General features: G+C 39.1%; 6 protein-coding genes and 2 long non-coding RNA genes across 11 annotated transcripts in view; 2 read left to right on the forward strand and 6 right to left on the reverse strand.

The window, feature by feature from the left end:
• The window catches only part of ITPKA (inositol-trisphosphate 3-kinase A), a 65,334-nt gene extending 57,082 nt beyond the window's left edge, over positions 1-8,252 (reverse strand). The window contains exon 1 of the mRNA XM_026664595.2: positions 7,473-8,252. Coding sequence (XP_026520380.1) covers positions 7,473-7,925 — 453 coding nt within the window. The 5' untranslated portion in view covers positions 7,926-8,252. The remainder of the gene's footprint in view (positions 1-7,472) is intronic.
• Positions 8,253-29,911: 21,659 nt separating this feature from the next.
• Positions 29,912-43,953, reverse strand: LOC113410149 (carbohydrate sulfotransferase 9-like). Of its 2 annotated transcripts, none has more exons than XM_026664593.2 (3): positions 43,800-43,953; positions 34,913-35,053; positions 29,912-31,312 (listed from the first exon to the last, which is right to left on the reverse strand). In XM_026664593.2, the coding sequence occupies exons 2-3, from the start codon at positions 35,004-35,006 to the stop codon at positions 30,480-30,482; spliced, it is 927 nt and encodes a 308-aa protein (XP_026520378.1). In that variant the 5' UTR covers positions 35,007-35,053; positions 43,800-43,953; the 3' UTR covers positions 29,912-30,479. The 2 variants fall into 2 exon arrangements, with proteins under 2 accessions (XP_026520378.1, XP_026520379.1); XM_026664594.2 differs by having other exon boundaries at positions 43,795-43,947.
• Positions 40,754-42,490, reverse strand: LOC148133394 (uncharacterized). Its single transcript, XR_015746735.1, has 2 exons — positions 41,016-42,490; positions 40,754-40,978 (listed from the first exon to the last, which is right to left on the reverse strand). It is a non-coding gene; the product is annotated as an uncharacterized LOC148133394 (long non-coding RNA).
• Positions 43,954-55,791: 11,838 nt separating the features above from the next.
• Positions 55,792-86,388, reverse strand: RTF1 (RTF1 homolog, Paf1/RNA polymerase II complex component). Its single transcript, XM_026664592.2, has 18 exons — positions 86,174-86,388; positions 78,158-78,268; positions 77,196-77,343; positions 74,771-74,972; positions 72,876-72,996; positions 70,903-71,014; positions 66,583-66,718; positions 66,024-66,201; positions 64,782-64,864; positions 64,345-64,432; positions 64,145-64,252; positions 62,937-63,014; positions 62,001-62,122; positions 61,658-61,715; positions 60,888-60,965; positions 60,027-60,122; positions 59,117-59,228; positions 55,792-58,514 (listed from the first exon to the last, which is right to left on the reverse strand). Exons 1-18 carry the CDS (start codon positions 86,249-86,251, stop codon positions 58,408-58,410), a joined length of 2,016 nt encoding a protein of 671 aa, XP_026520377.1. The 5' UTR covers positions 86,252-86,388; the 3' UTR covers positions 55,792-58,407.
• Positions 86,389-86,414: 26 nt separating this feature from the next.
• NDUFAF1 (NADH:ubiquinone oxidoreductase complex assembly factor 1) lies at positions 86,415-95,657 on the forward strand. Of its 2 annotated transcripts, none has more exons than XM_026664591.2 (5): positions 86,415-86,981; positions 88,104-88,681; positions 91,768-91,953; positions 92,543-92,617; positions 95,086-95,657. In XM_026664591.2, exons 2-5 carry the CDS (start codon positions 88,184-88,186, stop codon positions 95,224-95,226), a joined length of 900 nt encoding a protein of 299 aa, XP_026520376.2. In that variant the 5' UTR covers positions 86,415-86,981; positions 88,104-88,183; the 3' UTR covers positions 95,227-95,657. The 2 variants fall into 2 exon arrangements, with proteins under 2 accessions (XP_026520376.2, XP_087807816.1); XM_087951690.1 differs by lacking the exon at positions 95,086-95,657 and adding an exon at positions 92,971-93,660 and having other exon boundaries at positions 86,424-86,981.
• Positions 95,658-97,215: 1,558 nt separating this feature from the next.
• Positions 97,216-110,101, reverse strand: NUSAP1 (nucleolar and spindle associated protein 1). Of its 2 annotated transcripts, none has more exons than XM_026664291.2 (12): positions 109,919-110,101; positions 107,160-107,210; positions 106,688-106,861; positions 105,833-106,004; positions 104,790-104,885; positions 102,659-102,771; positions 99,763-99,822; positions 99,514-99,671; positions 98,971-99,152; positions 98,601-98,714; positions 98,100-98,190; positions 97,216-97,747 (listed from the first exon to the last, which is right to left on the reverse strand). In XM_026664291.2, the coding sequence occupies exons 1-12, from the start codon at positions 110,009-110,011 to the stop codon at positions 97,660-97,662; spliced, it is 1,392 nt and encodes a 463-aa protein (XP_026520076.1). In that variant the 5' UTR covers positions 110,012-110,101; the 3' UTR covers positions 97,216-97,659. The 2 variants fall into 2 exon arrangements, with proteins under 2 accessions (XP_026520076.1, XP_026520075.1); XM_026664290.2 differs by having other exon boundaries at positions 99,514-99,674.
• Positions 110,102-110,358: 257 nt separating this feature from the next.
• On the forward strand, positions 110,359-116,766 carry OIP5 (Opa interacting protein 5). Its single transcript, XM_026664289.2, is given in 6 exon segments — positions 110,359-110,682; positions 112,764-112,830; positions 114,885-115,004; positions 115,488-115,569; positions 116,490-116,570; positions 116,572-116,766. Coding segments are annotated over 6 exon segments (678 nt in total). The 5' UTR covers positions 110,359-110,408; the 3' UTR covers positions 116,626-116,766.
• Positions 116,767-118,775: 2,009 nt separating this feature from the next.
• The window catches only part of LOC113410145 (uncharacterized), a 17,238-nt gene continuing 14,206 nt past the window's right edge, over positions 118,776-121,807 (reverse strand). The window contains exon 4 of the long non-coding RNA XR_015746738.1: positions 118,776-121,807. This exon is cut by the window's right edge and continues 4,832 nt beyond it. This is a non-coding gene — a long non-coding RNA (uncharacterized LOC113410145).

A 121,807-nucleotide genomic window follows, 5' to 3' on the forward strand; every position in this document is an offset into this window, starting at 1 on the left:
ATAATAAAGTTGCTGTGATTGGCCAGTGGGTTGGATATTGGAGTCCTTGGTGTTCTCTGTTTGCTTTGTCTAGGATTGGTCTAGGACAGGGTCACAAACTTGGCAACTTTAAGATTTGTGGACTTCAACTCCTAGAATTCCTCAGCCAGCAAAACTAGAGAATTCCTGGAAACCTGGTATTCAGCAAATCAGCCATTAGTTGACACATAGAAATAAATCATATTTATATACAATTTAAAAGAGACAACAAGCGTCTCTCTCTTTCTCACTTGAATTAATTATTGTTTTTAATGAGTGCTGGTTGCACATGGGCCAAACTAAGCTGCTTAACATACGACAGTTATTTGTTAATAAACTGTCAACAATTAACAGTTGTCAACAGCTATTAAAGATTTAGAATACAGTTCATAGTTCTAGAGGGATTTAAATCTTTCTCCCTCTGCCACATCTGAAATGAATGAAAGTGGTTCTCCCTTTACCCAAAATATGTTATTTGCGAAAGCTGCAAGGACATGGAAGTTCCAAATGCATTACAACAGTGGTCCCCAACCTTTTTTATGCCGCGGCCCGGTACCGGCATCAGCTGGGCGCCGCGGCCCAGTACCGGCATCAGCTGGGCGCCGCCATCTTGTTTTGATGAAAAAGTGCTTCCGGTGAGCTCACCAGAAGCACTTTTTCATCAAAACAAGATGGCGGCGCCCAGCAAACCAGCGGCCCGGTAGGATTTGTTCCACGGACTGGTACCGGTCCGCAGACCGGTGGTTGGGGACCCCTGCATTACAATATATATTGGGGTTTCCTATTGCAAAAAGATGGTTTAGGCCAGGGATGTCAAACTCAATTTCATTGAGGGCCGCATCAGGGTGGTGTTCGACCTTGGAGGGCTGGGGGCGTCGCCGGGGGGGGGGGCATGGCCAGCTCAACATCACTTGTGTGATCAAATGCCACTTTTGCTAGTACTTTGTTTTGTTAGTGCTCTGTCAGCAAAAACAGAGCCCGGGATGACTCTGCACGGCTCTCTCGAGCTCCATTTTTGCTGGCAGAGGCACCGCAGGCCACTCCTTTGCTGCTTCCAGGGTGGCTCTGCAGGCCAGATCTAAGCACCCCAACAGGCCGGATCTGGCACCAGGGCCTTAAGCTTGACACCCCTGATTTAGGGGAAAATCTTAAGAAATCCTATGTACTGATCTCCCAAGTTACATCTCTTCTGGATCTTAGATTCACCAGATGACCGGACTTGGCTGGTTTGTAATGAAAGCTCCCTTTTTCCTTCTGCTTAAAGAAAAATGTAAAAGCACTCAGTTCAGATCAGATTCATTGGGGGGGGGGGGAGACTAATACGAATTTAGAATTAGAAAACCAGTGTTTACTTCCACTTTTCATCAAAAATGGCCCACCCACAGCAAATAATGGGTTCCTTGGTGTTTCATGGTGTTTCAACAACCATGGTGTTTCACTTAACGACTGCCACAAAAAAGGTAAAATTGGGTCAGCCACATAATGCCCCCTTTACAACTGTCACAACTTACAATCATAATGGGCAGGCTTCCCTACCATTGTAAATCAAGGACTACCTATAAAAGGTGGCCCAGGCTTATTCTAATTCAATCCTGAGAGTATTTTAGCAGCTTGTGGACTTCTATTAGCTTATATCTGGTCATCTCTCCTTAGCAGGATGATGGCAATCTCCCTGTCCCTATGGCAGGTAAGAGAATTCACTAAAGAAAAAAGATTTCAATCTATTATAATAAACACATTAAATGGCTTCCATAAAAGCTATGACTAACAGCTTGCTCTTCTTTTAAAAATTGACTTCATGTATAAGAGCACCTGCTTAACTACAGAACAGATTTGTTAAGAACATATAATTGCCAAAATGGGTAAAACATATGGGCTAATCTTTCCAGCACCTTCCAAACCAGTCACACTCACAGTATGAAGCATTTTTAAAACTGTTATCTTAAGACAAAAACTTTGAATACTAGAATACCAGCCGGTCAATAAATTGTCAAGTGTATTCTAATTTAATAGTATTACTATTATCAGATTCCAAATGCAACTCAAAAGGCTGTAAAAATTCAAATAATGACACAGTTACAAAATGGCTGGCAGCTGTTGTTATAAAAGATTTATAAACTCCTAACTATTTTTATATCTAGAAATGTAACTCAGCTTCTAACAGCAGAATCGATGTTTCTTAAGTGTGGCAATTTTAAACTGTATGGACTTCAACTCTAGAAAGGAACATGTTGGCTGGGGAATTCTGGGAATTGAAATCCATATAGTTTAAAGTTGCTTTATAAGCTTGAGAAACACCACCGTAGATATACAAGGTAAATTTTCAAAGGAAGTCCATTACATAACAGCATATGCTGAAACTCATACATTGGATTTGCACTCCTTAAGACCTCTACTAACTTTGAACTGGAAATTACAAATATATGAAAATTGTTGTATTAATGTATTGTGCATTATTAGATATTTTGCCAATCAGATGATACTGTCCTTCAGATCATATAAGGTAAAGGTTCTCCTCACACATACGTGCTAGTAGTTTCCGGATCTAGGGGGGAGGTGCTCAACTCCATTACAAAGCCAGTGCTGTCCGAAGACGTCTCCATGGTCATATGGCCAGCATGACTAAAGGCTGAAGGCACAGGGAACGCTGTTACTTTCCCACCAAAGTGGTCCCTATTTTTCTACTTGCATTGTTATATGCTTTCAAAATGCTGGTTGGCAGAAGCTGCAACAAGTAATGGGAGTTCACTCCATTACACAGTGGTAGGGATTCGAACCGCTGAACTGCCGACCTTTCTGATCAACAAGCTCAGCGTCTTAGCCACTGTGCCGCTGCATCCCGTTCAGATCATATAATAAGTTGAATATACTGCTTTTAGTCATGCCTGAGAGTAGAATTCCAATTTATATGTAAGGCAGGTTCTGTAGAGAAACATATGCAATTACCTGGGGCAAGAAAGCTTTCTATTGACTCTACCAGCCAGTATTTCCATATATTAAAAGTAAGTCTGCCCATATTTTCCAAGCTTCGATAAATCAATGTCCTTTTTCAACTTCTGAGGAATAAGCACAATATAAAAATGTTGCGTCTTTGTTTCCCTTTCTCTCCTGTTGATATTTATCTTAAACATTTCCATGGAAGAATGGAGCTGTGTGAAATTACTCTGCTTCCATCTATAGATCCAAGTTGTGTAAGCATCATTTGAGGGGCTTCCTTCTGCACTTTGTAACTCCTCGTTCCTAATTCACAGCAGACTACTTTTTATTGTTATGTTCCTGCCCTTCAAATCCAGTTAGGAGACTTGATTTAAAGAATAACTTTTTAAATTAACCAATTCAATCAATTCCTACTACACCTTTAGTAAGAATGCAAGCCTACCTTAAAGAAATGGTATAAAGATTTCGACACTCGGGATTTGTTTCTGAGTTTGGGGCAAAACAGGAAACTGAAGTTAATTAGCTCAGGAAGGATTCAGGCATTGTATGCCAAAATGGGAATGGAAAGGGTCTGTATGAAAAGAAGGACAATGTGGAACTGGACAACCATGGCTAAGTGCTGGCAGCAGTCCTTGAGACTGTGACATTTGGGAAAGGCATGCACTGAAAGCGCTGCCAGGCTCAGCTAGGATTATCCCATTCGCATGCTATGTCTCTCAAACACGGGCCATGAGGATCAGAACCGGTTATATGGAAGGCATTGAAGGGACATACTGACACGAATCAATCTAACCTTTGCTATTTGCTTCGGTTAAGAGTTGCTTAATTTGCCAATTTGCTACAGTTAGGAATTACTTGTTAGGAATTCATTCTGTAAACCTCGCTTGTTAAGAACTGTATCCTTTGCTATCTGGTTTCTTGCTTCTGTTGTTCGTTTCAAAACTAGGTATATCCTTGGAGAGTAAATAAGAAAGACAGAAGCAGGGAGTTACCCAGGAACATCCTGCTCCATAGATAAATGGAAAAAAAGCAAAGCTGCCCAGGAATGCCCATCAAATAGATAAAATAAGCACGAACACACAAGGTTACAAGGAATGCTCTGTAAAATAACAAAAAGCATGGACAAAGAATGCACCATGGATAAGGGAGGCATGGGCAAGACATTGCCCACATTGGGTAACGAACCTTTGCCTCTGATTGGCTAAATGAGCGTACAAGATCCTAGCTACACTCTTTATGGGGTGTGGCTTTTTCCTTGCGTGGTTGTTGTCTATATGTTGTTGGAATAAGTCCACCCAGCTCCTTCTTTCTACACATAAAAGCTGTTATTTTTCCAAGCCTCTTCTTGAGTCTCTCTTTGGCATTCTGGCGACTCAAGTGCATTTTTGGATTTTACAACATAACATAAACTAAAATGCCCTCAGCATCACCAGCCTAGAGTTCAATTCCAAAAGAGAGCCTTGGAGTACAGGTGGACACAACTGTAGCTTAAAGAAGTTGACCTTTTTCTCCCAAATCATACACTTGCCTGCTGCTTGGTTCTAAGAAAAGGACAGTTGCATTAAGAAGCTGCAAAAAGATGTTATATTAATACAGAGATCTCCAAACTTGGCAACCTTAAGACCCGTGGACTTCAACTCCCAGAATTAAGGGAGTTGAAGTCCACAAGTCTTAAAGTTGCCAAGTTTGGGGACCCCCGTATTAATATATACTTCAAAGCCACTTTTTTGAAACTGAACTAGAAAGCCTTGGACTGTCTTAATTCCTGCACAGTCTCAAATCTTTTTATGTCTTTCCTCCCTCCCAAAAAATGCTGCTAAAAGACAAGTTTTCTTAATAGCATTATAGCCTTCTTCTTGTTTTCATCTTCAAAACTGAAAGAATATAAAAAGACTAAAAGCTCGGCTTCATAAATTTTATGCCAAGTACTTCATATTTTTAGGATACAATTACAGCCCTTCCTGGCTCAACTTTGCAAAAGATTCTATAATCAGTTCTTCAAGTTATTATGCAAACAATGACAACTCTTGAAGAGTCACTGTGTTAATCATCTGTTTCCATTATTAAAATAATTCTTTGATTGTTATTATCTTACACAAGGGGAAGGGCACATTTTTAAATACCTACCTGATAAAAGGTCTGAACTGGACCTTGTAAACTGCCATTAAACTAACCCTTCTGGCTTTCAGGTTTTGGAGCTATTACCTCTGATGCTTGTGGAAAGGCTGGCCAAATCAAGCATATCTCCTGCAATCGGTGAATGATCAGGGTAGCATTATTGAACAGGCAAATACATTCCTCCCTAAAGTCTGTGATTAAAAAGTATTGTATACCTGGCCATTTTCCTTTCAGATTTTCCAGTTACAAAGAGCTTTTCTCAGAGACCATGATTTTTAAAATAGCAGCTGGAAAAAAAAGTATATGTGTAATGTACAATATTCTGTGTGTATAGGTGCATTAACTGAGACATCAAAACCTCTAAGTTTTCCAATGATCTAGTCAGGGGTCTCCAGCTTTGCTGGCTGGGGAATTCTGGGAGTTGAAGTCCTCTAGGCTTATAGTTGGAGACCCCTGATCTAGAGCAGGGTTTCCCAAACTCCCATGGGGTGACACAAAAAGAATCCAGGGAAAGGAGAGAATAATCTTTTTGCTGTACATTGGTGCAATAAATCTACTTTTCCTGAAAAACTAGTTTCAAGTGAATAGTATGGTGTGGAAGAGGCTCAAATTTTGTTTACTTTTTGTTTTTATTAAAAATAAATAAATTTTCATCGTATTGTTTATTATATTGTTCATTTGTGTTCATTTTGATGTTTGAGTTTTTAGGGGAGGTTTGTACATTAAGACGACACTAAAGAGAATGAGAAAAAAGTTGTGAAATCTCTTAATAGCAGCAAGCGGAAAAGAAGTTACAGGTGAAACTACTGGGCTGTCCATGGTTATCTCTATGATTTCTTATTTATACCCTCCGTTTCTAAGGCCACAACTTCTAGAAGATATCACCCGTAGACAAGTATTTCACTTATATTTTCAGTTCTTAAAATGCCTAACGTTTACTAGACATACAGCTTATTTTCTTGCTATGGTTGAAAACAGAAACTAGAATGTACGACTGATGACAGAAACTAGAATGAATCATTTGTCCAATCAAGTTGTGATTTAGGAGAGTAAATGTGTTGAGACACACTTTGTGTTTCCAACTCAGAAATTGTGGAGGTTTGAACCAGACTGTTTTCAGATCAGCCATAGTTTGCAGAACAAATAGCTGGACCACTTTCCTTTCTCTGCATTTTGGACTAAGCAAAATCTGAAAGGGCAAATAGAGCAAGGGTGGTGTCTACTGCCTCCTTCCTTTCCGCTGGAATTGCCAGGGCTGCATAATCAGCACCCACCTTCTCAACCCTCAATCCAATGTCACCAACATCCCAGCGTGATAGAATGTGATATATATCATGTCGGCCTGTCTGCCACCCTTTCCCCAGTAACTTCTCTGTCTCGGAAGAGAATGTTGGCTTTTTCTCTCCCCCACACCCCACTCCTTAAACCTCTTCCCTGAAATAAAACAGACACATTTTGTTCTCAGTACAAAGCAAAAAGCACCCAAAAACATCAAGTTTTGGTTTGCATACAAAGTCCCTTGAACCTAAGTATTTCAGATATGGACGGTTCAAAACCGAAATCCCTACTTTTTCTTAGCATTCTCGCTTCTGAGAAATACCTGCAATTTATATTAGCAAGGTAAAACCTCTGTACTCCATCAAATGCTTCAGGCAGAAAAGTGAGGCAGAGAACATTTGCTAGATGTCGACTTATACACACAAAAGAATAACAAAAAAGCAATGGGTTGGTTGTCCATCGCAACTTGTTTCTCAGAGGTAAAAAGGTTACCACAATACCCAGTATTGTCAATCAAATTGTCCATCCACTCCACAAATGCCGTTTCCACCAGGGTCCCCTGTGAAACTATCTGCTTTGCATACTTTGACGTTTAGGGAAACTGGTTTCCCTAAGCAGTTGACAGATAAAAGGGTGAAACATCTGACAACTACAGGTGTGGTATTTCCCCTTGAGTCAACACACGTTCCACACAGAGGAAACCTTGCGTTTAAATTTATCACACTTCTAGGTAATCTTTCTCCTACTTAGAATCTACGTGGCATTTCTTTCAAAACGCCTATTCGTTGATTTCAACTGCAACCATAGGCGCAGCTTCTCCGAAAGGGAGACCCCCCCCACACACACACCTTCCCCTCAAATTGCCCGGGGAAAAGGCCTTCCTTTGGGATAAGGGAATTGCGCGCTCCCAGTTTGCAAAAGCCAAAGGAAGGACAAATGCCCGGCCAGCCCTCGATTAAACCAGGTTTGTATTTCAACAATCTCGAATGAACTCGACTAACTCTTCCACAAGGGCTTCCCAAAAGCCATTGCTGGCAAGCCAGGCAGGGCCTCTTAAGGCAAGAAGCCCCGCTCCCGGCAGCGGGTCTCTCCCGGCTCTTCCCTGGCTGGCCGTCGGGTACCTGGTGCGTCTCCTCGCCGTGCTCCAAGTGAACGATCCCTTGGCTCCTGCCTTCCGTGTCGCTCAGCAGGTCATCCTCGGAGTCCTCGAAGAGCGACGACGAGCCCGTGGAGGAGAGCGACGACGTCGAGAGCCGCCTGGAGGACTGCAGCAGGTGCAGCGAGCTGTCCGTGGTCAGCCAGGCACCGTTGGGCTCCGTCGGAGGCAGCAATGCAGGGCTGCGCTGCGCCTCTCCGCCGTCCTCCTCCGAAGTTACCGTCAGCTGCGGGATAACCGCCTGCAGCACCCCGTTGCGGGGCCGGCAGCTCTTCCGGGCAGGCTCCGGCAGCTGCCGGCTGGCCATCGCGCAGCGAGCCTCGAAGAGCGAGCACAGCTCTCCCACGCTCAGCTGCCTCCTCCGGCCCAGCTCCGGGCTGCTCCCGCCGCTCCCGTCCTGGGCTTCACTGGGCTCCATAGGGAAGGCGAAGAAGGCGCGAGCGATGCCGGCACCGCGAAGGGCGCAGGGGGCCGGGCCGCCCAGGCGGAGAGTCCGGGGCAGCGGAGCGCTTCAGCGACTGTTCCTCCTGGCACCTCGGCGCCGGGAAGCACGCGACTGAAGAGGGCTCGGGCTGCCGCTGCATGGCCGGCCTGCGCCCCGTCAGGCCGATCCCGCCGTCCTGTGACTCATCCCTGGGAAAGTGCCCGAGTTGCTTCACCGCCCCTCGGCCTGACCCATATGGGTCGATCGCTCGGCTGCCCCACGCTGCTCTCGGGCGGCGTGCGCAACGGGGAGAAAGGAGGAGTCTGGAATGTGCGTAAAGGAGGGCCCGCCCGCCCCGCTCTCCCTCCCACACGGAGCCTTTCCTCTGTTTGTTTTGAAGTAACGTCGCCTCTCCTCCCTTCGCCTGTCCTTTTTTTTTTTTTTTTTGTTTCTGTTTCAACGAAACCTGGAAATTTATCGCCAAATTCAGCCGATTAAAACAAAAAACAAAAAAAAGGAGAAGCGCCACCCCGGCAAGCCGCAGACCTGTCAGGGAAGCAAGTGAGCAAGTTTCTCTCGGCTTATTGCAACTGCTTGGCGCCGCCTTCCCTTGGGCTCCTGGACGGTGCAAAGTACGGCTGGTTGCCCTCGCGTGTTGCACGCCCTCGGCCCCGTCTCGCCAATGGCCTCCCACGAGCGTCTGTGTAGGTTCTCGTTCACCCAGGTCGTGGTTGTCCCAAAGGTGCTTTTTCCAGAGGACACTGGATTTGTTTTTTCTTTGAAGATGTTTCTCTTCTCATCCAAGCAGCTTCTTCAGCTCTGACTGGATGGTGGGGAATGGAAGGATTATCTTTGCCAAATGACTTTTTCTTACAGATCTTCAGAATTAAGTAACCCACAAAATCAACTCTGATTACACATATGAAATGGAACAGATAGGCCAAATCAAATACTGAATTATCTATAGATAAGTGGGGGCAGCTTAGTTAGAGTTGCAACTAACCCAAACATTTAAGATGTTCCACTTCTCATCCAAGCAGCTTCTTCAGCTCTGACTGGATGGTGGGGAATGGAAAGCTCTGTATTCCTTGCAGACAGCTGGTCGTATGCATTCTTTATAGAGAGTCTTTGAGGCCCCTTGACGGTTTGTCTCTGTCCTCGGGGTCACCTGGATACCGCAAATGGGTGTGGAGCCTTCTTGGCAGATGTGGAGCCTTCTTCCAAGAAGGCTCCACACACATTTGCACTGCTCAGGTGACCCTGAGGAGACAGACAAACCACCAAGTGGCCTCAACAACTATCATATGACCAGCTGTCTGCAAGGAATACAGTCAGAGCTGAAGAAGCTGCTTGGATGAGAAGTGAAACATTCAAAAGGCAAACAAAAAACAAACAAGGAAATCCAGTTGCCTCTGGAAAAAGCACCTTTGGTCCTCCCACAAGGTGGTTTTACAAATGCCAGGAATAGAAAGGAACCTCAAGGTGCAGTTATAAGAAGTGAATGATTCATAGCCGCTGTCCCTATGCAGTTCAAGTAGCCTGCCCTACTACAGCACTTGAGTTATTTAAAACTTAGAGCTCTGTCTATTCTGTCCTGGTGCTTTGCAGACAGTGCCCAATTTAACTCCCCAAATATCCTAGAAAAGCTGCCTTCATTGTGGATGCGAATAAAATGATACCTTATCTTTTTCTCGGCAGGTCATTATCATTTATCTTATTTTAATTAACTACATATTCTGAGTACTAAAAGAATAATTTCATTTTCATTCGTTTTCATTTGTTATTCTTTTCCTCCTCCCCAGTAGCGATGCTTTATTTTTAATTTGGCCAAAACTTTAAGAAGCCTTGATAGGAAGAGATTTATTGATGAAAGAAAAAGGGTTAAATACAATTATCATAAGCAGCAACTTATAGAGTCTGTTTATCCATCTTTCTCTCAACAACTCATAGTATCTAAAGCCTGCAGTCTAGATAATAATTTTATCAAATTAATTTAATAAAATGAGGCCAGTCAATTTGAAATTAACCTTCATGAATGCTAAACCTGAGTTGTAAGCATGGGGCAGCCTCTACAGACAGAGTAGCTTTTGCCTCATCCCCCTCTCTCACTCCAAATTATTAAAAAATGTGTAGGTCTGGAATTGACAACTGCAATCTACAAGATCTAATTTTTCTCCTTCCCAAAGGTTTCCTAAGGTTTCCAGCACAACTCTTGTTTCCATCAACTATCATCACTACCTCCTACTAATCAACATATTTCACACAAGGACAAAGGATATTAAATACAGTCCTAAATATTTGGGATTATAGGAACTATTCTGCAATCTGTTATGTAATCAAAACCGGTTACTGTGGAGTCGCTGCATATTGGTGAGACTAGCTCCTAGAAAGACTCTTTGAAAATACTCTAGGCATCCTTTTGTTCATTGTCCTTGGTTCCTGTGAGGTTTCTTGGCTTTCCAAGGAGTGGACACATTGCAGCATAAAAAATTTATCCACAATAATTTATTGCGACACACACCTTCCTCAACAAAATATCTATGGAGTATCTCAGTCATCCAGGTCATAGTTGTCTCAAAGGTGTTTTTTCAAAAGGCAACTGGACTTTCTGGTTTTTCTTTGAAGACGTTTCACTTCTCATCCAAGAAGCTTCTTCAACTTTTTCTTCAGAGCTTCTTGGATGAGAAGTAAAATGTCTTCAAAGAAAAACCAGAAAGTCCAGTTGCCTCTTGAAAAAACATCTTTGGTTTCCCCAACAACAGGCCATTGCTCTGGGTCAAATCCACCTTTCTAGGCTTTGCAAGGCCATTTTGCCATGTAAATGTGTCTTTTAATACTCAGTCCTTTATGCTTTGTCTTTTAATGCTCAGTTCAAACAAAAGATTCAAAGTCTATAAAGTAGCATACAACCTTTGTCTTTTTCCAAAAGTTGCTGCACTAGTTCAGATGATGTGCTTCTTCAGCATAATTGTTCCTTTTCTACTTGCTGCCAAGCTCCAGGCAGGATTCCCAACAGGATATGTTGCTCACCTTAATTTGTGGTCCTGGCGGCTGAATGATAGTCCTCTTGTTTGTTAGCAATAGCTGCCATTCTCCAAGCACTGTCTCCTTTTATCACTTTTTTTCCTACACCTGTTCCCACTGCCTTATAATTGCATTTGTAAGCTAAGGGCTGGGTGGGATGAGGCTGTCTCTGGAGGTCTGCATATCCTTGAAAACACCAAAGTGGAGCTCAATTATCACAGGCAGCTGGAATGCCAGTTTGGATGTTTGTGAGTGACGTTGTGAGTGGATGTATGAAAGAGGGAAGCTGGAGTGGGAAGTGTTTCTGCCTGGCTGCAGCTGCTATTCCAAATTGTAGACCAGGGGTGTCCAACCTTTCACCTTCCCTGGGCCACATTAGAAGATGAAAAGTTGGTTTGGGCTGCACATATAATAAATTATTATAAAATAATTATATTATAAAATTATATAATAAATTATAAATTATTTTTATTATTTATTATTAATTATTTATTAAAAATTATTTTTTTTTTATTAAATTTTGGGGGGCGGCGGCAGGGTGGGGGGCGGCGGCGGCAGGGTGGGGGGGCAGCTGGGGCAGAAGCGGCGGGGGCAGCAGCGGCGGCGCGGGTGGGGGGCGGCGGCGGGGGCAGAAGTGGCGGCGGCGGTGGCGGGGGCAGAAGCAGCGGTGGGGGCAGAAGCAGCGGCGGTGGCAGCGGGGGCAGAAGCAGCAAAGGCGGGGGCAGAAGCAGCGGCGGCGGGGGCAGAAGCAGCAAAGGCGGTGCCTGCCTTTTATGTTGCTGCTTGGCGTGGCGCTCGCCTCGCCCCACCTCGCGCCTGCCTCTCCTCCTCCTCCTCGCTGGCTCTTGCCAGAAGGTTGGGGTGGGCACTGGGCCGCATTATGAGGCGACCTGGGCCACATACGGCCCGCGGGCTGCGGGTTGGACAAGCCTGTTGTAGACAGTAACCTCAACTTGACTCCCTCATAGTGCCCAAGATGCAACTCAGCTTTACAATTATATGGTATCTGAAGTGCCCAATGGGGTGTACTTTTGAAATAACACTTTAGCAACTCTATGATTCAAAGAGACTAATGGCAAAGGGAGGCATTTCCTTACTTCACAGTGGTAGACAAAGAAAAGCTGACATTATGCATGTATCACATCCAAGCTTCTTTCTTTAAACATCACCTCTGTCATTTTGAGATCTCATCAACCCATCCAACCATAACCTCGAGAAATTCAAGAACCTCTTCCTCCTTTCCATCTGATTCTTCATTATCATCTATCTGTTGGTCTATCTATTGGTCTGTGTATCATCTATTTATCATTTATCTATCTTCTATCTGTCTATCTATATATAGAGAGATTCTCAGTCATCCAAATCATGGTTGTCCCAAAGATACTTTTTCAAAAGACAATTGGACTTTCTGGTTTTTCTTTGAAGACATTTTGCTTTTCATCTTAGCAGCTACTTCAGCTCTGACTGGATGGTGAGGAATGGAAGAATGTATATTCCTTGCAGGCAGCTGGTCATTTGAATTATTTTAGCAAGTCATTAAGGCCACTTGGAGATTTATCTGTGTCATCAGGGTCATCTGAGTAGTGCAAATGAGTGCACACCATTTCTTAAGCATTTACACTGCCTATCTTCCTAGGCAGTGCTCAGACTACCAAATCTGTTGCATCCCCAGGGATTTAACTAAATTTGATGCCCAACAAGTCTTACCACCCTCTATGTGGTTAAGTAAATACAAAAATTGTTGATTTTATTCATCAACAACTTTTGAGATCCAATTATAATTTTTCAGCCAAATTTAAAACCATTCAGGAATAGGCTATATGATTTCTGGATCTGCTGTATAAATTTTAGGGACCAATACACTGGTCTACAAATTTTGGGGAATTATCAACCTCCGAGATTAAAATATGTTTATTTTACATATTTTGATTAGATGAATTAGAAAACAAGGTGATAAAGGTGCTGGTTGACTAAAGTTTTCAAGATATTTCACAATAAAGATTTATACACCGGTGAGTATATTGCCCTACAAGGGAGGAAGGTGTTTAATGATCATGATGCCCTGTAACTTCTCGACAAAGTACGGTATAACAATGAAAATGGTACCACATGGAAGTGTATAAATTGATCTTCACTTTAAGAAGAGCAAGACAGGTGACTACGAAAAATTTGGTGGAAAATTTGTTAAGTACTTAGTGCAAATATGTCAGTGAAAATCCACTTCTTACACATTTAGATTATTTGAACATTTACCCTTTGAACTGTGGGGAAATGAGTGATGAGCATGGGGAGATATTCCACCAGGATATCGCAGGCATGGAGAAAAGAGACCAAGGGAAATAAGAATCTGTCCATGTTTGCCAATTACTGGTGGAATCTCCCCAGGAATCTCCTACTGAAGTTCACAAGAGAAAAGCCAAAAGCGCAGATAGAACCATGCCATTCAATCTGATATTAGAGCTTGCGATTTTTCATGCAAAAAGCATGAAAATATTACATGAAAAACCAATAAATGAATGGAAAGTTATGTTATTGGAATCAATTTAAAAGATAAATTTATAATGATTCTCATAATGATTCTCATCTCACCATTCTCATTGCTATATCACACTTTGCAGAAAGGTTATGGAGCATAATCACACATCCACCTCATAATTTTGAATTATTTTGATGCTATTTTGATCTGAAGCTGTATCTTGAAAACTGGAGCCAGTTAATACTCAGGACATAGTTTTCCTTTATTAGTGACCCAATTCTGGCAAAATTAAGTTGCTTTCTTTTCAGAGGCTTTCTCCCTTGTAGACAGGGGTGAGATTCTACCAGTTCGCACCAATTCGCTAGAGCCGGTTGTTAACATTCTGAGCAGTTGGGAGAACCGGTTGTTAAAAGAAATTACTGGCCTAATCCTGTAAGGAAGGCAGGAAGGAAACATTCTGGTGTTGCTTACAGAAACTGCTTTTCCATTAACCCTTATTACATTCTTGGCAGGACTAGACTTCCTGTCTCAGGAACTTCTCTGGAGTTTTTTTCCCCTTCTTTGCTGGTACTTTGTTTGTGTGGAGTGACCATTCAAAGTTACAATGGCACTGAAAAAAGTGACTTATGACCATTTTTCACACTTACGACTGTTGCAACATCCCCACAGTCATGAGAGGCCAGGCAAGGAGATGTGTGCCTCAATGTCAGTGATATTGAGTTGGCCACACCCAGCCAAAAACATGGCCACCAAGCCATGTTCACCCAGTCACATGACCACCCAGTCATGCCCACCACCTAAGCCATGCCCACAGAACCCGTTGTTTAAAAATTTGAATCCCACCCCTGCTTGTAGACCAGTGTAAATGGCATCCAAGTTTTAAGTCTCCTGGATCGCTTTGCCTTCCATCTAGTGGTTGCCTTTGCACCACATGCAAAGCAAGTTAATCTCTTCCTGGTAATACCTTATCCACTTCAGAGGTGGCGATGTACACATGATGGCATGGTATGGCTGATTAAGTAAAATACAGTGATTGGTTTTTAGAAGGCATTAAAAACATGTGTCATTATATACCAAGCACTGTAGATGCCAGATAGCACTGAGATCACACCACCCACTGAGTCAAAACTGCATAAGCCATGCTCTATGTAAAACCAAGTGCAAACTTGAGTCTATGGTGGGCAGTGGGGTAAATATAGCCAGACCAAATGTAGTAGTGCTAAAATTGCTAGCCCATTTCTTCATCTGTTTGGATTATGATACCCTGCTGGCTGGGGGTGGATAGGATACCTATTCATATCTCTCCTATCCACCCCCAGTGTATCATTTGGGAATAGCATATCTGATCTGAATATCTGATTCTCAGCTGTCATTTAATGGTTATCTGGAATTTTTCAGTCAGACACAGAAGTCCTACTATAACTGTATACAATAAGATCACTATTGCTGAGACCTAATGAATAGGCTTGAAATATTATATAAGCCATCCTGGAGCCTTACTTTTCATTTGATTATAATATATTCAACAAAGATCCTTACTTTGGTGAACCATGATCCACAGAAGCTAATACTATCACAAATAGTGAGTCTTTAAACCACCACGTAATTGGATTTTTTTTCTGCAAGACTGTCATGAAGTCCCTTCTAGAAGCTATAAGCCTACTTCACAAGATATAGTACTATAGTCTATCATTCCTTAGGATTGAGTTTATATTATCCATTAAGCCATAGTTTCCTTAACCATGATTTGTGAAACAAATTGCAATAGTTGGTTTCATATGATTAGCCAAGCAACTATATTGTAATATGTGAACTGAGCTATTCTTGCAATGATAAAAATCCAGATTGGATTTTTAAAAAAGCACTTCGAACAATTGCATACTTTTTTCTAATTACTTTCCCCAAGTGTTCTTTTTGCAGTAACCCATACATATAAATTATAATTTATCCTGAAGTGTAAAATTACCATCAAATTCAATATCATACTAATTTATTAATGACATCTCTTTCAGGCAACTATTTGGATGTAATATAACAATTTAATGTCACTCTCCTTGCATCTGATTCAAATACACACATTATTTATAAAATGGCAAAATTTTATTCTGGGACAGTTTATTAGGAAACAGTCTAATTTGGGGTTAGAATACGGTAGTTGTCTTAACAGGCTTAAGTTCAGTTCTGCTGCTATATCATCAATTTTATAATTTCTATAATCCATTTTCATTTGTTGTATTTGTAAAGTTTTCTTTTTCATCCTGGTTTAGAACTAAAATGAAAACAACATAGTTATCTATCTGTATCACTTCTGAAGGCATATGGAGGGAAATAAAATAATAGATTTTGGAGCAAGTTATGATAAAATCTCATACAAAAATCCCCAGATCCTTTGTTACTGATTTCTCAGATTATTGTATCCAATTTCTACTCTGTTGTTACCATCATAATGTTTCATTGTTAATATCAACATTACTACTAGAATTGTTCAGATTTAATGAAACAAAAGAGCATCATTTATTCAAATTTGAAGAAAAAAGTTATGTTCATCCTCTGTTTTCACTCTCTCTCTCTGAGATCCTCTTTTGCTACTTTAGGATGGTTGACTTGCTGAATATTTCTTCCATTCTATCCAGAAAACATGTACAAAAGCTCCTTATAATATCTCATAACTATATTGCTAATTAATTAGCCACACTGCTAAGTATGACAGTGTGTGCAAAGGAAATGGGATCCAAAGAACAAAATGTGTATAAATCCATATTAAATGTCGCAAACCTTTTGTACATTTCATCAGACAAAATTGAAAACAAAAATGCATGTTTAGGGAAACATGCCCTAAACATGCCATACAGATGTTGGCAAAAAATTATTACATCTCAAATCAAATAAACCAATGCTGATATATTCTCAAAAATGAAAAAAGAAAAGAAAAAAAAAGCAAGGAAAAGCCAAATTTGACATATTTTCAAAACCGAGAAACTCACTTTGATGCATTCAACCCTCCCTCGTTCCATAGTAGAAATTTGGCCAGTAAAGATTATTTGAAAGGCAACACATTTCCTGAAGACTGGATTAATGTTTGGTTGTGATTACAGTTCTGTAGCTTTCCAGGGTAATAATCTTCCTCTCGTCTTTATCCTTCCTTTTCTTTTATGAAGAAGAAAAAAACTTGAACAATAACTGCAAGGAATAAATTAATCTGCAGTCTCAGAGGCAGAATGATATGCTGCACAGGTCTTCTGCATCATCAACTAACCACAGCAGGAAGATGCCTTGTTAACAGTTTCAGGAAGATATAAATGGATATGTTGCCTTCAAGTTTCCTCTGAAAACACTAAAGATAACCTTTCTGAATTAGTCTTTAGTGGTCTAGCTTTAAAATGTCATTTTCCACTTTCTGCCAACACAAACCTACCAGTTTAGACAGTCTGCAATGTCTCGTATCAAAGTCCGACCTAAGTGTAGTACATAAAATTATCTATTGCAATGTCCTGCCTGTCAATGACTATTTCAGATAACAGATAATCAGAGTTGGAAGGGACCTTGTAGGTCATCTAGTCCAACCCCCCCAAGCAGGAGACCCTACACCATTTCTGACAGATGGCAGTCCAATCTCTTCTTGAAAGTCTCAAGAGATGGCGCTCCCACAACTTCCCAGGGCAAGTTGTTCCATTGGTTGATTGTTCCATTGTTCCAAGTTGTTCCATTGGTTGATTGTTCTCACTGTCAGAAAGTTTCTCCTTATTTCCAGGTTAAATCTCTCCTTGTCTGGCCTACAGGCACTTTAGAAAATAGCTTGACCCCTTCCTCTCTGTGGCAGCCCCTCAAATATTGGAAGAGTGCTATCATGTCTCCCCTGATCCTTCTCTTCATCAGACTAGCCAAACCCAGTTCCTGCAACTGTTCTTCATATGCCTTAGTCTCCAGTCCCCTAATCATCCTGGTTGTTCTTCTCTGCACTTTTTCTAGAGTCTCAACATCCTTTTTATAATGTGGTGACCAAAACTGGATGCAGTACTCTAGGTGTGGTCTTGCTAAGGCTTTATAAGAGTGGTATTACTACCTTACTTGATCTTGATTGTATCCCTCCGTTAATGCAATTTGGGATTGCATTAGCTTTTTTGGCGGCTGCTGCACACTGCTGGCTCATATTTAGCTGGTTGTCCACTACAACTCCAAGATCCCTCTCACAGTTACTGCTATTGAGCCTGTTTTCACCTTGTCTATATCTGTACTTTTGGTTTTTCTTGCCTAAGTGTAGGACTTTACTTTTCTCTACATTGAATTTCATTTTGTTAGATACGGGCCAGTGTTCTAGTCTGTCAAGATCCATCTGGATCTTGAGCCTATCTTCTTGGGTGTTAGCTATTCCTGCCAGCTTAGTATCATCTGCAAATTTAGTAAGTTCCCCTTCTATTCCCTCATCTAAGTCATTAATGAAGATATTGAAGAGTACTGGGCCTAAGACGGAACCTTGTGGCACCCCACTACTTACTTCCCTCCCTGTAGACTTAGACCCATTAAGGACTATTCGTTGAGTACGGTTTGTCAGCCAGTTGCAAGTCCATCTAGTGGTGGTGCTATTTATTCCACTTTTTTCTAGCTTACTAAGAAGTAGGTTGTGGTCTACTTTGTCGAATGCCTTGCTGAAATCTAAATATATTATGTCCACAGTATTTTGCTGGTCTACTGATTTAGTCACTATGTTGAAAAATGAAATAAAATTGGTTTGGCATGATCTGTTCTTAACAAACCCATGCTGACTGCTAGTTATTACTTTACTTGTTTCTAGATGTTGGCAGATCTGTTTTTTTATTATCTTTTCCAGTATTCCCCCTGGGTATTGATGTTAGGCTGATTGGTCTATACAGTTTCCTGGGTCTGTTTTTTTTCCCTTTTTTGAAGATGGGAACCACATCAGCTCTTTTCCAGTCCTCTGGTAGTTCCCCGGTGCTCCAGGATTTTTGAAAGATATGGTGCAGTGGTTCTGAGATGACCTCTGCCAGCTCCTTTAAAACTCTGGGATGTAATCCATCAGGCCCTGGTCATTTGTGTTCATCAAGATCAGACAGGTGTTCTCTTACTTTTTTTTTTTTTTGCTTATTTTAATTTTTATTTCTGGTCTGTCTTTTACAGTTATGTTTTTGGTGGGTTGAGCTATAGTTTCTTTTTGTGTGAAGACTGATGCAAAGAACGAGTTAAGCAATTCTGTTTTCTCTCTGTTGCCCATTACTTCCTTGCTGTCTTCTCTCTTTAGTGGACCGACTGTTTCCTTGATTTTTTTCCTTGTTATTTATATGTTGGAAGAAACTTTTTTTTATTATCATTGACTTTTGTTGCAAGTCTTTGTTCGTTCTGAGCCTTTGCTTTCCTGACTTCGTCTTTGCAGATTCTGGCTATCTGCTGATATTCTGCCTTAGTTGTATGTCCTTCTTTCCATTTTTTTTACTTGTCCTTTTTTTCTTTCAATTTGTCAGAGCAATCTTTGTGCATCCATGCTGGTTTCTTCTTGGATTTCTTGTTTTTCTTTCTCAGTGGTATTGTGCTGGTCTGGGCTTCTATGATCATACTTTTCAGAGTTTCCCAAGATTCTTGAGTTGTTTTCCGCTTTAGGATTTTCATCCATGGAATCTTTCCCAAGTTCTCTCTGAGTTTATTAAAATCCACTCTTTTAAAATCCAAGACTCTGGTGTCATTATGGTCTATTGCTTGTATTTGTGTTATGTTGAATTCTAGTATGACATGGTCACTCTCACCCAAGGTTCCTGCAGTTTCAACTCCCTCCATCACTTCTTCTCTGTTCGTAAGAATTAAGTCCAGTATGGATGTCCCTCTGGTTCCATGTCGTCTAGGTTGGTTAGGAACTTATTTGATTTTTCACTTGGTGCAGAATTAGTTTTCCAATTGATATCAGGATAATTGAAGTCCCCCATTACTATCGTTGTGTGTTTCCTGCATGTGTTTGTTAGTTGGTTGGCAAAAAGGACATCTATTTTTTTTCTGCTTGATTGGGTGGCCTATAAGATACACCTATGGCCATGTCATTCTTTTTTTCTTTTATATTGACCCATATGCATTCTAGGAGGTTTTCATCTTTGGTTTCATGCATTTCCGTAGCAATATAGTAGTCCTTTACATACAGTGCAACTCCACCTCCTCTTTTATGGGGTCTGGTTTTTTTGAACAGTTTGTATCCTTCTACCAGTATGTTCCTATCATGGGTTTCATCCCACCAAGTTTCTTTTCTTCCAACTATATCGTATCTACCTTCATGTATTCGTAGTTCAAGTTCACCCTGTTTGTTCCCCAGACTTTGTGCATTTGTATATAGGCATTTGAGATCTTTATGTCTGACACTGTGTTTACTGCCCACATAACAGCTTCAACCACAACAATACATGAGCACACAATAGATACAAACTCAATTGCAGGAAATATGACTTTAGCAACAGAGTGATCAATGTCTGAAATACACTACCTGACTCTGTGATTTTTTCCCCAAACCCCAAAAACTTTAACCTTAGACTGTCTACTATTGACTTCACCCCTTTCCTAAGAGGTCTGTAGGGGGCGTGCATAAGTGCACCAACGTGCCTACTGTCCCTGTCCTAATGTTCCTTTTTATTCGTATCCATTTTATGTATTCATAACCATGTTTATATTTATACATGTTATCTAATACATGCTTGACTAAACAAACAAACAAACAAACAAACAAATAAGGTGTTTAGAGCAGGAAATCTCATCTCCTACTGGCCATGTCAGGCTGCTGTAGACGCAATCCCCATTCCGCCCTGATTCCTGTCCATTGTTTTGCAAAAAGTTTTTTTGTTTTTTTTTACAAAGAAATAAGGGTCTCCCCACAAGCACAAGAATCAACCCTATCACTTTTCTTGCCAATCTGGATAGATCTGCTAGGCCTTGGAGAATTGGCATTGTCTAGCCACAGATTTCCCGGTGGGAATTGTCTAGCCACAGAGATGTTCGGTGGGAGCAGAGAACTATTGGAGGGGAAGGCCCCGCTCTGATCTATGGGGCCGGATGGGTGCACTTTCTGACATGTCTTCCGTTGGAAGAAAATATCCTTCTGGGTTCAGTTCCAAGTGGGGGAAAAGACACTAGAAATATGGAGGCTGTTTGGAAAGACGGTTTAATGGTGGACAGGACCACGTGGCTTGGAGATCTTGGGTGAAGAAAAGGGGGGAGACACTGAAAGTCCCTGGGTTTTATGCCCTCTGTTGGGATTTGAATTGGAGCTTGTATTCTGATTGTTTGTCAGACTCCCATGGGGCCACGCAGGGGTAACTTGGTAGGTTGTCTTTTGAGTCCCAGGCTTGGTTGACTCTTGCTGGGTGATGATGTAATGAAAGGGCTTTGGGATTCCTGTTAAGGGTCTGCCTGAAGGAGGTAGATCTTTGTTATGTAGAATAAACTGGCCCAGGTCTTAATGGCCCATTGACAAACATAGGGGGAGGGGGCTGAGTTTCTGCCTCTCTGAGTTTCTACTTCTCTTTTAGGGGAAATATTCTGCCTTTTTAAATATTTTTCTAAAATATTTCATTTCTCTAGGACAGGGGTGGGTTTTAACTTCCAACACTTCCCAAAGACTTCTCAACAAAAGTGTATTTATAAGCCTGGATTAGGTACAGGTAGTCCTTGACTTGTGACTATGACTGAGCCCAAAATTTCTGTTGCTAAGCGAGACATTCATTAAGTGAATTTTTGCCCCATTTTACGACTCTTCTTGCCACAGTTGTTAAGTGAATCACTGCAGTTGTTAAGGTAGTAGCATGGTTGTTAAGGGAATCTGGTTTATCCATTGACTTTGCATGTCAGAAGGTCACAAAATATGATCCCATGACCCTGGGATGCTGCAACTGTCATAAATGTCAGTCAGTTGCCAACAATCTGAATTTCGATCACCTGACCATGAGAATGCTGCAACAGTATGAAAAATGGTCATAGGTCGTTTTTTTTTCCAGTGATGTCATAACTTTGAACGGCCACTAAATGAACTGTTGTAAGTCAAGGACTACCTGTACTAATGAGGAGGGGCTTTACACAAGAAGTTTAGTTTATTGTCACTGCACCTCGTACAATGAAATCAAACACCATCTTCAGTGCACATCTTGACCATGAAAATAAACACAAACACACATCCTTCACATTCCACACATTGAACCAAAAACCTACAACACTGCACCAACACTCCACTATACAACAGAATTCAAAAGAGCTACTGCTCTGGGATAGAAGCTATTTTTCAGCCTATTTGTCCTTGTTTTTATTATTCTGTACCGTCTGCCAGATGGTAATAGTTCAAAAAAAGGGTTCCCAGGGTGAGATGGATCTTTGAGAATGTTTTGAACTTTCTTAAGGCAGCGGGAGCTATAAAGCTCTTCTAAAGAGGGGAGAGGGCAACCAATGATCTTCTGGGCAATGACATTAACTCTCTGGAGTGCTTTCCTATCTGCCACTGTGCAATTGGCAAACCATACAGAGGTGCAGTAGGTTAAAATGCTCTCTATGGTGCAGCGGTAGAAGGTCACCAGCAGTTTTTCATTCAGTTGTTGTTTTCTGAGAAGTCTCAGGTAGTATAATCTCTGCTGGGCCCTTTTGACCAGGGCTGCAATGTGGGTCTGCTATCAGTTTTTTCTCCATAGTGGGGTCAGAGAAATGGTGCCAAAAGAGTCGTTCTATCCCTTTTGGCCCCTCTGGTAAGAGAAGCAGAGAAGAGAGAAGAAAGAATATAGCAGGTGTTATGAACTAACAAAAAACCATTTAATAAAACTTATTAACATTATGTTAAGCAGGCTTGAAATCCTGCTCTTTGGATTGGCCCTTGGATAGCGAACTGGGATTGGTCCTCACGGAGCAACCTGATTGGCTATTAGTTTAACATCTCTCATTGGCCAAAAGTTAAGCATTTGGACACAGGTCATTGGTTAACAGGTCAGTAGCTAGCTCTATAAAAGGGCTACTGCTGCCCCGTGGTTTTGGCTCTCTGTTTCTGATCTTTAATAAAGAGTTGAAGTTCACTAAGTCACTGACTTGTCTCAATTACTTGCACCCATGCCCAGAATATAACAGCAGGGTTTGTGGAAGGGGGGAGGTTATAATCTTGGTATAAAAAAGATTTTCCCAATATCTACTGTACCCCCCGCCCCATGTACACATACACATCAGTGGTGGGATTGAAATTTTTTTTACTGCAGATTCTGTGGATGTGGCTTGGTGGGCATGGTGTGGTTTGGTGGGCGTGGCATGATGGGCATGGCAGGGGAAGGATATTATAAAATCCCACTCCCTCCCTACCCCACTAACCTGCTTTCCAGCTCCGTTCTCCTGTGCAGGGCAACAAAAGAAGACCCAGCCAATCAGCTGGGACTCGGGAGACAGAGAATAGATGGGGCGGGGCCAGTCAGAGGTGGTATTTGCCGGTTCTCCGAACTACTCAAAATGTCCGCTACCAGTTCTCCAGAACTGGTCAGAATCTGCTGGATACCACCTCTGACACACATACTTCACATAGTAAAGAAAGTGAAATAGAAGTGGCTCTTTAGCCAACATCCACCCCCACTACTTGTAAAGCTGCTTCCCACCCATAAAGCTGGATTGGGCCTGTTCCATGGGGAGGTGACAGCTGAAATGAAGTTAAACATAGAAGGAAGCCTTATTCCCACCCCACCCACCCCCCACTTTCCACTTCTGTTGCTTTGAGTGGTAAGGGAAGCCTTCAGCCACCAATCCTATTCCACTTCACTACTGAAATGCAGAGGTTGGAATGAAGATAGCAGGTTTTTCAAGATGTCCTATGTTGCTGCCAGTTGGCATGCCGGAGAGTAGTACTTATATGCTATCAAGCAGAAGAGCCCAAGTGTTTGATGGCAGGAGAATCTCAAGGCCACTTCCCACCCTCTTCCATTTTGCAGGGGGAGGGTGGTAGTTCTGCAAAATTGAAGGAAAGGATATGAAGTTTTGCTTTTAGCGAAGAGCACTGGGTAGTCCAATGACTGAAGGTAGTTTAAACACATTCTTCCAATTATACATAGAATGGTCCGATTCTGCCCTCTAGTGGTCTATCACTAGAAAACTGAAAATACATTCTGGGTGTATTCCGTATACAGGTAAACCTTGATTTATGGCTACAAGTGAATCCAAAATTTCCACTGCTAAGCGAGATGGTTGTTAAGTGAGTTGTGCCCCTCTTTATGAACTTTTTTGCCATAGTTGTTAAGCAAATCACTGCAGTTGTCTGCCGCCTTCCTATACAAGAGGCCTCAGAGTGCTGTCTTGGAAATGGGCCCCATTTTGGTAGTGACCACAATTCTCAGATCGCCGATCCCCATTCCCCAGTTTTGAGGGCCTTGGTGCTCTCTGAACTTGATTATTTACTTGCAGACATTTCATTACCCAAAGTAGATAACATCAGTGCTAGTAGGGAGTGAGGTTTGCTCTCAATTTATATATTAGTGCAGTGGTCGCCAACCAGTGGGCCAGGGACCACTGGTGGTCCACAAGAAAATTTTGGTGGTCCACAGAGAAATGTCACTCCCAAAGCAATTAATCCAGGCTGCGCAGGAACACAAGGCTGCACCGCCCACATGTCCCACAGGAACACAAGGCTTGCATCGCTTGCATTGTGAACAACATGAGGTAGCGAAGGGAGGAGGGAAAGGATGGAGGGGGAAACTTGCCCCACACGTCTTACCTGGCCACCAGACTGCTTCTTTCTACTTCTGCTTTTGGCTGCATGCAAAGAAAGCAGCCAAAGTCTTTCTTTCTCTTCCCCAAACTCCACCAGAAATGAGTCTTTTGGACCCTGCAAGGCATCCTGCTCCAAGAGGCTGTGCCAGTACAACAAGTCTCACAAAGACTCATTTCTGGTGGAGTTTGAGGGAGAGAAAGAAAGACTTCTGCTGCTTCTGCTGCTTTCCTTGCATGAAGCCAAAAGTCTCTCTCTCTCTCTCTCCCCCTCGCCTGAAAACAGAACTGGAGACAGTATCCTGCGATCCCAGATAAAGGATGATCGATCGGTAGGAAAACGGGTGGGGAATTTTCCTGCAGACTTTTGGGGGGATTTTTCTAGGGTGGTCTGGTCAGTGGGATTTAAAATTATGAGTTTGGTGGTCCCTGAGGTCCAAAAGTTTGGTGACCCTTGTTCTAGTGGCTTGCCTTATCAGAGGGGGCTTGGTGGCTCTTTGGTTGGGCTATTGTTTATTGTTAGTTTGTTTGGCAGTTTTGGGTTGGGGTGTTGTTCACTTCTTGATTGTTGATCTTGGGGTTAATCTCTGCCCATCTGGATATGGATTGCTGGTAGGGAGTTGTCTTGGTCTTTTTGTTGCCTCTTTTTCTTGTTAGTTGTCTCTTTTGCACAGTGTATAGAAGCTGTTTATGGAACACTGCTTACAGAGTGAGATTGTACCTATTACATTTGTATTTCCTGTTGCACTTTGATTTTTGTCTAGAGCCTATTTTATTCGTGATTTTGAATTACAAAAGGAGGCTTTGATTTCCTTCCCTGAATTTCTATCCTACCTCTTTAGAGTATCACGTCCACTTCCAAACAATACTACAGGGAAAACCATTGCGTGCAGAATTCTGTAGTTTGTAAGTATAGACAAATCACATCAAAAAGGTAAATGTTTCCCTGTCAATTGTATACAATTCGAAAACATAGTGCTCATCTGATTCTTGGCCAAGGGAGCCAGTGTTGTCCAAAGATGATTTTTGTGGTCATGTGGCCAGCATGGCTGTATGCCAAAGACATATTGAATGCTGTTACCTTCCCAGCAAAGTGGTACCTATTTTTCTACTCGCGTTCACATGCTTTTGAACTGCTGAGTGGGCAGAGCTGGGGCAAGTAGTTCCACCTGACAAGCTCAGCATCTTTAACTCATAGCATCTGAATATTTTTATCAAGCCCCTCATTTTATCTTATCTAGTTTATTGTATATTTCTTCACTGCTGGTTCCTTTACTATCAATTGTCAATCCTAAAAGGCAAACACTGATTACCTATTTAATGTCTTCATTGTCAGCAAATAAGTCTTGTAGCTATACCTTCTATCATTTGTTTGCTTCTCATCAGCATAGCAAAGGTTATGGATGGTCCTCCCTCCAATTTAAAGGTGCTCGTATTCTTCCAATCCAGTTTCTCTCGATATATATTCAGCAAATAAATTGAATAAATAAAGGACAGAGTACACAACCTTGTGTCACTCCTTTGCTGCCCAATATGTTTTGCAGTGTTCTGTCCGAATGCTTCAGGCTATTTTCAGATAATCAGATAGGTTGCTCACTGTCTATGGAGATTCTCAGTCATCCAGGTCATGGTTGCCCCAAACGTGTGTTTTTCAAAAAGCAACCAGACTTTCTTAGAACTGAAGAAGCTTCTTGCATGAGAAGCAAAACATCTTCAGGAAAAATCAAAGAAAATTCAGTTGCCTTTTTTTTTGGGGGAAACAACCTTTGGGATAGGTTGCTCATATTTCCCTATTGTGAACCCCACAAAAAAATTAAAAAAAATCATTTGGAGGTGCTATTGGGGGGGGGGACTACTGTAGGAAGTTAGCACCCGTCCCGCTCCTAAAAAAATGAAATATCCTAGGAAATATTTAAAAGGCAGAATATTTCCCCTAAGAAGAGTCAAAACTCAGAAGCAGAAGCTCACCCCCACCTTTGCTAATGGACCATTACTCTGGCCTAGGCCAGTCTATTTTACATAACAAAGATCTACTCCAGGTAGAGCTATAATAGGAATTGCCCAAAGCCCTTTCATTACATCACCATCCAGCAAGACTCAACCAAGACTGGGACTCAGGCCAGCCTACAGAGTTGCCCCTGCATGGCCCCACGGGAGTATGACAACCAATCAAAATACAAGCTCCAATTCAAATTGCAACCGAGGTATAAAACTAAGGGTCTCTCAGCATCTCAGCCCTTTTCCTTCTTTCTTCACCCAAGGCATGTGATCCTGTCCGCCATTAAACCACCTTTCCAAGCAGTCACCATGTTTCCAGTGTCTTTCTTCCCCATTTGGAACTATCCCAGAAGGTTAATTCTGCCGACACTACTGTACAAAAAGCATTTAGATTGCTTCTCTTTGATTCCCACCCAACTCCATTCTTCTCTGGGTATAGTCTGGATTTATTTAAACTTTAATTATTAATTGAAACATTAATTTGTGTATGAATGATTATGGACCCTGTGTAGCCCAAACCTCACCAGATATTAAATATTCTTGAGAGGTAGGAGAAAAAAAGCATTCCTATATGCTTTAGAGGCTCTGGAGTTGCACTCATTCTGTCTCTAGCTGGGCTGGATCCAGTGTAGGTCAGCTGCAAGGCTGAGGAAGGGCTGCTGTCAGCCATTCCTGGCAAAAGGTGCCCCCTTCACCGCCACTGCCAAGGGCTGGACCACAGCAATGCAGAACATCCCCACTCAGCTGCTATTAAGTCCAGGCAACAAACCTGTGCAGAGGTCCTTGTGAGCCCAGAGTTTTGTGGCACCTGAAATCATCTTTTTTATTATTATTATTTTGGGAGCACTTAATTTTGTATGCACATATCTTTTGAGGGAAGGTTGTCTGTGGGGGAAGGAATATCCAAGTCCAATTTGGAAAGATTCATGGCAAGCTTTTTAGATAAATATAGAGACAGGGATAGATAGAGATATAATTATCAAATGTGTGATTTCATTTTCAGTGAATAGTAGTCAACCCATGTCCCATTGGGTCATCATTTCAGATTATATTTTCTAACCTTAAAACAGAGAAAACGAATGACCGCAAGTGGGCAAAAAAGGAGGGGAGAGCAGGAGCTATTTCCAACTTGCTGCGGGCTTCTCCATTGAGTTTCCTTATGGGAAGCTGGCAAGAAACATCTGTTCTGACCCAAACCTGGTTCCCAGAGAGCAAACACAAGACAGGTACCAGCACAACCTTTTAATGTTTCGTTTACGAATCCTGTTTCTTCACAGTTAAAAGGCTGCTTCCAACTAATTAGCTCCGATAAGGAAGAGCCTTGCAAAAACTTGGCCAAGAACAGACAAAAGTTCCTAAACAACAAATCAAAGAGTCTCCAAACACCAACTCAGATATTCCTAATGTCCACCAGGCTTGGGTATCAAACTTCTGTGCCTTCTGCAAAGAACTGCGGTTTCTCAGCTGGCTTTTATCTTTTCAGGGAGGGGCCATTACCTTGCAGCCTTACTCCCGAGTCGCCCGTGCTGCTGCAGCTGCTCTTTCCTTCAAGCAGCCTTGTGCACACGCGCACTGGGCAGAGGCTCCTTGGGGGCCTCTTCATCACTGCTGCCAGCCTCCACAATCTCCAAAGGCAGCATCCCGCTCCCTGATGGTCCTGGCCCCATCCCTGCATCACACGCAGGCCCCTCATCTGAGTCCTCGCTCTCAAAGCCCTCAGCCTTCCTTCCTTCCCTCCTTCCCCATTCCTTCCAATAATGTAATAACCTCATGAATTCCATGACTGTAGAGTATACCTATTATTAATTCTATGCAGTCTTGAGGATCCATGAATTTGAATAAATTTGGCTTCTCTTTTGAGGTCTGGCACTAAATGACCAGTGTAATGATGGGTTTGCCCTAAATAATCACAGAAGGATTCCAATTCATTCCATGTTAGAAGGACTTCTTTGGCGCCAAAGGATGTCATTCGGAAGAAGCACTTTGTACTGTCCTAACCCATTTGCAACAGGTTCATTGTTACCATATACATTGGAGAGTTACAAATTGCCTGGCCTGACCTTTCTCTTTATACAGTAAAAAGGGTAAAGACAAAAATTTCCCCTATCTGGTCGTATCTCTCACTAGGGGGCAGTATTCATCTCCGTTTCCCAGCCAAGGGAGCCATACAGCGAAACTTGACCTTTTTCAAAAAGCAACTGAGAAAAGGAACACACAACAGTGAGGGCAGACTTTGGCTAAAGCACCAACATCAAAAAAATATCTTAGCAAATGGTGCATTTTGCCTCACTTTTTGATATTTTGGTCTTGTTGAAGGCAGGTATTCTCATGTTGAGGAATTCTCACAGTAATCGGTATTTGCCACTTGTTGTCGTTGATCTTCCCTTTCCTCTTTCACCTTTTCTTACTTCCTCATTCTGTACCTTTTTATTATTCTGGAAATATGAAGCTCTTTCATCCTCCATTTCTTCATCTCTCCTCCTTCCTAGCACATCCCAATGACGTTTGGTGTCATCTCTCGACCATTTTATTCCCTCTCTTTTCACATGGCATAATTATGCTGATGATAATTAATTTAATTTAATTTATTATTTTACCACATTATTATACACTGCCGTTCTCACCTCAGAACAGTTTCGATCTCAACTCGTAAAGCATTCCTGGCCTGCTCTTGAGTTGCCATAGGCAGGAGGGGGGGAGAATTGATGGATTGGCTCGAGGCTCATGAATTAATTAGGGCATCCCTCGGAACCATGACAGCAGAATCCCTAAATCTTTTCTTTGTTGAGTTGTAGAAGCTGTCAGAGACAGTTTAAAAAAGGAACATGAGATTCCTGAGGGCTAGGGTAGGACTGGTCTATCCGATTTCTGATGATTGAAGGAGGGGCTAGTCTACTCTCAGCTTCAGAGTAGTGTAGTTGAAAAGTGAAACAGGATAGGCAAAGACTAAGGCATAGTGGCCAATGTATTTGACTGATACCAGAGAGGATACAGTTTCTGCTCCATCTGCAGCCACAGCAGCTCATTTGGTGATTTTTTTTCCAGCTCATCCTACCTCATAGGGCTGTTGTGAAGAAATATAGGAGGATGGATGGGCCTTAAGTTCCTGAACAAAGATGGTATATAGATACACGAGCATGTTTGTATACCAAAGAAGGGGGTCATAAACTAATAAAAATATCCAGGCTTTTCTTCGTGTACTTTCAAATTGTTGCTTCTTTAAAAGCTACACGCTGAATCAATTCCTTGCTGATGCTAGGGTAAGGAACAAAGGACTGCGAAAGTGGCTGGGAAACTGTCATGAAATGTTCAGAATGAGCATCATGTGACTGCAGCAACAGCCCAGCAATGCAACAGCAGCCAGTAGCATGGAAGCAGCCCAAACTTTCCCAAATTCAATTTCCATAAGAGTCATGGGTCCCTGGATTTTGGATACGTTCTGTATGTGAGCCCATTTGAAGTACTTTGGTTCCAAAATTGTTGTCCTATGATGCAAAGTTTAACCCAGCTAAAGATAATGACAACTAGAGATTTAGTATTATATAGACTAGTACTAGAATAAATTCCCTTCTCCTTGCATCTTCTGCTATGGCCTCCAAAATTGTCCCGGAAAGTTGGAGACTCTTTTGTGGAAGTTCAGAGGGACATGTGATGGATGAAAAGGGAGAAGAGAGATATATTTAATAGGATACTAATTAACATCCTATTAATGCAATCATACCCAAATGCAAATTTATACAATGCATCTTCCATGCAAAGTCCACTCAACATACTAAGATGCATTTCAAGGTGAATTTATTTTTCAGAAGCACAACATTCATATACTAACACATAAAAACAAAATATCAAATATATACAGAGACAGTATCTGGTGAATGCTTGTTAAAGTATATAAGCAACATGTTTTTGCATGCTAGTCGTATTCAATATGCAAGTCATAAACTGGAAATAAATTTCCAGTGCTCAGTGTCAAGGTTCACGCAGCTATTTAAATTGTGATCTGTTTGCTTGTTACCTAATGCAATGAATAGATCCAGACACTTCGATTTGCAGTAAAGCATAGTATGATGCATAAATAAATAGCAAAGTATGGTTTAGGTGTGCTAAAATAAGGCTAGTTATCAGTAAAATCAAATCTACAGAATAATGAAATAAAATATTTGACATCTAAATGAAGTCAGTGAAGGCACCAAGTGAACATTTTAAAGGAGGCAACTTAGAAACAGATAGCCACCTAAAGAAATGTATTTTTTTAAAATATATATCATCTTAAAAAGTGTGTTTTTTTTCCTAGCAAGTTCTTGCCTTACTCCCAAAGGTAGGTATGCAGAAAATAGAGGTATGACTTAGCCTGAAAATGTCATTTCCATTTCAACAGTAAAAGTGTAATTAAATAAAGAGAAATCTGGCTGATAAAGTTTCATGAGTTTCTCCATTTGGTTCCAATCCAGTTTTTTTAGATATTGGATAGTGAGCTTCTTGTTTGTCCTTTGTGTATAAAACTTACTGTCTGGGTAACGGACTATCTCTGTAACTCCAATTCTGCTGAGAGTATGACTGACATCCTCCCCCAGCGTCTCATACTTTCCCAGAATGTCATAGTGAATATTGCAGGGATCACACAACTGGAACATTGGTTTCCAATGTACATCCAAATACTCATTACTTCTTGTCACAACATAGTTTACAAACTCTTGAAAAGTCACAGCCCCTGTAAAATTGTTGTCCTTCCTAAACATGGCTTTAATCTCATTTGCCACTGTGGTACGATAGTAAGGTTCATCATGCAATAATTTGTCTCTGTAAGCAGAGACCAATCTTTCTAGAGGATGCCTGGTAAACATCACTTTTGTAAAGGAGTTCAAAAGTTTTGCTTGTTGTTTAGATGGATAAGAACTCAACCGCTTTAGAAGGTTTGTTTTATGAATCTCATCCTGGCTTACTTCAAAGGCGTGCCTGCTCAGGTTCAGCGTGAGTAGCAAAACAATTTTCTTCCAATTAGTACAGCCTACTTTTGGCACCTCACAATAGATAAATTTGTAGTTCTCATCCACAAAGAGCTGTCTAGCCACATGTTCATCCAGCTTTCTTTTTAAATTTGTTAAATTCTTGCTCAGGCAGATGGAATCCAATATGGTTTGACGATCATTTTGCATTTTCAGCCAATCTTCTTTATGATCTAGAAGAAAAATTCAAACTTCGTTGAGACTTTTTTTTAAAAGTAACAGCTTAAAAAAAATCAGATCTGCAATCCTGTATGCCATGTTTGGATGGGAATTTGGTGGATTTTAGTTCAGCAATATTTTAATTATACCTGGTGAACAGTGTTATGGGAAGTAATTGCTAAATGATTAATTAATTACTTTTTCTTCTGAGATAGAAATGAAATCATGGGGATGTTTCCAAGCATTCCAATTTGTGAGGGTTCTTTGCTTTTCTGGGATTGAACACACCTCAGTGTAGCAGCTCTATACACAATGCTTTATTGCAGCACACACCGTCATCAACCAGGATGTCACTATGCGTTACCTGTACTCTTCTAGGCTTTACAAGTTGACATTGTTATGTAAATACATCTTTAATGCGTAGCCCTTTATACTCAGTTCAAACAAATGTCTCAAAGTTAAGTGGTATACAACCTTTGCCTCCTTCTAAATGTACTTGGGCTAGTTGCAATGAGGTGCTGCCATAATGTGGTTGCCCCTTTTCTAGTTGCTGCCAAGCTCCAAACTCTGCTCTTAAGCATTGTTGCACTCCAGCTAAGCTCCCAATCCAAACTCCAGGCAAGAATCCCACCAGGATATGTCACTTACTGTCGCTTCTGGTCTGGCAAATGATTGATAACCCACCTGCCTGCTATCAATCTCCAAACTTGGAGCTGTCAACCTCCAAACATTGTTTCTCTGCTTCCCATCTGCTTGCTGGGTTCTTATCTCCTCTTCTCTTACACCCCAACAGGCACTCTTAGTGTTTATTTTTGTAAGCAAGGGCCTGGGTAGGGTGAGGCTGCTTACAAACATCTTCACATCCTTGAAAGTGCCAGGGTGTGGATCAATTAGCCAGCCAGCTGGAAACCTAACATGGATGCTTCAAAGTAAACTTGTGAATGCATAAATGAACGCACACATCCATACACGAGTCCATCTCTTAAGATTTTGGCCTTTCGGGGGAGGGGGGGGTCACGAGCTGTGTTTGTTGTGCCTTGGGGAGTGGAGTGGGTAGTATTTCTGCCTGGCTGCAGGTGCTTTTCCCTAGTGTAAGCAGCAATCCCAGGTTCACTTCCTCATTTACTTACATGGCTCTTTCAGTTTCCTTCAAGCCTCCCCCATCTCCAACATATTGAATAGAAGGCTACAGATAGGGGTGGGATTCAAATTTTTTTAACAACCGGGTCTCTGGGCATAGCTAGGTGGGCGTGGCCATGTGACTGGGTGGGCGTGGCTTTTTTGCAGCATCCCTCCTTTTTTTGCCTCCTGGGCCTCAAGGAAGCCTCCTGGGCAGACGTTTTTGCTCCCAGAAGGCTACCCTGGGGCACTGGACGGCAAAAAATGGAGACAGGGGAGGTGCGCAGCACCCACCCACCCCCGCCCCTGTGTGCCCCCTTTTTGCCTCCTGGGCATCAGGGAAGCCTCCTGGGTGAAGCAGTAAGACAGCGAGGGGGATCCTGGCACAGCTCATCATCAGAACAGCTGATCGTCAGGAAGGGAAAAAAAGAAATACCTTAAGGAGTGACTGGGCGAGGGAGAACATTGTCAGCGACGTCGGGCATGCGCTTGATGTCGCGCATGTGCGATAAGCACTGACTGGATAGGGAGGTGAAGGGCCAGCCAGGGGCACAATTTGCCGGTTCTCCGAATGACGCAGAATCATAACAACCAGTTCTATACAACCGGTCCGAACCGGTAGAATCCCACCCCTGGCTACAGAGCTGTGACTTGGAGTTAGTTCACATTTATTATCAATGACTTGAATGAGAGACCTGAAATGATAAATTAAGGGTTTGCAGATGGCATGCAGATGGCATAAAGCCGGGGGAGAGGCAGTTAACACTTTGGATCAATGAGATAAATTTCATTAGATAGCCTGGAGCACTGAGTTCCAGTGAACAAGATAAAAGCGAACAGGAGGAAAAATAAAATTCTGCATCTGGGTAGGAAATTACCCTCCCTCTCCATGTGTTTTTGGTTTTAAAGTTTGATTTTAATTTTTTATGTTTTAACTTAGATGTAACTGTAAGCCGTATAGTGTTACCCTATGGTAACTCTGGATGCAGTAGAATTTTGACTAAACGTAAGCAAGAATGGCTTCCTTATATATTCCAAATCATATAACAAAGTCACCTCAAAGACTTAGACTACAGTTTTTAAGGGGAAAATAGTTGATATCAAGATAGTAACCAGAAGCTACTACAATGTTTATAAATAATTTAATGAAATCACTGATTGGGTACATTGGGAGGGAATCTAGAATTTAATATTGTTTTTCTTACTATTTATAAGGGTTTTCTTTTTTTTTGCCTTGAAATTATTTTTTGAAATAATATGATTGATTTTATATGTTTAAGTGATCATTGAAATAATGAATTTTAAATGTTACAACAATTGTAATCTGTTTAGTTATTGAGATTTCATTTTCCTTTTACTGTGCCTTTTTATCATTTTCTTCTTTTCCTTTGTCTAGTCATTGATTTTATTCTTTAACATTTATTTTAAAAAGAAGCTGTGAAAATTTAACGGCATATGTACGTTTCTGTGAGAACAGATTTCATGTTTAGAAAGGATGGTAAGCCTATGGGTCTTTGCAAATTTAGAGATGATTATGGCTGCTAACAATTCTGTTTGTGATTATGTCTGTAGAGTAAGTGCTTGTTTAGTTTTTGCGTAATTTGCTATTCAAAACCGCATGAAGAGGAACAGAAGTCATAGTACATTCTGTGATCTTATAATCTATCAACACATATTTGTCCAGAACTACAAGACACAATACAACTTATTCTTTCTGAATGTATTTGACATTGATTTCAACACATATTTCCCATCCTTCTCTTTCATTCTTAGTTATTTCCTTATTCTGCCTCTGAGTGTAATATTTACACAGTTCCACTCCTCTATCATATTTACCTATTTTTTAATATCTACTTTACTGGAAAATAAACATGATTGTGTCGGTGTATAAGGATTCATGAACTGGAATAGGCATGGCAACAAGTCAGCCAATCGGGACTGTTAGGTGATTGAGACACAGGATTTGTTGTATGAGCCATGCGAGATGGTGCAGTGGTGGGATTCAAAAAATTTTACTACCAGTTCTGTGGCCGTGGCTTGGTGGGCGTGGCAGGGGAAGGATGCTGTAAAATCTCCAGTCAGAGGTGGTATTTGCTGGTTCTCCGAACTACTCAAAATTTCCGCTATCGGTTCTCCAGAACTGGTCAGAACCTGCTGAATACCACCTCTGACTTGGAGCTTGAGTGTGGCTTAGCTTAATTAACCGTTCTGTGTATAAATGAGTTCATTTTGCCTTTGCTTGAGAGTTCTAGTGCTTCTTCTTGTACTTGCTACTTCTTCTCTCTATCACATTGCAAGAGCTGCAAGGATATTCTATACATGCATCTTGTTTTATATTATTGTATATAAAGAGGTTTCTGCTATATAATGAATCTTGCTGAATTATTTCTTCGCGTGGTGGCTGGATTGCTACAAACTCCAAGAGATTGACCAACTGCACCCCACCCACATCCTGGATAACAGGAATTCTGTTAATTCATCATCCATTGTCTTACCTGTCATTTCTGTGTGCCATTGAATAGAAAAAAATAATCCCAGCAGTGCACAAAGCAGGAGGAAAATGAACAACTTTTCAAGCAGGTGAGTCATTATGGTTTCTTAACAGGCCAAATGCTGTAACCTTTTTAGGTTAGATTCTAAACAACCAGAAATATAATAGGCATGTTGTTAAAAGGACTTCAAAAATGTAACATCACACAAGATGAACTTTGCAATTTGTCAAAGGAGATTTTCATTGTTTTACATACAAACATACTGTATATGTACATTAAGAGCCGTGGTGGCGCAGTGGTTAGAATGCAGTACTGCAGGCTACTTCTGCTGATTGCCGGCTGCCAGAAGTTTGGCAGTTTGAGTCTCACCGGCTCATGGTTGACTCAGCCTTCCATCCTTCCGAGGTGGGTAAAGTGAGGACCCAAATTGTTGGGGGCAATATGTTGACTCTGTAAACCGCTTAGGGCTATTAAAGCACTGTGAAGCAGTATATAAGTCCAAGTGCTATTGCTATTGCTATATACACATAAACAATATTTGATATGATAAAGCAACATTAGGAAGCGCAACCCTTGGGCTTCTACCCTTGACCTCTCAGTGCAATATCTCAGGCAGCACTCCAAAAAATAAGTGGGATACAGAACAAAAGAAATGGGCACAATGAAGACAAAAAGTACACCGGACTTAAGCTAAATAGTACAATTCATTACAATTGTGTTGATTCAACCTATTTAATAATTTTCTCCTTCAGCCATATTATATATCCTATAACTTTGTAGCAATCTCTGAGGCACTCTGGGGCCACCCTAAGGCTTTCCTGCTTTTCTGCAGAGACACAGACTCTCCTTTGGATTCAGAGCTAGAAGAAACAAGAAAAATGAAATCTGGATCAGAGCATCGCATCTCAATAATATAAGCAAAGTGATTCCCATCAACCACGAGTTAATTCCATCAGTTGAGGATCCTGTCACTTTGATTCAGCACAGGATCCATCTGCTAAATCAGAGTTTCTCCTCCTTCCAGCATGAAAATCAGAAACCTGTAGTCATACCTGTTGTGTATGTAAAACTATCATACTTCCTATAGCTAAAAGCTCTAATGTGGGGCAAAAATGACAGGCAACCTATTTACTTTGCATGATAAATCTCTTAAAAGTGATAGAGGGAATATGGATTTTAATACACAAATACTCCCTTGATTCCATCTATCTCCTATGTGACCTCTGGGCAAAGCATAAACTATGTCATCACTTTGCTTCCTCTATGGAATTTTACAGGGAATCCAAACAACACAGTTTGCCATGTATGCCCAACTGGTGTTTTCTTGCTTTCTGTTTTTGTTTGTTTTTTTACAGGGAAATCCATCAGAGAGACAAAGAATGGCATTCTAAGGAGCTTCCATTCTTGAAACAACTGCTAGTTTCAGCAGGTTTTGTTTGCTCAGTCAATATTTGATATTTCACAAAATTTCAGGGAGGTAGCAAGAGGACCTGGCCTGTTTTCTTTTTGTTGGAGAGAGCTTTGAAAGGCTTCTGGTAGCATGAAGACCAAAGAAGAGGATCTTCTGAATTTAACCTAAGCTCTTCATTCATTTGAATTGGAATTATGACCATTTAAACTTTCCCCTCAGTTCCTGTCAGGTCTGCATGCTCTTCCAAGTTTTGGAAATTTCTTTATTTCTAAAAGTGATATCTTTTGTGTTCAATGTTTCATTTGGGAGAAATAATTCAGTTGCTAAGTTCATGTAGTTTTGCATGCTTAGAATGGGTAGATATGAGTTTATGCCATTTTAGTATGGATTTGACCTATTTACAGATTTTTTTTGAGGGTCCATCATCTTCTAGAGCAAGCCAGGAAATCTGCCAACCAAGAAACCACATAAATGAGCCTTAGTATCGGCAGAGAAAACAACAGATCCTGGCTGTAGCACTTCCAAATGTGTCAAAGAATACTTGCTGTAGAAGATTACTACTAGCAGCCATTAGGAATGCTTGTAGTATCAGAAGACAATAGGATTTAGGTGTGGCTCCTTGCCAAGGAAAGACATCCACCAGGAGCTGATGAGCTGATCTTTTAGTCCGGGTTTTCTCCAGCCAGAATTCTGGGAGTTGAAGTCCACAAGTCTTAAAGTTGCCAAGTTTGGAGACCTTTGTTTTAGTGTATAAAGATTGTAGGTGTCTTTCTTGATTTTTTTCTTAAAGACATTTCACTTCTCATCCAACAAATTTCTTCAGTTCTAACTGGTGAGAAAAGAAAGCATTTATAATCTTGGTACTCAGCCAGTCATCAACACCCTGTGGTCATTGAAGCCACCTGTGGGTTAATGTTAGCATAATGTGGGGCCTCCTATTTACAGTACGATCTCTCAGCAGCCCTATAAAGATTCCACATTCATTTCCACTCTGGTTCAGGTGACTACAAACACACAGATTAACCCCCAATGGCTGAACATTTTTCTTGAAACATTTTACTCCAATGATGTGACCTAGTTTGGGTAATGAAACTTCTGCAAGAAAACAAGCAAGCTCAGAGACTACCAAGGACCTCTCTTAAAACATCTTCAAGAAAAATCAAGAAAGTCCAGTTGCAGTTTGAAAAAAGCATCTTTTGGGACTATAAAGATTGTACTTTGTCAAAAAATTCATTTTAGCCAAACCATAATGATTATCCTAATCTACACATGTTATTGAACGAGAAGTATCATTTAATCTACACATGTTACTGAAGGAGAAGTATCCTTTAAGCTATTCTTCCAAACTTGAAGCATCAGTTTGATGAAAACATTTTCAATCTTTTTTGTTCTAGAAAAATGATTTGGATTAGAAAAAATATTGATTTATAAAATTATTTGTTTGGATATAATTTCAGTTTGGATCAATATTGAAGTTTCCTCCTATTATAAAATTATCCATGTTATTTATTATTTTTACTGTTCATAAATTTTATTTATATAATAATTTTTATTACACTTTTTAAATATAAAATACAAATGAAAATAAAGACAATGGGGAAAAGAGGTAAAGAGAAAAAGAGAAGGGGAAAAAATGAGGGAAATTGAAAGAAAAAAAAAACCCCAGTGATTCCCAACTTTTTCCAGTGTAGTAAATTCCATAGTAATAGTATAATCTCAATTTATTCTTTGTATAAGAACAGTAGATATTAACCACATACAGTAAAAACAACCTCTTTAATTGGAATGAAGTCATCTCTCAAGCTTTTGACAGAACATCAATTAAAGGGATAAAATCTTCCCAAGGCAAATTACTGAAAGTTTTCTTTGAATTGATGGACAATTTTCTGTTGCTTGACTCTTGGAGGCAGAAAAATGGACTGGCTAGAGGACTTTTATTCAGAATGACATAAATCATTTTCAAGAAAGATATGAAATGGATATATGAAAGTTTAGCTAACAAATTGTCAAAGGTGGAAATTTTAGCCTAAAATCTTTTCTGATCATAATCCAGTTTCAATACTTAAAAAAGGGATTTTACATTATAGAAGGAGATTGAATGAAACTATTTTAGAGACGGGGAAAAGGACTGTAAAGAGAAACTAAAATATCTTAATAGTAATTTGGGTAAAGATATGGACTTAATGACTGTTTGGGAAGTGAGTAAAGCTGTGATGAAAGGCTACTTCCTTCAATATAGCCATTTGGAAAAGAAATCTCAAGACAATATGAAAAGGATATTCAATGAACTTAAAAAGAAAGAAACTGAGTTACAGAAGGCACCAACAGAGTCTAAAATTTTACATCAAATTAAGTTACTATGCCAGCACTATCTATGTTGACTGCCCAGGAAATAGAAATAAAACTGAATAATATGAAAGGAAGACAAACTAGAGTTCACAAATAAACGAGAAAGATGGTTACATATAAATTGAGAAAAGATAATGATTGGAGAAATTGGGAGAGTGACACAAGTTTAACTGATAACAACTCCATTATAAAGTCATTTGATAATTTCTACTATTCATAAACATTTGTAAATAATTAACCTGAGACTGATTTGTCTTTATTCCCGCCAGAGGGTAAACTCCACGGGGTGCGGAAGGCAAATTCTGTGGGGTGGTTAGATTGTCTTATTGGTTTTTTTTCCTAATCTCTTTTAGCTTTATAATGGTTTTTTTTTTTCATATTTGTTTTGTGGCAATCTCCTGTCTGTCTCTTTTGTAATTTATATTTTTTGTGTGTCTTTTGTCTGTTTGTTTTGCTTATTTGGTATGTCCTGTGTTTGTAAGGGTTTCCTTTTCTTATTTGTCTAGTTTTCTTAATTACTTGGGCTTTTGTCTATAGGGATTCTTTAATACCTTTTATTTGGTTCCTTTTCCTATGCACGTTTGTTTTATGGCTGGCCTGATGTTCCCTTTGGGCTTTTCCTGCTTGAGTGACACCACTGTCTTTGTGAAGTTCCCTTTCCACACAACTCTGATTATCTGTATCTGTAGCTGAATGTCACAAAGAGCCATGAAAAGATACACGCTCAGCATCACAAGACAAGATAGGAAGACCTGCATATGGATTGGAAAACAAATGGAAAATACACAATGCAATCAAAAGAGTAAGATTTGAAATGGAAATGGGCTGGTTACATAGGAAGAAGAAATGATGGCAGGTGGTCTAAATCATGTACTTCTAGTATTTCTACATTACTGAAATGGGTATCTTTGAGTAGATATAAAATGTAAGCGTTACAGCTGCTATTATTCTGCAGATCCAACTTTCCCATATGGTCAGCACATGAAATATATGTACAAGAGTAAGTGCAACAGAAGCAAGATGTGACAATTATAACCTAATCTACAAAATCTATCTTAGTAAGAAAAATAGCATGATGGAAAAGGAGATAATATTACATAGCACTACTCCAAGTTTGGATTCTGCCAAGGTAAATAGAGCAGAACTTACACATTGTGCAAAGACATTCATTCATTTATGATTTATTGAATAAAGCACAATTGGCTATATTTGTACAGTGAGCCAGTGTGGTACAAGGATTAAGGTATTGAACTCAGAAAGGGAACACCCAGGCTGCCATCAGCCCCAGAATGTCACTGAGTCACTTTGGGCCAGCTATTTTCTACCAGTGTAACCCATCTCACAAAATGTCAGAGTCTGTAGTAGGAAGCCTAGCAAAACAGGAGAAACAGAAGCAACCAAACAATGGGATAGGAGTTTGGTTATTGCTTGTCATAAAGGTAGAACAGTCCAGGTTACAAATAGCTTGGAAGGAAAAAATGGAGAATGCTTAAAGAGATTCTGCATTAATGAACTCATAAATTACCTTTTTTAAGTCAAGTTATTTTTTTATTTATATATAAGTATTTTGAATACAGTGTATTGTCCGGGCATATCATTTTACAAAAAGGATAGAAAAAGAAAAAAGATAACACATATACTGATAGCAATAATAATAATATAATGGTGCCCGGTTTGCAGCGCTTCGGGGCAGGCAGGAATCCGCGATCGTGCGTGGTTTCTGCCTCCGCTCGCCGCTGGAGTGCCCTGAGCCACCTGGCTTCAGGGCTAGCCACCTCCATAGAAGGTGGTGAAGACAGAGGGGATCTGGCAGGGTCAAGAGAAATCGCACCTCTCTTCCCTAGCCGGCTAAACCCCCTTTTCCGAAGGCGGTAGAGCGGCGGTCAGAAATGGCCGCCACAAAGAAGCGCTCAGCCGGAAAAGAAAGTGCAGGAGGAGTTAAGAAGAAGTAAAAGTTTTTTTGCTTACCAGGACAAAGCAACAACGAAGGAATCCTGGAACTTAAAATTTGCAAAAGATACATCGTTCCCAGAGATTTACAAGCGGCGAATGGAAGTTAAAAGGGAAAGTTCTTTTTTTTTCACTCTCCTTCCTAATGTTGACAGCGAACAGAAATACATGAGAAATCAGAAAAACCCACTTTGGCATCAATAGGTAAACTGGATAATTAAATGCTAAAGGGATAATAAGGATTTCTGAACATTTAAAAAACATTTTTTTGCTGTAAGTGGGAAGGGAGAGGAAAAGAATTGGAGCAGGATTTGGAAGTAAGGAGGAGATTGCCTAGAATTTTAAAGAATCATTAAATACTAACAAGACTTCTAAAAGAGACATTTTAACTGGAACTTTGCAACTAAACAGTAACCCCAGAAAGAGAAAGTGAAGAAAGAAGAAAGTGCTAAAAGAAACAGCTTATTTGGACTGTTTGGTGACTTTGGGACTTTTGGAAATTATCTTTGAAGGACTAAAAACACTTGGGTGGTTGTTTTGGAAAAAAAAATTCTTTCTACAATGGCATCACTTGTAGATGAATTGAAAATTGAATTAAAAAAATACAAAGAAGAACAAGAAGGGAAAGACTCTCTTGGCACTCTTTTTCAATTCTTAGAAATGGCGATTTGCACCTATGAGAAACTGACTGCGCAACAAGATGATTGGGATAAAGAAGAAGCCATCTTTGATGAACAAGTAACTTTATTTGGGGAAGAAAGGGAGAAGGAGGAAAAGAAAAAGGGGACTTTAAGATTTAAAAAAACAACCAAAAAAGAGAAAAATAAGGTGAAAAGTGGATATAATGTTAGAAAACAACAGAAAGGGGGAATGCAGAAGAAGAAAAGAGAGGTGGAGAGACAAGGGGGTTAAAAGGGCAGGGAGAAGAAGAAGCAAGGGAGGAAGGAAGGGATGAGAAGCCTCAATGGTGTGGAGCAAGATGTAAAGAAACAAGATTCATTTAGAGATAATGGGTAAAATTTAATTGAAAAAGGGATTCTGCAAAGGTACATAAGATTGTATTGTTATATTTGTACTTAGAAATAATGTTAGAAAATTGGAAACAACATATGATCAAAAAATGGGATAAAATATTCAGTGTAACTTAGTGAAATTTTTGTGAATAAAAGGAAGGCAATGAAATAAATGAGAGAATTGAAGTAGGAGGAAATGGGAACATTTTAATGATACAATGATTTAAAATATAAGTGATGTGAAGTGGGGGGGGAAATAACTATGGAAAGTATAAGTGTTCCCATAAAAGTATGATATTCAATTGAAAAGTAATGTGTAAAATGTTTAAGATTTAAATGAATATTAATATTAATGATAGATTTGAATTGGCATGGGTAGTTGTTTTAATTATATTACATACTTATAAATTTTTCTTTTTTTAAAATATAATGTGTAACTTTAGAACGTACTAAACAGAATCCCAATGGAACTTATGTACTATACTAAGTGTTATAAATTTAGGGGAAAGAGTTAAAGACGTCACACTCCAATTAGTGTACAGGAGAAATTTTGTTTAAAGAGAAAAGATAAATAGATAGCTGGAAATAGAACAGACAAAGAATAATATGCATAATGATTTGAACTGAGATGAGATAAATAAAATAAAACTAAGAAAGTTAAAAGAGGTGAGAAGCTATATAGAAAATGGAAAATGGTAATAAGATATGGAATGGTATATAAAATGAACATGAATTTGAATTTGTGTCTATATGAAGAGATGTAACCCGGGATCAAGCAGCTTTCAGAAAAGATGTTTTATGTTTTTATGTTTTATGTTTTGTTTGTTTGTGTATTGTCTTTGAAAATTAATAAAATTTGTTTTTAAATAATAATAGTAATAATAATAATAATAATAATAATAATAATAATAATAATAATAATAATAATAATAATAATAATAATAATAATAATAATAATAATATAACAAAATAATTCTAACCATATTTATAATCACATTCACTTATTTATATTCCTATTAAATATGTTGGCATACATATAATTATGAACAATATTCATATTTTACTTAAACATAAGAATATTCTTTCTTCATCTAATTTCTATCTCTTATCTCTAAATATTGATAAAACCTATTCCACATTAAATAGTATTCTGTGTCTCCTTTATCTTTTATTTTCAATGTCAATCTATCTATCTCTGTACAGCCCAATATTTTCTGGATTATATTTTCATCTGGTCGGGTGTTCTCATTTTTCCAATATTGTACAAATACAATTCTTGCTGCTGTCAATATATGTAACATTAAGTATATAGTCCCTTTGTCATAATTTTATGGTATTATACCTAACAAAAATATTTTTAGTTTAAAATCTATGTGTTGCTTAATCATCTTCTTCAACGTGAATGACTTACTAATGAGCTCATGAATGAGAGCTGAGTTCTCTAGCCTGATGTCAAGCTCTCATAAAAGAGCAAAACAAAGGAAGCAGATGTCAGGAAAGTGTTTTAATCCAAAGAGATTATCTTCAATATCTTATTCCCAGGTTTCTTGTAATCTGGATTGAAATTCTGTTTATGATATAAGCTATTTCTTGGCAGCTTATTTCATAAATGTAGCTTAATTGCTTTTGTCTATCGTTACTCCTATTGCTTCTGTTACTCCCAACTTCCCCCAAATTTCTCATATAAATTACACTGGAGGAAAATTGAAGGAGGAGATTCTAGGTAGGCCACCTTGAGCTCCTAAAAGAAAGGGAAGATACAAATCTAACCAAAAACAAGTAAGTACGGTAAAATAAAAAGTGGCCGGATTCATATAAGAAGAAGATAAGCAAAACAAAACAAAACAGCACCAAAACCATTGCCTCATTAGGGATCACTAGAATGTGGTTACTGTTCCTTCAAAGCGTCTAATTCTCTCTCCTAAAGACAGGTTTATGAATCTTCTTCCTCAGATAGGGAAATAGCACATCATGTCCTGCAAGGGCCTGAGAGTAACTTCCTTCCAAAACAATCTGCATCATGAAAACTATCTTCCACCAATTAACACCCACAAAACATCCTTTGACCTATCTGGATCATTAAGAAATATTAACATTTTGGGACCAAATCCCAATGAGCAATCAAATTTTACATTGAGGCAAGCCCATGATAATAATACTACCTTACTTGGACAGCAGCTTCACAATTACCAAACTCTCTTCTTCTCCTTCTTCCGCTTCCACTGAATCATTCTCTAGTTCAATGTGTCCTTCTGGTATAATATATGTTGGGAAAATTTCTTCCTCTCCCCTGTAATATTTCTGTGACAACTGAAATACCTGGGTGTGTCCAAATGTACTATACATAAAAAGGAGGAGCTGCAACAGCTAAACCTTCTGCAAATTAGACCAGCTATCCTATGGCTGCATAAAGATTTTCCGAAAGAATCATGTTCATTGGCACCCATATTGCTTAATTCACTTAGCAATCTTATTCTTCTTGCAAGTTCTGTGCATTTTTGTGACTACGTGCGCACACGCTTGCATACCTCAAACATTGTTGGGGATAAGCAACATTAGACATAAAGGAGAAAAGAAGCAATGAATAATAAACCAAAGGAACTAAAACACAAGGTAAGGAAAAGAGAGGAAAATATAACTAACATCAACATCATCCACTTTAAAGGAAGTCTTAACTGCTTCCATTCTTGACAACAGGAATTTCAACATTGATAGTTTCCAGATTCGGGTATTCATGATTATCTGTTGGAAAGCAATAGAACCTGGTTGTTTTTTTTTTCAGATTTATTTCTTGCTTCTTGAGAAAAGGACCGAGCAGTAGTCCAAAAGTAGATTTGTTTAACATTTTTGTATTGCGTTGCAAAAAAAAAAAAAAAAAAAGGAGATTCATCTTAAACTACTTTCCTTTTCAAGTAATTCATCTATTTTTCAAAGTCATTTATGTGTAAGGGAGTATGTGAGAAAGCACCTTTCCTTCAGGTTTTTGAAAGACCTGTAAAAGTTACTGTTTCATACCAGAAACAAAGCAGTGACTAAATTTGGAAAAATAACAACAGGAGATATGAAATGTGCACATTTCAAGAGAATGTGACTTGGTGCCGTTTCATTTTGTTGTAGGCACTGTAGAAACTCGATAAATTAATGATTCCGGATATCTGAATTTCCAGGAGATGTAGTGTTCTTCAGCCAATTTAAGTGCACATGCATCCTAGAGCAGCCTTGAACACCCAGGATGGGCTTGCTATATTTAGCATTTCAGGGACTGTCCAATGGTCACAACATGTGAGGAAATCATACAGAGTCGGTGGGGCTTCTACACATAGATAGGGCCAGTATTTTCCAGATTTTCAGGATCTGGATTTGGTGTCCTTCATTACAGTATTTATCTTTCCATTTCTGAACAGGGTTTGCATTTATTTCAAGATTTAATGACTGGTTTTGCATGTGTTCTGCCTCAAAATGTCAGAAAATCAGCTGAACAATGTTTTAGCAATCTTGCCACTGAAATTGGCAAGGACTATCCCGGAATTTTCAGAAAAAGGATTTGGATGGCAAATGCAGCCCTAAGGCTACAGGTTGTACACCACAGTGCTTCTTTGGTATCTCTTGCACCAGTTTAATTAATACCGTGAACAGAATATTGAATGCATGTCTTAATACCTTTAGTGTTTTGAGTATGGTTTTGATCCAAACACTAAGTAAACTCACTTTGTGAGGTGATGGGTGGTTTCTAAATATGATAAATATATAAGTTCATTTCTTAAAATATCTTCTTGTCTTTTTTTTTTTTTTTTTTTGCTTGACTGCTCCTAACAATACTTTGCCCATATGTTCCTCCATTTGTCATTCGGCACCTCCCAAATATACAGAGATGCCTCATCAATAGAAAGCAGAAAAACAGGTGCCTGACATGCATGGTCATATGCAAATACCCTTACATGTGTGAACTTCCATACACAGAAGAAAATAAGAGACAACTGCTGAAGATGGGGATGGGATTTCAACCTCCATGCCACGTGAAAGCTCCAGAGATCGAGGCCTTTCTGACATCCATGAATCTTTCTCCAGTAATATACTGATGCACTGCTCCTTATACTTTCAGTTTCCAGCAAGTGCTTAACCCTAACTGAAATTTCAGTTACAAACAAAAGAAAAAATGCAAGGGGGAAGCATCTTCAAGACCAGTGCCAGCTTCTCAATATCATGCTTGATAGCTTAGATCAGGGGTGTCCAACCTTGGCAACTTTAGGACTTGTGGACTTCAACTCCCAGAATTCCTCAGCCAGCTTTGCTGGCTGAGGAATTCTGGGAGTTGAAGTCCACAAGTCTTAAAGTTGCCAAGGTTGGACACCCCTGGCTTAGATGGTCTGTTTGGGTCCTTTGGCTTGAGGATGGAAGAGATAAGGTGGGGAAAACTGGGTTGGCTAGAAAGAAGAGGCAGGCAAAGCTATTAGGATGGTGGGCAGCAGGGGTGGGATTCAAATTTTTTAACAACTGGTTCTGTGGGCGTGGCTAAGTTTGTGGGCGTGGCTTGGTGGTCATGTTATTGGCTGGGCGTGGCCAATATCACTCACATCGAGGCACGCATCTCCTCGCCTGGCCTCTCATGTCTGTGGGGATGCTGCAACAGTCGTAAGTATGAAAAATGGTCATAAGTCACTTTTTTCAGTGCTATTGTAACTTTGAATGGTCACTCCACACAAGCAAAGTACCAGCAAAGGAGGGGAAAAAAACTCCAGAGAAGTTCCTGAGACAGGAAGTCTAGTCCTGCCAAGAATATAATAAGGGTCAATGGAGAGGCAGTTTCTGTAAGCAACACCAGAATGTTTCCTTCCTGCCTTCCTTACAGGATTAGGCCAGTAATTTCTTCTAACAACCGGTTCTCCAAACTGCTTAGAATGTTAACATCCTGTTCTAGCGAATAGGTGAGAACTGGTAGAATCCCACCCCTGGTGGGCAGAAGGTGATATGGTGGGTCACTGGAGGTAGGTTGCCCTCAGAACAGGAGATCTCCGTATTTATTACTGATTTCAACTTCCAGCCACCTGTGCATTGCCCCAAGTCCTGGGGTATCGGAGATCCTGGTTTTCAGCTTAATACTCTAATCACCACTTAGAACAGGGGTGTCAAACTCAAGGCCTATGGGCTGAATCCAGCCCACAGGGTGCTTAGATCTGGCCCCCAGGGCCACCCTGGAAACAGTGAAGGACCAGCCCGCAGTGCCTCCACCAGCGAAAACAGAGCTCGGGAGGGCAGATAGTTCCAGGAAGCCATCACAGCCAAAAACGGAACTGGGGAGCCCATTTTCACTGGTAGAGTGCTCAGGCCACCACAGGTGCCCCTGACATGAGTGACATCAAGCTGGCCACATCCACCCTGGTCATGCCCACCTGGGTTTTTTAAGACTCTGAATATTTGGCTGTTCCTACAAAAACTTGTGCAATGTGGTTAAGCAAGTTCTTCTGGCAATGCTGTTTTTATGAGTTGGCTTTATGAGTTCAGTGTATTGCTTCGGTCCTTGGCATTATGGGTTACATGGCTAAGTATCATTTTAATCCTATATGTTTCCTAGAATCACTATTGTGAGATCTACAATCTTAAAAAAACATTTACTTAAAACAAAAAATATACATTAACACAGTAGAGTCCTACTCTGCAACATAAATACTCAGTCCAGTGCAGTTCCAAATAGATAAGCAGAAAATTCTCTCATCTTTCTTTTTAAGGTAATTTATGACAATAAATTACAAAACCAGCTGTAAAGATACAGAAAGCAGAAAATGACATTCCCCTCTACTTCAAAGGAAGAAGTTGTGAAGCCAGTTGAGCAACAAGACACCAGAATTATTCCTGATTCAAAAGAGGAACTAAAGGAACTGAAATCCAGTTAGGTCAAGGTAGTTGTCATTTCAAAAGTTCTTGCTCATGATTTTCAATCTTGAAGAATGACTGAATTATTGTAGACTAAAAGGGCAGTGGGTGAGATGAAGCAGAGACTCAACTAGGTAGATCAGATAAAGGGAAGTTAGTTATCTGTTCACTTGAAAAATGAATGCTTCATCTTGAAATTTCTGATAAACAATGTTCTAGGTGTAGGACAGATTGGCAAACTTAAGAAGGGTGTAAGCAGCCATGATTCAGGAGAAGATCCCAACTTAATCCCCCCCCCCCCCGACCTATTGGGACACTTAAGTCTGGGCTCATCCAGTAATATGTCTCCAGAATTATCAAACTAATATTTTGGACAGGTCTAGGATATCTCACCACAGCCAAGTTAAATTGAATTGTTGAATTGTTCTGAGGTGAGCTGTCCCAGGTGCGCCGCCATCTTTTTGATGAAAAGTGCTTCCGTGACTTGAGCTTTTTCATCAAAAAGCTCACCTGAAGCACTTTTTCATCAAAAAGATGGCGGCGCCATTTTTGAGCAAGCCAGGCCCGAAAGTCAGAAGACTTGTTCCACGGACTTGTTCGGTGGACCGGTCCACGGACCGGTGGTTGGGGACCCCTGGTTTAAAGGAATTTTTTTTTAAAAAAACTGTTCTTTCATCCTGACTGGGCTACACTTGTACATGTGTAAGTTTGTATAAATTTCCTCTTTGCTGATTGGGGTTGTTTATCTGATTTCCTCATTGCAAGGGAAGAACTGAAGACCATAGGTGGCCCAGTAGGCTGTGCTTGATGAGACTTGAGAGAAAAGGTGTGTGATTTGTTGGGTCCTATCTTTTCCTTTTATTTTTATTATTGGAATTTGATGGATATTATGAGAAAGGCTTGTATGTGTGTTGTTTGTGTGGTGGTGCTTAATGTTTGGGGAAGTATGTGAATTAATCAATTGCAAGCTGTTTTTCACTCAGTCTGGAACTTCAGCTGTGAGCATTTAGAAGACCCAGCAAGGGCAGCCATCTGTTCCTAGCATTTGGCTTTAGCCTATCTCTGTTGTTATTTTCCTATGGCTACTCTCCTTGTAAGCTCCGCTCTTCTTCCCTGACTCTGCAAAAATTGTCTGTGTTCTCCTTGCTAGCTGAAAAGCCAGGACCAAAGTTGGAGAAGGTGCTTCCAAAGAACATCAATGGGACCAGAGTCACCAAGACTTCTACTGGACTTTTACTGACTGTGCTTTATATTTTATTGAGACACATGCTTTCCTTTCAAATCTGCCACACAGACTGCTTTGAGTTTGTCTCAGGATTTCTACAAAATACAAATACTGTGAGATTGAGTCTAACTTTTTGTGCTTTGGGATTGCTAATTTGAATTTATAACTTTATTTTCAATGGCCACATGTATCAATTACATTCTTCATGACTGTGTGAAATCAATATGTGGTTTTTTACAGAGCCACCAACCTTCCTTAGAATATCAAATTTTAAATCAGATGGGACTGGCAACTATAATTACTTTGGAATGGATACTAATGTGAGAAGAAATATCTATCTGGTTCAGTTCCAAGCTGGGAGAAAGACACTGGAAACATGGAGGCTGATAGGAAAGATGGTTTATTGATGAAGCAGAACCACATAGGTTTGTGGTTCTGGGTGGCTGTCAAAATGGAGTTGAGAGTTGGGAGTGGGGTTTCATACCCTCTTTGAGCTTTGTATTTGAACTTCCTGTTCCTGTGCAAGAACATGTCTTCTATCGGTTGTTGTCAGATTCCTATGGAGTCATGTAGGGGTTATGTAGGGGTCCTAGTTGGCTCTATAGGCAAAAGAGGAAATGCAAACACTAGGTGTTTGTCTGAACTCCCAGGTTTGGTTGAAGTTTGGACTGCTCTGAGACGATGCAATGTCTGAAATACCCTTAGGAGATCGTGCAATGTATTGAGCTCTGTGTCTTCTGCTAAATGGTAGTGAGTTAATTCCTGTCATGTCCTGTTCTTAATCCCATCACCCTGAAGCCAAGGGTCTTTTGTTTTTTTTTCTAAATGGGTTGGCCCAATCTTTCTTAATGGGCACAAAATATCTGCTGGGTCGTTGCAACAACTACACTAGTGCAATTATAGACTTCAGATTCTGCTGTTTTGCCCGTTTCACTTCTCTGTTCTTTAATGTTTAACTGAAACTGTTAGAAAAGATCACCTGTTGGTTTAAAGGTAGTTATACATTGCCAACCCAGGCTGAGCTAGGAAGCCATGTAGGTTCTGGGTTATTTATTTAGAGATTAGGTGGGTCTGGATGAGGTGTAAGCTCAATTGGCAAGCTTTTGACATACTATTTCCCTATGGCAATAAAGCACAAAAACTATAAAACTAAAACCATAAAAATTAGGATCTAATATAAAGAAACTAAATCATATGAAGAACTGTTCCAGGAATTGGGTTTGGCTAGCCTAGAAAAAAGAAGGACTAGGGGTGAGATGATAGCTGTATTCCAGTATTTGAGGGGCTGCCACGAAGAAGAGATCAGAAACAATAGATGGAAACTAATCAAGGACAGAAATCACCTGGAATTAAGGAGAAATTTTCTAATGGTGAGAACAATCAACATTTGGAACAGCTTGCCTTCAGAAGTTATGGGTGCTTCATCACGGGAGGTTTTTAAGAAGATACTGGTCAGCCATTTATCTGAAATGATACAGAGTCTCTTGCTTGAGCAGAGGGTTGGATTAGAAGACCTCCAAAGTCCCTTCCAGTTCTACTCTGATTGAAATATCTTTTCCAGGAAGCACAGGACACTATAATACCAGTTCTTAATGTTTACTTGTATGATAGCAGTAAAGAGTTTTCCAAGAAGCATGATCCTGTTGATCCAGTTTAACACCAATTCTTAATGTATGTCAATGCAAACATTGTTTCCTGGTACAATTCATACTGCTGGTGACTTATTTTAAAACAGCTTCAGAAGATGAAGATGATTACCTGGATTCCTTTCACTTTGGTTTCAGGCTTGGGTACAGGACTGAAGCAGGATTGATCACACTTTTTGATGATCTCTGGTGGTAGCAAAATTGGGATAATGCATCCATCCTTACTCTACTTGGTCTCTCAGAGGCTTTCAATGCCACTGACCATAGTATCTGTCGTGACCACGCAAGTCCAACGGAGCTCTGGTGATGGCTGGATCGAGAAGGATGGCGATTCAAATTCACCAGCAACGATCCTGAATAATAAACACGGAGGGGACATTGAGGGAGCTGTTTTGTGACGGGAATGTTAATGTGAATAATAGTGGAGTAATTTGGCTATAGGAATGAATGTGAATGTGGCTAATGGTGAAGTAATTAGGCTACAGGAATTAACTATGATGAACATGATTAGGTAATAAGGGGTAATAATGGATAATGAAGAAATTACTATAAATACATAGTTCCGTTGAACTCAGTTTAGAGCTGACTTTAATTTTATTGCTTGACTGTTTTCTGGGTGTCCTTGCAGACGAAGGAATTAAAAACATTTTGTTTATCAAAACAAGGATTTTGTATTTTCTTTGATCCACGCATTTGACCTACAGAGCGGTTGAGAGGAAAGTCAGCTCTAAACTGAGTTCAACAGAACCATGTACTAGTTGCTGGCTTGTGAGTGGGTGGCATTGTATTGTGCTGATTCTCCTCCTTCCACTGGTTCTGGTTGATATAGACTGGGAACAAGAGTTCTTACCCTCGGTCCCTAGATAGTAGGTTGATGCAGGATTCACAATTCTCTCTGCTCCTGTTTTATATCTATCTACATATGGCTGCTTAGCAATGTCATCTGTAGCCATAAGATGAGGTATGATCAGTATGCTGATGATTCCCAGCTATATATCTCTATCCCTGGTGAAGTGATGCAGCTGATGTCCTGTCCCTGCCTGGAAGCTGTAGGAGGTTTCATAGGGAACCTACAGGCTTTGGATCAACTTTGATAAGACTGAATGCCTCTGGATTTTGGACAACCCAGGATGTACAAATTTACCGTCTAGATGGGGGTTGCATTGCCTCAGAACTGATGGACAGTCTGGGGATTTTTCTGCAGTGGGTGGCAATTACAATTGATAAGAAATGGTATTAAGAAACAAATGTGGATATTTGATCCGGGACCAATTAGGGTTATTTTTTTGGGATGATCTCAGATTGAAGCTGTGGTAAATTTTCTATGTTATAATAATAAAGTAAATTTTCTGATTATAATAATAGTTTGTTAAAAGAGGGTTTTGGAATTTCAATCGTGTCTTTTTTTCCAGTAGTAATTTTTCTTATACTGTTATATAATATTCTTATTGTTTTTCCTGTTAACCATTGTGTTATTTAGATTTAGATAAATTTATTGTCATTGTACTCAGAACCTGAGAACAACGAAATAAGATGCTCTTTCACAACATACAACTGAACAACACCAAAAGACATATACAAATAACAATGTAAAACAAATTAAAACAATTAACAGTTAAAAACTATACAACCAGGATATATATATATTAAGACCACCAGATTCATAACTCTGCATTTAACCTGATCACAGCACTTGGGTAAAAGCTATGTTTAAATCTACTTGTCCTAGCTTTCAGCACTCTATATTGTCTTCCTGATGGTAGGATCTCAAACGAGTGGCCTGGATGTGAAGGGTCTCTCAAGATCTTTTGTATCTTCCTTCTACATCCCATATTATACAAATCCTCCAATGAGGAAAGAGAACACCCGCTGATCTTTTGTGCCCTTTTTATCTTATTTTTATCTTATTTTATTAATATGGTATTAGGTGACAGGCTAATAATTTGTAAACAGATTTAATAGATGAGTATTTTAAAATTCTTTTGGTCTGTGTTGTAAGGAGTGGGAAATTAATATTGTCATATTAATCAGCATTCAGCTAGGGAGAATGTTATGTGTATATATGTTAGTCTTTTTTAAAGACACTTTTCTTTTTTGTTTATTTGTTATGATTTGTTTCTCTTTTTTTTAATATTTTGGTCAGGGGTGGGATTCTACCAGTTCTGTCCACTTCTTGCTTTTTCAACCACAGCTGCTTTGCATGACACAGCTGCGGTTGAAAAAGTAGGAAAAAAGGGCTTTTTCAACCGCTGCGCACCCGTGCAGGCAGCTAGATGACAACGATATATACCACGCACAGCAAAACATAAAATCACCGAACCGGTAATTAGACTGGTGGGATCCCACTCCTGATTTTGGTGTTTTGTATTTTAACTTTCCTTGAATAAAGTAAAGATTAGTACAAAAAAAAAGTAGTTGCAAAAATCCAAGAGTTACATCTCAGACTCTACAGGCCTCAGTTAGCATGTTACATGTTGAAGTTCAGAACAGTACAAAAGACTGAGCAAACATGGTTTGTTTGGAAAGGTAGCCAGAAGAAAGCCTCTTCTCTCTAAAAAAGAACATGGCAGCACAACTTAGGTTTGCATCTGAAAAGTTGCATCTGAATAGATCACAAGACTTTTGGAACACTGTCCTTTGGTCAGATGAGACCAAAGTGGAGAAGTTTGGCCATAATACACACTGCCACGTTTGATGAAAACCAAACAGAGCATATCAGCACAAACTGTCAAACATGGTTATGGTGGGGGTGATGATTTGGGCTTGTTTTGTAGTCACAGGTCCTGGGCACCTTGGAGTCACTGAGTCAACCAACTTCTCTGTATACCAAAGTATTCTAGAGTCAAATGTGAGGCCAACTGTCTGACAGTTAAAAGCTTGACTGACATTAGGTCATGCAACAGGACAATGATCCCAAGCACAACAGCACATGTATAACAGAATGGCTGAAAAAGAATCAAGGTGTTGCAATGGCCAAGTAAAAGTCCAGACCTCAACCTGACTGAAATGCTGTGGCTGGACCTCAAGAGGCGGGACCTCAAATGCCCACAAATCTCAATGAACTGAAGCAATATTGAAAAGAAGAGCGAGCCAAAATTCACCCGCAATGATGTGAGACTGATAAAAGTCATATGAAAAATATTTACTTCAAGTTATTGCTGCTATAGGTGGTTCTACAAGCTATTGAATCATAAAGTGTACTTCGTTTTTCACACATGGCTCCTCCATTTTGGTGCTTTTTGAAAAAAAAAAAGATATGTGTAATATGTCCTGTCTTGTTCATCTAAAATTGTATTTACCTATTTTTAAGAACTGCTGAGGACCAGATGATTTGTACTATATCCTGATATGTAAAACCAGAGAACTCAAAGAGGGTGTACTTTCTTTTTCACATGACAGTATATCTCAGATGATGTGCCATTTCTAAAACAACAGACCAAAACTTTGCTTTTTCCATGCGTTAGTGAAAGGCTATAGCTCTGGTTTTGCCAAATTACTCAAGGGTGGGATTCGATAGAACCGGTTGTTATGATTCTGCGTAGTTCAGAGAACCGGCAAATTGTGCCCCTGGCTGGCCTCACCCCACCCCTCCCAATCAGTCCTTATCATGCATGTGCAACATCGCACACATGCTCAACATCACTGTGTTCTTCCCCACCCAGCCACTCCTTGAGGTATTTTTGGTCCTCCTGATGATCTGCTGTTGCTATGATCAGGATCCCCCTCACTGTCTTACTGCTTCGTCCAGGAGGCTTCCCTGAGGCCCAGGAAGGCAAAAAATTGAGGGGGGGCACAGCACCCACCCACCCCGCTTCATTTTTCACCTTCCTGGGCCGCAGGGAAGCTTTCTGAGAGCAAAAATGACCCCCAGGAGGCTTCCCTGAGGCCCGGAAGGCCCCAAAATGGAGCGTGGGGATGCTGCAAAAAAAAAAAAAAAAAGCAGCCATGCCCACCTAGCCACACCCACAGAACGGTTGTTAAAAAAATTGAATCCCACCCCGGAAATTATCCCTCCCTCTCCCAAGATTGGGAATGAATTGCAATAAGCTATCCCTTCTTGCCCCCACTCCGATAAAATGTTAGTATAATTCCCTACTTTTAATCCTACAGTTATTCTTGAACCCAAACACTCCTTATTTATATATTCTATATACTTTTTTTTTGCATCAAAATCTGATCTGCATTTTGCAAATTTTTATGACATGTTTTCAAGACTCATTCTTCCCACTTCCCATTCCTGATGTCCCAATCAGATTGACTGAATCACCCTATTGTCTTATTTGGTTTGCTACCACTTTGAGAATAAACTTCGGAACATAATTTCAAAGTTGTGTGGTACAATCAGATACCTAATTATTTTCAGTACCATAGCCTAAGTATGAGCTATTAGTTTTGGGAACTATTGATTATATTATTATTATAGTCAAACCAAGAATTGGAATTATTGTGGGGAAGCTGTTATATCTTGTAGTTCAGCTCTTTATTCTATTTTTATAATAAATTGTTGTAGTTTAGGATCCTTAAGTAATAGTTAAACACTATTCAGCATTGGCCATTATTATGTGTATTTATAATATCCAAACTTATTGTGATATAACATTTAAATAATTATTTTTGTGGTACTTTTTCTAGAATAAAGTAATTATAAACACTTTTTTCTCCTCTCTTGAAATGTATTCTGTATAACACACTATTTTTACCAGTATTATAATTCTCATGGCATATAGCAGCTGATGTTGCCTGTTATTCTTGAATTATATATTTTTATCTTTATTTTGGACTTTTAAAAATAGTAGCAGTTCATGGCTAAACATGCCAAGTAGCTTTTGTCTGTTATGGGTACTATTTCCCACTTTCTGCTATTTCAAAAATAATTATTCTTTATTGCTGAAACTGCTTAACATTTTTATGCTGACCTGATTTTATATTCTGCTGCAGAGGTGTGTAACCAGTGGTATATGACTTGAAGAATCTATTTTTTTATATGATAGAAACAAAACAGTGTTAATTACATGGAGGGTAATCATATTATACATATATAATTAATGTATTTCAATTAAGATAACTATTTATTTTGATCTACTCACTTCTGCCTATTTTTAGAGGATTGCCACCTAGCATGTCCTCAAAGCTGAAGAACATCTTTCAAACTCAGAAAAAGTAAGTTTGTTCTCCTGCTTTTATGTGACTGCTGTATTTCAAAATGTTAAAGAGTTCCTAACGTATCTTCCAGATAATTTTGATCTATCCAGAATTGCCACGGTCATAAAGCATTTGAAACAATAATGTCTGATAAGTTAACTGAAGAATAACTTTGAAAGACTGGGGACAACTAGATTTGAACTTTTTACCGTTGTTGCTAAAAGTATGAATTGTGTATTTTTGGTGACATATCCAAAGGATTGAACGTGAGCATCTTTATTAAAACCAACCAGTTTATTTATAGAAGTCTATACATTGTAACGAATGCTGCCGAGACATCAATGAATTAAAGCAAATAAACCCATCCCTCCAAATGAGACTGTGGTGCCATCACTCACTGTCACATGCACTTAAGAGGAGAAAACATTACACCTTCATACACAATTAGTTCCATAGCTATTTGAGAAAAAAATACTCCTTCGATGTATTATTCTCACTGAAAAAGATGGTGTACAAGGACTCAACTATTACCTCTGTGAAAAACAGAATCTCATTTCTGAGTTTAGTACATAGGGGATACATTGGGACAGCTACTCGTTCATGTCTTTAAATTCCCCACTTCTTTGAGTAGTTCATCTGACTTAGTATTTCACAACTTCAGGAATATCAGGATGTGGAGACTTCAATTCCTAGAATTCCTCAGCCAGCATTCAATTCTGGAATTTGGTCCCACATGTCAATGTTGCTGAGGTTGAGAAATATTGCTCTAACTCAATTGGAAGGGAGGAAACCAATGCTTTATTTACAACTTAAGAGAAAAAAAAAATCTTCTGCACTTTGATTATAAGGCCAATGTCATCAAATCTACCTTTGGCTACAAATGTCTGTCACGGACTGCCATGATATAATTAGGTAGAAACATAAGATGCTAAATCTTTGCTTGCTCTTTTCTTTCTCTCATGTCCCAGCTTTATAGAAATTGGTGGGCAATCAAAAACCTGTAAAAGTATTGCAAATCTATTTTCCTACATCAGAAATATTAGTATTGGGGGACTGGCTACTATAAATGATATTGGCGGCGGCGGCGGGGGGAATCAAGTGATAATATTGCTTATTTACACAGTATATCATGATGACTCCCAGTTATACACCGGCATATTCCAGAAACCCATTTAAAAAAATAACAGCCCACAAGAGCTTGAGAAAAGTAGCTTGAAAAAACAAAGCAAAACAGAATGATTACATATTTACACAACAGTCCATAAAGCTGTGGACTATCTAGTAAATAAAGCCACACACTTCACACAATGTGACAAGAACAATCTATGGAGGAGTTTCCCCTCCCCTTTCATTTCATAGGTTTTACACAGATACGTGTTCCCCTTGCATTAAATAAGCAATTAAAGGAGAGAAAAAAACAGATTAAAGCATCAAGAAGGATACTCACAGATCACAGCCATGAGATTCAAATCTCTGTTTAGATGTAACCATAGAGATTCTGGGCTTAAAAATGCTTCATGTATGGTCTCCTTCTGATTCTTGAGTCAGGAAAATATCATTTGTTTAGGTTTCCCAAACTGGCACTCGTGAAACGTTTCATTATTCATGTACCAAAATTCAGTATAACCCATGGTAGTTCATTCTGAAGTTTTTTAATAAAATGTCATTTATTTACATGTTGATCTTTACCCCTGAGTGATTATCAAGCAGTCTTGTTTCCTATTCGAGCACTCCACATGTACAATTCTTTGTTAAGGTTCACAACCACACGTGTTGTACCTACTAATGTTATATAGGTCAAATAACTGCAATTTAAAATAATCTCCCAATTCTACCATATCCTTCCCATTCAGCATTTTCCCCAAAAGTATGCAAATGAAAAGCTATCTAGCCTAGCCTAGAAAAGAGAAGGCCGAACAGCAAAGGGGATGACCACATATTTCTGTTTTGGGGAGCGGGAGGGGAAATGGAAGAGAAGATCCAAGTAGCAGCCAGAGAAGACATAGTGCCCTACTTTCCTAGCACAAGTTATTCAATAGTATATATATATATATTATAATACAATATATTACTGTATTATAAAGCCAGATATGGAAGGGAGAGACAGAAGGCATTTTTATAAAAGAAAAAACCCAGTGTGAACTTGCACAACTATTGTTAGCCAGGCCTTTTCTGTTTGTTTGTTTTTTTTAAAAAAATCACACTTACTAAATTGCCCCCCACTGTGTCAGATGCTCAAGTGTAGCTGATAGAAATTCCAGACATCTTTAAAGAACTGTGACAAATACAAATTTACTGCAGGTTAAAAATGATAAAAAAAAACATCTGGAAAAAAGGTTCACACAGCCCACCCCACCCCCACAAAAATGTACACTTTCACCCGAAACCTGTTTGTAAATGTGTCCCTCTCCAAAGCTAGGAGCAAAGGGAACGAAGAGGAGGGAAAAGTGCAGGCAACTTTCACAAGAGTTCTTGTGCCACTTGCGGGTAAATTCTCCTTGCCTGGGACGGTGGAAAAGCAAAGTGCTAACACTGCTCGGCCACCGACAGATTCCTGCAGAAATCCAGATTCCAAGTTAACACTGAATAAGTACGGCCAATTCCAAACGGCTGTACTTCCAAAAGGGAAAAAATAAAAATCCTTCCCCTCCCTAAAAATAGCATGGATCCGTATTTGTGTATCGCAGGAGAAAGAGCAATAAGGGAAGTCTATACGGCAAAAAGTCAGTGATTTATATTACAGATGGCTGGCAATGTTGAAGAGTCTCTTCCTAGCTCTGTAGCTGCTGCTCCAACCCGAAAGGGTCAACTGAAGGAGAAGGGAAGAAAATAATGGGCGTAGAGGAGATCATGTAGCATGCAGGATCAGAAGCAGCACAGAGTGGGAATGCTCAGATCAGCCCCCGCCTTTTCTTGTAGTCCTCTAGGTTCAGTGATCGCCGAGGGGCACCATCTTTCGCAGGGGGAGCCTTGGAAGTGATGGCCAGTGTTTTGGACTCTGTGGGAAGACAAGGTGCACAAAAATGAATAACTCGGTCGATGGAAGAAAGCAGAAAGCTGCTGAGTAACAGGCAGCCAAGCCAAAACAATTCTCTTTAGAGCAGAGGTCCCCAAACTCCCAGTCCATGCACTGGCACTGGTCCGCAGCATGCCAGAAACTGGTCCGCACAAACAAGCGAAGCCCCATCTGTGGGACTGCAGGCAGTACACTAAAAGCACACACTCACTAGGCCACAGGAAAACCTCTCTCCACCGAACTGGTCCCTGGTACACCAAAGTACGGTTGAGGGGTGGATGCTGCTTTAGAGAGCAGCCTTTCCTATCATAATCCCCCTAGATATGTTGGATTGTACTTCCCAGACTTCCCATCCTTCAGTCCTTCTTCATTATAATTATTAATTTAGTGTGAATTGGGCACCATGTAAAATAAATAAATAAATGAAATACAAACAACTCCTAATCAGATTAGCAGATGGTGGTTGCTTACCCACAGCATAAGGTTTTTGTTCAAATACTACAATTTTGTGAGAGCTATGAGCAAAAAAAATCCCTTTTTTCTCCCAGTTTGCTTTTCATCCCTTCAAAAGCAGCAGCACCTACCTGAACTAGGAACCTGAAGGTCAATTTTCACATCAAAATCGTGCACTTTGAATAGATCCTCTGAGAGATCACTGGCTGATTTTGAATTTGTATCTTTGTCTTTACCTTGGCTCTGAAAGAGAAATAAGCTTTTAATATTGTGGCACAGACCTTAAATCATGTGGAATTTATAATAAAGAATTGGTGATGTATCTAAATATTTCTGGAACAGAATCCTCTTCTCATGCCCCAAAAGAAATCTTGTTCTATTCTTACAAAGAAAATGCCATTTTCTTGCGGGGCTGGGGAATCCTTTTTGAGTCAGGAACAGATATGGAATGCTGCAAGCACATCAGTATTCTCTCACAAAACAGCTGCTATGCCTTACACAGAAGATCAATTCACCATCAGGCAAACTGATGAACCTGTTCCAGATGTCTCTTTTAACCTTCCAATCAAAGCACTGGCTCATTCATCATTGTTTTGTTCTAAGAAAACATAAGTGTACAAACGAATGTGATCCTAATGGCTGGTACTTTGCAGTATGCTAGCTTTTTACTTAGTATTTTAAATACAAAGAATTAAAAAAACAATTAAAGCAGATGGACCAGTAAGCCTGGCAGTCTCCACGAAAAGTACTGGTGGACAAATTTATGCTTGTCAGTTCACATTTGCCCATTCTTGATCTAAGATCAAAACTGCTGTTACTTTATATCAAGCATGGAAAACTATGGCCCCTTTATGACTTGTGGACTTCAACTCCCAGAATTCCTGAGCCAGCATGGCTCAGGAATTCTGGGAGTTGAAGTCCGCAAGTCATAAAAGGGCCATAGTTCTCCACTTCTGCCTTATATGATTAGAATTCTACAGAATAAAGACTTATTTGTTAAAAATTACAGGACAGAATATAATGAACACTTGGAAGACTTGCCTTGGTCATGTCCTTTGGAGCATCAGGTAACACACCAGATCCATATTTTGCATTTAGTTGAGCAAGGATAGCAGCCTGTACAGCAGGATCCCTAGACTGTGGAAAAGAAGATTATTGGGTTGGGCTACCGTTTCCTTTAAAATGTTATCCTCATTTGGTGTATTCAATTAACAAATACTTAAAACAGAATGTACTGTCTTTTCAAATATAATTAATTTTCAGTAATTTTCAAAAGGTTGACCTAATCTAAAAATAGGAATTTGCACATTAATATAATCTCTACCACTTTACTGCCACTTAGAAAGGTGGTAAAAAACAGTGCTCTTCCTCACAGTGACAGGAGTGAATAGGACTGAAGGACACTGACTTTGATATTGCTTTTTTCTGCTTTTATAATTTTAAGCCACTTAGAATCTGATGGGTAAGCAATATATAAATAATTCTACATATTGTACTGTAGTGGCAGAGTCGTTAAAATGCAGTATTGCATGCTAAATCTGAATTTCCACATCCAAGAGTTCAATCCAAACCGGCTCAAGTTGACTCAGCCTTCCATTCCTTCAGTTAATTATTGTGGGCAATATATTGACTTTAAACCATTTGGAGAGGGCTGTAAAGCACTATGAAACAGTATATAAGTCTAAGTACTATTGCTATTACATGGAATTAAATTAATTCTGCTGAAAAATCTATACCTTTTTTGCACCTGATTATAGACCAAGGCATTATATTAATTTTAATTCATATTAGCTTATGCTTAGTGTTATGTGTGGGATATTTGAATGGTGACTGATATCCAGCATCTCAGATATAAATACCTCATCATATTCTTCACTGCACTCAACTTTGCATTTTACTTACATTTGAGACTATTGTAGGTTTACATTGCCGTCTAGTAAAAGGGTCCATTTGCTGGTTTTTCATACTGTGGCTTTCAGCCTTCAAAAACATAAAGTACAAAGACACATTTTTTAAAGTTAAGCTTCCCTTTCTCAGCATTGCCGCAATAACATATAGAGATACTGCTAACTTCAGAATCAGACAGCCTGCTTCATTCCAATTAAGCTCTTGCTTAGGTTGGGTTCTTAGCTTCCTAGATGCCTTTGATAAGTCAAAGTAAGAAAATGAACCACTTAAGAAGCCTTTGGACCATTTCTCAAAGGTGAGCTACGGTTGAGTATGAAAAAACGATAATCTCTGCAGAATATTAGAAAGTTAACACTGACGTCTTGTATTTCTGATTCTTAACTCAAAGAATAGGCTCTGGGTATTCTGGATGTTACTTTGCACTTCTTAAATGACTGAAATGAATCCAACATACCACAGATTCAAAGAATTCTGAGCGGAAGTAAAGTAGCCCTACTTTTGTTCTGCAAATTTTGTGGAATATGCAGCGCCATAACAGATGGGACTGAGAACATTTCTTATGCTTCACACAGCTAGTTTGTGAATAGATTTTTGTGCCTATATATGGTTATCAAGCACAAAAGTTAGTTTTGCCTCCAAGCAGCTTAGAAAATCATAAACTGAACAAAGCAGTAGTTTCCCCCATATGAATTTGTTAAATTCAGAAAGCCATTTTTTCAATGAAAATGCATTTTGTTTTTCCTTTCTCCATGAACATTACTTACCACTAAAGCTTTTTCAGATTCCACAATATTCCATTCTCTATTTCTCTGGTTGATATAACTGAGAAAAGAAAGATAAATATTAATCCGGTATTCTAATGATTTACTTTCTCAATCTTTTGTCATAAAGAATCTCCTTCTTAGAAGTCATATCCTAAGATGCATTCCTGTTTTCAATCATTGTAAGGGAAGCATCGTTTCTAAAAATGTAAAAGGCTTCTGCCTTATTAAAAACCATTAGCATGATTTCTCTGAAATAATATCACTATCAGCCCTGTCCCAAGAAGGGGAGCACAGAAATGGCCTCCAGATGTACTTTTCTTCCCAGGTTCTGTTAGATACCAACCTGATGGCTGAAATGTTTTTTGTTCTCTGACGATCTAAGGCTTCTGCTCTTTCTTCTAACTCATTAAGCTGGTCTTGAATTTGTTTTGCTCTGTCCTGATCTCCCATGTCTTCTGCCATGGCCTTTAACAAAGAATTATTTATTACTATTGGACTCTCTCCATTGTACCAGCAAGAATTGATTAAAACTATAACCATGTTTTATTATGTCAAATAGATCTTGATTCAAGATATGTTTCAATTAACATATTCTTTGAATAGGCTATACTTAGGAATCAACCTAAATCAGACCCATAGGAATCTAACTGAAACATTTTTGCATGTTATAACTCTTAATAGGTAATAATTTTAGCTATTCCCTCACAATGTTAGATGTAACATGCCACCTATTGGCAGTGATGAAAACATATGAAGATTTACACATAGTCCTCAGTTTATGACACAATTGGGACCAGAATTTTGACCCCTAAGCAATGTGGTTGTTAAGGAAGTCATCACACGACTGAACCCAATGTCACTCCTGTCATTAAATGAATCACAGGGGTTGAGTGAATCACACAGTCATTGATCAACTGGCTTTCTCAAGGAAAGAATTATACTCTCTTTTCCCATCTTTCATTGCTTCCCTCCTCCCTTCACTGTTAGCATCATAGACACCTGTCGTTGCCAAGGAAACTCCCAGTCTTGTTTTTGGTTTTTTACTCCTACCCCAAACATGTCTGCTTGGAACAATTCTGTTTGGTCCAATACGAGAACAAAACAATCCAGTTTCATTCTGAACCCAGAGCAAAACATCCAAAATATGCATTTCGGTTTATGTATGAACCAGCTGAAAACAGCTGTTCCACGTACAACACTGTTTTTGGTACAAGGCAATTTTCTCTCAAGAAGTCCAAGAATTTACTGAAAAACTAGTACTTTAAGCAATACTATTTACCTTTTCTTTTAGTAGCTGAGTTTTCTTCATGGCATAGTTTGGTGGTGCTTTTCGGAATCTCTCCTTCTCCTTTACTATCTAAAAATGGAAAATGAGAAACTCAGTATTATGTTTAACACAAGTTACTTGATGGTTGGCCCAGTATTCTCTGCAGATAACCCTTGTGGCAGTTTTTATTTTATTAAACTCTTTACAAGACATTATACTGCTAATTGTATGGCCTTCTTAACCTTATATATCTTATCTATATTTATGTAGTACAAAAATATTAAAAAGATTTTAGAACTTAATCCATTATGTTGCATAGTGGCTACAAGTCTACTGATAGACAAAGACTATTACGAGTAAGCTGGGCTTAGGAATAATGGAAAAATTTATTCCTCCATGGTTATACTAATTAGCATAATATATATGCTAACATATGATTCATTTGTGTGAAGCATCTCATAGCTTCAAAAAAGTAAAAATGTATACTTTGGGAAATCTACACGAATATTTTACAAATTTCTTTCTTTAAAAAAAATCATAAATGAGCTAGAACAAACTAAATATCAGAACAAGATCATTTAAAGCAATTTGGGGTTTGACAGAGTTTGATAATCCTGACTGTAGAATATCCTTAGTAAAGCTTTATTAAAATTGGAAATTAACTTGAGATTATTTTTCCAGAGGTGATCGCACAAATATCATTTACAACTGTAAATCTCTTGTCTGTTTTGTGTGTGTGTTTGTGTGCCTTTGAGTCAGATACCTTGACCCTGGTGACTGTCTGGACAAATCCCTGAAGTTTTCTGGTTTTGTTTTGTTTTTTAAAGTGGTTTCCCTCTTAAGGCTGAATGTGTGTGACTGGCCCAAGGTCACCCCACTGGCTTTGTTTCTAAGATGGGAACAGAATTCATGATCTCCCAGTTTCTAGCCCAATATCTTAATCAATACATCAAAAAGGCTCCCTAAAATAGAGAATCTTTTTTTAGTGTGATGCTGGAATCTGAAAGGAAAAGTAACATCCAGAAGAAAAAACAGCTCAGTATGATCTAATCAAAAGTACTGATTGTATCTTTCATAATATATAAATATGGCTTTAAATCATGTTATTTTTATAGAACCAAAATATGGCACCCGAGAGCGTCTCTTTTATAACCTCACCTACCTTTACATTATGGACCAAATGAATGGTTCCAGCTCAAAAGTACATTTTCTTCATTTACCTCCTCAATGTCCTGGTCATTGAATTTATAGTTGAGGGCTTCTTTGATGGACACTTCTTTCTTGTTTATTTCGTCAAGGGTAGGTAACTGCATCCCAGCAGAAAACATCTAATTGCAACAAAAGAAAAAAAAATCATTATATTTTATTCACTGTGCAGTCCTAAATTCTTGATAAAGCAATCGAAAAAGTACAAACTTACGGCTTCCTTCCACTTCATGAACTCACTCTCTGTGAATTCCTGATTGGAGACGAACTCTAAACGGAACACACGTTGGTCATTACCATGCCTTTGAAAAGAAAAAAAGATTAACCGTAGCTTTTATTTATCACCCAAATTTTGGAGGAGGGAAGTGTGATCAAAGCGTTCTTGGATTGGTTACTTTTTATTTGTATTGTCAGTTCAGTTCTACTTTATTACAACAAAATAGGTTCTGAATGCACTATTACTGGTGAAAGTAAACTATTGGTCCTAACAGGACAGACATTCTTCACTCCAATATTTGCTGGATTTTTCATTACCCTAGAAACTTATCTTAAGATAAAATGTATCAATTTTCTCTTGATTCAGGATAATTACGCACTTTTTATACAAGGATACCACACACCCCAAGATGACAAGACTTTCAAATATCTCACCTTAACTGCAACCCTTTGTTTGTCCTGGTAGCTCCAAGCTGATATACTTTTGCTGTTTCTACGACACCAGTTATTTCTGCCACCTAAACAAATGACAACAAAACAAAAAAGAATGAATATGAATACATAGATACATAGATACATACACACACACACACACACACACACACACACACACACACACATGGTATTCAGCTTTGTTCGGGTATTTTCCCACGTCATTATAGTTGTGCTTTTAAAGTTGTAGCAACATTTCGGCAGAATCTCATCTGCCATCATCACGCTTCTGTATTGTGTTTGTCTGTGATCTCCCAGACGAACACAGTACAGAAGCCTGATGATGGCAGATGAAATTCTGCCGAAATGTTGCTTAGTTTATCATACACTTGACTCAGGATTACACAAGAACTTCATTTAATTTATTATCTATTAAGAACTTACAATTTCTTTATAAATGGGACAGAAAAAAAAATAAGATTAAAAAAATGTTAAGTAAAGCTCAACAAATGTGTACACTCTTCATCTGAAACAATACAATATTCCATGTTAAATACTTAAAGATGGTTTGCAAATGGAATGACTCCTTCCATCAATGGAAGACCAATATCTGGCAGAATGACTGTGCTGATAGTCTTTTTTGTTCATTCCTCCATTCTTGTTTTAGTTCCTTACTTCTTTTAAAAAGCTAATTTGGAGAATTTGTGTTCTCTCTGGAATAGATTTGATATACATTGTTTCTACCCCGTCCCTCCCTAACTACCTACCTATATGCACCCCAAATATACTACCGGTAATAGGACAAATAAAGGAAGAATCACGACTAATTCTTTAAACTCCTCTCCTTCCCTAAATTGGAAATAAAATGGTCACAAAGCAAACAAATGATTTGAGAGAAAAACAGATAGTCACTGCAAAGATTATTGGTTGATGCTGTCCCATTTACATAAAGTTCTCTCATGCAGAAATGCCAGTGTTACTCTCACTCTGGCACACATTATTGTCAGGTAAAAAAATTTGGTCATGAGTGCACACATTAGTTAGAAAATGATTTTTTTAAAAAGAAATGTATTATTACCATTGTATTTTCAAACAGTAATTAAATGAGGTAGCTGTTATACAAAAAGTGGCTGTATCATTAATTACCAGCTTTCACTTCATCATATTTTGAAAAAGCTCCATGAACAAAATTTGCTTTTCTTATGACTAACACGAATAAGGGAAAATACTCAAGGGTAGGCTTACTCTGTAAACTGGTTTGCTGTTGTGGTTTCCTATTCCAATGCGTACAAAGCAACCAGTGACTGTTTTGGCAAAGAAAGGCATGTGACACCATCGCTCCAGTTTGTGTCGTGATAATCGAACCCGATTCAGTTCTTCAGGTAGAGACACTGGTTGTGATTTAGGAGGAATTTCTTCTTTCCTGGTTTGATGGGAAAGCAAAAGCAACTGTAAGGAAATAATTCACATCTTAAAACAGTCTGAAATTATCACATTCATATACTAGAAAATAAAAATGACTAAATACTTAAAAATGTAGGCCTTTTAATTAAATATATTGATTTTTAAATTAGGGGCTCAGTGAGCAATCTCTAGAATGCTGTGAGCACCATTAGTTTTATTAAGTTATTTAACTTTTACATTCTTTTACTTATTATATTTACACATTACTTTTGTTCAAACAACAATTAAACAACTATGAAGACAGAAATCATTAAAGTAGTAATGTAAATTTCCAGATCTAAAGGAATATTAAACATTCAGTTGTATCTGCTACATATCAAAGTAGATATTGAATACTTACTCTTCTTCTTCATCAGAAGATGAAGATCTGGATGAATGATCAGTTTTCTCACTAGATTTATCATCTTCTTCCTCTTCTTCATCATCTGAATATACTTCACTTGTTTTTAATGGTTGCTTCTTTGCAAGTAACTCAGCTACAATGGGAAAAAAGCACACCTGGATGTATAAAGCGGTATCTGGCTTAAGTCTACTCCAATGCAATCTGCTCACATTCTCAGGTCTTTAATGGAGCACATTTGTGAATTTTGCCCCATGTACATCCAGCACTGACAGTAAATTTAATGAGAGGATGTGAGTGCTTATACATGAAGTTGGGCTACAGGTACAAATGGAGGATCCTGTTGATGTACCATCTGTCCCTGCTATTCTCTAGGACCTTTTAAGCTCCTGTACCTTGTAACATAAAGTAGGCATGTGCTAGATATCTTGGTTGTTTCAAAGCAAGTAAACATAATATTAAGATGGAAAATATTACTCTGAGTTGTCTGTTATGGTCAGATTACTCTCTAGAACTATCATCACCCAGAACACCTAGAAATTGAGAGGTCCAATTAAAGTGGTCTGCTCCAGGCACTTTTGGATCCTGATGTGTGGATTTTTCACTCAGCTGACATTTCATCAAGTGCCAAAATAAGCTACGGAGTCTGGAAAAGACCTTAGAGTACTTGATATGGTCACCGCCTAGTAATCTTGCTCTGTCTGCCAATCCCAGATTAGCTTTCTGGGAACTCTGAGAGATGAAGCAATACAAGCAATGCTTGCAGCATCCACAGAGGAACACAGTAAGTAAACTTGACTGAGCTCATGTTTGAGCCTACAAGGAGACAACAAAGATGAAGAATCAACTTGTCACCATTGTTTTAGCAGTGGGTTGTTATAAAATGGCACAATTTAAAGTTGCATGCCCTCTGTTCGGGAAAAATTAAGTTGCTGTGACTCATTTGCATTTTTTCAAAAGTTGCTTAAATTTGAATCTGGATTGATTGAGTAACGCTTTACAATGTGATTTAAGATTCATCTTATGTATGGACTTTAATGAAGCGGGTATGGAATCTCTGATATTTGCTTTATCATTTATGGCAGGGGTGTCAAACTGGTGAGCCCGTGAGCCATGCCTACCCAGCTCCACAAATGGGAAAAATGTTGGAAAACATCACATGGTAATGTGATGCCATGAGTGTGACACCTGTGATTTATGGCTTGGATCCATGTCTCTTTTTTGGCTCCTTTGGGTAACTATGAAAGGCGTGATTAACTGCACTTTGGGGAATTGTCAACATCTTTCCAGGAAAGGAAGTCATACCAGATGCCAGTGGGACAGCCTCTTGTGAAGAGGCTTTCCTTGAACCCAGGTATCTTGGACGATTACTGCCATGTTCCCAAAATAATGGTTGAGTTTTTGTTGCAGAATCCCCTAAAGGAAGAAGTTTATATGGACTTCTTCCATTCTAAGTTCAGGCCTAGGCATCGGACAGAAATGGCATTTGTTGCTTGCAGGATGACAGTCAGGATCTAGATTGGGGAAACATTCTCCCCTTGCTCTACTTGACCAAATATATTTCTATGCAATAGTTTTGGAATCATTTGAAATAACAAGACAGGTTCAAAACAACTCCTAGCTTTTTTAAAATATACAAGGAAAATTAGTTTCGCTGAGAGATAATCACATTCACTGAAAAGTAATTTAATCCAACTGTAAATATTATTGATATGAGAAATCTAGAATATATTTATGAATATTTTTAAAAAGCCAGAGAAGTGATAGCTAATTTGGAAATCTGGAAAGGGATTTGACAAATTAATGGGAGTTCAAAATACCAATAATAGGCAATCATGATGGTTATTGATGCTATGTCCAGGATTGCCTTTGAATACCACTGCTGGTGTTGTGGTTCGCCGGCAACCTGTGCAGACGGCAGCGGAATCGGACAGTGGAGAGGAACAGGAACCAGTCTGGGAGTCTGGGGAGGACTCAGACCAAGGTCCTGTGTCCGATGCAGAGATGGGGCCAGGACCATCTGGGAGTTGTGTGCTGACTCTGGAGCCTCCAGAGTGTGGCAGCAGCGAGGCAGAGGAACAAGGGGAGCCTGTTTCAAGTGTGTGTGTGTGCACAGAGCTCCTAAAAGGCAAGAGCAGCTAAGACAAAAGGGGCAACTCGGGAGTAAGGCTTGGAGGTGATTGCCCCTCCCATAAAGTATAAAGGAAGAGCAAAGGTAGAGAAACCTTTGCAGGAAGCAAAGTCGTTCTGTCTGTTTGGATTAAATTTGAAGCTCTGTGTGGACTTTGTACTTCGGTTGGTTTTTTACAGTTAATTTGGCACTTTAGTTGTTGGCAGCAATTCAAAGGAGATAAAGGTGGGTGCTTATCTCAAGGGACTGTTTGGGACTCATTACAGGCTGGGAATGAAAATAATTCCCAGTGTTGAAATAAAACAAGAGTTGTTTGGACTAAGCGTGTGCTTAATTATGGTCTCATGAAGCCTTGGTCAGAACAGCTGGAGAAGGACTTGCTGATGGACATATCAAAAGCATGTGGTGAGCCACCATGAGAAAGAGGATGATGGATCAGATTAAGCTGTGCCTTCCTTTACAACTAGGAATATTCAAAACAATCAAGGATGTTTTTCCATCTTATAAGTGATATACACTGCTCAAAAAAATAAAGGGAACACTTAAACAACACAATGTAACTCCAAGTCAATCACACTTCTGTGAAATCAAACTGTCTACTTAGGTAGCAACACTGATTGACAATCAATTTCACATGCTGTTGTGCAAATGGAATAGACAACAGGTGGAAAGCATAGGCAGTTAGCAAGACATCCCCAATAAAGGAGTGGTTCTGCAGGTGGTGACCATAGACCACTTCTCAGTTCCTATGCTTTCTGGCTGATGGTTTGGTCACTTTTGAATGCTGGTGGTGCTGTCACTCTAGTGGTAGCATGAGACGGAGTCTACAACCCACACAGGTGGCTCAGGTAGTGCAGCTCATCCAGGATGGCACATCAATGCGAGCTGTGGCAAGAAGGTTTCCTGTGTCTGTCAGCGTAGTGTCCAGAGCATGGAGGCGCTACCAGGAAACAGGCCAGTACATCAGGAGACGTGGAGGAGGCAGTAGGAGGGCAACAACCCAGCATCAGGACCGCTACCTCCGCCTTTGTGCAAGGAGGGACAGGAGGAGCACTGCTAGAGCCCTGCAAAATGACCTCCAGCGGGCCACAAATGTGCATGTGGCTGCTCAAACAGTCAGAAACAGACTCCATGAGGGTGGTATGAGGGCCCGACGTCCACAGGTGGGGCTTGTGCTTACAGCCCAACACCGTGCAGGACGTTTGGCAATTTGCCAGAGAACACCAAGATTGGCAAATTTGCCACTGGCACCCTGTGCTCTTCACAGATGTAAGGAGGTTTACACTGAGCACATGTGACAGATGTGACAGGGTCTGGAGACGCCATGGAGAATGTTCTGCTGCCTGCAACATCCTCCAGCATGACCGGTTTGGCAGTGGGTCAGTAATGGTGTCGGGTGACATTTAGGGGTCCGCACAGCCCTCCACGTGCTTGCCAGAGGTAGCCTGACTGCCATTAGGTACTGAGATGATATCCTCAGACCCCTTGTGAAACCATATGCTGGTGCGGTTGGCCCTGGGTTCCTCCTAATGCAAGACAATGCTAGACCTCATGTGGCTGGAGTGTGTCAGCAGTTCCTACAAGATGAAGGCATTGATGCTATGGACTGGCCCACCCGTTCCCCAGACCTGAATCCAATTGAGCACATCTGGGACATCATGTCTCGCTCCATCCACCAACGTCACATTGCACCACAGACTGTCCAGGAGTTGGGGGATACTTTAGTCCAGGTGTGGAAGGAGATCCCTCAGGAGACCATCCGCCACCTCATCAGGAGAATGCCCAGGTGTTGTATGGAGGTCATACAGCCATGTGGAGGCCACACACACTACTGAGCCTCATTTTGACTTGTTTTAAGGACATTACATCAAAGTTGGATCAGCCTGTAGTGTTGTTTTCCACTTTAATTTTGAGTGTAACTCCAAATCCAGACCTCCATGGGTTGCTAAATTTGATTTCCATTGATAATTTTTGTGTGATTTTGTCAGCAGCACATTCAACTATGTAATGAACAAAGTATTTCATAAGAATATTTCATTCATTCAGATCTAGGATGTCTTATTTTTGTGTTCCCTTTATTTTTTTGAGCAGTGTATATAGTTAGTAGGGAGCTCAGTGGAATTTACAGTGTATGGTTTATGTTCATCCTATCTTTTTTCTTTAACTAAACAATACATGGTTGAACTTACCTGTTCTATTTTTCCTTTTCTCCCTTTCTGCTTTTAGTTCTTCCATGGCTTGGGATTTCTTATCCAATTTTTCATCCCGTTTTGACCGTCTCTCTTTATTATGTGACATCACCTAGAGAAACATATAATTCCAACTATAGTAAAAGGTATTTGGTTAGATTTTACCAAGAGGTGAGTCTTTGCAGTAGCATGAGGTTTACTCTTTTATTTTGGTACTTTTGAGCAAAAATCTATTTTTCCATACTTTTGTCAATTTGTTTCATTCAAGCTCATAATTCTTATTAAAAGATCAATTAATCTTTTGATTTTATTTCTCTGTACAGTATTTTATTGCAGTTTACAATGCAGGTTATTTGAAAAACAGGAAATAAAAAATATTGTTGCTGTTGGTGAAAAGAGAATTAATATTAATCAGTTTAATAAATATCCTGCTTTTCCTCCAGGAGCTCAAAATGACATATATTTTTTCTTAAAAAGTAAAATAACATTTATAAAAAAAATCCTTGGTGGTTTATATCATTATCTATAAACTAAATAGCAAAACATTACAATAAACTGCACTATATAATTTAAAAAATTAAATCTAATCTGCTATACAAAAAGTTATACAATTGTTGAAATCTACCATGAGTTTGCATGAATTAGTGTCATACAAATTCACTGATCAAATAAACAAGTTTTTAAAAAGTGATTGCACAATATACATTCAGATAAATATTGTAAAAGAATCCTCAATTCAATAATTTTGATGTACAGAATCTTTAAAAAGAATATAAATAATTAAAAGGAAAACTAGATTTTCAGCAACTGTTCCAGTCAAATGTAGCCATAAAACTAAGAGAACTTAGAAAGGGGGAAGAGCATGTTAAAAATAAAAACTGCAAGTATAGTTAAAGTTAAAAAAATGAAAGTAAAAAAGAAAAAGGGTTAAGACAACTATCATTAGTATTATCTCAAACAGGAGAAAATTAATCTGTTGTGACAAACTAATCAGACATTCTGAAATTAAGCACAGATAAACAGTCTTATTGATATAACTTCTTAAACAACTTAAGATTTTATCCATCCTCTTCATAACATTGCATTGTGAAATAAACGTCACTTTGTTGATTTTTCAACTTAACCTATGTGTAAAAACATTCTAATATTATGCTTTGATTAACTGGAATATATTGGTTCACTGCGTTATGTAGATTTTTTTCAAAATGTTGGCATATTTCATTCTGTTCGCCCCACTCCAACCAAATAGTCCAAAGCCCACAATATCCTTGCCAGTTCATTTATTCCTTTTAGGGTGCAATCTACTACAACCTAAACAAAACAGTCCACTCAAGTTCTGAATCCTACGAATAAGGAAGAGGACGATTGCTAGACGTGGTGGCAGCTACAGGATGCACATCAGCTCTTCTGCAGCACCATCACCCACCCATTACTCGTTACTGTTAGCATTTCTCACAGTTGAGTGGATTTTAATACTGTAATTTTTTAACATAGACTGGCAAATAATTTTGATTTTGTGGACTGCTGAACGGTCTTAGGGAACCCCAGCCTAGGGTTTTTGATCACACTTTGAGAAATACTGTTCTAGAGAAATTTGGCATGGGGTGGGAGGGGGGGGGAAGACCTAAAACAGAGATGAGGGGAAAGGATTTTACACCAGCTTTCATTCATATAGCCTGGATATAATTCATTATGAAACATCTGCTTTTGTTGCAACAGGCAAAGCACAGTTATCACTGTACAGACTATAATAATATACTGTACAGACTACTTTACAAATAAGAGACTATATAAAAGGATTAGGTCAGAATAGTTTAAGATGTTAAAATTCTTGATTACAGCTTTAGGGACTAAATATTTGTAATTAGTGTAATTAGATGTAGTTAGATGAATGGTAATGTAAACAATGTTACAGATATGTTTTAAGTAGTGTCAAAATTTTTTAAAGAAACTGTGATTTGTATGTTTTTTACCTGGGATTCTTGGATCTGTGTGAGCTTTTTCTTTTCCTGTTCTTCTTCCTGCTTTTTCCTTTTCTTTTTCTCTTTCTTTTCTTTCTTTTTTGCTGTCTTTAATTTTTTCTTTATTTCAAACCTGGGTTCAATCGAGGGGGGAAAAATGTAGGAGTCTCCAATTAATTTAGGAAGGGACACACTGGTAAACTGAATTCAAACTTAATGTAAGATTTTTTTATTATTTTTAATTTTCTAAAAGGCATAAAATAATTAATTTTTTTTGTAACAGCAAGAGTAACATGACTGCAAGATGGGTTGCATACAAATTTAATCAATCAATAACAGTTCCAATAAATGATATGTTTTTGAAATCTAAACTATGTAAATTACTGGCACTATTAAATACTTAATTTCTTAATTCCAAACTAGAAACTAATATGTAAAATTATGAGACATAATGCTTTTTTAGAAGGAAAATAGTTTTTGTTATAAATAATGTTCATATATTTTATTTATTTAAGAAATTGATTTATAACTCTACAGCAACTCTGGGAAGTATACAGTGAAAACATTTAAAACAAAAAAACTCCCAAAAGAAAAGCAACGTTTACAAGAGGACCTGCCACCCACTTTAGCTCAAGGCCTGGGGAAACAGCCACATTTTTAAAGCTCTTTTGAACAGATGGATGTCATATCTTTCTTGAAAAGGTCAGATGCAGAGTCGTGGAGAATCTGCCCACTCTTCCTCACTAGCCAGTTTAATGGCAAGAAACCAATCCAGCCTATCAGTTTGATTTTTGGTTTTCTGTTGCTAATGGCAGTTGGATCCTCGTAATTTGCTGTGAGTTGTTGCATGCGCAACATGTACTTCTTACAACAAAGGGATGTAGTTTTGTAAATGCTGTTACATTTGGAGGTTTGGCCAGGTTTTTTTTGAGACAGTCAAAATTATACAGTATTTATGTGCAGATATTCTATATATATTTTGGCTGCACTGAGATGCATTATTATTTTTACATTTATTAACCTCTCAATTGTTACTGGTGTTTTGCAAAATGGCAACCACTATATAAAGTGTTTTCAGTATGGAAACGGCCAGTAACAAATCAGGCAGGATTGAGAAGTGCTTTTGTCTGTGCACAGCCATGGAAAATATATGTTCCAACAAAGGTGCTCCAAGCTGTGAGATAGTGGAGGAAAGGGTGGCAGCACCCAGAAGCATAAAGAAAGGGGGCACACAACACCACAGAATTCAGAGGAGTGTGAAGTAGTGATGGGGGAGGGGGAATATGAGGAAGACCAGGTAGGACACACAGGTTGATCAGACCTGTGAATTCAACTGTGAATGATGACGAAGGGAAAGCAAAAGGAAGATGGATACTGGGACATGAAGAGGAGTAGGGAAAAAGGGACTACATACAGCAGCCTTGCCTTCCTTTATACTCATCCATATTTGCTTCGGCTGAAACCTCACCCACTTTGGATGGAACATGACACACCTAGAATGGTGTGACCGAATGTCAGAGCAGTAACATCCATGCATGAAGCTAAACCACATTTCTCATGTTATGCAAATCTCTAATCGTACCCCATTATTTCTGTAATGATCAAATAATAGTGTTGCCTTTGTTGGGGGAGGCTTAACCACGGATCAATACAAGTGAAACGAACAAACAAAAAAGGTAATGTCTTACACTTTAATAATTATTTATGCATCTATATTCCTTCTATGGCTATGCTTGTTTTTCACAGGCAAAACCAAACACTAACCAGAAACCAATTTGCTGACATTTTTGTTCAGAAACCTGAAAAATGATATGGAGCAAAAGGAAAGAAAATATTTATCTTAAAAAGTCCAAAATGAAAACCATGTTGCATAAATAGTAATATAAAATGGCTGCACAAAAACTCACCTTTTCTTCAAAACTTCTCTCTTCTCTATCCGATTAAACAATTCCTGTTCTCTTTCCTTTTCTGTCATCTGTTCTAGGCGAGCTCTATCTTCTTCATCACCCATAAAATCCTCCCCATAGCCATCAGTAAACTCATCTTCAGATGAAGTTTCAGAGTCTGAGCTACTGCAAGAACCATTGCTTTCAGAGTCAGATACTTCTCCTGAAACAAACAACAAACCCAGAAATAATCATCTACTGGGAGGCGATCAAGGCTCATAACCATTTCTTCTGACTCCTGCCTCTCCATTCTGCCTCAGCATACCCAGTTACATTTAGATTCTAACCTTTTCAGGCAAATGCCTACCATTTAGCCTATTTTAGAAAACAATACATAGAATAATAATAATAGAATGCCCCACAAGCTTATGAGGAAGTCAGCATGTATCACTGACTAACTTTGAAACTGTTAAAGATAATAAACTTAATACATCCTTGTTGGTCCTTGGTGAACTGTGATTACTTGGTTAACTGAATGTCTATGGAGATTCTCAGTCATCCAGGTCATGGTTGTCCCAAAGGTGCTTTTTAAAGAGGCAACTGGACTCTTGCTTTTTGTTGAAGATGTTTTGCTTTTCATCCAAGAAGCTTCTTCAACTCTGACTGGATGGTGGAGAATGGAAGGATTTATACTCCTTGCAGGTAGTTGGTCATTTGCATTCTATTAGCAAGTCGTTAAGGTCGCCTGGAGGTTTATCTGTGTCATCAGGGTCACCTGAGTGGTGCAAATGGGTGTCTTAGAACTGTTGAACGGATTGCCTTGTAGATTGGAGACAGATGTCATATCCTTCTATGTTGAGAGACCTGTTCAATTTTGACACAGATCAGGGGTGTTAAACCTGGCCCAGAAATCGCGAAGGACCAGCCCGCCATGCCTCTGGGAGCCAAAAGAGCACATGGGGGCCCCTGCAGCCTGTTTTCATCCTGGATAGCCTCCTGAAGCACTGGCAGCGAAAACAGGGCATGGGGAGGCCTCCTGCACCCTGTTTTAGCCAACAAAGCGCCGCAGGAGGCATCCTTGTCTCCCCCCACCCCACCCATGGAGAATTACAGTGCTAATCCGGCCTTCAAAGAAATCCATTTTGACACCCCTGACACAGATACCCTCTTTCAAACCAGCGGTCCTCTCTGTCCAAAATGTGGATTTTGCTGTCTTCAAAAGAGTGGCCTTTGTCTTTTAAATGCAGATGGACTGCTGAACCCATCCTGATGGGTTTGTTCTCATATGTGCTTTTATGAAGTGGTTGTTTTGTTTCCCCAATATACAGATCTGCACATGGTTCACCACATTGTACTGCATATATAAACTGAGCAACGTGGTATAGGCAGAATATACAGGAGAGAAAGTATGAAGATATTTGATGAATAGAATTGATATAAACTCAATTTACCTATATTTTCTTTCCTTTTATTAGCTCTTTAGCTAATAAATTTGGTCATGTGATCACTATTTGGACACTTCATAATTGGCAGGCATTTACAATGTTTGCATCCCACGATCATGCCATGGCCATTTGCAACCTTCACAGCCAACAAGCAGTCAATGGAGAAGCTGGCAATAAAACTGCAGGTTGTGATCATGTGAGGTTCATTTAATGACTGTGGGCATCTAACAGCCTTGACAGAAATGAGAGTATAACCCTATTGTATCACATTACATTTGATGACCACATTGCTTAGATATAGAGCTGTCAGTCCCAATTGTGGTTATTAAGCAAGAGCTTCCCATATGAATAGGAAATACTTAGAATTGATTTTGAAAATAAAACAAATTATCTTTTGAATCAAGACATAAAGCACTGTTCCTGTCTTCTTTATATCCAAGTCTGAAAAGAGCCTGAAATGAGCTTCTATTAACTTTTGGTGTATCAATCTGGCCTATTGTTAATAAATTATCTAGAATTGATCTATAATGTTCAAACTATGTTCTCTAGGAACCTAAGGATTCTGTGGGGTTCAACATGACATTTCTATTTACACTGTATGAAATGCACTGTAACATTACTTTTAAAATTTTGTTCAAATAAAAAGTATTATCCGAAACAATTTTTTAATGGACTTTTCACTGATTTTTCATACTGAGAAGGATTCCGTGGACAACTGAAATTTGAAGACCACTGAACTAGAGCAAAAAAAAAAAAAAAAAGAATCTATGGTCTAATCTTAAGAGAACGTGACTATGTTCTTATGATACCCTGAATCCCAAACTAACTTACCACATTTTAACCAAGCTTCTTATTTGAACCCATCCTGTAGAGTTATGGATCAGTGGACTGTACAAATCAAGAAAATTGGACTGAGTTACTGATAGGTAGATATGCTATGTAAATTCAGCCCATGTATGAATTCTTCCCATCACTAATATACTCATCCATTTTTTGGTTACCTTCTTCTGGTGCTGAACTCTCTGCAGAGGTATCTTTATCAGAGCTGCCTGATGAAGCTGCTTTGTTCATCTGTTTCTTCATGGTTCCCTTCTTCTCTACTTTTGCAGCTTTTCCTTTCTTTTTGTTTTTAGAACCTCCTACTGTCCACTGTAGCATAAAAGGAAAGATGGGAATTGTGAGACAAGGCTGAAGTATCTTCAAAGATTTCATGAAGCTAAATGTTTGGATTTTAATGCAAATATGTGCTAAAACAGCTATGAACAAAATTTAATTTGATAAGAAAGTTACAGCTATAAAATAAAAAATAATATTGTATTATAACTATATACAAATAAAATAGCAGAATTAATAGCAGAAGTTTTATTTTTTACAAAAGCAAATGAAAAACTGAACAAGTATTTTACAAGCAGGAAAACAAGTTGATTAAGATACAACACTAAACCACTTTTTATTACTATAACAGCAAAAGCAATTGCCTCCTTGTAATTGGTAAACTCCACTTAAACCTTGGATTGTTACCAAATTAGCATGTCATTCAAAACTTTAGCTACAGGTAACCACATAGTGAAAAGTCAACTTTATTAGTTGCAGTTTGCCAACAACATTGCACACTTCTCTTACCCATTTCCCTTCAATAAATTTCAGATGAAAATTATATCTACATTGGAGATGGTAAGATTGAACTTCCTGATAAGTTAGAGAATCAATCTTTGCACGCTGGAGTTTCTCTTTAAGATTTCTTTCTTTTAAGAGCAACCATTTTGAGATAATTTTTACGCAAAAATCAAGGAACTATTAGTTACTTCTCAGCTTATGCTATACACTATCACAAAGTCATGCAGTATCAAGTGTATCTAGCCTTCACAAATGTTTCATATTTAATGTGAATAATCTCAGCACCAGAACTGAACTAATTCACATTACGTAGTTTTATTCAATTTACAGTTAAACACAAACTAACCTCAATATCACTATCTGAAGTCTCAGAATCTGAAGATGCTGTAGGCTTACTAGCAGGTGCTTCCTTTTCTTCAGAATCACCACGTTTCCGCTTGGCCAATGACAGGAGCTCCTGGAAGAACACAAACACAGAGTTCCTTAAGCACGAACTCTCTCCAAAATTGAAGAGAAAGAATTTCCACTCAAATAGTCAAATATTCCACTCAAATCTCCCATCTGAATCCTAACAGAAGGCTGAGTCAACCTTGATCTGGTCAGGATGAAACTCCTGGCTGTGGGCAGAGTTAGCCAGCAATACTGCATTCTAACCAGCGCGGCACCACAGCTCTTACATTATTTAACTGAGTATTTGGTATTGGTATCATAATAACTAAGGATTAATTCACACATTTTGTCAAAATAAAAGAGCAAATTCCAAGATTACACAGGGAATGGGAATTCCCTTTGTTCTTCCATGCGATTCTTTAAAATACTTTGGAAAAGTCACTAAGTCTCTGGATAGGAGAGGGAGGCATATGCAGAAAGTTATAATTATATGAAAAAGTAAATACACATCACTGAAATTCTTTACTTTTTAACATACTTTAACATGCAGATATTTGATCTTCACTTCATTAATACTGATAAAGGGAACGATATAACAAATGTTATATCTTCATTTACATAAAGTCCATTGTGTAATTTAAATAAAGATAATTGCAAATTTCACATTTGGAAAAAAAATAAGTCTATCTCTATGTTTTTCACTACCTCAAATAAGTAAACTCAGAATCAATGCTCCAGATCAAGTGCAAATGATTGCAACATTAGAGAGAATATGGGAGGAAGCACATCTTAGCCAGTTCAGTCTGAGATCAGAATGCAAATAGCTGAAATAAGTAAGAACCCCAGAATTTCATTTTATGACTTGGAGATAGTCCCCCCACTCCCCCAGCATGCCAAAGTGCATGAGACTACCACTAAAAAAAAGCTGCCCAGATTCAATCTGCAGGAGAAGTTCTGCCAGGGGGAAACCTATGCTATTCAGACCAAAGATCAGTACATGAGTAAAGTTTGCTCATGAACACTTAGGCAAAGAATAAGACTGTGATGGCAAACCTATGGCATGCGTGCCGGAAGTGGCACACAAAGCCATCTCTGTAGGCACGCGAGCCATTGCCCCAGCTCAGTTCCACTGCGCATTCGCCTCCTGCCGGCCAGTTGATTTTTGGGTATCTGACGTGCATGTGGGGGGGCGAGCATGGGAGGGGGTCATGAATGCATTGCATTATGGGTGCAGGCACACGTGTGTGCGTAACACGCTTTCGGCATGCGACGACAAAAAGGTTAGCCATCACTGGACTATGGAACAATGTGCTCTGGATAGACAACGCAGAGAGCGAGCAATTTGGGCATAGTACCAGAAGGTATGTTTGGCGAATATCAAAGATAACATTTCACAAAAAGAACCTGACACCAATTGTAAAGTGGGTGCTGGAAAATATGGTTTGGGGCTTTGGGGTACTTGAGGTTGCTTTTCATTTTAAAACATCTTGCTCATAATTTAAAGTCTTTTAGAAGGTCTGAATTTATAAACATTTCACAATAAACTGATCTGAGATGATTTAGAATTTGGATTATGGTACAATTCTTACCATTTTTTTTGTTACTGAAACACAAACATGAAGAAAAATCACTCAACTTTAAAATTCTGTTAAACAACAAACCACAGATGCAGTAAGAGTGTTGAAAGGAAATAAAATTGCTCAAGGTGAAATGGCCTATATACACTGCTCAAAAAAATAAAGGGAACACTTAAACAACACAATGTAACTCCAAGTCAATCACACTTCTGTGAAATCAAACTGTCCACTTAGGTAGCAACACTGATTGACAATCAATTTCACATGCTGTTCTGCAAATGGAATAGACAACAGGTGGAAAGCATAGGCAGTTAGCAAGACATCCCCAATAAAGGAGTGGCTCTGCAGGTGGTGATCACAGACCACTTCTCAGTTCCTATGCTTTCTGGCTGATGGTTTGGTCACTTTTGAATGCTGGCGGTGCTGTCACTCTAGTGGTAGCATGAAACGGAGTCTGCAACTCACACAAGTGGCTCAGGTAGTGCAACTCATCCAGGATGGCACATCAATGTGAGCTGTGGCAAGGTTTGCTGTGTCTGTCATCATAGTGTCCAGAGCATGGAGGCGCTACCAGGAAACAGGCCAGTACATCAGGAGACATACAGGAGGCCGTAGGAGGGCAACAACCCAGCATCAGGACCGCTACCTCCGCCTTTGTGCAAGGAGGGACAGGAGGAGCACTGCCAGAGCCCTGCAAAATGACCTCCAGAGGGCCACAAATGTGCATGTGGCTGCTCAAATGGTCAGAAACAGACTCCATGAGGGTGGTATGAGGGCCCGACGTCCACAGGTGGGGCTTGTGCTTACAGCCCAACACCATGCAGGACGTTTGGCAATTTGCCAGAGAACACCAAGATTGGCAAATTCGCCACTGGCGCCCTGTGCTCTTCACAGATGTAAGCAGGTTCACACTGAGCACATGTGACAGACATGACAGGGTCTGGAAACGCCGTGGAGAATGTTCTGCTGCCTGCAACATCCTCCAGCATGACCGGTTTGGCAGTGTGTCAGTAATGGTGTGGGGTGGCATTTCTTTAGGGGGCCGCACAGCCCCCCATGTGCTCATCAGAGGCAGCCTGACTGCCATTAGGTACTGAGATGAGATTCTCAGACCCCTTGTGAGACCATATGCTGGTGCGGTTGGCCCTGGGTTCCTCCTAATGCACGACAATGTGGCTGGAATGTGTCAGCAGTTCCTGCAAGATGAAGGCATTGATGCTATGGACTGGCCCACCCATTCCCCAGACCTGAATCCAATTGAGCACATCTAGGACATCATATCTTGCTCCATCCACCAATGCCACATTGCACCAGACTGTCCAGGAGTTGGGGGATGCTTTAGTCCAGGTGTGGGAGGAGATCCCTCAGGAGACCATCCGCCACCTCATCAGGAGCATGCCCAGGCGTTGTAGGGAGGTCATAGAGGCACGTGGAGGTCACACGCACTACTGAGCCTCATTTTGACTTGTTTTAAGGACATTACATCAAAGTTGGATCAGCCTGTAGTGTTGTTTTCCACTTTAATTTTGAGTGTAACTCCAAATCCAGACCTCCATGGGTTGCTAAATTTGATTTCCATTGATAATTTTTGTGTGATTTTGTTGACAGCACATTCAACTATGTAATGAACAAAGTATTTCATAAGAATATTTCATTCATTCAGATCTAGGATGTCTTATTTTTGTGTTCCCTTTATTTTTTTGAGCAGTGTATATATAGGTTCTCCTTTGCAGAAATAATGAATGATATTTAAACATCCTTTACAAAACTGAGCAAGAACACTCCATAGGAGCCTAAGGAAAAATTCATACATAAAATTTCTCAATGCAGATGCAGATGGAATATACCGTAAAACTGCATATTTTCCCCTTTCTTTAACTGTTCTTCCAGGATGAAGAGATTTTTCAACTTGGAAGTTACAAATAGACTGGGACCAGATGAAGTTTAAAAAGTAGTAGTCTTTTATTATATAAGACATGATTTTAAGAGATGACACCTTTTGGCTCAGGGTGGTTGTTTTGAAGAGTTTCTGCACAGAACTTTCAGTACATCCCTTCTGGTATATTTTTCTCAATTTCATTTTAGAGGATAATTATACTGCATTTCCCCCCAACCTTTATTATTTTTATTTTCCTTGAGTATATTTTTCACGATTGGGAGTTTGGGAGGGGAAGTTTGGGAGAAAAATTGTTGGAAGGAAAGAAGGAAAGAAAAGAAAGAAAGAAAGAAAGAAAGAGAGAGAGAGAGAGAGAAATTAGAAAGAAAGAAAATCTGAAAGAAAGAAAGAAAGTCTGTCTGTCTGTCTATCTATCTATCTATCTATCTATCTATCTATCTATCTATCTATCTATTCTTAAGAGCCGTGGTGGCGTAGTGATTAAAATGCAGTACTGCAGGCTAACTCACTGGTCACTCCAGGAGTTCAATTCTGAAAAGCTCAAGGTTGACACAGCCCTCCATCCTTCCAACAATTTGGGTAAAATGAGGACCCAGATTGTTGGGAGCAATATGCTGACTCTGTAAACCGCTTAGAGAGGGCTGTAAAGCACTGTCAAGTGATATATAAGCCTAAATGCGCTCTATGTGTGTGTCTGTGTGTGTGTGTGTGTATTTGTCTGTGTCCCCCCCCCCAAGGTCATGTGATCACCTTTTAAGATCAATGCAGAAGCTAGATTCACTTAACAAAGTTACTAACTTATCAACTGCAGTGATTTGCTTAACAACTCAAGCAAGACAGGTTGTAAAATGGGGTAAAACTCACTTAACAAATGTCTCACTTAATAGAAATTTTGGATTCAATTGTGGCTGGAAATCGAGGATTACCTGTATATATTACCTGTACATATATTACCTGTATATAGTTTCGTAGTTGTACAGATTGATCAATGTTTTAAGTTCCATTCTAAGAGAATTACAGACTATACAACTTGTCCTGAAAGTGTTTTTTTTTACAGAAACTCATGTTCTGTCATGTGACAAAGATCCTATTTAAAATATGGCTTGTTTAAATATTTATATTAGGGAAAACTCAAACTCAGAGGATCTCTCTCCATAGCCATTAACTGTCTTTTCTGATAAAATTATTATTCAGCTATGCTTTCTACAAATGAAGGCAAAGTACCCCAAAATATTCAACACTTAGGACTTCAGGTGAGGATTTATGGCAAAGTAGATGTCCCTGAAGGAGTGGTGTGGAATGGCAATAGAGGTGGTGGCGGCCAGATGGTAATTTGTGGCTAGCACAATCTTTTTCAGATAAAGGACAGATTATGTGATTGTGACTTGTAAGTAGACTGCAGAATTCAAGATTATTGTGGTTGACTTGTGAGTCAAGCAGCTGGGAGTCAACGGAATTCAATGAAGCTCACAGCCATAATGTACCCTACAAGGACTCAAGAGTTCCCAGAGTCTCATTGCTTAATCATTTTTGGAAACTACTTAACCACTTCTCAACTATTAAAAACCTTCAGCTCAACAAGCTTTATACCGCCAAATCTTAGAGAAAGAAATTTTAAACACAAATTTAAGGACATTTTTAAAGAGGTATTTTTTTAAATAAACAGCAAATAAATTAGAACATTGATTTTGGAAAATTACAAATGGACTAAGGGTCCAGATTAATTTGAAATAAGATTCTGAAGTTAATTTGTAAGAATCCTTCCAATGAGAAAATGCTATTTATTATTCTAAAAGAAAAATAGGTAGGACTTTGAAGGTTGCACACACTAAAAGGAATCAGAATTAAAGATTACAATTAAAGAAGGAATGATGAGGCTTTAAAGATTCGTTTACAGATAAGAGATGAGATATGGAAAGAAGAGATCATCTGTTGTATATCAAGAGAAGGTGATGTTACTAACATTGTTTTATTCTTGTTGAGATGAAGAGGGAAGTCATTTCTTTACATATTTCTTTTTCTTGTCTTTCCTTTTCCTTTTTTCCTGTATTTTTTATTTTTTATTGTTCTTTTTAGTTTGTATTAATTTTTACTTTTTTAATTGTAATGAAACAATAATTTTATTAAACAAAATTTACCAATTATTTTTTATAATTTACATGACTGATAGAATTCTTGGGATTTTTTATTTGTATCCTTAAGCTATAAAAACCTATTAAAGCAAATACAAAGTAACTCTATCATCAAGAATAAACAATCATTCCTACTTGTACAATTTTCAAACATAATCTACCATAATACCAAAATGATGCACATAGATCAAAACTGATCAGAGAAAATTGGATTGTATCATTCTACAACAGAATAGATTTTTCTTTTCCTCTCTATCCCTGGTGCACAAGTTCAGTTCCAAAGGACTGGAAGATTCATTATAGACTATCTGAAGGATATCTCAATAAATGAAAAATAAAAGGAAGTGCCAACACACGGTACTTGATGTAGGCTAGTCATTTTATGAATAGAATTGCTTCCACTGAATTCAGTAAAATTGGTTTCAAGTATACATATTAAAAAGAATGGTTTTAGTTTTATTGATATGTGAATACAGTATACATTTGGAAATCATTTATTATTTTTCAGAGAATCATAACTTCCAAAATAAAAGTAACTCATGTTGTAGTTTGGACTGAGTAAGAATTAGCAGCATTGTAAGCTATGAACTATTATCTTGTACAACATATAACTTTGTCTTTATTTTTAATTCCATAAAAGAATGGATGAAGGACTACAAAATTGTAATAGTATTTCCCAAAATGATCCCTGCGTTCAAATTGAAGACAGGACAGCATTAGCCATTACAAAAGCACTTACAAATAAATATAATCAGAAGAAAAACTAATTAAAAATATGGTGACAAGAGGAAAACATAATTTCAATTGTGGAAATCTGTAGAAATGCATTCCTTAAAAGAGTTGCTCAATACAGATCTAATGTGGATGAGCCCACCTTCTATTGACCAGAAACACAAATATTCTCTATTTTTGTTGAAAAGGAGTTGAAGCAGGCAGTAAATTTATATAATAAAGCAATTATGTCAGATATGAACACTTTAATGTTATCTTGTTGCAGGGGAATATTTGTAACAACTGAGTGAAAATAGTGGTCCCACATACAAAATGGATTTCAATATCTGGAAGACAACTTAAATGAAAGCAACCTGTGATCTGAAACCATCTACTAATAGTTGTTTTAGATACCTTTCCCTGGCATCGTTTTGATAAGCCATATACTATCAGATCATCTGAATGCCTCATACCAGTAGTATGGCTGAAATATCCTAAGAGACCACACATACAAGAACATCAATTCCCCTGAAGCAGTCCTTGGATGGTGTCAAAATAAAAAGGAAAAATAATTTGATAGCACAAGGAAGACTTCAGCCGGTCTCTCTTATAGCCAGGAGATGAGATGACAGTAATGTAATGGGGACTCAGAACAAAAAACAACTGTGGGCATGTTTGTACTATGGTTAGATACAAGTAGAGACAAAAAGTGTGTTACTCTTATCCAAAACATATATTATCATTTACTGATTTTGGCCTAGTTTCTACAATAGTTGCTCACTGTTCTATGATATGTTTTTATACAAAGAACAACCCTGAAGAATACCCATATTAATGGAGATGAACCAAAGCAGCCTTCCACAAAAAAAAAAAAATCTATTTAAGACATAACGACTGGAATTTAGAATCTTTTCATGTGGTCAAAGAATGACAGAATATGTTACCCACCCTGGTGCCTTATTGAAAAAGGCAAGCTTAGAGACAAAATTAATCTCAGTATATAAAAATTCAGCAACAAGTGCACCGTCAAATAATCTACATAAGGGGAACCTTCTTTGCTACAAACAGAAATAGAGTCCCTGAACTCTATAAAATGCTGCAGGGACATTGAGAAAGTGGGTAAGTTCAAGCAAGGCTTGCAAATCAAGAGATGGGTCCAAAACCTTTGAAAGAAACGATATACAGCTTAGGAGGAGAAAGAAGGGCCGCAGAGAGAAAGGGGTTCCCACAGTTCCCATCTCCCACCATTCCCACAGCTATCAGGTGATGCTCAAACAGATCTCACCCTCAAGGCTCTCTCCAAGCCACCACATAACTCTCCATCCTGCCACCTGCCAGGCTGGATCCTTTTCGCCTAACTCCAAGCTCTTCTTATTCGTCTTCGCTGCCTCGACACCCCCGCCTTTCAAAAGCCCTAAAAAATTTTTACTCCCATCTCCTCAACCACGTTTGTTGCCAGATTCCTCTCTCCGCGCGACCCTCTCTCTCTCTCGGGAGCTGCACGATTCCCCTTCCGGGCTAACCCGGGCACCGAGAAGAGAGACGAAAGCCGTTTGGATGCGACCGGGGGTACCCCTAGGGCACCCATCCAAAAGCGATCCAGGCAAAAGCGAGGATGGAGCCCCGGGGCCCAGCTCGGCGGCGCTTACTCTCACCTGGTCCAGGTTCTCCTCGCTGCCGCTGTCCTCGGTGTCTGAGTCAATGAGGACCCGGCCTTTCCGCTTCTTCACCATGGCGGAGCTGGCGCCGCCGCTCCCGTCCCCTCCTCACAGCGGGCCCAGCGGACGGTGTGCGGCACTTCGAGCGGCAGGCCTTTGCCAAAGCCAGGCAGCCGCTCGCCCGCCCGCCAGTCAGCCAACCCGGGACACAAAGGGCACCGAGCATGCGCCATGCGACGCGTCGGATGTAGGCGTGGCCGGGCGCAGAAAGCGCTACTGACCGTTAGGCCCTCCGTCGGCGGGGGGGGGGCGGAGTGGAGTTAAGGGGCGTTCAATTGGGGGCCAGGCCCGTCCCAAAGGAGCCGTCGTCGGAGGCAGAGCCCAATGTTGGGGTGGTTCCCTTAGATGGGTGCATGTAGTTCTTTTTTGTAACCAGTGAAAGCTTAGGACCCATTTTACAGGCGGTACAAAAGCTTGGCCAGGCCCGTCGTTGTAGGAGAGGGCCCGGTGGGATTTTGGAAGCCCCTTGTAATCCTGTTGCCGTTTACGTCAGTTATCTTCGACCAGGCTTAAAAAAAAAAAACTATCAGTAAACGAAACATTACTCTTTCTCCACCTAAGCATTAAAAGCTACAGGTTTTCCAGGCGGAGGAGAAAACGTCCGTGTTCTGCAGTGCCTGATTGATGCGACGTAAAGAAAACGGAACCTTCGTTATAAGCTGTCGTTCCTTTGAGGAGTCCGGACGACTTTCCGCGTTGGACTCGCCGGCGGAGAACTCGGGCCAAAAGACGCGACGAATGCAAGGTGAGCATTTGCAAAGGTTAATTCCCCGTTGAACTACAGTAGCCATCACCCCCATTTGGCATTGGTAGAACGTACCCACATATTGTCTGGGAAAGACCATAATCCTTCCCAGACAATATTGGGAATGAGAATTAAGTGAAACTATTGGTTGCAAGTTAAGGGTGAACTTACTACTTTAAGGAAGCAGAAAGCCAAGACGAAGGATAGAAACGGAGCGAACTGAGTGCATTGCCCCACTCGGTGGGTTGACTGGTTTGCAGCTAGCTATCTGGTTTTTCCTATTTAATAATGTTCCTTAAGAGTGAATAAATGTTGAAAAAATTATTTTTCAGAGTTTCTGAGAGAAAAGAAACTTCTCAGGATGTGTCTTTCAGTATCCATGGAAAATCTTTTGAATCAGAGGCCCTAATTCTGGAATAGATAAAGGTTTATAAAAAACACATCAAGACTCAGTCAATCTTAGGTGATACCTGAGAAAACCAAGCAGAATTTGACCTGGTTAATAGTTGGATGGGGGGGTCCAGCAGAAAATCCCAGGGTTGCAGTCTAGGCTGCAAAACCAAATGTATGGAAAGAAGGCAGTAGCAAACTTGCATGTAGTTGCCCTGACCATATAATCGCCAAAACTGATCTTGACTCAATAAAGTCTTTACCTAGCAAACAGAAGTTTCATGAATGCTTATTAAATAACTAGTATTTTCCAGATTGTGTTCTCATTGCCGAGTTTATGTATGCAGTTCTATTAAAATACAAATAGAAATAATGTTCTCATTACATTTTTATTTTCTTTCATTTCCTTTTGCAGTAAAGATATCCCAAATGAAAAGGCTGACTTTTTTTTTTGTTTTAAGAATATTGTGTATGTTTAGCTTAATCTGTTGACTGCTTTTTCTTTTCTTCACACACACACACACACTTTTGTTTTATTTCTGTTTTATGATAAAACAAAAATATTTTTAAAAAAAATATGTTGTATCTGTTTTGTTTATGCAGCTCTTATGTTTTTGAAAGTGTTACTTATGGTAATACAGTTAACAAGATATATACATCTTGGTTGAAACTAAAATCTTGGTTGAAACTAAAATCTTGGTTTTAAAAACATTTTTATTTGTATTATAACAGGTAAAGGTAAACTGCATTAATCAGAAATAGATACCAGTATCTTTGTTTGGATAAGGGAAGCGGTTCATCGATATTCATTTATGGCTTCATTTCTCAAGTTGCTGGATTTTCTCTCTTTGATAAACAAACACTATTGCCAAAGTAGCTTGTGTAGGACTCTTTCAAATGGTCACCGTGCAAGGTGGTACAGTAGCTATCAGAGACCCGGAACATCTATTGAGAAAATTTCACCACGGAAGACAATTGATAACTTTAAGAAAGTAGTGGAAGAGCTCAAAACACAATGTGGGCTTGTAAAGAAAGAGGTAGTTGATTTTGTGAAAGAATTTGACCAAAGCCAAGTACAAGATTATATATTTAATCAGACAAAAGTAATATGGGAATTTCGTAGTGAAGAAGATATAAATAAATGGATACTTGGTTCTGATGCAGCGATTGGAGGGAAAAGTGAAATTTGTATAAAACTAGATAAGAATAAACAGTATGCTACTGTGTCTGGGAACCTCAATACTACTGTACCTCGTGATGGAGTGACAAAATATAGTGGATATTGTGCTATGATATCAAAACCAGAAATGGTGAGTACAATCATATTCACATTTAAAAGAGTGGTTTATTCTTTAAAACAAAAATGGCTTCCATTTCAAAAACTTCAAAATTCTCTTCTAAAAAATACTATTCCCATTTTAATACTATTTTTCAAAATGGAGAATAATAGTTATGCCTCATTCTTAAATATATTGGGCTGCACCCTTCACTGTTAACTCTTACTCCTGTTGGGGTGGCATTCAACAGCAGTCAAGAGATAATCTGTATTTATAACCTACAGGGCTCTGAAATGATCAGAATGGTATTTGGGGCATTACAGTGATTGTAGGAGAGAAGAGGGGATGGAAAAGGATAAATATAAGTATGCTTAACTCAATGGGCTTTTAGTCACTAACTTGGAATTAAAGTAAACGTCTATGTGGATTGTGGTATTATGTTTTACACAGACTTGTAAAGTGGTTCCTTGACTAGCAAATAAGCAATTACAAATTGCTCCCACTCAGAATATGCTCAAATAACTCTCTTGTTTAATAACACGAACTACTTTTAACAACCTCTGATTTAGCTGGAGAAAATGCCACATTCTAAAGTGTCCTTGTGTTTGCTAACGCAGTGAAATACCTTGTGAAATAATATTTAAAATAAAAATTCCCCTGTTATAAATGCTATAACATGCTTTTGGTTAGATCTATATTAGATCAGGCTAAGATTCTCATAATGACTAAATCATAATCGCATTAAATTAGATTTTATTTTTGCTCCACAGGCATTTAAAAAGCCATTGTTGATTTATTGTAATGTAGTTTGTTAGTTTTGACTTTGAGTTGTGAACCCATTCAAACTAACTATTGTTTTTATCATTTGGTATGAACCTAGCCAATTACGTTAAGTTTTGTTGTTAGTCGCGAAGTCATGTCCGACCCATCGCAGGCCCATGGACAACATTCCTCCAGGCTTTCCTGTCCTCTACCGTCCCCCGGAGTCCATTTAAGCTCACACTGACTGCTTCAGTTACTTCATCCAGCCACCTCATTCTCTGCCGTCCTCTTCTTCTATTGCCCTCAATTGTTTCCAACATTAGGCTCTTCTCCATTGAGTCCTTCCTTTTCATTAGATGGCCAAAGTATTTGAGGTTCATCTTCAGGATCTGGCCTTCTAAAGAGCAGTCAGGGTTGATCTCTTCTAGGATTGACCGGTTTGATCACCTTGCAGTCCAGGGGACTCACAGGAGTCTTCTCCAGCACCACAGTTCAAAGGCCTCAATTCTTTGGCGTTCAGCCTTCCTTATGGTCCAACTTTCATAGCCATACATTGCAACTGGGAAAACCATAGCCTTGACTTTTGTTGGCAGGGTGCTGTTTCTGCTTTTTAGTATGCTGTTTAGGTTTGCCACTGCTTTCCTCCCCAGGAGCAAAGGTCTTTTTAATTTCTTGACTGTAGTCCCCATCTGCTGTGATCTTGGAGCCCAGGAAAAAAAAATCTGTCACTACCTCCATTTCTTCTCCATCTATTTGCCAGGAATTGAGAGGCCGGATGCCTTCACCCGCATCGAGGCTCTTTAGGTCATCTTCATTTTCTGCCATTAGAGTGGTATCATCTGTATATCTGAGGTTGTTGATATTTCTCCTGGAAATCTTAATTCCAACTTGTGACTCATCTAGCCCCACCTTTCTCATGATGTGCTCCGCATATAAGTTAAATAGGCAGGATGACATTATACAGCCTTGCCGAACTCCTTTCTCAATTTTGAACCAATCAGTGGTTCCATGTCCAGTTCTCACTATTGCTTCTTGATCCGCATATAGGTTTCTCAAAAGACAAATAAGATGGTCTGTAATTTGTTATGATCCACACAATCAAAGGCTTTAGCATATCCAATGAAGCAGAAGTAGATTTTTTCTTACATTAATTAGGTGTTATTCAATGATGTGGTTTAAAATAAAGTGCAGTCAGCCATTATGTTAAGAATTTAAATCTCAAAGTTTAAAAAACGTTGTTATAATTTTTCACAAGATACAGATTTCTTTTAAAAAAATTGCCAAACCTGTTCTTTTTGTAATATAGTTTTGCTGTTCAATCTTGTCAGTGGTTGCTCAGAAATAAAACATTTAATGGAGTCTAATCTTAAATAAATTAGCTGATGCCAGTATGTAGCTGACTTGAATTATCTTGAAACACTAAAGAGGAGGAGTAGTCAGCAGAGACTGCTAGGAATCCCAACATTGGATAAAATCAAGTTTAAAAAAAATTCTTGTAAGAAGGCCAGAGCAGTTCATTCCCCATTGTTGCCAATAAAAAACTTACAAATATGCCCAAATAGTCACCAGGATTGAGGTTTGTCTTGAGAGAAATTTTGCCTTTAATCTTAGGAACAGTTTATTGAGCAGCATACACATGCGAACTTTGTTCCTTCTCAGTAAGAAAAAAATATTTTTTTCCAAATGTTTGTTTTTAAAGTCCACTTCATAGCCATTTTGGCTATCCTTCAATTGCATTGGGGGTATGCAGATTATTTGTTTTCTTTTTCAGTGATAGTGATTAATAAGCAAATTGATGAGGTTTGTAAAATTAGACGGTCAGTTACTATTTATTGTGAAGTAGTACAGTGTAACATATCAAAAGTTGCTGTGTGTTGTTTTGGGAGCAGATGTCTCTAGAATTTTTCTGTCTGATGCACTAATGTTGCATTCTGTTACCCTCAAGTGTCACCTATAAGCACAGGCATATTGGTCTAAGTGTGTGTGGAAATTAGCACTGTAACCACAATTTTACTCGCCTGGAAATTTAGATATATATCTTGTCTATGAATAATTGAAAAGTTTTCTCAACTAGGGTAGGGTAGATACAAATTGTGTTAGTGCAATCGGGTTTGTGTATGTGTGTGTGGTTGTGTTCAGTTGTTTATTATATGATAAATATCTGATGAGAAGGTATTAATGTTTATGACAGAAACCACTTGTCATGACAGTTATGTGAAAAGGATAGAGCAGATTAATAGGAAAAAAAACAGTGGGGAACAGAATAATATTAAGAAAGACACATATAAAGGAGAAGAAAAATTTGCCAAGTGTAATAATTGGTGAAATACTAAAAATAATACTATATATTTTGGCAGCTTGCTTTTCAGCGTACAAAGTTCCATGACTGGTCAAATTTTAATAGTCTATGTCTGCGTGTCCGTGGTGATGGTAGACCGTGGATGTTAAACATCAATCCAAACAAATATGACCCTGCTTCAGTGAAGGATTCTTATAACTACTTCATATTCCCCCGAGGGGGGCCATATTGGGAGGAAATTGAGGTAACAATTATGAGTTTTTTGATACTATTATAGAAAATACGGATTCTGATATTTTAAAAAATGGGCAAGCAAGAAACTCTGATTTTAAATTTTTGAAACATGAACAAAGGATTATTTTCTTATGTGATTTTTTTCCCCTGAATTTTTTGTAAGACTTGAGAATGGCCACTTACCCATGGAGTTCTACTATTCTAGTTGCTATAGTACTTTTGGATTGAAATTAATATTTTTTAATAAAAACTAGCATACAATTGCCTATTTAACTGTAGTCAATTGAGACAATTTACTATGCAAAAAGTAGTGAAAAGGTTGTATGTAAGAAAGTAAGAATTGGTTATATCAGGAGAAACTTAAAAAATGGGTTAAATGCTATAGAGATTGGTTACTTAAGAAATGTGTGTGGTAAAACAGTCAAGAAAAGAAAGGATGTTAATGTATATTGAATAGAAATGTCAGTGTTCATAACAAGATATATAGTATATTGTGGTTTTGTCAAAAAAACCAAAAACAATGTATGAAAGAAAAATGTATTGAAAGAAATATTCAAATACTCACATTTTTCAGCTGATATGTAAATTCTTTATAACAGGTACCATTTTCTAAGTTCTTTTTTACAAGCCACGGGAGAATCCAGGATGGCCAGTATGAAATGTGGGTAGATAGGGTAAGTGGTTTTTAAACTTGCTATTTGAAATCACATCTAAGATCTGTGATCAAAGTTCTTAATTATTTTATTCACTGAATTTGATTTATATCCGGCCTCTTTGCTTAGTAGGGATCAAGGTAGCTAACTAAATTAGACTAAAGTAACTAGAATGAAAAAGCAGTGTTAAAAACTAAGTAAAATAATATATATGAATTATTATACTCACTCTTATCAATTCCAGAAGATTATCCACTTGGGAAAGAAATGTGTGTTTATACATTTCCTGAATACTTTCAGGAGTGTTTATTACACCCAATATTTTGTTGTCAAGAAATGTAATAAGCACTTCCTCCTCATCCGCCTCATTACAGAAAACACTGAAGAGTACATCATCCAGGAATAATCCATGTGGCACTCCATTTGATACCTCTCTCCAGTTTGATAAGGAGCCAGTATTTCATTAGACTTCTCAAGTCAGCTGTGCACAAATTATACCATTCAGACCATATTTAACTAGCTTGTTAATCAACGTCATGAGGATTTTTATCATATATTTTGCTAAAGCTAAGATATCTTATGTCTGTAGCATTCCCAATTAATTAAGACAGTTTCTCAATCAAAGAACAAAATGTTAGACCAGGTTGGTTTTTGACTTCATCATCTAACTTAGTAACTACCGAAATGCTTACAGATGAAACTCTTTATCACTTTTTCTGGAATATTCCCAGGTATGTCAGACTGTTTGAACTACAGATCTTCAGAACTACAATTCAAATGCTAGATCTTCTCTTGTACTATTTTGTGAGGGACATTTGCAGCCTCACTACCCTAATATAAAATTAAACTGGCTCCAAATATTGAAATACTTCTAAAGTGAAAAGATATTCCAATTGTCATTTTTCTGACAATCTCAGGTTTCGTTCTGACTATTCATACCTGATGTAACATAGGGAGAGAAAAAGAATCAAATTCTTCACTGTGTTTTCCTCTTTGAATCCCAACTCTAATCACTGTTACTTTCTATCTAAGAAACTAAAACATTAAATGCAAGAATGATTGTTGGATTCTTGGTGTTCTCTGAACTTTGTGGTTTTCCTGAATATATTCCATTATTAACCTAGGCTAAAATCAGCGTGATATAAAAACAAGATCAGCAAACATCGGGAATCCAACCCTGAACTAAATAATAATCTCTACTGTAACAATTCTGCTATCAGGACTCCAACAAATCCACCCCCATTCAAATCATTAAGGCTCTAGCCGCATCTCAGAGAAAAGAAAATTGATTTATTAGAAGTGGACATGTTGGTGTTGGCTGGATGCAGCCGATACTAAAATACATTTTCCCTCCATTCATTTCCCCCTTGACCCTGGTCTTCCCCCCATCCCTTGGATGTGTATTCTCCAATGGGACACATCCATCTCCAAGTCATCAATCATGCTCTCCAATAATTTTCTTGCACTCTGGGTGATGATCTAGGCACTTAAGGAATGCACTGTTTTCCCCCACTCCCTTTTTCTGGCAGCTAAAAAGACCAAAGGAGTATCTTTTTAGTTGACATCTGACAGATCTTCTAAAAACCCAGTTGGTTTACCTTGGATCAGGCATTCTCTCTCATTCCCAGGTTGAAAGCAATAGCAAACTTCCAAAAATACTACTACTAGTACAGGGATTTTGTTCTGTGTACACCAGGACAAAAGAGAGAAAGAAAGAAAATATGAATGCATAATATACGTATTTAGTCTTAACTTGAATTCAGTGATATTTATTCTAAGTGTGGTCTGGATTGCAGTCCAGATTTGGATAGGCTTTCTTTCAGACACTGCTCTAATTTACTTATAAATTGTTATATCTTAAATCCATTTTCACAAAGTTTAAGATTTTTTTAATAATTAAAGCAATATACATGTTAAAAAGTGACCCAAGTTTATTCAAATCTTTGTTGAGGTTTCTTTTAGCAGTTAAGTTAAAAACGGAATTTTAAATAGTTCTTTGAGCTTGCATCAAACCAGGTTTTATAAATGCATTTATGTATAACATGAAGTATTTATCCGATAATTAAACAAAATTAAGGCTTCAAGCCAAGGATATATTTAATAAGTAGCCATGCTTTATGCTTACAAAAAACAGCCTTGCTGAATTCTTTAGATTCCCTGGGTCACATCTGCCTATACCATGCATTATTTCAGAGTTTTCAATCTTGAAGATGCATAGATTTTTGATGGGGGAAAAGACTGCTGAATCTGGGTACTAAAGGAGGAAGAGGAGGTTTGGAACATTTTAGAGTTCTCTGGAAATTCTCTTCTTGAATTAAATAAAGTTTTGAATGTCGCTAATCAAGAACTATGTAGTTGAGGTTTCATCTTGTTTATGAATAAATAGTTGTAAAAACATCAATTTAGGCTTAATATACACAGGATAAATGAATACTGTATGACTTTAGGCAATATTTTTGTAAGAATAATTCAGTGTTGTTGTTTTACAGATCAGCTCATTGGGACTTACTCTGGCTGATAAAGTAGATGGTCCGTTCCAGCTGGATATAGATTTCATAGGATTGTTCAGTGACAGATCACACACACAAGCATTTCCCTATGAACTCTATGAAAGAAATTCCAAGAAATAGAACAAGTGGAGGACAGTTGTTCCTTTCAGTTTAGAATATTTCTGCAATTGCATGCCATTCAATACTAATCCACAGTTGAATAGTGGACTTATCAGTGAATACAAGCTACATAAGCAATTAGTTATGGAAAAACAACACAAATCAACCTAGTAAAATGTCTATGATAGTGTCATCTAGCACACAGCTATTTAGCCATCTGGATTTAAACAGTGGTGGGAAATAAAACTAATGTGCACATGCTCCTCAGCCTCCAATTAATGAAAAATGTGTATAAGAAACAGAACTAAGTTTATCCTACTTTTAACATGTAGTTTTCTACAGTTGGTTAGGTTACCTTGACCAAAAGAAAAGTACTGTATTCCTTTTAGCTGAAGGAGAAATGTATTTTATGAATATCAAAATGTTGTACATAATAAATTAATTGCCATCAAGTTGTTTTTGATGTCTTGCAACTAGATATTCTCCATCTATCCCTAACCTATTTTAGATCGTCCAAAATTGTATCCATTGCCACTGTAAGCCCATCCACCTTGCTTTTCATCATTTTCCTATCTTTCACTTTTCCAGCATTAGAGCCTTTTCCAGAAAGCTAGGTTTTCAGATATTGTTTGAAGTAGGATAATTTAAGCTTCATTTGTGACTCTGGTAAGAACTCTGGCCGATTCGTTTTGTGATCCACTGAGGAGAGGGAGGGAGGGGAGATGGCTATCCACATTCTTGAATCTAATGTTTAAAAGTGTGACTTCGTGTAATCACATCATTTAGCAATGGCAATTCCAAGAGTTCTCATTGCCATTGGTAACCAAATCCCATTGGTGTTTGGACAAGGACTCAACTTGATCCAACCCATTCTCAACATGGTTCCCTCTCCCAGCCCCAAGCTTCAGCAAAGAAAGGGACGGCCTCATTCTCACAATGCTGTGAGCTTTCAGAAAGCATATAAGGCCTTCAAACATGCTGTTTTCCAAATTGGTCATGTCAGTCTTAAGATTATTTCTGAAGACTGAAGTTATAACTACAGCCAGCAGGTTGGTTGCCCTTGGAGTTCAAATACCAAAATGATTTATTCCTGGTAAATTAACATTTAAATAATACAAACTTCTGTGTGATAACAAGATATTTTTGTAACAGAGACAGAAAGGTGAGAAAAGATTTCCACGTTTGGGGGGAAAAAGCCTATAAATGCAAAGGGCAATTCTTTTCATCTTTACATCAACTAAAGATGAATCAAAGACTTTACATCAAGTATTTTCTAAATGTAGAGCAGGAACTTTGATTTAGATAATGCCACTGAAGAAACAGTATGAGCAACCAATTAAAAGATTAACAACTGCTTGATACAACTCTCCAAAATTTCACCTTAACCTCTGTTGCATAAGTGATTTCTGCTCCTAATTTGGTCCAAATACAAAAGATTAGAAAAAACACAATTGAGTAAACTATGTAATCCATTATCACAAGCATCAGTAATGTGGATAAATTACTGTAGGAAAAATATTACTTTATAATTATGTTGTAAGAACTTAATGAAATTTAATCTACAGTGGTGTTTCAATAAATAAATGAACAGGGATAATGTTTTTGGCTAATTTATCATTTGAAATGGTATTGAAACCATATCACATATTAAGTGATATTTATACAGAAACATTGAAAATACAAATGGGTTCACATTTTAATCCTTGCTGTATAAGGAAAAAAGTTGGAGATAACTATCTTTTGAAATCAGTTTAGAAACCTTTTTTACCAGTTTAGGAGCTGATTTAGTAGCTAAGATCTATTTTGAGTAAGAAATACCAATATTTTATCTCAATATACACTGTATTCCAATTGGGGAAAATAGAATAAAAGTTAGGCTTTGATTTCTATCATAGACTTAGTTGCAGCAGCTTTTCTTTTTGACATGCTAATTTACCTTTAAAAAGAAAAATCTGGTCATCAGAGTTGACTGACAAAAGTTGACAACATATGACGAAGCTGTATAGTAAAATTAAAATGAACTTTTATCTATAAACACAATTATTTTAATTAGGAGTACATTAAGACAATTTTATAAAAAAGAATCTCATTAAATGAATTTAAAATTTGCTGTTATGTCCAGAAGATTGAATTGTGTGATACAATCAACTTCGATCCAGTTGTTGAGAAATGTTTTCAGACAATTTAGGATATAGTTAAGGCACTAAGCAGATTTGAGAGAAGAAAAAATAGCTGCCCTTTTGAAAAAAATGTCTAAACCTTCTAAGATAAGCATTAGCTATTAATTATATAACTATAACTGAATATAATAGTACCAAGGTTCTATGTTCATATTAAAATAAGATTACTCAGTCTAGATAGCTTAAGTACTTCAGTGCAGAGACGAGAATTATTTACAAGAAGATAAAGATTTTCAATAGTAAGATTATTTACAGAACAGTTTGAAAGTCAGCATTAAGAAACAGTCAGCCGCCTCAGTGTGGTAAGCTTTTGGTCTTTTCTTTGTTTTCTTCCTTGTATGTGTTTCTCCCGTCTCTCTTCTCTGTTAAACAAAAGAATGACAAAATAATGTTAGCATTAATGCACAAGTAACTAAAATGAAGGCAAACTTAATTCAACTATTCAAAACTTCATACAGTAAGTTTTCTAGCTACTTGGCAGAAATCCTGGCCTTTGTGTGATCTAATGTTTGGCACATGGCCATCAAACTACTTTTAAGGAATATACTACACAGAACTTTAAGAAAGGCTCTGCATTTGATCAAATTTCTAGGACTCTAAAAAGAAAAAGGTATAAACTTCAAAATTATCCAAGTGTTAATTTAATGAGGGCAGAGGATGACATAATAATGACAGCACTTGACAGGACTTTAAGAACTGACATTATATACTTGCCTGGTTTGAAGAGGTGGCTCTTTGTAGTATTTCTTGTGGGAATATAGTTTCTGGTGATTCTCGCTAGGGTCGCCCCATGGCTTCAGTTTTCCTATATTGATGTAAGGAAAATGTGTTACTTGTCTCCTATTCTCATCTGCTGCATCAAGTAGCAAATATTTCCCGTGTTTCTTTTGTGAGAAGATTTTGCCTATGTGAGTCAAGTTAATACATAGCCAAGAAACAAGATACTTTATTAGCAATAGACCAGCCAAAAATATACTTGTGTGAGATAAGAACTCAAAAAACAAGGAATGTAGCTTGTTTTAACTTAGTTTTCATTAATATGTCAAATTACATGATAGATTAAGTTGAGATTAATGATATACATTAATATGTATAAATTACCTTTGGAAAAAATCAAGGCAAGTTGCGGGCAGTATGTGACTATTCTCAATTTGTTTGCAACTGCTGATATTTTCATGCTGTTTTACACTGAGTTATTTTTAAAACTATGGCTACCTTTGTGTGGCTGATAAGTAAGTGGTCTTGATAGACTTGCTTGTAAATCGAATACTGGTTTCTTGGCGCTTGTGGGTTCCACAGTCTGATTTATAAACTTGAAAGGAGTGACAGCTATAGGGAGAAAACCAATGTATTGATAAGCAATAAGACCAAATTTATTACTCATTTAACTTTCGAGTTTAAACTGGGAAGTTACACTACAAGAAGTCTTTTTATACCCCTGGTGACAATTAGCATAGTATAAAATTACACACTGGAATCAAAAGGAACATCATCTTGACAGTAAAGATTCTGCATCAATGTCCTCCACAACAATCACATGTAAATGAACTGCATGTTGTTAATCATAGTTCTTTGGAAAAGTTACCAGAATTTGTTGAAGTTTCTGTTGTCTGACACTTCGTTGCTTCTTCTTTGAAGTCTTTGCTAGTTATACATTCACTGCTTTTCTGATTATCTGGAGTGCAGTTTTTCAGAAATGAAAATTTCCTAGATGGAGTCTTGATAAGGGAACGCTTCTCTTCATTGTCTTTTGTAGATTCAGAGAACCTAATAAAAACATCGATTTATAGTATTTAATGGCTCATAATTTTATATACTTTTTCCAAATAACTAGGAGCATATAAAATATTGAAACATTTGAATATCCTGACAGAAAAAACATTGGAATTAACTCAGAATTCTCTGTATTTAAAACTTTTTGTAGATTCTACATATAATTATTCTCTCAAATGATTTTTACATCATTTTTACACTGAGAAAATGCAAAAAAAAAAAATTGACTGTCCAAACAATTTAAAGTATTTTTGTTTATGAAAATATATAAATTTGTATTCCATGACCTTAAATTTGGTAATTCACACATTTCCACATGTAAGCTACTTTTATATAATGCCACATATAGTCTTACCTGACATTCATTTTAGTTGTAGAAAGGCTGGTTGAACCGAAAAATGATTTTTGAGACAAAATACTTTTATTTGCAGTGCCAGGGGAATTGCGTATTGAACGTCGCAGTTTCTTTTGAGAAGGGGGACTTAATAAAAGCCCTCTGGGACTGGAACGTACCTGCTAAGATGAGGGACATTTCCACATTTTAGCATATGGTTTAGTTGAAAGGAAGTTTAAAGGGAATTCTTAACAGAAATTTTATCCTTACCTTTGAATTGGTATTTAGATTTTCTTTCTGAGAAGTCTTCGGAGTCTTCTTAGTTAGGATCTGCAATAAGAGACTTAGGATGGTTTTTTTCCTCTTATCAATTTCTCATAATAAAATACCAGGATGCTTTTAAAAACCAATGCTAGGCATGGAGATAAATTGTCAAACAGAGGTAAAATCTTTTTAAAAATAGTACTGCTTTTCTTCTTTGCTCCAGCTCCTCTATCACCACAACAAACATTGGAAACTTAAATCAGGAACTTATATTTGTTTTTAAGTCATGGGTTTCTTGTGATGTTCAGCCTGAGCTCAATATAGTCGTTGGAAAGGTTCCTGAATTTTGAGAGACTTTTGAGTAGTACATGAAGAGCAACAAAAGAGCAACATGGCCATAAGCCAGAATTTGACCCAAAATTTCTGTAAACTTAAAAGAAAATCTAAAGTTACTTTATAGTCAGCCCAAAACACAGCTTCCAAAGTTAATAGGTACCTGATAAAGGAGAATATTTGTAGCCGAGGGTTGATATAAGGGGTTCTTGGTAATCTCTGAGCTTGCCTCCGTTTCTTGCAAATATTCCATTACCCAAGGATAACACTGCCATATATCAGAAACCTCAGAAACCACCAACAGACTATTATGACCACATGGAATCAGTGTAGCACAGAAACCAATTACAGTCCTCTAAAACATCCTAAGTAAACCAAAAGACCCAGCAGATCCAGAAGAAAAAAACAGGATTCATCTACAACATACAATGTAAAGATTGCAGCAGCCATTATGTAGGACAAACAGGCAGAAGACTAGCAGAACATCAACCTACAGTAGGCAGACGACATGATGGAAACTCTTTAATTTCACAAAAATGTGAACAAATGTAGTCATAGTTTCAACTGAGCAACTGATTATTCTAGACCTAGATAGACCCAGCCAAGTCTAAAAACGCTATGGAATTTCTTGGAATGTGGCCTCTGATAAATTGGCCATCAATAGATACCTAGACATAAACAATATCTATATATATTGCGCAAAAAGAGACAATCAGCAAGCCAAAAAGAGAGCAAAACACTCCCCACCAGAATCAACACCCAGATGAGCATAGATTAACACCAGAACAATCAAGCAAACAATACCCAATCAAGAAACTGCCAAACAATAATTTAACAGTCCAATCAAAGCTCCAAGCCCAGCAACACTCATAGACAAACCAGTAGAATATAAATTGAGAGCAAACCAGATTCATCAGTAGCACTGATGTTACCTACTTTGGGTAATAAAACATCTGCAAGAAAACAACCAACTCAGAGAGAACCAACTACCCTCAAAGTTAATAGCTCCAACAAAAAAGCTGTATCATATCAATATTCTAACTAGAGAACCAGTTTGGTTCAGCTTAGAAACCAGGAGATTATGTGTTCTAGTTCTGTCTTATACATTAAACCCAATTAGGTGACTGTCGGTCAGTCATTCTTTTATTCTTTCTCAACCAACATCAGGCTTAGACCACAAGCCAATCAGTCATTTCCTGTCATAACCAATATAGATCAACACTCAGTAAATCAGAAACAAAAAAGCAGATTGCACACTTGCTGGAAAATGATAGGAAGAAAAAAAAAACAGTACTCTAACCAAAAAGTGTATATAGACACGTTACACGTTTTCACTTCCTACTGAAAATCAGACAAGAGTTATGACAGGTATCTTTCACCCAAATACATATTTAAGCTTTAGTGCCTTAATTGAAAACATCCTTCTCTCATTCCATCTATTCATCTCTGAAGCCAAGAAAATAAAGCTCTCAGTATAGTTAGAATTATTTCTGTCAGATGCATTCATAACAGGATCTCCACAAAAGGTTAATTATTATAGACTGAGAGATGACAGCTGGAAGAGTGTCCACTAAACTGAGTAAGATAATCAGGACATAATTCCTACCCTAGCTAGCTCACTGAATGTCTGATCATATGGGAATCACTAGTTGAAATGTTAAACAATGTTTCCCACAAATCTGTACAGTCCTTAATTTCTGGACCAACTATATGTTTGAAGAAGTAAAATTACTATTGCTTCTTATTCGTCATTATCTTAACTGCTTGCTATTTTGAACACAATGGCTTTCCCCTACACCTACAGGGGAGGGGGGGATATATTTCCACAGCAAGGCCTCCTATGCAACACAACACAATCTCAGGGCTTTCTCCCTGTTTGTTATATACGTAAGCAGGACACACCATTTGGTATCTGCTCGTTAAGCAAAGATATTATTTGTCCTATTGTTATTATTGGAGAACAGGTCTTCAAGAACTGTGAACAAATTGATCCCTTAAAACAGGGCTCTGCAACACTCAAAGAGCCATTTGGACTTTTTTCCCGACAGAAAAAAAAAAAAAATTAACCAGTGACTGGGTGGGCGTGGCCAACTTGGCGTCACTCACTACCACCCAGTCACTTCCTGCTCTGGAATATAGAGCGAGGTCTCCATCCCCCGCCATCATCTTACCTTCTCAGACCAGGAGGATGGGCCAGCCAGTGGTGGAATCAGCTGACAGGGAGTCACAGCAAAGGGCCAAGAGTCGCATGTGGCTCCAGAGCTGCAGGTTGCAGACCCCTGCCTTAAACGAATCATTAGACTTAACCTTTGAAGGATGGAAGTCTGATTAAATTGGCCAGGGTTTCAATATTTCCAGTAAATGGGAAGCTTGACCATGACATAACTGTCCCTATTTTTTGAGAGGCTCACAGAACAAATTGATAAGGCTACATCCAAAAAGAAGATAGGCTAATTTGTTTTAAAAAGGCATCTATACACCCGTTCTTGTAAATAAGACTGAATGAGGGACATATTGCAATTTAATTCAATTTAATCCATGTAATTGGGGCAGGAAAAATATCACTTACCTTGATCTCATTAACTGAATTGCTGAAATTACACATCATTTTATTTTTCCTTTCAATGTATTCATCAATAGATAACATTTTCTTGAACTGAGCCTCATGAATTTTCTTAAAATCTACAATATTGAAAAGTTTATTATTCAAAATTTTCATATCTTTATTGCCAGTTCATTATAATATGCAGCTTAATATTAAGATTAAATATTTACCTATACTGAAATAAGTCAGCTATTTTTTTTAAGTAATAGGTTCATGGGCAAATGTTTTAAGGCACAGCCAGAGAAGACATACAAATGCGGCAAATTATTATTTTTAAACAAAAAAGTACATTTATTTTGGAATGTTTATTTCAGCTTTTACTCATTCTAATTTAAACAATACTATAGCATATATAAGGCATACCAAAAGTTAAGTCCCATAGGCCAGGGGTCCCCAACCCCTAGTCTGCAGACCAACACCAGTCCATAGCACGCCTGGAATTGGTCTGTGGAAGTAAGCAAAGCCCCATCCGCACATGTACAGGATCTAGGCAGCACACAAACCCAGCCTTCCCCAGTCCACAAAAAAACCACCCTCCATGGAATCAGTCCCTGGCAGCTGAAAGGTTGGGGGCTGCTACCATAGGCCAATCACATTTCATTAACTTTTTTTTAACAAAAAGCTATAGTTTGGAATATTCAAATGTCATGTGTGAAATTAATAAGAAAGCATTTAGAACAAAGTGGCATCCAATTTGAACATTAATAAATTGCCTGTGAATTTGAACATTAATAAATTGCCTGTGAATTTGAACATTAATAAATTGCCCCCACCGCGCGCCAAGAAATCGCCCGCCCGCCGCTCGCACCGCCTCTCGCACCGCCTGCCCCCTGCACCGCCCGCCGCGCTTCGCCCGCCCACCCACCGCTCGCCCGCCCGCGCCCGCCCGCTCGCCCGCCCGCCCGGCCGCTCGCCCGCCCGGGCAATTCCCCAAAAAATCGAATTCCGATTTTAATCGGAAAAATATCATGCCTGAGGAGACCTAATACGATTTCAGTAAATGATTTTCCGATATCTTCTTTAAAATCTTTTATGATGATGACAAACTCGTGGAAGCAAGCCATTCCACTGATGAATTGTTCTGTCAGGAAATTTCTCCTTAGATCTATGTTGGATGTCTCTTTGATAAATTTCCATTTGTTACTTATGGTCCTGCCCTAAAGTGCTTTGAGAATAGGTGATCCCATACTTTGAAACAGCCTCTTAGACATTGGAAGACTGCTATCATATCACCCATAGTCCTACTCTTTGTTAGACTAGACATACCCAGTTATTGCAACTATTCTTCATGTTTTAGTCTCCAGTCCCAATCCTATTTATTGTTCTTCTCTGCAGTCTCAACATGTTTTTAGCTCACCCTATCCGCATAGTGTTTTATTCTTTTTTGCTGTCACCAAAGGAAGGACAGAGGATAATGTGCAATCATATGCACTTATATATTATATGCATACGATCTATTTTTTAAACAGAACACTGATTTTAAATGCCTATAGCCGTGGTGGCTAACCTTTTTGGGATGTGTCAAAAATTGCAAGCATACCACCACACCCATACACACGTGCCAGCACATCCTCTCCCCAGGACTCCCATGCACACACGCGCAAGCCCCACCCCCACCCCTGCATCTCACAGCTGATTTTTTGGCTGGTTTGAGGCCTTTTTCTGCCTCCCAGTAGCATATAATTCAGGCTGAATTATAGGCCCGTTTCATTACTTCCAGTATTACAGGAAGTGATGAAACGGGCCTATAATTTGGCCTGAGAAGCCTTGCAGAGGCTTTTTTCCAAGCCTCTGGGAGGCTGAAAAAGGCCTCAAACCAACTGAAAAAAATCAGCTGTGAGGCGTGGGCATGCGCAGTGAGGTAAGTTTGCCTGCGGCTCGTGTGCCAGCACAAATGGCTCTGTGTGGCACGTGCCATAGGTTTGCCATCACGGGCCTATAGACTAAAGTAATTATTTTTTCATATTGAGGGGGAGTGTTCCTGGCTGTTGCTGAAAAGTTTCCAATGTAATACATTTTCCCATTTATCTCCAGTCTTTTGATTTATAAACAAGTAAACATTCTGTGCATACGGTCATTATATTTACACACATACCTGGGGTGGTAGAAATTATTCCTTTTCTTCTCAATTTAGACTTGCTTCCTGCATTAGTAGTTTTCTTTCCAGAAAGAGAATCCAATAAAATTTTACCTGCGGTAAACATATGAAATAATCAACAAGATTCATAAACTCAAATTTTAAGTTGGTCAAACTAAGTTTTGCATATTTCCACCAAGCATCACAGCTCATGTGTTCATTCAGCATTAAGTTACATTATTTCGCTCAAGCTGCTAAGTTAAAAGGTAGAGGATACAAAGGCATTTTTAAAATCAGTTTGTTATTATACAAGAAGTTTTTGCTTAATGACCCTAATTGGGACTGAAATTTCTATTACTAAACAAAACAGTCATTAGATGAAACATCATGTGAAAAGACCACTTGGCAACAATGGTTCCTACTGAGTCATTAGCCAAATACTTTACATGTGTCTGCCTTGGGAAGTGGCAGTAGCTGCCTCAGCTGGACACGTGTTGTCAGCAATGGGAGAAAAATAAAGGTCATCTGGAAGCAGAGGAGATAGGAAGCAGTGGCAATAGGTGAAGTTTTAAATGCAGGCAAGCTACTAAGCACATGTTGAGGTTCTAAATGCAGGCAAGCTACCAAGCACCCAAATTTTTTATCATGGGACTATGGGGTGCAGCAATGGGTCATAATTTTGAGGATTGATCAAAATGTTTGTTTTGCTGAAATCATAATTTCAAATCACTGAACTAACGGTTAAATAAGGACTACTTGTAGTAGGTACTATCTGCTTGAAATATGGGTTATCTAGTTGGAGTTAAAACATACTACAAAATACTGCACATTTATGATATCCAAGCTTCCATCACATTAAGTTTAGAGCTGGATGGTTAGACAGGACAACACAGAATACTGTTGCTCTCAGATTTTGTTCCCTTCAATCTATGTTCATATTCTGAAAGTTCTATGTGATTTTACAGATGACAAAAGTGAGTAGCAAAGATTAAATAAGTTGCCCACACACTTGTCCTAAATGACAAAGCAAAACAAGTATTCCACTTATAAATGAAAATTACTTTCAACTCCTTTTTGCCTAGTAGAATTTCTTGCTTTTCGCTGACATGGAGTGACAAAGTCTTCTAGGTTTCCTGCTGTTCCACTGCTTTGTGATTCATCATTTTGGTTTATCTTCAGTATCTTTTCAAATCCTGCTTCCGGGCTCCCTTCACAATTTAGCATTATCGGAACCTAAAGTTCAAAAATATAGGTCAAATTGTCTCTTCCTTCCACTATAAATGCTTATTTAAATACAAATAGATCTATTGATGGTTCATTTAATCCAAGTGGAATTTTATATAAGCATAAAATGGGGAATGGGATCTTACATATATGCAGGCAGTGATAGCCCCCATTCCACATTTCGTTGCCTGAAATTCCCTCTTCCCATTTAATGATCTGGGACAGGTGTCCCTAAGCAATGCAGTCATGCTTTAAACACATTGTTTAGTGATGGCATTCCCAAGCCAAATTGCCATTATAACCTAAGGATTATCTATATATTGAAATAAACTCAGGAAACCATATACTGGAGCACAACCTAAAATTGAAATGCTTTGTATCTTATAAATTTGGGAGCACAAAATAATTCCAGAAGAATTACTGGAAGTATATAATGGGGTTTCACCTCAATTTTATCAGACAGGCAATATATCTGGCAAGTTTGAAACACATACTAAATCACTCTTGTTCAGCCCGGCTTTAGTGAATAGATTACTAATGTAATAAAGCCAAAAAAGTTCGAGTTCATAAATTACTAAGAGATATATTTCTATTTTATACTCTTCTGTAGCTCTTGATATTCACAATAAATCAACCTAACTTAAAAACTAAGAACTTTTATGCATCTTACAATTTCATATAAATAGTATCACCTCTTTCTCTGAATCCAGTTCCATTTTTTCTTTGTTAAGTTTTTCTTGTGTAGTTAGCTGGACATTATCTTTTTTCTGTTTTTTACGCCTTTTGGTGATTGTGGATGAATTTATGAAAATTTGACTGCCATTCTGTTCCTCGATATTTGGGGATGGGAATGTCTTTTTGATACTCTACACAAACAGATATAGCCATTTTATTATCTTCATATTTATTTCAGTGACAAACCATAAGGTATTATTCAACAGCCTATAAGCTGTTTGTTCATACTAGTTCATGCCCCAAAAACTGTTATGCTAAAGAAAAATCAGATGAACATACCAGTAAGATATGAAATTACTTCTATCAGATCCATAGCCACAGAGCTAAATGTGTTTTCATTATATGGAAAGAACAGGAGTTACTCTATTTTAAGATACCATTGATAGAGGATATAATGCTAATGAAATTGTCAAAATGCTGTGCCCTTACCGTATTTTCTTCACAGAAGTGCTTCTTTAATGCATTTAACAGCTTGGCTGCCTAAGAGAAAATCATTTGAGAGTAATTATCAAAAAGGGCTGTTTTAAATCAAGTTACCGCAGTTAGATGTAAAAACCTGTAACACTTTTATGATATATTTGCCTCCACTTTAGCTGCCTCAAGGATGGGAACCTTGCCTTTCAGCAACCCTTTTAGGTGCTTCCTAGCTCAGCTTCCAGCATATCTTCTGATCACAACTCTCACAATTCTAGTTCTTGACTCTCACCAGTTGAAGGCACAGGATTTCTAATTCCAGCAACATCTTTGTCCTACAAAAAGTGTAGGGATCACAGATGGATCCGGCCTTGGGAAACTCTTTGAAAAAGCAAATCATATCAGCTAGGGAGATGACTACACATTTTAAAAATCCCATCTACCATCACACCCAGATTTCCATCAGTTATTATGATAAAGACAGAGGAATCAGAGATTACATTAAATCAATGTTTTCCAAACTTGGCAAGGGTTAAGACGTGTGGATATTCTCCATGCTGGTTGGAGAATTCTGGGAATTGAAGTCCACATAACTTATCATTGCCAAGTTTGAAAAATACAGTACAGGTAGTCCTCAACATGCTACCACAATTGAGCCCCAAATTTATGTAGCTAAGTAAGAAATCTGTTCAGTGAGTTTTGCCATTTTATGACTTTTCTTGCCATATTTGTTAAGTGATTCACTGCAGTTGTTAAATTAGTAACAGTTGTTAAGTGAATCTGATTTCCCCATTGACTTTGCTGATCAGAAGGTTGCAAAAGGTGATCATATGACTTTGGCATCCTCATAAATGTGAGTCAGTTGCCAATGTAAGTCACATGACCATGGGGATGCTGCAATGGCAGTAAGTGTGAAAAATGGTCACAAGTCACCTTTTTCAGTGCTGCTGTAACTTGGAACGGTCACTATGTGAAATGTTGTAAGTCGAGGACTACCTGTACTAAATCAGACTTGTTCAGCCCTGGTTTAGTGAAGGGACTACTCCCATAATTAAATCCAAGCAGTCTACTGAAGACACAATTCTGCAATCCTGGAACTACAGCTGGGGGGGTCTGCAACCTTAAACACTCAAAGAGCCATTTAGACTGGTTTCCCACAGAAAAGACAACACCTGGGTGGGTGTGGCCAACTTGACATCACTCCCATCCAGTCACATGACTCCCCCAGTTTTGTGGCTGTTTGTTTTTCTGTGGGAAACTAGTATCTCTCTGTGTGTCTCTCTTTCTCTCCATTTCTCTGTCTCATCTATCCCTTCATCCCCTCCCTCCCTCCATCCCTGAATCCTTCCATCTATCCCTCTTTTTTCTATCCCTCCATCTCTGCATCCCTCCCTCCATTTATCTATCCCTGCATCCCTCTATCCATCTACCTATCTACCCCTCCATCCATCCCTCTCTTTCTACCCCTCCATCTCTGCATCCCTCCCTCCATTTATCTATCCCTGCATTCCTCTATCCATCTCTGCATCCATCTACCATCTATCCCTCCATCCATCTATCCCTCCATCCATCCCCTCTCTTTCTACCCCTCCATCTCTGCATCCCTCCCTCCATTTATCTATCCCTGCATCCATCTATCCATCTCTGCATCCATCTACCTATCTATCCCTCCCTCCATCTATCCCTCCATCCATCCCTCTCTCTTTCTACCGCTCCATCTCTGCATCCCTCCCTCCATTTATCTATCCCTGCATCCCTCTATCCATCTCTGCATCCATCCATCTATCCCTCCATCCATCCCTCTCTTTCTACCCCTCCATCCATCCCTCTCTTTCTACCCCTCCATCTCTGCATCCCTCCCTCCATTTATCTATCCCTGCATCCATCTATCCATCTCTGCATCCATCTACCTATCTATCCCTCCATCCATCCCTCTCTTTCTACCGCTCCATCTCTGCATCCCTCCCTCCATTTATCTATCCCTGCATCCCTCTATCCATCTCTGCATCCATCCATCTATCTATCCCTCCATCCATCCCTCTCTTTCTACCCCTCCATCCATCCCTCTCTTTCTACCCCTCCATCTCTGCATCCCTCCCTCCATTTATCTATCCCTGCATCCATCTATCCATCCCTGCATCCATCTACCTATCTATCCCTCCATCCATGCTCTCCTGCCCAGCTTCACGTGTTGTGCTTGGGCTCCACTTGGGCTGTGGAGGGGGAGTGGAGCCTGGCAGGCAAAGCCAAGTGTTGGAGATCCATGCAAAATAAGGCAACCCCCAAGCTGGATCCTGTCGGGGAGACACCCCCTGTTCTCTCTCTCTCCCCCCCCGCGGTAGGGACCCGGGCAGCGTGAGCGCAGCTCCCACCTCAGAGGCGGCCAGCAAGCAAACCAATGTAGCTCTCCAGCTGGGAGGCGGCAGGGCTGAGCCCAGGCTCCAGCAGGCAAGAGCGGAGCAGGCAGCACGCACACCCTCCCCGCCGCCGCGATGGCGCTGGGATGCACGAGCTGAACGGTTGAAGCTTGCAAGCCAACCAGTGATGGGACACAGAGCCGCAGCAGAGGGCCCGGGTTGCCGACACCCCGAACTACAGGATCCACGACTCGCATTACGTCCATTTCCAAGGTTTTGTTCTTGGCGGGAACCTATCAAGACGTCCCTTGCTCAAAAGGGGCTGGTTGGGGACCCGCTGTTTCGGCTCGCTACTTTGTACGCATCTAAGGCCAGTGTTTTTTGCTTCCCCACCCGACCGGCCAGCCCAGGGCTCACCTTGAGGTTAGCCTTCAACCCCGCCGATTTAGCCAGGCACTGCAATTCGCTGTACTTGAGCTCCTCCAACTGAGACGAAGAGAGCGCCTCCATGATTGGCACTTCGACGCTCAACAGTCAACTCCTTCGAGGAGACGACGCTAAGGTTCAACGGCCAGAGCTTCTTCGGTCCCGCCTCTATTTTCAAACCTCCCAATCGTAGCGAGATCTCTGCTGAGCCCTTGCTGGTAAAACCAATCAGATCCCAGGATGAAAAAAACAGGGCGGTATTGTGTCCCCCCGCTCTGAAACTTGTCCGAAAGCTTCAGTGCTCGAATTCTCACAACTCGATTAGGTAAAAGCGAAAGACGAACAGGCATCTTCTCCAATGAGCGGGGAGAGAGGGAGGGCCGTCCTTGCTTAACCACCCCACCCCACGTGTTCAAAGGGCAGTTAGTCAGCGCAGTTAGGAAGACGGGAGCCAAGTTTGAATCTTTGGCGGGAGGCCGTGATGTCCATACGGAAGAAACTGCAGCTTTTGTTTAAGGAGCCCCAGGTGGACGGCACAATCACGGTAGAGCGGGCAGGACCCCGGACGCAGCCCGGCTGCCAAGCCCCAAAAAGCGCAACGAAGCAGGAGAGCCGCGGGGAGCGAGTCCCGGGCGCTCGGGGACTCAGGCTGGAGGACTGCGTGGTCTATCAGTGCCAACGCTGCCGGGTCGTATTAGGAGACTCGCTCCACTTGTGCGCGCAGGAGGAGAAACTCCGGGTTTTTGTTTGCTTCAGTGAGTTGATCGGGTGTTTTGAACGGACACGCTAAAGTCGAGTTTCCCTAAAGTCGAGGTGCGAATCGGCGAAGTTTCGAGGGGCACCGAAACTTTGTAAGGCAAATGCGAATCGATCTGCACCCAGGATGCTTATGGGGCTCTCGCTAGGTAGAGGAGATACACGCGTTGTGCTTAAGTGTGAAACGGTCCGTTGGCCATTTGTCTCCAGAAAGTGGAGGGGTGTCTGTGTATGTAAGAGCAGAACACCGTACTCTTATATTTAGACGCGTTTTCCTCTAACTAAAGGAGCATGGTGGATTTATTCTTCACTTTTCCCTCTGTATAATTTGGATAAGCGTCATTAATGGCTGAGCATTGAAACGGATATTTGCTCAGAAACTATGGTTATGTTCAGTGAGGGGAACGGATGTGAGGCAGGCTCCTAGCAAGATAAGCTGCTCTTCCCCCTTTACAGATCTAAAAGCAACACTAGTCTTGGGCCCAATGCTCTTCAATAGCTTCCTAAAAGACCTAGATGAGGGAATTGAAAAGGTGCTCATCAAATTGTGGATGACACTATAAGCTGAGGGGAATTGCTAACACTTTGGAAGAGAGACTCCAGATTTGGAAGGATCTTGTCAGATTTGAGTATTGGGGCCCTATCCAAGAGAATGCATTTCGGTAGGGAAAAAAGCAAGGTCCTCGCTTAGGAAAAACTAGATGCACAGTACAGCTGCCATAAAAGTGATTACAGTCCTAGGCTTGCATCAACAGAGGACAACGTCAAGATCACGAAAAGTAATAGCGCTGATCTACTGCACTAAGTGAGGCCACATTTGAAATACCATGTCTAGTTCTGGTCATTATGATATAAAAAAAAGATGCCACAGGCCTAGAAAATGGAGAGAGGAGAGCAAAAAGATAATAAGGGGTCTGGAGCTAAGCCCTAACCCTCTGCAAAGGCAAAAAAATTCACGATGCGTCATGATCCTGCCTGTGACGTGATCAAATTTGATACCGGTGGATTAATCAGTGGAAAAGCTTGCTTCCTGGAACTATGGATGCCCTAACACTGGAGGTTTTCAAGAAAAGATTGGAAACCATTTGTCTGGGGTGGTATAAGGACTCCTGCCTTGGTAGGGGGTTAGGCAAAAAGATCTCAGAAGTCCCTTCTAACTATGATTCTATCACCTTGAATAGTACCCAGACACCCACTAGAAACCAATGCAGCTCATAAAGCAATAATGTTAAATAAATAGCTGATATTTACAACTAGTGCAGCTGCATTCTGTACCAAATGTTATTTAGGGGCAGCCTCATGTAGAGTGTACTACAATAACCCAAAGGGAGGTCATGAGAACATGAGTGACAATGAGCAGAGCCTCCCAGTTCAGGAACTAGCACAATTAGGGCACAACCCAAAGGTGTGCAAAGGCCCTCTTAACCAAGGCTATCACCTGGTCATCTAGGAGAAGCCAAGAGTACAAGAGGGCTCCTCAGATTGCTTCCCAAGTCAGTCTTGAGGCAGTGCCACCTCATCCAGAACCAGATGTGGAAAAAGCTTGGCACCGGAAGGCCCAAGCACCTATGTGGTGTCCAATGTACAAGTAGCATATAAATTATAAATTAATAAGAGCAGACGATTTTGTTTAGAGCACAATGGGAATTGCAAATTGGGGTTTTTAGGCTATCTTGTATGTGGTTACTCTCTATTTTTTAATTGAAATTTTTGATTTAATTTTCAATACATTTGGAAGGGAATATTTATTAGGGATAGAGACAGTATGACATCCAAAGGTCACGGGAGTGGGGAGTATCATCTACCATTAGCTGTCTCTTGCAACCCAAGAGGCTAGAAAAGTGATGGGCTGTTTTGTTTGATTGGGGTTTTTTGTTTTTTTTGCAAAATCACAAAGTATAATTGCCTAAACCAAAAAGTATTAGTTTTGGGAACTCTTTATTGCTAATATTAAGACATAACTAATTGGTCAATTCTTGTTACAACCAATGATCAAAAAAGTGGATTCTCCACTTGTGGAAAACAGCTACATGAAAAAAATGTATTGCTAATATTCCAACACTGCCCTTATTTTCTGCAGAGGTCACAAAAGATGTTGTTGTGGAAGACAACTTGATGGTCTGTGTTGAAGGAGACCTCATTGGTTGGTGGGTATCTTTTTGAAAACCTTTCCACTGTTTACCTGTGATTTAGTTAAGTATTTTGAATGCCTGTAAGACAACAATGTAACTTTAAAACACATGCAGATTTAAAAACATAAATACAGCTAAAAGAAGGAAAGTATTTTTGTCTTTACACTAGGATTTTCTACCTTTATCATTTAAAATAACATGCTTAAATTTCAAATGCTCTATCTGATTTTGCATATAAAGTTTTTGCCTCAAGACCTCAAGAGTTCATCCTTACCTGGTAAGCTATTTTTTGATGTCATGTCTTCATGAAATTGCCTGTCTCATATCCTGCCAAAAATGACCACACATGAACATTGTCTTCAGCTGTTCCACTTTTAAAGTCGCATTTTACATCTTCAAAGATTTTGCCATAGACCTTAACATAGCATACTTTATTGACATTATGGTTGCTGATATTCTTAATGTAACACCACTATTCCACAAACTGCATTGGCTGCCAGTCTGCTTCCAGGTGCAATTCAAGGTGTTGGTAATCACCTTTAAAGCCCTTCAGGGCATGGATCCAGGTTACTTTGAGGGACTATCTCATCCCAAAGGGATTGATCCATCCCACCCATGACAGCAGAAGAGGCATGCTGTAGGCCCATCAGCCTGATTATTTCAGTAGAAGGGATCCAGAATGGCCTTCTCTGCTATTTCCTGTTAGAACATTTCCTGCTAGCCCTGTAGAACATCTTGCTCCTGGTCAGCACTCTCCTGACCTTCTGAAAGAACCTAAAAACTGTGCTCTGCCAGTTAGCTTAGAGCCCCAGTGGGAGAGAATCACTGTGGAGGTGGTTGATCAATTAACAACAGACTCCCTGAAATCCTTCCCCGTCTTTTAATTGGACTGTGGTGTTCTGAATTTTATATTAACTTATGTATGTTTTTAGTTTGTATAGATTTTTGTTTTTTTATGATTGTAAGTCACTCAAAGTTATCTTGAGGTAAAATGGGCAACTGATAAATCCAATAGATACGTACATACATACATATGGGGTAATCTGGTTTATATTAATCAGCTATGGACATTCTCCCTCTGCTCTGGTGTTGCCCTCCATGGTCAATATGGCTACAGGAGACACTAGCCTGCATCACTGCTTTGTGAAGCATTTCCCAAGTCTTAGCTCCTTATAAATACAGGCTTAATGCTCTAAGTCAGTGATGGCAAACATTTTTGTTATGGTGTGCCGAAAGCGCACGCGTGCTGGCACCCACAATGCAATGCACACCAGCCCCGTTGCGCATGCATGCGCAACACTCCCACCCCCTTACCTGCACTGCGTATGCGCGCACCTCCCAGCTGATTTTTGGCCTGTTTGAGGACTTTTTCGTCCTCCCGGGGGCTCAAGTGAAGCCTCGGGAGGCTTAAAACTGGCCCGTTTCGGCACTTCCGATATTTCCGGAAGGCCTGTTTTTCGGCCTTCCAAGGCTGCAGAGGTTTCCCTCGAGCTTCTGGGAGGGCAAAAACGGCCTCAAATGGGCTGAAAATCAGCTGAGAGGTGGGCGCATGCACAGTGCAGGTAAGTTTGGCTGGGACTCGTGTGCCCATGCACATAGGTTCGGGTGCCCATGCCATAGGTTCGCCATCACAGCTCTAAATTATGTACATTTAGTATATGTCTTAACTCTTGAACTGTTTGTATTTCTTTTGGGATCCTCATGGAAATTGGTTTTTCGCCAATAACATGATGGGCAGTTCAGTAGAGGTCTTGGTCAGTGCCTGGAATGTACTCATGGGCATCAATCCATACTCATTACGGATTTGGCAGGAAAACCCGTGTGTGTGTGTGTGTGTTCGTAAATGTATGTATGTATGTATATCAATTGTAGAAAACAAAAAAGAGTAATATAAAAATATAAAAGTCCAGAAAGAATAAAGGTACTGCTGATTGATGTTCTATGATTTCAAATTCACTTACATGAGCAGAACTAAGAGCATTCATGAGATTCAAGGTATACAGACTATAAAGATTGATGGAACATAATCTGGATTGCTTAACTGAATTCATGTTTTCTTTGTCTTCCAGCACCTACAACACATTGCGTTGTCAGTCCTGTGAACTAGACATTGGCTTTATTCTCTATAGTTCAAAGTCACTGGCTTACCTGCGTGGCCTCTTCTGCCTTTTTAAGAACAACATCACATGGTTAGTGTTCTTCAAGTCACTACTGCATTATTACTGCATTAGTGAAGACCTGAGTAGCCATAATACAAATACTGTATATTTTGCTAAACCAGCCGTAAGCTGAGGGCGTATACTGGTATAATTGATTTTTAGCACTTCAATTAGATGGCCTAGACATGGGTATCTGAATCCTTTTACCTTTCATATTTTATAGTGTTTTTGATCTAGACAAAATGTTAATACATATACACATATTGCAATCCATGTATGATATGACATATGCTAAATAAATGAATAAATCTTGATAGTTTAGGAAACCATATTCAGGGATTGATAAAATTCTTGAAGTCTAATATTGGGGGGGGAAGTCCTTTTGCAATGTTTCTGTTCTTTGTCCACTTGCTGACAAACCATCTTGGGAAAGGTTAAGCACGAGTTAAGCACTGAACTATTTATTTTGTATTTAATGAGTCAATATTAAAATATTTTTAACATTGGCTTTAGTTACTTGCTACAAACTACCACTACAGTAGAAGCTTCAGAAGTAACTTGTCCTGTTGTGAGCCTAAAGGAACATGTAGAAAAAGTAAGTGTTTTCTGGCTTTAGTTTTTTTAAATCTATATCTGTATAAACTGGAATTTTTTGTATTTATTTATGTTTATACCGTGCCTTATAAAGAATGAAAAAAATATAGTAGAAAACATACAAGGTATTCTGTCCTCTATTTAGTTTTTTGGGAGATTTGCCACAAGCTCTAAAAGACCAGAAATTGTTCCATATGTAGATATGTCAGCATTAAGAAAAAAAGAAAAATAGGGTGGGAAAAGATTGTGCTACAGTGGATTGCCAATGGCATAGATCATGTTGAAACAGACCAGGTTTACCTAGCTTAATTGTGACCTCATGGCAAATTCTAATCGATAACTCTTTACTTTTTCATGCAATGTCCACAATCTAAATTAAAGATTCTTGTATAACTAAAATATGAATCAAAATGTTAGAACATAAATGGCCCATAAGCTTTCCAGTCCTGTACTATCAGTTGAAGTGTTAATGCAATTTTTTACCAAATGGTGGCATAGTTTATTGTCTCCCATCCCATCCCCAAATTAAAGACTGATTCCAATGGATTAACCTAAGGATGGAAATAATGGTTTGCTTCCCAGAGGGCTCTTCCAATAGTCAACACTTTGGCAGGACAAACGGGGCCTTTTCTAGTAACATTGCTTCAGTGAGTGACCCCAGAAAAGTTGCATTCCTCTCAGATGTTGCTCAGCCCTGCTTCAGTTTAACATATTAGTCTTTGATACTAAAATTTTCATATTACCATATTATACGGTTGAATAGTGAAGAAATACATGAATACTTAAAGAATTCTGTTTCTGTAGTACTGCTTATATGAATATTTTTTAAATTGCAACATATTGGTCATTTTAAAAGTATATGTAAGTCAAATTGTTTGATATTCTGTACTATTCTTTTTACACTTAGTTCTTTCTTTGTAGTTAAAAGATAATCTTGTACAAGTTCATTTACGCATGGAATTGCTAGTGAAGAAACTAGAAGAATTCAGTCAAGGGATTACATCTGAGAAGGAGATCTGTAAAGGAAGACTGTATGGATATACAAACAGAAAGTTGAACAGTTAACTTTTTAGAGTTGCCTATCTCAACTAATTGTTTTTATGTGTGTAATTGAAAATGTAAATTAATATGGCTTTAGACTGGCAAATTTTTGATACAAATTTGTTTCCTTTTCTATCATGCTCAAGGGCATATAGTGTTTGAGCATGAACAGCTATCCCAAATCATTTACCGTATATGCCGGCGTATAAGACGACCCCCCAACATTTCCACTCAAAATATAGTTTGTTATATACTCGCCCCTCTTCCGCACGCCTTCCACTTTTGCACTTTTTTTTTTTTTTGAGGCACTTTTGTGCACCGTGGAAACGAATCCGTGAAGCCGAAAGGAGCAGCCAGCCTTCTCCCAGCTCCCAGGAACGAGGCTCGCACCGCCGGGCTCCGCTGAAGTATCCGGCTGGGGCTGTCAGGAGTTGTTACCGCTGGCGCGGCTCGCGTGGCTCCAGTCCCGCGTTGCCTCGGAAGGGAAAGGCAAAAGGAAGAGCCGCGGCGGCGCTTTGCAATGGCAGCAGCGGCTCCTGGTTTTGCCTTTCCTTCCCGAGGCAACGCGGACTGGAGCCGCGGAGCCGCGCCAGCGGTAATAACTCCTGACAGCCCCAGCCAGATACCTCAGCGGAGCTCGGGCGGTGCGAGCCTCGTTTCCTTGGGAGCTGGGAGAAGGCTGGCTGCTCCTTTCGGCTTCACGGGATTCGTTTCCACGGTGCACAAAAGTGCCGCAGCCGCAGTGCTTCCCAATTACTATTTGCCGGCGTATAAGACGACCCGGCATATAAGACGACCCCCCCAATTGGAGGCACGTTTTTCAGGGCAAAAACGTCATCTTATACGCGGGCAAATACGGTAACTCCTACATGTAAATATTTCTATATACTTTCTAACAAAAATCTTTAAACATTGCATAACTGTCATAAGATTGTGTTGTGAACATATTGGAAACTAGATAGTCTACCTGAAAGAAATAAACATTTACTTTGTACATTCCTTTAAAGGTTATCTTATTTTTTTTACATTTGAGAAAGATGTTATCTCGGGAGTCAGCTATAAATTGTGCTCAGTAACATTAAAATTGGTCAAAAAGTGAAACATTTTAAATACTAGATTAACATTTTACCAAAAACATTTTAAATTATTGCCATACTACCAAAAGTAACAATGTTTTGAGGAAATAACAATTTCCTTGTTATTGTACTTTCAAGATTGAGAAAAAGGCTGCAATGGATGTAGTATGTTTTTTTTCAGCAAGTATGCACAAGATTTATATCCATAAAATATTTAAAAAATGTTTCCTTTGAGTAAAACTGATCAATATCAATCTAGTCAGGAGAAACAAATGCCTGGAGTTTTTCCGCAGAATAACCTGAGCAGGCATGATATTTTTCCGATTAAAATCGGAATTCCGATTTTTTTCGGAATCGCCCGGGCGGTGCGAGCGGAGCCCGGGCGAGCGGCGGGCAGGGCGGGCGGTGCGAGCGGCGGGGCGGGCGGTCGGTGCGAGCGGCAGTCAGTGCGAGCGGCGGGGGCGAGTGGCGGATGCGCGCGGCGAGTCAGGGCGCGCACGGCGGCGGTCAGTGCGGCGGTCAGTGCGAGCGGCGGGCAGGGGCGAGCGGGCGGGCGGAGCGCATGCAGGCGGGCGGGCAATTTCTTGGCGCGCGGTGGGGGGTCTCTTTTGGCCGGCCCCGATTTTTTTTTCTGTGGGGAATATCATGCCTGCTGAGGTAATTAGTTCTTGCTAGTTTGGAAGTAGAAACTGTTACTCCAATGAACAAGAATATAAGAGCTCTGATTAATTGTAATGATTACATGCAAGAATTCCAACAATTACCTTTAAATGTGTATCTTTAGATATCCAATTTTTGGCAACAAACTCTTAGCCATTTCCTTCTGCTTTTTGTGAACATCCAGAAGCTTGTCTCTTGTGAAGATGAGGCAGTCTATAGTTATTCATGCTTTTGATAATCATTCAGTTTTTACTTCAGGTTAACACACACTAGGAGTAACATTTCTGTACTTGTGCAGATAAAACATACAAGAACATACAACTCAATGATTCTTTTAACATAAATGCATTCCCTTATATACTGAAGGGAAAGTGAAATGGTACAAGAGAATCTTGTACATTTAACTTTCTAGAAAGAAATGACACAGACATTTTAGTGCATTCTCAGCTCATGCTGCTTTATTGCTAAAAATTATACACAGGTGCAGAGTTTCAAAGCTCATTGTTGAGCAATTGTTTACAGTGTCAAAAGAATATATTTAACACATTCTTTCCCTTCCCCAAATATGCATAGATATAAAAGCAAGCTGCCATTTGGAAAATATTAGGTATATACATAGACAAATTGTTCACATTGATACTTAATGAATAAAAGGGAATAGATTATACTCGTCTTTTCTTATCCAGATGAGTTTATCTGTTAGTAAAAGGCATACTAATCTGCCAGTCATTTTGTATGTTATCTTCAAGACTTCTTTTGCTACCAATTCTTCACAGTTTTCAAACACCAGAATAACATTTTATTTTGAAAAAAGTATAACCATTTAGTAGCCCAATCTTAAATCCTACTCTTTATAATTGAAGCACCTGCAAACAATCGACAAGAAGTCAACTTTGGAAGGAAAAACTTAGAAATGAGAAATACATTTCTAAATGTGTTTGAATCACAACTTCAATAGGTCTACCAGTAGTTACTGGCAATAGTTGTGCAAAAGTATGGTTGGAAATGTATATAACTGGGAAAATTACAAAGCCAAAAATGCATAACTATGCCTTAACAAATGTTCATAGCTAGAAAAAAGGTCAAACTTTGAGATACACTACGGGTAGTATTCAGATAAGTGAAGACTGCCTTTTTGCAAACCAGTACAATCCAGATTCAAACTCGAAATTTCTTTTTAGCACAGTTTAATAGAAAAATCATGTGCCAACTCAGAAACTGCTGCAACAACTATGCTGTTATATTTCTATTATCTGTTCTACTGCACCAATTTTTCAAAATCAAGTCTTATCAACAGCAGCGTCATGTGACACATCACTTTCCCCCTTTGCTAAACCGGGCATGAACGTGGCCAATGTGTGATGCATCTGGCCCGCAGGCCACAAATTTGACAGCCCTGCTCTAGCAGATCAAAAAAGCTACCCCCTATTTAAATACAACTTGAATGAATAATATTTAAATATCTCCAATTTTCATAAGGTAAGTTATCATTATTGCTGGTTTGAACCCAGTTCGTTTTAATCCAGCTGCCAAAGTGGTGGGGAAAAAACCTGAAAAGCTACACCTATCTTACAAAGAATTAATACCTGAAAAGTATGGACAGCTTACTCATTTTAATTACTCATTGTTTTTTTAGCTGCAAAAAGCTCTGGCTAAATTTACTATCTCTACTTAAAAATAGTCATAAACCCTAAACTGCTTAGATCATTTTTATTGCCCCATTTGGGATTTATGTATTCCCTTTTCTGTGCTGTGAAACTCTGCACCTTTTTTGTTTGTACAACTGCAGCAACCAAGAAACCCAAATTACCATTAACCATGTTCATATTATACAGGCTCATGAGCTGCTATGAACTTGGTAAGAGGCCAAAAGGGTTCATTCTACTGATTCCTTTTTCTAATACACAGTTTTGGCGTCATGCTTCGTCCCTTCTTTGTACATTTTGCCCCTTTACTAAAGAGGCAGCATGTTGTCTAAAAAAACTGAGAATCAAAGCAGTAAATTCAAGCTATTGGTATATTGGTTCCTATTGCTTCATAATGTATAAATGCATATATCAATTTACTGATAATAGCTATAACACTATACATTTTAATCATGCATAATTAGAATACTATCTCTAAAAAAAGACGGTTTGTGAGTCTATGTGCTTGTGCCAGTGGTTTTTCCCACACAAGTATTCCATTCTGATAGTTTTGTAACCTCTTCACCTGCATGGAAAAGAATTGCAATATCCAGTCCTTAAGAAATACTACACTTTATGGAATATTTGTTGTGCTGTGACTTGGAAAACTTGGAAATTCCATCTAAAACCAGCTAGGAGGTGCTCAGATTCAAAGCCTCTATCATTCATTTCCCATGTTTCTAGAATGAACTCAGTTCCTCTCTGCACATAAGTGTTCTTCTCCAGAATGCAAGAAATAGTCACCCTCCCATAACCAAATGCATTCTCTAATTATTTTCAGATTCCAATAACAAACCCTTGCATAAGTGTTCTTTTATCCCCCTTTATTAAGAGATACACCAATGTATTTATTCCAGCAATCTTTGTATAAATCTATGCATTATGCATAGCTACAATTTTTCCACATTTCTGGAACAGTTCAATTCCCTGCTTCTCTCTCTCTCTCTCTATATATATATATGGGCTCCTCCTGAACCCATCCCAAACATACAAACCTAATGCAAAACCTCAAACCAGCTTAGCCTCTTTAGATCTTGACTGAATCATCAAAGAACTACTTGCAATCTCTATTCCAGAAGCCTGTTTGTGAGAACTATTTTCTGGCACCTGCGTCAATATTGTGCTTACATTGATTTATTGTTTTTCAAAGTGCAAAATAAAGGAAAATCTAAAAATCCAAAGGGAAGTTTATATTAAAATGGATTTCACCATAAAATTTAGAGAGTAGGTAGTGATGATTAAACATTTTTAAAAGTACTAAAATATTGATGGATGAAATGCAAGCTCTATGGAGTCTTTCATCAAGAGTACTATTAAGGTTTCAATGAAACTGATCTGCAGTCAAAAATTAAGAGCTATCAAAAAAAATATTACAATTAAAGAAAGGAGAAACTACACAGAGAATAGGCAGAGTAATAAGTACAATGAAGTGCCACCTAAGAATTTTCTCTCATCTGCATTTAGAATTATATATATTTCAGTACTGAATTTCCAGTAATACTATAGTCCCTTATCACTTAGATCAAGGCAGTAATGTACTCTAGGATGAGGCTGTGGTTCTGAGATTTAGACACTTTAGCAAGCAATTAACAGTCTAACTAGTTCTTCCAGAATAGCACCACATTCAAGTCTTTCATGCAATCCTGAGTCCTCGCATTCAGATGAGAGTAAAAAAAATTTTACGAGCAATGTTCTATTCAGCCTAGCACCAGCTGAGCCAACAGTGAAAAAGGTTTGTAAATTAGCTGCTCAAAAAATGTGAGCAGTGAAAATTGTA

Source organism: Notechis scutatus, chromosome 1 (genome assembly GCF_049901735.1).
Source record: "Notechis scutatus isolate UNSWTSFEM ecotype Mainland chromosome 1, rNotScu1.2, whole genome shotgun sequence".
Taxonomy (NCBI): domain Eukaryota; kingdom Metazoa; phylum Chordata; class Lepidosauria; order Squamata; family Elapidae; genus Notechis; species Notechis scutatus.

Coding starts and splice junctions, on each gene's coding strand:
- LOC113410149 (XM_026664593.2), bottom strand. CDS start 35,006: ATGACTCACCTGCTTGAAAAGTTGTTCATTTTCCTCCTGCTTTGTGCA. Junction 31,313..34,912: donor ATGGCACACAGAAATGACAG/GTAAGACAATGG, acceptor TTTTTCTTCTAG/ATCATAAAGAAGATTGGCTG.
- RTF1 (XM_026664592.2), bottom strand. CDS start 86,251: ATGGTGAAGAAGCGGAAAGGCCGGGTCCTCATTGACTCAGACACCGAG. Junction 71,015..72,875: donor CACAGATCCAAGAATCCCAG/GTAAAAAACATA, acceptor ATGTTTCTCTAG/GTGATGTCACATAATAAAGA. Junction 62,123..62,936: donor CTCAGCTACTAAAAGAAAAG/GTAAATAGTATT, acceptor TCTTTGTTAAAG/GCCATGGCAGAAGACATGGG.
- NDUFAF1 (XM_026664591.2), top strand. CDS start 88,184: ATGGCTTCATTTCTCAAGTTGCTGGATTTTCTCTCTTTGATAAACAAA. Junction 91,954..92,542: donor CATATTGGGAGGAAATTGAG/GTAACAATTATG, acceptor TCTTTATAACAG/GTACCATTTTCTAAGTTCTT. Junction 92,618..95,085: donor ATGAAATGTGGGTAGATAGG/GTAAGTGGTTTT, acceptor GTTGTTTTACAG/ATCAGCTCATTGGGACTTAC.
- NUSAP1 (XM_026664290.2), bottom strand. CDS start 110,011: ATGGAGGCGCTCTCTTCGTCTCAGTTGGAGGAGCTCAAGTACAGCGAA. Junction 99,675..99,762: donor ATCTAAATACCAATTCAAAG/GTAAGGATAAAA, acceptor CCCTCATCTTAG/CAGGTACGTTCCAGTCCCAG. Junction 98,715..98,970: donor AGAAACTTCAACAAATTCTG/GTAACTTTTCCA, acceptor TTCTCCCTATAG/CTGTCACTCCTTTCAAGTTT.